A 143,244-nucleotide genomic window follows, 5' to 3' on the forward strand; every position below is an offset into this window, starting at 1 on the left:
ATTCTGCCAAGATTTAGATTTGATGGTCAACACCACTCATGTCTGTCAGATGAATTTGTGCCTGTCACCCAAGCGACAACCCCTGGGCCTGAAAAATTAAGGTAATGTTGAATGCAATGGTGGCTAAAGCCTACAGAAACAGAATTATTAGCACAGTGATTGGAAGCAGTAAAAATGCTAACTGGCTTTGTTTAAAGTTTTTTTTTTTCAAAGCTAAAATCAAAGTTTACTAATACTTCTACAGGTAATTTTCAAAAAAAAAAAGAAGAAGAAGAAGCTAAAGCTCATTAGCAAACTAAGTCAGCTTTAGCCTACACAAAGAGAAAAATTCACTTAGCAAAAGATTGGAAGCAGTGGCAAATGCTAACTTTCTCCAAAGCTAAAAAGAATATTTACCAGCACCTCTAAAATTAATTCTGATTTGCGGTATAAAAAGGGTTTATATTACATTGCAATACGTGCAGGACTATTTCATTACTTCCCGGGGTTCTGCTACTGATGAAAGATTTCCAGACAGGAAACCAGAACAGACAGATAATTTTCCAAAACATGAGCCATTTTTTCTTCATTATATGGGAACATAGTGGCCTCACTAAAATAATAAAGATAATAATAATTAAGATTTGTCTTGTTTATTCATCTTTGATGAGCAAAATTCTTCTGACGATTACTGATTTTTTATTTTGGGGGGCTTTAGTGGAAATGAAAAGATGCATTTGATATAGAAAACATATTATTAAATTTGCAGTTTAAGTACAGCAGTAAATAAATGTAAAAATCAGTCTAAAGCATAATTTAAACTGTGGTCTAATGCATTTCATGTCAAACTAGCAACTTGAATGATGTGATGTAATAAGTTTTTTAAAAAACATCTTTATTACACCAAAATTCATTTATGTTTCAAGTGAAGTAAAACAGCTGATAAGTGGACTTTTATTTCCCAATAGAGTTGTGTGGTTTTTAATTAATTCTTACAAATTATGGTGTTCCTCTGTTTCCTTCTAACTTATATTTTGTACGAGAGTCCCGTTGCCTGCCATGCGGTTTTCTTGTGCTACAAGTTGCTTTTTTGCATTGTCCGTCTTGTTAGGTTTAACTCAGAAAAGCAGTAGTTTTAATGCTCTAAACTGTAGGCTGGCTGATTGTCTGGCATCTTGTGTTCATTGCCTTGTTGGAGTTCACAGAGAAATTCAGTAATGCATCCAAACCAATAAGAACTGTGACAAAATCAGTGAGAACAAGACCCATGGTAAATAACGGTCACAAAAAATGACACAATTGTCATTTAGATGTGCTTTCACTATGCAATTTATTGCACAAAGGAAGTGTGTCACCAGTTGACACTGTATTTCTGTTCAATTTCACAGGAACATAAAACAACATTACACCAACCCATTTCAGTTTTCACATAAAGAACCCATAATCCCATAATAATCCCATCCATAGCAGGTACAATACTGTCTTCTGCCAATAAAACACTTTCAAGCACTGGAAAAATCAGGCAATTTGATACAACATTAAAACCACAAACAGGTAAAATGAATAACATTCTTTATCTGGTAAAAATGGAATGCTCTGCAGGGAAACTTTGGGCTCAAACACTTATCTAGATGTTACTTTGACATATTCCACCCACATGAACATAGCGGCAGAACAAACACAACCCAGTGGCAACTTATTCCCTGAATACAGCAGGTCAAGGCACCCCTCCACCCTGCAAAAACTGCTCATGGATGACTCGACACAAGAAGAGCCCGAGGCACTGACCTGGCCTCCGAACTTAGCAGATCTTCAGTTGAGCATCTCCAGGATGCAATCCACCGTTGCCCCACCTCACAACCCACAGGGCCCAAAGTGTTACACAATATTAGGCAAATGGTTTTAATGTTGCCGCTGACTGGTGTCATTTCGGAGGTCACAAGTTTGTAAATTTGGTTTAAAGTTATAATGATTCGAAATGTCGATGATTTATAAATAACATTTCAACCAGTAACGAGGCAGTCGGTTTGTTTTTCCCCATCTCTGCATCCTATACGGATTCAGATCACATTTTTACGTCTCCACTTCTTAGGGATTTCCTTTTACACTTGAATTTATTCACTTTTCATTCTAGCTGTAATATTAAGTCACTTGTGGATGTACTTTACCTGTACATATGTTCAACATAATTTGGCTTGATGCTTTACTGCTGGAGTCTTTGCAGGTCCTGAAATGTCAGTGTAAAGACTAACAGTGTTTCTGTGTGCTGTCATGGAATTTGTTGTTGTAGTGTGCATGCTGGGTGCTACATGATATTTCGGGGAGCATGTTTTGACAGTGTTTGTTTGTGTGTGTGTGTTTGATGATATAGAAGAGAGCAGTGTCTGACATCATTAGGGTGTGTGCTGCCCAGTCATGGGATTATCTATCCCAAGAGCTTGTCAGCACCGCTGCTCTCCCAGATCCCTGGTGCAACAGCGGCGGATTTTAATCTCAATCCCAAATCCTCTCTCCTCTATCAGGAGCTTCTCCCATCTGAAGACAGTGTAGAGACAATGGCGAGCACAGCAAGCCCGCTATGGTAGACATCGCAAAGGCAGACCATTCACCTAATGCAAACATGGATGCATGTGGGGTCGTCGTACCCTTCAGTCAAAATAAGAGTTAGCGCACGAAAGCAGTCTTTGCATTTCAAGTCAATCAGACTGGCTGCAACAGGAACTCTTGGACTGTTTTAAGAATTAAGGGATGAGTCAGTGCTGTGAGAGAGTTGTGAGTCATTTCTTGTTTAGACTGGCCGTCTCTATGTCGTGGCCTCCTGGATACAGTCTGTGGCATCCCAGCAGGATGGAGAAGGCCTTCCGGAAATCCGCATTGAAGGCATAGATGATGGGGTTTAGGGAGGAATTAGCCCAGCCGAACCACACGAACACATCAAACGTGGTGGGGCTGATGCAGGGGAAAGCCTCCCCTCCGCTCGACTGCTCGCAGAAGGGCACCATGCAGTTGAGGATGAAAAATGGGAGCCAGCAACACACAAACACCCCCATTATCACTGACAGCGTCTTCAGCACCTTTGTCTCCCTCTTGAATGTCAACCTGAAGGAGCTCTCCGAGTCTGCGATGCTGGAGCCTCTGCCCATGCTGTCGTGTCTGTTTTTGGCACTTTCGGCTGCCCGCTCTAGAGCAGAGATCCTCCTGATTTGTCTGTGGGCAATGCGGTAAATCTGTGTGTAGGTGGCCACCATGATGACCACAGGGATGTAAAAGCTTATAAGAGAGGTGGAGATGGCGTAGGTCCTATTCAGGCTTGAGTCACAGTTCTCTGGGTAAGATGTAGCGTTTGATGCCAGTGAAACAGAGGACCCAGTAAGAGCAGTGTAAGATTTGGTTTGGGCTTTATGCCAGTTGAGCTGCACTGGAATGAAGGAAATGAGGACAGACAGCGTCCAGGCCACACTGATCATAATATAGGCCACTGTGGGTGTCATCTTCCTCTCATAGCGGAAAGGACTGGAGATGGCCCAATAGCGGTCCAGGCTTATGACGCAAAGGTTCAAAATTGAGGCCGTGGAGCACATAATGTCAAAAGCTACCCAGGTATCGCAGAAAGAGCCAAACGGCCAGAATCCGGCGATCTCCGTCACTGCTTTCCAGGGCATCACCAAGATGGCAACCAATAGGTCGGACACGGCCAGCGAGATCACAAAAAAGTTGGTCACTTTAGAACGCAGATGGCGAAACTTGGTGACGGCCGCGCAAACCAGAGTGTTTCCCAGCAAGGTGGTGAGGATGAGCAGCGAGAGAAAACAGCCAGTTAGGACACGACTTGATGGCGCCTCATCCAAAAACCCATTGTCGATGACAGTTGTAAAGTTCATGGGATCCATCCCTGAAAGTGAGTGTGTGCTTGGGGAGGAGGGGGTTCTTTGCTTATGTCATACTGAAGAGTCTTGCTACATTTTATCCACTAGTTTCTATGAGGCTCCTGTTCTCCATTACTGCGAAAAGTCTCCATCAGTTTATCGTCTGATAAATCACGAAAGATGAGACATTTCAGGCAAATGCTCTCTGGGACAGTCATTTGCCCTCTGACCCTGTAAAATAGATTTGACATCATCTGAGCTGCACTGATGGAGAGGTAGTTGTACCTTAATTCCTCAGTGCAGTGGTGTAGTCACTGATTCTCTCCTGCTTGTTCTGTTTTAGCCCCAAACCCAATGTAATCGCAGGAATCCTCTGTCTGCTTACAGAACACATCAGTAGCCCTGGGGATTAAAAGAAATGAATTAGTCTAGAAAAATTCAATATTGTGTAAGATAAAAGTAATCATAAATATGCATGATTTTCTAAATGTTATATATCTTTTTTGTGGTTTGTTGTGTTGTGGTTTATATAATAGCTCTGATTGTTAATATAGCTGATTACGCAAAAGAATATTAGGGCTATTTTAAGTAAAAGGTAAAAAGATTTGGGGGGGAAGGGGCTCATTCAGCCTCATCACACCCCAAGCACCATTAAATGGCCCATGATAGAGCACAGTTTGGACAATAATAATCAATCATACCTTTGCATATCTCTTTGTAGCTCCTGATGCCCCAAATTTCACCTCATCAAAATCAGTCTCCTTTTGAATAGTTTCCAGTTATAGTTATGTATTTGTAGAATTCGGATACCTCTCATAATGTGGTAAATCCGGGCTGAATCAAGGAAAGACCTATTTGCATAAATATAATTGTAAAGTATTATATTTAATCAGTGTTCTAATTACTATTCCAATCTTCCTCCACTAAATTTATTACTTTATCATTATTATTATTATTATTATTATTGCAATGGCCCCAATAAACCCTCGTACAGCTGTAATTTGTATTGCCAATGATCCGATTTAGAATAACACACTGTCTGGCTGGAGCTGTGAGAGCAGGATTTTCCCGTGAGCGGGCTGTAATTATTAAGACGTGACTCAAAACAAGAGTCACATCCTCCTACATATATACAAACTGTGTTTGCGGTTTCTCTATTTTACTGTTTTAGCACCAAATTCACTTCTTACTTACAGATAAAGTGTGCGGTCAGCTGCAGCTTGATACCACATCTAAAAACAAACGTCCCGCCGCTTCCATCCGAACTTCCCAGTGTAAAGTCCCTCCAAAGAGCATCCAGACCCCATTTCCTGCAAACACAAATAAATGCACAGTCCTGTGTCCTCCCTGGAAGCCAGCTCGCTGACTGTTGCTGTGATTTAATAGTACACACCACCGGATTCAAATGTCACTCAGCGCTCTCGCTGCGTCCTCCTGCAGCCACAGTGCGCATCTGCGGCCAGATCCCGAAGACCTCTGGCTCGCTTCCACACCGGCGCTCTGACGTTGTCCCATTCAGGAGAAAGTGCGATGGGAATGAAAGCGCGTGACTGTGTCCCTTTGGCGACCGATCTCGATCACTGCTTTATGACACAACAGGTTTCACGAGAAAATCATCACGCATCCCGTTCCCCGTTAAGCCTTGCTGTAGTTATTTTCCAGAGTCTTATTTAAATCTGGTGAAGTTTATTCAAATGAAGAGGTAGATTATAAAATCATTGCAAGGTCCGTTCAAGTACATTGGGTCGCTGAGGCCACCTGTTGGAGAAAGAAAAGAAATGCGGGCGCAGCATCCTGATAAAGATTTTTTTCTGCATTCTTTCGTCACATTAAGATAAAGAAGTATGTTAGTTGTATATTTGCTTTTAAAGTATTTCCATTTTTGTTTAAACTGACCCCAAATCGATGTAGATAAATCAAATTCTGAGGTCCTTTCTTTTCTCTATTATCTATGATTATCCATATATTAGTATTAGTTCACGGGTGGCTAATTTAAAAACAAATCATTTCGATTAGGATATTTTAAGTGTATTCCTTTGGTCCTTTCTCATCTCTTTTGAGGCTCAGGCTCTCTGCCTGGCTGCCAGGAAATTAAAGACACAACAGGCAGGGGTAAGAGTTGAAAGGGTCAGAGAATAAATAGACAAGTTGAGGTGCACTGTTGCCTACATTTCTCTCTCACTGCATCCTCCTCTGTTGGTTTTCTGTGTTCAAAGGTGCACCTGCTACTCATCTAACTCATGTATACTTCAAAGACACCACTCCAAGGTTGCTGCTGTCTGTACTGTGTGATTTCCCACACGTGACAAGTGCCACGATAACCTCTTTATCTTACTTGTCTTTTCTAGCAATATAATGAGTCACTAAGTTACTCTTCAGAAAACCTGATGTGACTAAAAATGTGTGAGACTAGATTAGCAGAAGTCATCTGTAGATCTCCTTTTCGCAATCTTGATGTGCTCTTGTGGGAACCTAAGGAAATGTAGTTTTCAATCATGAGATCTTGGGTTAAAGTCTTTTTAAAGTTGTGAGCTTTTTTTTTTTTTTTGAAGTCGTGAGAAGGCTCCAGAGTGTTTTGTTCCTTTTTTTTTTTTTTTTTTGCTTGGTGATGACCCACAAAATATGCAAAAGCGATAAGTAAGATGGCTGAGAGCAAAAAACAAAACAAAAAAACTGCCATTTTAGGAAGCCAAAAACCCCCCAGCCCTCTTATCACACTCCTGTGTGTTAGTGTGAGTGCATGTGTGATACAGCCCTGCGTGTTTATCAGACATGCCTGTCTGTGCAACTTCATGCCTGTGCGTGCGTGTTTTGTGCCCTGCCATGCAAGCTTGTTAACTTTTACTTCTCTAAGGGAAGTTAAAAAAAGAGGCACTTCTGTCATGCTTTTCCCACTATGCCTTTCACCGAGTTAAATGGGGGTGGGGAACTTTCTGCATCTTCTATCCTCCAACACATCCCTTCCCACTCTTCTTAATTAGTCTTTTATCATCTATACTTGCAATATTTTTTTTTCTTACACTTATTTTACAAGAGGGATTATGAGACTGATTATAAGATGAGGATAGATAAAATTTTATTAATAAATGTGGCAACTCTTTGCAGCAAAGTAGCCTAAAGTAGCTTTACTGATTGCTTAACAACTGGCTTAACATTGACAGGGTTAAACCAGGTTTATATGGTAAAAATGTACTCTGTGATGCATCTATAATCATTATTTCAGTTGTTATAAAAAGGTTGAATCAGTGGTTTCACTTTGTTAGTGGTTGAGTTACACCAAAATAACTGGGTTAGGTTTTGGAAATGATTGTGCTTAAATTATAATATGATAAGCGAGACTACACATTTGAACCTATGCATGCGTCATAGGATCAATGGTACGGGCTGTGGGTTTCTGTGACAAACCAGTAGCCTTTGACAGAGTGGTATTATCTAAGGACCTGGCCATGAGAACTGACTCACTGATCAGCAATAAACCTTTATTACGACTTTGTAATATGAAATGCTAAGTAAATAGCATTAAGAGTTTTTACAAAATAAATTACACCAGAATTCTTTTAATCATTAATTAATTTTTAAAAAGTGTAAAATTGTGTCTTAAATGTTATACATGCAGATGCCATCAGAACGTAACTGCTATAGTGTACAATACATAAAACATAGCGATCATAAAACTGTACTGTGTGTATAGTTTGACTCATACCTAAAGATGTAGTACTACTAATGATCCCAATGGGTCACCACAGCAGAAGGCATTTTAATTTTGACTGGATGCCCTTCCTTGTTGTTTGGTCAGAATCCACTTGTTTCAGTTCCTCTCACCACTGCCGTTGCTGCTTCTACACCATTGACCTCTGCTGTTTCCTGAGAAGGGCCCCTCATTCTCTCTGCCCACTTCACCAACCTCTCCGTTGACACCTCACAGCCCCCTGAGCCTCCGGAATGAGCATTATCCCCACCAGAGCCTTTCACGAATGAGTTAGTAAAGGCCTAGGGCTTTCTAACACTATGCTGGTATATAAACAGTTCATTAGAATGTATGCCTCTGATTAGATTGCGCTTGTAACTAATCTGAAGCAAGGCAGAGCTTTATTATGGGCACAGGCCAGAGAAGAGTTAACTTACTGAATTACTGAATAAATTGAAATGTATTTTTGTTAAGGGAACCAGCGCTGATGCAGCTCAATCTGTAAACTTAGTGTGGCTGATTATTCAGTGAATTTCTGGATACTGGCTGAGGAGAGATGCTGGGAGGAAAGGCACTCAGAGAAGCTTTTTTTTTAGTTAGTAACTTGATCTGCTCTCAGTCTGAAAAACTTAAATGCAAATGTTTTATGCAAAGACCTTGCTCTTTCTTTGCCTCCCCCCCAGATCATACAACTGTGCCATAGATGCCTTACCTGGTGTTCCTCCCCCCACTGGTTGTCTTTACAACAATGGAGAAATACTTCCACGAAAGCAGGTATCATTTGGCCATCTTCTTCTCCTTTGGCCACTACTCTTTGTAAAGAAAAAAGATGGAACACTCCATGCCTGCATAGATTGCCGCAGTTTAAATCAGATCACAGTAACAAACAAGACTCCGGCACTTTGCTCCTCTTGATGCCCCTGTGGAAGATGAAGTGATCTTACTTTCCTCATGTGTCATTGGGTCTCTTACCTGGGAGATCGAGACCCTCATCCAATCTGCACAGAAAAAACAAACCTGATCCCAGAGGAGGTCCACATAATTGTCTGGGGTCCAGCAGACCATTCGTTTTTTTGCAGTGGCACTTATGGCCTAATCTAGAGACTTCTGGGAGTACATCGGTGAGTGCACCATGTGCGCCCAGAATAAGACTGCCCACAATCCATCTGCAGCACTCCTAAAACCTTTACCTTTATTCCCAGCAGGTCCCTGAGGTCATGTGACCAGGGCTTGCTTGCTGTCCAACACACGAGGCTGAAAACAAAAGGCGACAAAGCTTTTGGAACTGTGGCCCCCAGATTGTGGAACTCTCTCCCTTTGAGCCTGAGATCTGTGGACTCAGTGGTCGCTTTTAAAAAACAGCTAAAAACCCATTTTTTTTAACTTGCTTTTAGTTGATTTTTATTTTTAGGTTTTAGCTTCTGTGAAGCACTTTGTGATTTTTATCTTGAAAGGTGCTATATAAATAAAGTTTTACTTACTTACTTACTTACCTGTCCCCATGGTCCCACATCTCTTTGGATTTCGTTACCAGACTTCTTGACAGGTAACACTGTCATTCGAACAATGACCTTACACTTCAATGACTAATATCATGGCAATGAGTATGCTGTGTGATATGCACTCCAAACTGGACTTTCATTGTGATGCATTAACAACCAGGTTTTAGGTAGTCTATGGGCGATCTTTAGTTTAAGTGTTATCATTAAAAAGTACAATGTCAAGTTAAAACCAAACCAAACCAGTTAGAACTACCTCTATATCGTTGTGACTGTTTAAGGCTTATAACAGCTCTGGCATCATGATGTCAAGCTAGACACTGCAGCATACATGTCAGTGTTCACCCACAGTATTATTTCTCTCAATAATTCCTTTTATAAAAGAAGAGAGGGCCACTGCAAAGTTTTCAGAAATGTTCTATTCGTAAACGCTCTCAGCTGGAGGCGGTAAATCTCAGAAAGACAACTCTTTGTGTCTAAACTCTTTATTCCACAAAATTTTCACTATTAGTTCAAGGAAAACCACAGACCTCAGTGCTTAAAAAAAAAAAGACAAGAAAAGGCAAAACAGCAAACAGTGTTACATAGTCAACTGTTACCATGTTTTAAATAAAGGCTTTTAAACAAACTAATTAGTTGAATAAATAAATAGACAATAAAGTATAGACAAGTTAATTTACTGAAGACAGCAGTGCACTCCTTTCTCTATACTATTTTCACATGGTGAATATTACAACAGTATCACTGGGAGGTAAGGTCGTCAGTTGCATACAAAACAGTAAATTTTAAATAAATAGATATAAATATGATGAAATAAATACATAAATATATGGAAGCGCTTTTTTTAAATATTCAGAATTTGAAATTTGGAAAGTTAATACGTCAAGGGTTAGGAAGGAAAACTTCCTGGACTCAAGCTACCTTCACTTGAGGTGCTGTTGTTGTGCTTTTTCTGATTTTTCTGGTGTTCAGTTTCTTGAAGAAGCTTTTGTAGAAACGAAAGGTTTGATTGGACATGTGTTCAGCTTTCATACAGCAACTGGGATTCTGGAAAAGGAAAAAAGAAGCTATTACATTGCATGTCATCTGGATGGAGATGTTGACATAAACAAGCTGATCTAAACAGATCTTGTTAAGAGTTGTTCTGGTTGTCTTACGTTGGCATCATTGTGACGATGTGGCAGAATATTCAAGTTTTTCAGAAGCTCTTGTATATAGTGTTCGTCCTCTTCTTGCACAGTCACGTTGCTGAGAAGTTTCTCCAGTTCTTTAATGACCACACCTGAACAATTGTGCTGCAATGGTAAAATGATAAGGCATAGTTCATTTATCATAACAAACGTAAAGCATCTATCATCTGAGAAGATGATAATGGGCCTAACTTACGGGCATTTTTGATGAACATCTTGCAGGGACTTTAATGGTCGCACTACCATTCTGAAGAAACAGAAAAATAAATCAGTTAATTGCATTATGAACTGAATATTATAACATTGTAATAAACATCAGTGAAGCCACGGTACACTTTGTAACATAGTGCTGCGAGTGAAATAACGAGTTGCGATAAACATTTCGAGTACTTACATATGTGAAGTTGACTTTGCTGAGACTTTCGAGTCCATGTATGATCTCAGTAATCAAGTTAGTGTCTGACTTAACACTGACACAGAAATGCAACAAGGCGAGAACAAGGACGCACTTCATCATACTGCAGCAGCTTCTCTCTCTCTTCCTCAGTAGCGTCGTTCAGCTGTAACACTGATGTGATCAGCACCTCTGCCCATGCGTTTTATAGGAGGAAAGCGGAAGAAACCCCATACACACCTACGTAAAATTACCTTTCTTTTTTTTCATAGAGATGCGACCGTTTAAAAAAAGATTACTGTATGCCAAAAGTTTTTTTGGTTTTTTTTTCAAAATAGCGCCCCAAAGTTTCACTTCTGTCTCAGTATTGCAGACAGATTGTTATCTTTCAACTTTTGTAAACAATAAATTCATGAAGTAAATACATTTACTTTATGAATTTATTTGCATTTGGTTTAGCGAGTAAAAAGCTACAACTTGTGTAATGCAAAATGAGCATAGCTGTCTTCACAGGCTTGGTGCAGTGTATTGCATGTGGTCTGGAGGTGATGCAATTTATCTATAAATAACCAGTATAAAGAACCAGCTTTATTATCATTTCTTTCACAGCCCTCATATGTAGAAAGCTGACATCATAGTGAGAAATCAAATGCATGCGTTGTTTCTCTGTGTCAGAGGGTTACTACATTTTAAATTCCACTGGTTGGTGCAGGTGGTCTTTTGACAAAAACAAATGTAACCAATAAGATGACTGCAAATGACACCAAAATATATAAGTGGTAGGATGGAACTGTGATGTGGTGTCCCACTTGGCAGAGACAGGAAATAATGTGTCTATCTATCTATGTATCTATATATATATATATATATATATATATATATATATATATATATATATATATATATATATATATATATATATAAAAAAACACCCAGCACGCCCCTGCGGGCGGTTTATCCTTCAAGCTCGGGTCCTCTACCAGAGGCCTGGGAGCTTGAGGGTCCTGCGCAGTATCTTAGCTGTTCCCAGGACTGCACTCTTCTGGACAGAGATCTCCGATGTTGTTCCCGGGATCTGCTGGAGCCACTCGCCTAGCTTGGGAGTCACCGCGCCTAGTGCTCCGATTACCACGGGGACCACCGTTACCTTCACCCTCCACATCCTCTCGAGCTCTTCTCTGAGCCCTTGGTATTTCTCCAGCTTCTCGTGTTCCTTCTTCCTGATATTGCTGTCATTCGGAACCGCTACATCGATCACTACGGCCGTCTTCTTCTGTTTGTCTACCACCACTATGTCCGGTTGGTTAGCCACCACCATTTTGTCCGTCTGTATCTGGAAGTCCCACAGGATCTTAGCTCGGTCATTCTCCACCACCCTTGGGGGCATCTCCCATTTTGACCTCGGGACTTCCAGGTTATACTCCGCACAGATGTTCCTGTACACTATGCCGGCCACTTGGTTATGGCGTTCCATGTATGCCTTGCCTGCTAGCATCTTGCACCCTGCTGTTATGTGCTGGATTGTCTCTGGGGCATCTTTACACAGCCTGCACCTGGGGTCTTGCCTGGTGTGATAGACCCCAGCCTCTATGGATCTTGTGCTCAGAGCTTGTTCTTGTGCTGCCATGATTAGTGCCTCTGTGCTGTCTTTCAGTCCAGCTTTGTCCAGCCACTGGTAGGATTTCTGGATATCAGCCACCTCCTCTATCTGCCGGTGGTACATACCGTGCAGGGCTCTGTCCTTCCATGATGGTTCCTCGTCTCCCTCCTCTTTCTTGGGTTTCTGCTGCCTGAGGTATTCACTGAGCACTCGGTCAGTTGGGGCCATCTTCCCAATGTATTCTTGGATGTTCGTTGTCTCATCCTGGACTGTGGTGCTGACACTCACCAGTCCCCGGCCCCCTTCCTTCCGCTTAGCGTACAGCCTCAGGGTGCTGGACTTGGGGTGAAACCCTCCATGCATGGTAAGGAGCTTTCTTGTCTTTATGTCAGTGGCTTCTATCTCCTCCTTTGGCCAGCCTATTACCCCAGCAGGGTACCTGATCACGGGCAGGGCGTACGTGTTGATGGCCCGGATCTTGTTCTTACCATTCAGCTGACTCCTCAGGACTTGCCTGACCCTCTGCAGGTACTTGGTGGTTGCAGCTTTTCTAGCGGCCTCTTCATGGTTCCCATTCGCCTGCGGGATCCCCAAGTACTTGTAACTGTCCTCTTGTTACACCCCGGCCTAGGCAACCGGGGTGCAACGTAGAAAAACAAAGATAAGGAAAATAAAACCACGAAGGCTCTCCACCAAAATCCCAAAACGAAAATATCCCATGACGAAAGTATTAACAAACCCATTCACAACTATTTACAACAGACTATTTACAACAAACCAACAGACTATTTACAACAAAACACCAAACTATTTACAACACGGGGGAGATCGCGACCATGACACACTGAAACACAGGGTTTAAATACATAGAGGGAGCAATCAGGAAATGGACCACAGGAGGGAAACACAGCTGGGGCAAATTAGAACTGACGAGACAGGGAAAATGTAAACTGAACACACTAAGATAACACAGACTTTCAAAGTAAAGCAGGAAATACATAAGTCATACAAAAACAAAACACTGACACACCGAAACGTAACATTTCCCCCTACCCAAAAATCAAACATGTAACCCCAAGTGAAAAGTTTGATTCAGACAAACGAAGGCTGAAACGAAGGCAGACGAAACTGATGGAGGCTGGAGCGGTCCCACTGACCCTCCAGCAGACGACGAAGGCTGGAGCGGTCCCTCGGACCCTCCAGCGAAGGCGGATGAAGGCTGGAGCGGTCCCACGGACCCTCCAGCGACGACAAAGGCTGGGGCGGTCCCACGGACCCTCCCCCCAGCGAAGGCGGATGAAGGCAGACGAAGCTGATGGAGGCTGGAGCGGTCCCACGGACCCTCCAGCAGACGACGAAGGCTGGTGCGGTCCCCCGGACCCTCCAGCAGAGGCGGATGAAGGCTGGAGCGGTCCCTCGGACGCTCCAGCGAAGGCGGATGAGCAGCTCACTAGCTGCACACACGGACACGCAGCCCACCAGCTGCACACACGGACACGCAGCCCACCAGCTGCACACACGGACACGCAGCCCACCAGCTGCAGAAGGCTGGAGCGGTCCCTCGGATCCTCCAGCGAAGGCGGATGAAGGCTGGAGCGGTCCCTCGGATCCTCCAGCGAAGACAGACGAGCAGCTCACTAGCTGCACACATAGACACGCAGCCCACCAGCTGCAGAAGGCTGGAGCGGTCCCTCGGATCCTCCAGCGAAGGCGGATGAAGGCTGGAGCGGTCCCCGGGCCCTCCAGCGAAGACAGACGGAGGCTGAAGCGGTCCTCGGACCCTCCAGCGAAGACAGAAGGCCGAAGCTGTCCCTCCTTCGGACCCTCCAGCGATCCCGGACGAGCCCCCATATGTTACACCCCGGCCTAGGCAACCGGGGTGCAACGTAGAAAAACAAAGATAAGGAAAATAAAACCACGAAGGCTCTCCACCAAAATCCCAAAACGAAAATATCCCATGACGAAAGTATTAACAAACCCATTCACAACTATTTACAACAGACTATTTACAACAAACCAACAGACTATTTACAACAAAACACCAAACTATTTACAACACGGGGGAGATCGCGACCATGACACACTGAAACACAGGGTTTAAATACATAGAGGGAGCAATCAGGAAATGGACCACAGGAGGGAAACACAGCTGGGGCAAATTAGAACTGACGAGACAGGGAAAATGTAAACTGAACACACTAAGATAACACAGACTTTCAAAGTAAAGCAGGAAATACATAAGTCATACAAAAACAAAACACTGACACACCGAAACGTAACACCTCTATGTCTGCAATGTTGCCTTCTGGTAGTTCAATCCCCTCAGTTCTGACTACCTTCCCTCTCTTTGTTACCATCCGACTACACTTCTCCAGTCCGAACGACATTCCAATGTCATTGCTGTATAGCCTGGTAGTGTGGATCAGTGAATCGATGTCTCGTTCACTCTTGGCATACAGCTTGATGTCATCCATGTACAGGAGGTGGCTGACAACTGCTCCGTTCCGTAGTCGGTATCCGTAGCCAGTCTTGTTAATGATCTCACTGAGGGGGTTCAGGCCTATGCAGAACAGCAGTGGGGACAGAGCATCTCCTTGGTAGATCCCGCACTTGATGGTGACTTGTGCTATGGGCTTGGAGTTGGCCTCTAGTGTTGTACGCCACATCCCCATTGAGTTCCTGATGAAGGCTCTTAGGGTCCCATTGATCTTGTACAATTCTAGGCATTCCAGTATCCAGCTGTGGGGCATTGAGTCATAGGCCTTCTTGTAATCAATCCAGGCAGTGCACAGGTTGGTCAGTCTGGTCTTGCAGTCTCGGCTGATTGTTCTGTCTACCAGTAGCTGGTGTTTTGCGCCTCTGGTATTCTTGCCAATTCCTTTCTGTGTCCCGCTCATGTATTGACCCATGTGCCTGTTCATCTTAGCCGATATGATGCCTGACAGGAGCTTCCATGTAGTACTGAGGCAGGTTATTGGTCGGTAGTTGGAGGGGACCGGTCCCTTCTTGGGGTCCTTGGGGATCAGTATATATATATATATATATATATATATATATATATATATATATATATATATATATATATATATATATATATATATATATATATATACAAGATGCTAGCAGGCAAGGCATACATGGAACGCCATAACCAAGTGGCCGGCATAGTGTACAGGAACATCTGTGCCGAGTATAACCTGGAAGTCCCGAGGTCAAAATGGGAGATGCCCCCAAGGGTGGTGGAGAATGACCGAGCTAAGATCCTGTGGGACTTCCAGATACAGACGGACAAAATGGTGGTGGCTAACCAACCGGACATAGTGGTGGTAGACAAACAGAAGAAGACGGCCGTAGTGATCGATGTAGCAGTTCCGAATGACAGCAATATAAGGAAGAAGGAACACGAGAAGCTGGAGAAATACCAAGGGCTCAGAGAAGAGCTCGAGAGGATGTGGAGGGTGAAGGTAACGGTGGTCCCCGTGGTAATCGGAGCACTAGGTGCGGTGACTCCCAAGCTAGGCAAGTGGCTCCAGCAGATCCCGGGAATAACATCGGAGATCTCTGTCCAGAAGAGCGCAGTCCTGGGAACAGCTAAGATACTGCGCAGGACCCTCAAGCTCCCAGGCCTCTGGTAGAGGACCCGAGCTTGAAGGATAAACCGCCCGCAGGGGCGTGCTGGGTGTTTATATATATATATATATATATATATATATATATGTATGTATATATTTATATATATATATATGTATATATTTATATATATATATATATATATATATATATATATATATATATATATATATATATATATGTGTGTGTGTGTGTGTGTGTAGAGAGAGAGAGAGAGAGAGAGAGAGAAAGAGAGAGAGAAGAGAAGAGAGAGAAGAGAGAGAGAGACTGAGAGAGTTATATACAGATATAGCAGGTTTCATCAAGTAAAAGGAAGTACATGCTTGAAGAGTCAAGGAAACTGATATGGGCACCCCTCCTTTTTTTTTCTCTCTTTAGCTCCTGTCATCATCAACACACACACACACACACACACACACACACACACACACACACACACACACACACACACACACACACACACACACACACACACACACACACACACACACACAAATAATACATATGTATATATTTATGTCAGACTATTCCTCAGCATTTTTCGGTGACCTCACAGTTTCTGTGTCGCTTAGATGTGTCACTAGAAGATGTGTGACTAGGAATTTCTTAAACGGGAACTTTCTTAAAATGTTGATGTTAAAGAGGGGCCGTGATGTGTGGGGGTGTTGCCTCTTACCACTGACGTGGTTGTCGATAAGGTTCACGCTTTTCACAGGGAAACTCCTCTGAATTATTTAGGGTTTCGCTGGTTTTTGCACATTACACACAGTATTTGAAGATTCGAAGGTTTGAGAAGGTGCAGGAGCTGAATACTACAAAAATAACAATAAAAAACAATATAAAGGTCATGTATTATGGTTTACCTGGTTACTCTGGTTTGACTATTTTACAGCTTGAAATTAGTTAATTGCTAGGATCAAGATTTCAACCAACTAATAACAACATTTAAACAACTTTGTGACCATGGTGACTGAATTAAATAAGTTAAATTCAATTTTATTCATATAGAGACAAATCACAACATAAATTGCCACTAGGTGCTTTGTATTTTAAGGCAAAGACTCTACAATAATAAAAAGAAAACAGAGAAAACCCCCAAAATCAAATGACCCCCTATGAGCAAGTTCGTTGGTGACAGTGGGAAGGAAAAGCTCAGTTTTAACAGGAAGAACGACGTTTAGGGAGAGGCGGGCAACTCAGTTGCCTGAGGGGAGGACGACGGGACAAAGACATGCTGCAAAAGAGAGTCAGAGGTTAATAAGACCTAGTGATTAAATGTAGAGTGGTCTATGAACACATATGAGTGAAAAAAAAGTTGAGTGAATAAGAAAGACTCAGTGCATCATGGAAAGCCCCCAGTAGCCTGGTCGACTGTGTTATAACTAAGGGTCAGCTTATCCAGCCCCAACTATATGCCTTGTCAGAAAGGAAAGTTCTGTCATGTCACTAATGAGTCACTAATCACTCACACTATTAGTGAGGTATTAGCAAGTGCTTAATTCATCATGCATGTGTCATTGTTTCTCCTTAGTATGTCATTTACAAACACAGATATGTTTATCCATCTGTTACTGTTACAACATGTACAGCTATCACTGCCAGTAATAGTCATAATCATAGTCATATTCATATATATGTATTTATAAAATGACATACAAAGGAGGAATAATGCTTTATGATGAATTAACCCTTTCATGCATGAATTATGACAACCTCAATCTTGATTTTTTTTCTTAAGTATTTTTATTAATCTTTAGGCATGAAAAAAGATTTTTTTTAACTTAATTTTTTTAAAAAGCATGTACTTTTTAAAGAGTTTTTTACATGTCCACTTAGGTGGACAACTGATGCGTATGAAGTGATACATCAGTGTCCAATGTAGTGGTTTATGTGCAAGTATACCATCAACCCTGACACAAATACAAGGAAACAGCCTTTGAATAGCTGTCCACTGTAGTGACCACTGTGCGTGAAAGGGTTAAGCACCTGCCAGTACCTTGCTAATAAGTTCACAGAGACACTGGAATCAGTGCTCGCCAGCAACTCTACTTTCTGAGGAGGCTGAGGAACTTTGGCATGAATGCCAACATCACCTCAAATTTCTACAGGTGTGTGATCAAGAGTTTGCTGATGAGCTGTATTACAGTTTTTATGGAAGCTGCTCTGCTAGCAGCCATAAATCACTACAGAGGGTGGTGAAAGCAGCAGAGCACATCACTGGCATGAGGCTTTCAGGACATCTATCTTCAACAGTGCCTCCGTAAAGGACACAGCATCATCAAGGACCACAGCCACCCAGCACATCGGTTGTTCTCCTTGTTAACATCTGGGAGACTTTATAGGAGTCTGTCTGCTTGGACTAAAAGACTTAAAAGCAGTTTTTACCACCAAGCCATTGGCCACCTCAACCACAACCCTTAAACACACACCACAGGATGCACACAGAAGCTGTCCTACAGTTTCACAGGTATATACTACACTCTGCATTGGTCACCCCATTTTTATTAGTATTTAAATAAAAATAAAAACCCTTACTGTGTGCAATACTGTATTAACTGCCACTCTAAAATCGTGGACTCCAAACCATCAACGTGTCTTTTAGACCCCATTCCTACAAAACTGCTCAAAGAAGTCCTGTCATTAATTAATGCTTCAATCTTAAATACGATCAACCTTTCTCTAATAATCGGCTATGTACAACAGGCCTTCAAGCTGGCAGTAGTCAAACCTTTACTTAAAAAGCCATCTCTAGACCCAGCTGTCTTTGCTAATTATAGGCCAATCTCCAACCTTCCTTTCATATCAAAAATCCTTGAAAGAGTAGTTGTCAAACAGCTAACAGATCATCTGCAGAGGAATGGCTTATTTGAAGAGTTTCAGTCAGGTTTCAGAGCTCATCACAGCACAGAAACAGCTTTAGTGAAGGTTACAAATGATCTTCTTATGGCCTCTGACAGTGGACTCATCTCTGTGCTTGTCCTGCTAGACCTCAGTGCAGCGTTCGATACTGTTGACCATAATATCCTATTAGAGCGATTAGAACATGCTGTAGGTATTACAGGTACTGCACTGCAGTGGTTTGTATCATATCTATCTAATAGACTCCAATTTGTGCATGTAAATGGAGAGTCTTCTTCACACACTGAGGTTAATTATGGAGTTCCACAGGGTTCAGTGCTAGGACCAATTCTGTTTACACTATACATGCTACCCTTAGGCAGCATCATTAGAAGACATAGCATACATTTTCACTGCTATGCTGATGACACCCAGCTCTATCTGTCCATGAAGCCAAATAACACACACCAATTAGTTAAACTGCAGGAATGTCTTAAAGACATAAAGAGCTGGATGGCTGCTAACTTTCTGCTTCTTAATTCAGATCAAACTGAGGTTATTGTACTCGGCCCTGAAAAGCCTAGAAATATGGTATCTAACCAGATTCTTACTCTGGATGGCATTACCTTGGCCTCCAGTAACGCTGTCAGGAACCTTGGAGTCATTTTTGACCAAGACATGTCCTTCAATGCACATATTAAACAAATATGTAAGACTGCTTTCTTCCATTTGCACAACATCTCTAAAATTAGAAATATCCTGTCTCAGAATGACGCTGAAAAATTAGTTCATGCATTTATTACTTCCAGGCTGGACAACTGCAATTCATTATTATCAGGATGTCCTAAAAACTCCCTGAAAGGCCTTCAGCTAATCCAAAATGCTGCAGAGTCCTGACAGGGACTAGAAAGAGAGAGCAGATTTCTCCTGTTTTGGCTTCCCTTCATTGGCTTCCTGTTAAATCCAGAATTTAATTCAAAATCCTGCTCCTCACATACAAGGTCTTAAATAATCAGGCCCCATCTTATCTTAATAACCTTGTAGTACCATATCACCCTATTAGAGCACTTCGCTCTCGCTCTGCAGGCTTACTTGTTGTTCCTAGAGTATTTAAAAAGTAGAATGGGAGGCAGAGCCTCCTTTTTGCTAAAGCATATAGTTAGGGTTGGACCAGGTGACCCTGAATCCTCCCTTAGTTATGCTGCAATAGACATAGGCTGCCGGGGATTCCCATGATGCATTTAGTTTTTCCTTTGTAGTCACCTTTCTCACTCACTATGTGGTAATAGACATCTCTGCATTGAATCATACCTGTTATTAATATTTTTCTCTCTTTTCCACAGCATGTCTTTTATCCTGTCATGGCAGATGGCCCCGCCCCTCAATGAGCCTAGTTCTGCCAGAGGTTTCTTCCTGTTAAAAGGGAGTTTTTCCTTCCCACTGTCACCAAAGTGTTGTTGTATTAAAAGAATATTATGCTAGATTAACTTGAATACTCATATAGAAATGGAGGTCTCAACATACTGCAGTCCCTCTGGCTGAACCAATACAAAACAGTTATCTGAAACACACAACACATAGTACGGTATGAGTTATGATAAATCACAAAGTAAAGAGGTTTTAGTATGCAGGTTAACTTGAATACTCACCTTACTCAATGTTGGGGGATAAGTATTTGTTCAACAGGTCGCTTTTTTCTGCAACTCTGTCTATGACCAAGTCATTGTCAAGGGACATGAGGATGTCTTTCTCTGTAGTCATAAGCATGAAGGCCTACAGGTGTTCTTGCAACTGTGTGCTTCTTATTCTACTTTTTATGTGTTTGAGAACAGAGAAACTTCTCTCACATGCTACCTGTGTCACAGGCAGAGTAAGGAGGTACCTGTATCCCCAGCCAAGAATATGTTAAGTATGTGTGAAGAGGTTGTATCATTTCAGAATCTGATAACAACAGACTGGGCATTCCTTGCAGGATTTGCACTGTTTGTTTAGTACATCTGTGTTCTCTTCTTCGTCACCATCACAGCCAACCTCTACCATCCTGACCTTGTACTCTTCACAGCCGCGTTTTGCATCGTTTCTTTCCACCATCTTCGCTTCCTACTCCACTTCTTCTTCTCCTTGCCTGGGGGCCACAGCCAATGCAGCTGGCATCCAACTTAGAGGTGCAGTGCTGCCCCCTAGAGCAGCGGTCCCCAACCTTTTTTGCGCCACGGACCGGTTTGTGCCCGACGATATTTTCACGGACCGGCCTTTAAGGTGTTGCGGATAAATACAACAAAAATAAAACTAGTACCGGTACCGAAAAAAATAAGATATATTCATAACACACGTGAAAAGACTCAGGAAAACCGAGTTAACAAAAAAAAGATAACAAAATAACGCTAAAAACCGATAAAAACCCTGAAAACCATACATTTCACACCCGAGTGTCACTCTCGCAGCCCGGTAAGCATGCGTGGAGAGTGTTGTTGTGCGCATGCGCCGAGTCTGCGCAGAAACAATGGGTAGGATGTTTTTTCAGGTAGGGTGGATTCCCAGATTACCCCCCGGCCGTTCTGTGATTCTCCAGAATCCACAGATGCCCAGTCCGCGGCAGCTGCTGAGTGACTTGTGTTCTGCTCGTCAAATACATGTCATTGCAATGTTGACACTGTGCTAACTTGCATATGACAAATAAAACTGAACTGAACTGACCTTAATATTGCGTTATAGTGTAACATTATTATAAAGCGCTACCTAATTTTAAACCTAATCTTAAAATTAAAGAGGGTGTCTTATGCCTGAATTTCAAATGGGGAGCAGAGAAGGGACCTGAAAGCTGAAAGCTCTGCCTCCCATTCTACTTTTAAATATACTAGGAACCACAAGTAAACTAGCAGTCGGAGAGTGAAGCGCTCTGTTGCGGTGATGCAGTAAAATAGTAAAATAAGATATGACCTGAGATTAGAAGTGTTTGGCCCCTTTTATGTTTATATCCGCTACCAGTCAAAAGAATTTGTACACACTCTGCATTCAGACAGCTATTAGATACAGCTGCTTGTATCAGTAAATTCAAAGCAGCTACACCGCCAATTTTAAGCCCTAAAAAAAGCCCAATAGGAGAGTTATTTAAAAAACAAAAAACAAAAAAAGGAAATCAACTCATCAAATCCTGGCATTATGAGGGGTTAAAATAGCAAGAAACCAGGTTGTAACATTGTTCATTTCACTGCTGAAACTTGACATTTTAATGGGGGAGTTACTTAGTTTTGGAGACACCTCAAGTCTACATTGTAGGAACTGAGTTCTGGCCTTTCATTCCCTTTTTCAGCTTTTCAGCTTTTTCAGCTTTAACATTAAATATTTTGTTTAACTCATAGACTAGGATCTTTTGTTTCTTTGTTAACAATGGTAATATTAATAGTTGCACGTGGAAATGTCAAATGAACTGTCCTCTCTTTGGATACTTTTTAAATAAAGTGAGTGTTTCCCTTGATAATTTTAGGTTTTGTTCAGCAAACCGTGCTTTAAAATGACACTTTTGTTAAGAATTTGCTCCTGTTTTTATTGCTTCCACATATCACATGGATACTAAGACAGATGTGGTCAGACTGTGATATACTATTAAAGTTGTAACTCAAAGCTATTTAATCATTTACATCATTACATTGTATGTTTTCAGGTCAACTGAAAATTGACTGACATTTTTCAAGTTTCACTTCCTTCGGTAATTTAGTCTATATACTGTGACAGAGGCCACAAAGACCAGTTAAAATCTCATGCAAATGGTGTACTCACATGCATGTTGTGAAACATATTAATAGCTTATGAAACATGCATGAATGATTGCATGATATGATACTGGACAGCACAAGTCCTGGCAAATTCATCTGAGAGCAGTTGTGGTTGAAAAGAAAGATAACAAAAGATATAATCAAAGAAGAAATCACAGTTTGAAGAATTCACATCGTCTAATTTCCAAAAAACATTTATCTACAAAATAAGCATCTTTCAAAAGTTACATGTCATATCTTTTTAGATCTTTGTACTGCCGCAGCCTGATATGACTCATTGCATCTAAGATGTGTGATGATGCCGCTGCAGCGTTTTGCACCTTTCATCATGGAAGTTAATGAGGCGCCTTTGTCTTAACACCATCAGTGAATTAACATTGAGATGACTGTGCAGGTGTCAGTGTGAGGAGCACTGAGGGGAACATAAGAGCTCTTTCTTTGCACAGGAGGGGAATCTTTATGCAGGGCAAATTAAAATCGGCACTCTTGGTTTACAATCAAAATTCCCAATTCCGCAGAATGTTGTTAACGGAAGCGGATATAAGCATTGATAGTTAGGCACTCATAGATCTGATGAAACTCATGGCTGTCCTCTCAGAAGTGTTCTAATGTCGTTAATCCTAACAGTCGATCCTGAGATGATATTCACTGTATCATTCACCAGGCAGTTTCTTCTTTAACCTCCTAGGACCTGGCGTCCACATATGTGCACATCACATTTTGGATTATTTAGACCAAAATAGTAAATTTTGCTCTACAAGGGCCTACTATCCACTTATGAGGACATTATACTGCTACTGTCCTATCGAAGTTTTAAACGAATATCCTTATATGTGGCTCTCATTTTTCTTAGAAACAAAAATCAGGTAAAAAAAAAAAAAAAAAAGAAATCAGGTAATTCTTTGCTTTTACATTCATCAGGTCCCAATCAGCCCAAATATCAAAGAGAAATTAAAAACGCAAGCCATGAAAGAGTCCAGGTCTTAGGAGGTTAAAGCAGTATATTTAGAGTGAGGATGCGTTTCGAGATGTCTTTCAAAACCATGAAATGAAATACATAAATTGTTGGCTTTCGAGACTCATTGTTCCAATTCATAAACAAATTGTGTGTCAGTAGTGTGAGGAAAATAAAAGGTTTGTAGCAGGTTTTTTAACACTGACCCATGACTTCATTCATGATCTGTCTACCTGGTTCTCCCCTTTTTTGTGGTGTGGAGTTTCAGAAAGGAAAATATTGCCAACGCTGCATTTGTGTGTACAGTATTTACTAATGGAACAATTCACTTGTGTCTGTCATCTCAGAGCGGGACCTTTATGTTGCGATGGCGAAGTTACTGTGGGTGAACTTGAGACTGCTGACTGCGAGCTCGGAAAACCGTGGTTAGCTCATGAAAAGATCGTGTGCTGATAAAAGGTGAATCTTTCCGTTGAGACAACATTCCACCTTGAATTTGGCACATTCAAAGCTCATTACACTTTCAGAAAGATGGCGGGGAAAACTCACTCTCTACCATCTTCTTGAAAATGTAACGAGATAGTGGTTAGTGAAATGAGTTAGTGGCAGTTAGCTTTACATTACCTGTCTGCTCTGTTACAGCAGGCCCAGCACCATCGATGACAGTGTGATCCGTATGATCTGAGCGCCTGGGCGTCTTCGTGATATCAAAAAAGGATTAGCTGTTGACGTGTTTATATAATAGGTCACCAAAGGGTCATTTTAAGATTGTGTTTGATATTCCTGAATTTTAAAACTTGCTTTGATGACTGTTGCTTTGAGGAAAAACACAGAGGTGACAAATGCAATGTAAAAACGTACATGTTGAATGCTAATGCTATAATTGATTAATTATTGTGGCATGACAGTTGATTTGTCCCCTTATGATAAAATAACATCATAATAAGGCAATTTTTTGTCCCTCATTTGTACTTGCAACAAAACTGAACCTGTCTGAAATAATCACAAATTGCAGGCTGCTATGACAATTCAGCTAATTCTTCTGTTCAATATATGGTTTGATCCACGAAAGATTGCAATAGTCATTCAAGGTTTCATGAGCTCTATCCATATCTATTTTCTGCTGCTTATCTGGGTCTGACTCATGAAGGCAGCTGACTGTGTATTTAGGCGTGTATCTGTACTTTTAACCCTGGCATGAGCGAAAATCCAAAATAAATTCAAAGTTGTTCACACAGTGCTTTTTTAAAGGTCACTAAATATATACACTGTGTAATCATTCCAACCCAAAAAAAGAACAGTTCAAAGAAATTACTAAAATAAAATCCCTAAATTCCCATTACATTCACGCCTATGACAAGACAATCTAAACTTCTGACCCCAACTGTAATATTTCCAGCTTGTGCTGGGTTTGTCCTGATGCCTCCTCCTCCTGGTAGGAAATGTCAAGAATTTGTCACTTAGCTTAGGGCTCAAATTAACTTAATCAGAAGTTAATAGTTTATTTCTTAGACAATGACCGACTCTAAAGTATGAAACCCATTTGGACATCCTGCTTTGTAGTGTTTTACCAGACCTATACTGCAGTTGTCGTCAGCTGTCTTTCTGTCTTCAGTTTTGTCCTCAACAAATAAAAAGGTAATTTGCTCAGCTTGAATCAGATAATTGACTTGGCTACTGCAGAATAGTACATTTCTTTTCCTTCAGCAACAAAAGGAGGTTGACCTCATTATCTGTCTAAAGATTTTTCTGGCTGTGACAAATCTGCCTGTCCTGTTTTTTAAGCTGATTGTGCTTTTTTTTGTGTTGAATCTTTCCATATTAATTTCTTAAATGATGATTCTTTTGGAGATTGTGATTCACTTCACTGGATGGTGAGAAGTGTTTTTTTCTTTCTTTACCATGGAAATGTGATCATCAGTCCCTGCTGTCTTCTTCAGACTTCCTTAGAAAGTACCGAATGATTGACTTGGCCACTCCTATTATTTTGGAGCTCACGTACAGTCTGTTTCACTTGCGTTGATACCGCAACTGCTTCCATATGCAAATACCAAACCAGCTTAATTGTTGAAGAAATCGTTTTTAAAAAACACACTATAATAATCCGACTGTGGAGAAATCAATTGTCTAAAAATTTGAATTATTCCACTCTTTCAGCCTACAGAAGAGGGGACTATGTATAAACATGGTGGTAACTCCTTAACAATTAAGGAGTTACAGACTGCTTTGAGCCGATATGAAACACCCAGTCGTTACAGCACAGTTATGCCGAGATTTTCCTCTGCACAACTCTGTAGTGACAACTTAGTTGCATGCCTTCTGTTGTAGCCCATCTGCTTCCCACCTTGATGGGCACTACATAAACAGAAGACTGGGTGCCACTGCTTCTAGCTAAGAAAAGAAAACCGAGGTTACAGTTCACCCACAATCACCAGTGGTGAAAAGTAGACCATTGGAAAAATCCAACTTTCAGATGGTAGGATCCAAATTACGCGTAAACAACATGAAAGCATGGATCCATCCTGTCTTGTATCAATGGTTGAGGCTGGTGGTGGTAGTGTAATGGTGTGGGAGATGTTTTCTTGGCCCACTTTGAGCCCCTTACGGCTAATAATAATAATAATAATGGATTGGATTTATACAGCGCTTTTCAAGGCACCCAAAGCGCTTTACAATGCCACTATTCATTCACTCTCGCATTCACACACTGGTGGCTAACTGAGCATCATTTAAACAAACTTCACAGCTTGAAGATTTGAGTTCAAATACCTGGGTTCAACTATTCAAAGGAACAAGAGAGGTAAAGAAGAGAATGCAGGTGGGATTAAATGGGTGGAAACGAGTCTTTGGGGTGATTTGTCATATACAGTGGGGCAAAAAAGTATTTAGTCAGCCACCGATTGTGCAAGTTCCCCCACTTAAAATGATGACAGAGGTCAGTAATTTGCACCAGAGGTACACTTCAACTGTGAGAGACAGAATGTGAAAAAAAAAATCCATGAATCCACATGGTAGGATTTGTAAAGAATCCTACCATGTGTATTTTTTTGTAAATTTTTGGGTGGAAAATAAGTATTTGGTCACCTCAAACAAGGAAAATCTCTGGCTCTCACAGACCTGTAACGTCTTCTGTAAGAAGCTTTTCTGTCCCCCACTCGTTACCTGTATGAATGGCACCTGTTTGAACTCATCATCTGTATAAAAGACACCTGTCCACAGCCTCAAACAGTCAGACTCCAAACTCCGCCATGGCCAAGACCAAAGAGCTTTCGAAGGACACCAGGAAAAGTATTGTAGACCTGCACCAGACTGGGAAGAGTGAATCAACAATAGGCAAGCAGCTTGGTGTGAAAAAAATCAACTGTGGGAGCAATCATCAGAAAATGGAAGACATACAAGACCACTGATAATCTCCCTCGATCTGGGGCTCCACGCAAGATCTCATCCCGTGGGGTCAAAATGATCATGAGAACGGTGAGCAAAGATCCCAGAACCACACGGGGGGACCTGGTGAATGACCTGCAGAGAGCTGGGACCAAAGTAACAAAGGTCACCATCAGTAACACACTACAACGGCAGGGAATCAAATCCCGCAGTGCCAGACGTGTTCCGCTGCTGAAGCCAGTGCATGTCCAGGCCCGTCTGAAGTTTGCCAGAGAGCACATGGATGATACAGCAGAGGATTGGGAGAATGTCATGTGGTCAGATGAAACCAAAGTAGAACTTTTTGGTATAAACTCAACTCGTCGTGTTTGGAGGAAGAAGAATACTGAGTTGCATCCCAAGAACACCATACCTACTGTGAAGCATGGGGGTGGAAACATCATGCTATGGGGCTGTTTTTCTGCCAAGGGGACAGGACGACTGATCCGTGTTAAGGACAGAATGAATGGGGCCATGTATCGTGAGATTTTGAGCCAAAACCTCCTTCCATCAGTGAGAACTTTGAAGATGAAACGAGGCTGGGTCTTCCAACATGACAATGATCCAAAACACACCGCCCGGGCAACAAAGGAGTGGCTCCGTAAGAAGCATTTGAAAGTCCTGGAGTGGCCTAGCCAGTCTCCAGACCTCAACCCCATAGAAAATCTGTGGCGGGAGTTGAAAGTCCGTGTTGCTCGGCGACAGCCCCAAAACATCACTGCTCTCGAGAAGATCTGCATGGAGGAATGGGCCAAAATACCAGCTACTGTGTGTGCAAACCTGGTAAAGACCTATAGTAGACGTTTGACCTCTGTTATTGCCAACAAAGGTTATCTTACAAAGTATTGAGTTGTATTTTTGTTATTGACCAAATACTTATTTTCCACCCTGATTTACGAATAAATTCTTTACAAATCCTACCATGTGGATTCATGGATTTTTTTTTTCACATTCTGTCTCTCACAGTTGAAGTGTACCTCTGGTGCAAATTACTGACCTCTGTCATCATTTTAGGTGGGGGAACTTGCACAATCGGTGGCTGACTAAATACTTTTTTGCCCCACTGTAGGGGACAGCAAGTATGAAAGGGAAGGTTTACAAGATGGTAGTGACACCTGCTATTATGTATGGTCTGGAGACTGTTGCACAAACAAAAAAATGGAATTTGGTTGCGGAGTAGAAGGTATTTAGATTTTAATGATGAGTACACCAGTGGTACAGGTCCGGTTGAGCAGACTAGAGACAAAGTTAGAGATTTGAGACTGAGATGATTTGGCCATGTGCAAAGGAGGGATAGTGGATATTTTTGACAAAGGTTGTTGAATACGGAGCTGCCAGGCAGGAGCAAAAAAACACTGAGAAAATCCATGTATCTAGTGAAGGAGGGCATGCAGAGGGTTGGTGTGACAGAAGAGAATGCTAAGGCTAGGATGAGATGGAGGCAGATAATCGACTGCGGTAACCTCTAAAGGGAGCAGCTGAAAGAAGAAGAAGCATACTTGAGTATTGTTACTGCTACTGTATGACCACAGTGTACCCATCGCCTGAAAGCTGCGTCCAGCAGATAATGTCACAAAGCTTAAATCGTCACAAACTGGTTTGTTAAATGTGACAATGAGTCCAGTGTACTCAAGTGGCCTTAACGGGCAACAGATGTCAATCCAGTTGAGTACCTTTGGGATGTGATGGAACAGGAATTTCACGCGATGCATGTCCAGTCATCAAATTTGCAACAGCTGAAGAATGCTGCACGAAGAATCACCCACTACTAGTGATGTGTACCTAATGAAGTGGCTAGTGAGCACATGACACCAGGTTGATGTAATAATGTTGCGCACACCTTAATAACACAAAATAACATGACTTTGAAAGCGTCAAATAAAGTGTGAGCATTATGAAGCTCCTTATTATGATTTTTTTTATATATCGAATCTTAGATATGCGGTTTCACTTTATTTTTTTTCTTTCTTAACAGACACGATCACAGGAAACACAGCGTTCAGTAGTGCCTGCTCGGTATAATGCTGAGACAATGAAGGAGGGTGTTGCTATGTGTGCGCTCTGCCAGTCAGCACTGGGCTTTCTGTTACTTTTTAATTTGAACGTTTGATTAAAACGTTCAAATTAAAAAGTAACAGAAAGCTGAATCAGTGCCGTCCCAGATTACAGCTTTTACCCACAGCGAGCAAATGCTTTAGGTAGATCCTAGCTTTTCAGCAAATATAAACACCACACTTGCGTTGCCCTTTTTGCCACCAATTTTTCATGCTGCCATATTTGGCTCACACTTTGTTTTTCTTTTCGCTGCCAGTATGACTAAGCTACGAATGACATGTAAGATGAGTGAAGAGCATTTGCATGTAAACATCATTGCTTAAGCATTGTGACTGACAGGAAAAAGACGCCTTAAAATCTTCAAATAACATAATTGGCGTGCGTCACAGGACTTTGCGTGGATTCGGAGATGGAAAAAAAAAATACCATAATATTTTTAATGTCAGTTACTGGTTTGCTGCATAGTCAGTTTTAGCAAAAACAATGAGCTCATTGAGTTGAACACAGAAAGATAAGGAGCTCTAACATTCACTGTGGGGCCTTTTGAATCCTGAATGCAATCAAGTTTAAAGTCGCGCACCGAGTGATGATAATAATGTTTCCTGGCAGGTCTTGCGTTATTTGCAGACCTTTGACTTCTAAGCAGTTTACCCATTATGTCTCTTTGCAATTCCTGCAATATTTTCTGCGCTCATATGTTATCATGGTTAACTTTATGACCAGCATCGTGCACCACATACTTCCTCTGAACAAATGCGTGCCATATAATGAAGCAGAGGTTAAGAAATAGCTGGTAGAAAGGCCGTGTCATTTCACATATATTATGTAATAACACAAAAGACAAAGCATTGAAAGTAATAGGATAAAGACACAAATACACAAACAGATAGAAGCCTGATATTGAAAGTTGTGTATTAACGTTTAACATCCACTTCCAAATGTCCACTGCTGCTTTTGGAAAGCATTCAAAAGTCATTGCTGGTGTTTCATCCTCCATAAGAAAACAATATCAAACTGCATCTACAAAATGTATAAAATTGTAAAACTTCACCTTCACTTCTGTGGCCATAATGCATCACATTCATTCAGCATTTATCACACAGCTGAGCAGCCACAACACAACTATTTGTTCTCTTTAGCCCCACCAAGTGTTTTGAACATCATCCAGCAGTAAAAGGAACTTATTTATCCCAAAAGGGTCTCTTATGGAGGGGAAATGTGCTATAAGACCGCTGACAGGAGGCCTCGCGTCCTTTTCAAACTGAGGCGTATAAAGCTTTTATCAAGCCAGGCACTTTTAAAATAGGTTCAGCGTCAAAGGTCCCGTTATTTAACACTGTTTTATTTTAACAATGCATTGTCTCTTTACCCCTTCTCCTTCAGCACTTTCAGTGTAATGGTCAAACCTCCAGCATCGCAGAGCTGAAACTCTTCCACCAGAGCTTCATCGTGTGGCTGCTGAGCAGCGTCAGCGTGCACACAGTCTCCTTCATCATCGTCCTTGTCCTCAATTTCCTCAAAGTCATCTGGATAGTCAACTTGTTCTGAAGTGTCAGGGATCGCTGGAAAAAAAAAAACAAGATTCAAGGGATGACACACGTTTGGTTTTAATAATGGCGTTGTAAGTCGGTTTATTCTCAACAGACCTGATATAGGAGAGCTGTTAACATCTTTCACACATTGTTTTGATCACCAGTAGTGGATTGTTTCGTTTTCACACATCACAGATCAACAGAAGGTCCCACTGGAAAAGCAGGTTTTCCCTCAGTTTATCAGTTGATCATTCTGTTCATCTATCCCTTTTAGCAGAGGAATCAGCTATTTAACACAATGTTGGTAAGTAGCTGAAAAAAGTCTAGCATCTTTCTCAGAACACATTGTAGTGTTTTCATTTCCCCCCAAACTGTCTACATTATTAATCCATCCATCCATCCATATTTTTCTTATCCCAGCTGTCACAAAGACCTTTTTGGTGCATGGCCACACTGCTAACCACTGTACCACCTCTGACATTATTAAGTTGGAACAGATAACGGTAGACATGTTGCACTTTGATGCTGCTGCTGTAAAAGATCTGTAATAATAACTAAATAACTAAAAATGGAATTTCACATTTTTCTGGCCTTAAACAATAATCACTGTATTGTTTGGTAATTTCTGGGTTATTCCACTTTTACTATGCTGCTGTCATGAAACTACACACTGACTATTGATCCCTAAAGTGCCACCAGAAATTCTCAGATTTAAGAAGCTGAAACAGTTGAAGAAATAATATTTTGCTTGATAACACACACACTTCTACATAAATGTTACAAATGTGTTTTGACAGTGTTCAGACAATAACCATAGCCCCAGATAGTTCTTACGTTAGGCTAATCAGTTCACTATAAGATCTAACAAAAAAAAGTTTAGGATTTGATAGAAGTTGCTCAATGAACAATTAACAATATGTGACTGAAGTGATTCAGCTTTAAATCAAGAAATTTAGCCACAATATTACCATTTCCAAAGGCCCAAACTAACTTTAAATATAAGGTTTACTTTTAATACAGCCAATGAGTACATGAAGTCCATAACCTGTGAATATCATCATTGAGATGATAAGTGGGTTTATCTGCATTCAGCTTTGTCTTCATTAACTGAAAAGCTGCTCTACTGAGTTGAAATCAGGTGACTGAACTCTTGGGTTGCTTTTGCACTTTGCTTTGGTTTGATTTGAACACCTGCAGTTCATCCTGCTACTTCCATTAGCAGTCACAGCATCAATAAACCCCTGAGACCCGATTCCACCGGCGGCCACATGTGTCAATGCCATAACGCTGCCTCCGCCATGCTTGACAGATGATGCGGTATGCTTTGGATCATGAGCTTTTTCTCTCCTTCTCCGTAATTGATCCACAGATTCCTTTTACAGAATTGTGCAGACTCGTTTAGATGGGGTTTTTTTTGACAGACTCTAATCTGGCATTCCTGTCCTTTAGCGTAAAAGGTTTTCAGCTTGTTTTACACCTGCAGTGTTTCCATTTACAAAGCCATTTCTTAATTGTAGATTTTGGCAGTGACACACCTGCCCTCTCAAGAGTATTCTTAACGTCATTCAATGTTGTGAAGTAGTTTTTCTCAACCTCAGAAAGACCTGTGTGATCATCCACTTTAGTTTTCTTTGTGGTCTCTCAGGCTTTTTCTCATGCTGAGCTGGCCAGTACATTAATTCTTGTTAGGACAGTACTACATAACTGATCTGGCAATTCCCAATTTTTTGTTTATAGACATATTTTGGGTTTTTTCAACCTAATGACAGCCTATGAATCTTTTACGTCATTTATTTGTCATAGAATAACACAAAGCCTCACTGGGCTATTAAATTACTCATCGGTGAATTTTCCAGTTACTTTCAAGCCTTTGAAAATGGAAGACTGTTTATAAAAATGTTTCTAATTCCTAAAGAGTTAATGTTTTTTGTTAAACTCTGATTTAAACCTAAAGTTGGCCTGTCAGTCACATCATGATTGCCGGATATAAAATCCACTGTGGTGTTTTAATGTTTTTTTTAAATGTCATATGCCCAATGTCTGAATACTTATGGACATTGGAGGGACGCATTACCAATGGACTCAGCAGAATTGCTCCTCATTGCCAACCCAGATTGTTTACTTTGTCCCTCCAGAGAAGACAAACTTCCATCATCATCAAAATCCTCAGGATAGTGGGATTGGTTCTGTTCATCTTCCTCCTCTACATCTGCAGAGGAGAAACTGACATCCATACTTTGTTCTTTCTCTTCCCAAGAGTAGGACTGACTGGCGAAACAGGGTTGAAGTGTTGTGTTGATGTCTTCTTTTCTAAATTCCACATTAATGTGAGCCACAGGCGTGGAGCAATCTGTCTGTGTGTCTTTGATAGATTGCAGGTGATCTCGCACATAGGCACTGCTAAGTATACAAGCAGCACTGGGCCTGTTGTCCGGATTGAGGTTGAGCATGCTCTGGATTAATGAGGAAATACTATCTGAGAACAAGTCAGGCACCGGGTGGTATTCTCCTTTGGTGATCTTATTGAACAGACTCAGGAGATTTGTGGCTGCAAAAGCAGGCCTGAGAGCACAGAGCTCATACAGGAGACAACCAAGAGCCCAGATGTCAGACTTGCAGCTGTACGGGATGTCCTGGCAAAGCTCAGGACTTAGGTAGCTGGGTGTCCCAACACATGTGGAAGCCATATCGGCTGTGTTAGTCATTATTCTGGATATGCCAAAATCGCCTAACTTTACCACACCTTGCTTTGTCAGCAGCACATTAGAGGGTTTGATGTCCCTGTGAAGTATTTTGGCTGTGTGTATGTAATTTACAGCCATAGCGACCTGGACAAACCAGCCCATCACAGTGTGCTCTGTGAAGAACTCCCCTGGCTTCCTCTCCTTTACTCTGTCATCCAAAGTCCCTCCATCGCAGTAGCTCATCACAATGTAAACGAACCCATCGTCGGAGTTCACAAAGGCCTCGCTGCATTTCACAACGTGAGGATGCACCAGCCTTTTGATAATTTCAGCTTCGTGGAGAATGGCCCTCTGCGTTTTTGCCCTCCTCGTGGTCTCCGCCTTTATCCTCTTCACCGCGTACAGGCACTTCCGCTCTACGTGCCTCATGAGAAACACGTCTGCCGCTCCTCCGCTGCCCAACCGCAAGACCCTCTCGTACTTCTCCATATTTGTGTCATAGAAACAAAAACACAGAGGAAACACCCAGACTGCAGCCCGCACGTCACGAGCCGTTTGTGTTCATTACGTTTCCATAGTGACCCATGACGCTGTGAGAATGGGTATGGGGCCAGTCAGCGGCGTCGGGGTGTGAGAGTTACACATGCGAGTCCAAGCATTAGTGTGGTTTCTAAATGGACACACTGTTTTCTTTATTTAGCACCTGTTTCATTACCTCTGCCCTGCACAAACTTTTAAAAAAAAACCCTTTAATGTTAAAACTATTTAAACTGTGGTTCGACAATATGAATTTATTAATAAATCAAAATATTAAAGCTCGCTGTGCATGCGTGAGCCTTTATGTTGGCAAAGGGGATAACATTGAGTGCCGTCGAATGACTGTAAAAAAAAACAGTCATTGGTACTGTCTCATAAGAAAAGGAAGAAAGATCTCATTAGCTTGTACATGAATGAACCGCGTTTATGGTTCTATACAGTAGATGGCGGTATATTGTGTCAAGAATCTTTGATCTACCAACGAGTGGCGAAAGAAGAAGAAGAGTTTGGGTTCTCTGCGCAGGTTTATGCGCATGCTAATCACAACATAGCAAGTGTTTGATCTGTAACTGTTATTTCTCATTGATTATTGTTGAGTTATAAGTGCACGTTAGCCTGAAATGCCACCAAAGGGAAAAGGGGGAAAGGGTGGTAAAGGTTAGTGTCCTATAACTTACTAACTGTATATGTATTCTATAATTAAAGTCAGCTAATAACTTTTCCATGTGATCCCAGAAGCGCCTTTATCACAACGGTTACTACTACAGTGCAGTTTTAATGGGTTTAACGGGTGCTGTGGTGTGTTCATCTGCCACCTTGTCACTATGTAGGAGCTGCTTCAGGGAGTGCAGACACCGACAAGAAAGAAAAAGGCCCAAAAGGAGGGACCGCTGTCAAGGTAACGTTACATTGAAGACAAAGCTTAACTGCAACATTAATGACAGATTTCATTCCCTTCCCAACAAAAATGTGACTTTTGGGGGAGTTGAAAGGAGAGCACAGATGAACGAGTCCATGTCGCGTGCAGTGTCCCGTACGATGCTATTTTAATAATCCAAACCTTCCTGCTTTAACAGAAATGTCTGAACAATTGTTGCCTTTTCTTGTCTTTTTAATAATTATCCTTTGCACAGTATATAATTCCCGCCTTATTTAGGTACATTCAGAGAGACTGTTGTTAAACGTTTTTGTTAAAAAAAAAAAAAAGGTTTTCTGTTAAAAAATATTCTGTGAAAAAGCACTTCATAAACTTAACTAAACATCAAAATTTAGTACCAATAATATCAAAATCTGAATCTTTTGATGTGGAGAAATCTCTGTGCACAAGGGCTGCGATCTTCGAGCCCTCAGGAGGCATAACGTTGAAAAAAAGGCTTGATTCTGTCATGGAAATCACTGGCTCTGTCATGCAAAGAAGAAGTCATGTGAACATGATCCAGAACTTCCCTCGCTCGCTTAAAATGGACCGAGGGAAAGTGGAAAACCGTTCTGGGTTGAGACGAATAGAAACATGAATATTTTTTTTATTTTTGGAAAACATGGATGCTGAACTAAAGACAAAGAGCGACCATCCAGCTTGTTATATCATCACTCGTCTCTAACACTAGCTTCTCTGATGGCTTGGGGGTACAACAATGCTGAAAGGTATATACAGGTTTTTAGACCAAAGTGTGCTTCCATCTAGACAATGTGTTTTCGAGGGAAAGGCTTGTGAGAGAATGCTAAACTGCATACTACTGCAAACTGCAAAACATTTAACACATTGTGAAATGAAAAATAAAAAAGACTCAGGGCTATCGGGCAGCTAGAATCATATATCAGACAAGAGTGGGACAACATTTCTCTCCCACAAGTCAAGCAGAATCATCTGTTTTTGTTTTTTTTCCGCAGGTCCGGCATATCCTGTGTGAAAAACATGGAAAATGCATGGAAGCAATGGAGAAACTGAAGGCTGGAGTTCGTTTCAGTGAAGTAGCTACACAGTATAGTGAAGACAAAGCCAGACAAGGAGTAAGCGCTTGCACTCATAATCAGATGTGCGGTGTTAGTTTCCCTTTATTGACAGTCTCAGTTTGTTTATAATGTTTAACTGAAATCATCCCAGTCAGAAGTAACGTAACCATGGAAAATTTGTCATATGATTCCTTAGTTATCATATTACACAGTACGTGGCTTAGATGAGGTCATTGTTGAGAGTTTTTCTTGGCTCTGGCAGAAATCTATCCATTTTAGTCCTTTCTCTTAACCATTTGATAATTGACATTTGGATTATATTAGAGCAAACGAAATCCAAACTAATAGAAATGTTTACAGATTGCTTTTTGCATTTCCCCAGATGCATATCATGTGATCTCTTCATGACTTTTATGTTTGTTTGTCACAGGGTGATCTAGGGTGGATGACGCGAGGATCGATGGTCGGACCTTTCCAGGATGCAGCATTCGCCCTCCCTGTCAGCTCCATGGATAAACCAGTCTACACAGACCCTCCTGTCAAGACAAAATTTGGGTACCACATCATTATGATAGAGGGGAAAAAGTAACTCGGGCCAGTTCAACACTTGAAATCAAGACATGTAAATTCCCCAATGTGCTATATTCCTAAACTTCTGATGATTTTCTTATATTTTTCAAAACACATGAGAATAAAAAAACATTGATGTAGAATTCTGTCAGATTTATCTGTGATAAATGTGCTTGCCATACTGAAAATTTAACTTGAGGGAGAAGATATGCATTTATGTAATAAAGAAGTTTACTGGTATGACTGAGAGGGTATAACAAGACTGCTAGAAGTTAGACTCATTATTGAAAAAGATCTAATGCCTTATTATCTTTTAGAAAAGGGGATTTATTTTTCTTTAACGTGATGTCTTTTAATTCTTCGCTTCCATAAATAAAATTACCATAGTAAAAAAGGAAATTCTTCAGTGGGTGTGAATATTGGATGATTGAGTGTTAATGTAGGAGTTTCTATTATTGTGTATCCCGAAGAAGAGTTTCATTATAGAGAACATTTTAATTATAGAGAACGTCACATGAATTATAAATCATCAGAATTGTGTAAAAATGTATAAAAGATGCATGCTAAAACACGAACCCTTGAAGCAGAGTTATTACTGTACTGCACATCAGTAGTGTATATGGATGGACAGTCAAGAATTGGACTGCATGCTAAATCTCAAGTGAACAGACTGTAAATATATGATATACAGTCCAGGGCGTTTCTTGGCTCAAAACAGGCTGTAAATTTTCTTGGGTTTTTCAGAAGGATAGGGGGCAGATGTTCACCAATCTTCAAAAGACTTGAAAAGAAAAATTGTAAAGACTTTGAATATTTTATCATCTGCCGTGCATAATAAGGTCTTAAAAATCAAAGAATCTGGAAAATCTTTGTGCAAAGAACAAGGTTGAAAATCAGTATGGGATAGCCATTATCTTTAAGCTCTGCATCGACACTACATTATAAACAAGCATGATCATTAGATGGAAATCACTGCATGACCTCAAGAACACTTTCAGAAATCACTGTCTCTGAACACAGTTCCCTGTGCCATGCACAAATGAAGGTTAAAGCTCAATCATTCAAAGAAGAAGCATATGTGAACATGATCCAGAGACAGCACATTCTTCATTGTGCCAAATTACATTTTAAATGGCAAAGCAGAAAGGTGTTGTGTGATTAATTGAAATTTCAAGTTTCTTTTGGAAAACATGGATCCGGCGTCCTCCAGACTAAGGAGAAGAGCGACCATCTGACTTGTTATTGTGCATTAGTGCATATGGAATTGGCTAAGTTATTACTGTACTGCACATCAGTGGTGTATGTTGATGAAGAAGTCAGTGAATTTTAGTATTTTATAAACAAATAAATGGAATAAAGCTTGAGTAAATGAACATTTTTGTACTTTTGCTTTTCCTTTCAATGGAAAACAAAAACTTCTTTCATGGGTGCCATAATGAGGTGCTCAAATACATCCAAACCGCTAGGCGGCAGCAGCCCGCGCAGCTCGCGCCTGCACGGCTGGAATCAGGAAAAGACAGTTGACGTTGTTAGGCCTTGCTAGATGATTGGCGAGGTAAGATGGCGGCGCCAGAGGAGCCAGAATTATCCCAGGCGCAGACTGAAAAACTCCTCCAATTTCAGGTAGACAGCTGATATTCCGCCTCAACTCGTGCCCGTTTGAGACCTCGTGTGGCGATGCTCTGTCGTCGATAGTAACAGGGTGTGAACGTAGTGTGGCCCGCATGTTTCAACGCTTTTTTGCACAGTCAACTTCGATAACGTTACCCCCAGCCCTCACCCGTCAACTTGAGTCAGAGCTAACGTTAGCGAAGCTAGCGAACACTAGCTAGGCTGGCTAACAAGTTAGCAGACTTTAAACGTTTATATATTTGTCGCGCGGCTCTCACGCGGGTATAAACACTCCAGCTAGGTCAGTCCGTTCCACCATTACCTGGTGTTTAATGTCATTTTTGACTCAACGTCAACTTGGGCTGAGGCTAGCTTTTCATTGACGCTCCCTACATAACACTTGCTGAGTTAACATTAGCACAGCTGCCACTGAAGTTTCTGAGCCACACAATAGTTGTAGCTACGCGAAGTCACTCTGTCATTATATGATAATAAACCAAATACATGCGATATTGCTCCATCTCCATTTGTAGCCTGCTCTAGCTTTCTTTGGCCGTTGGTAAGCTAACTGTTGGAACCACTTGAATTAACATTACATACCATCGTGCTTTGTTCTCTAGATGATTTATCTTGTTTTCGAGGTCAAATTCCTCCCCAAACCCCGTTAAAGGACACTAAATAAGATAGGCGATTCAGACTATTATTGTGTCATTGTTGCTCATTCTTAATGAAGAATTTGTGAGAGACAATCCAAGCTTAGAGACGACAATTTTCTTCTTTTATAGTCCACCTATGGTCTTTTTAATCTTTCGGGGGTTTTTTCTGTTTGTTTGTTTGTTGTCTTTTTAATAGGATTTAACCGGTTTGGAATCAATGGACCAATGTCGTCGAACATTAGAGCAACACAATTGGAACATAGAGGTACAGGAGACATGCTTTTTTTTATGATTTTCTATTGACTTAATATACATATGACTGCTGAAATAAGAACAACTGGCTTAAACATTTGTTTATTTCAGGCTGCAGTACAAGACAGGCTTAACGAGCAGGAAGGAGTTCCCAGTGTGTTTAACCCTCCACCATCCAGACCACTTCAGGTCAATACAGCAGATCATAGAGTATATAGTTACATCGTGTCAAGGCCACAACCCAGGGTAGGTCTGGAGACTGGTATCTATTGTTTCACTATACAAAAATGGCATACTAGATTCTTTTCAACTCTGGCACATACTTCACCTGTTTCTCTTGGAAATAGTGCTACTTATATGCTGTGTGTAATATTACGTGTGTAACCTTTAAGTGTCTTTGAACAAATGTTCAGTCTAAGTGATTTTGTAGTTTTTAGTTGTGTTTTATAGTTAAAAAGATAGAGAATCTCTCATTTTGGCAATGTTTAAGGTGTGATGGATTGCACTGGTGTTTCTTTTCAGGGGTTACTAGGATGGAGTTACTATTTGATAATGCTACCATTCAGATTTACATATTACACACTTCTGGACATATTCAGGTAATTAGAGCCTTTAGGTTTTTAACTCACAGTTGCTGCATAAAGCAAAATTCCTGATTGCAACTATTATATAAAATGTTTTTTGTTCCAAGGCTCGCCCTGCGGTTCATCAGGCCTGATCCTCGTGGTCGTGTGACAGACCCCGTTGGAGACGTTGTGTCTTTCATTCATAGTTTTGAGGAGAAGTATGGGCAGGCACACCCTGTCTTTTACCAGGGAACATACAGCCAGGTGAGAACATGGATATGGATGATAAAAGTATATTTTCGTTTCTGAAGTGATGTTAAGACAGCTTAAAAGATAAAACCGCCTTTGCTTATTGTGATACTTGTAGGCACTGAACGATGCCAAAAGGGAGCTCCGCTACCTATTAGTGTACCTTCACGGAGACGATCATCAAGACACTGACGAGTTTTGCCGGTATAGTTTTTTTTTTTTTTATGCCCACATCACCTGTAGCCACTATAGGTCCCATACTGTCTGATGCATGTGTTGTACAGTTGCTGGTGTACAGGTACATCTGCTTGCTTTTTGCTGCATGATGTAAAGACACATCCTTTCTTTATTAACAATTAATTAACAATTTATTTGTTCTAAGCATATACACATAAAAAACATGTTTTTATGGTCCTGATTTGTCACATTCCAGCTCCACATTATGTACTGAAGAGGTCATTACCTTCCTCAACACACGAATGCTCTTTTGGGCATGTTCAACAAGCAAGCCTGAGGGCTACAGAGGTATGCATGTTTGTTGCTTATTACTGAGTTGCTGTGATAAATGGGAAATAAAGTATAAAACAGGTTGAAGTGAGGAAGTGCCCTCCTTGTTTTTGACTTAAAGAATGATAAGAAAAGAGAGCACCATCTTTGTTGTGTGGAGGCGGTCTAGTTGTAATAAAAAAACGCTCAGTTTGAACATCCATGTGCAGTTTTATTAATCATCATTAATGGAGATGTTGTTTCTAGAAACGGTCACATGCTGAGTCTGTAATGTCATTTTTGATGCTTGGAGAAGCAACAAAATCCCTTTTATTCCTTTGAGCTGGCAGTGAAGGGTTTAAAGCCTAATTTGAATAGAAATGATTTGCCTGTGAGCTGCCACATGTTCGATGAGGTAGGATTCGTTTGTCCATTTGTGCTTGGTGTGAACTGACTTTTAATTAAAATGTAGTGTCACTGTTATTACAGGAGATTTGACAGTGTAATTTCTTTTTAAGTGTCCCAAGCGTTGCGAGAGAACACCTACCCATTCCTGGCCATGATAATGCTGAAGGATCGCAAGATGACAGTGGTCGGCAGGCTCGAGGGTCTCATTCAGCCAGAGGACCTTATCAACCAGCTGACGTTCATCATGGATGCTAACCAAACATATCTAATGTCAGAGCGCCTTGAACGGTACAGAAAATTGATTAACTAACACTGACTTGCATGACTTTAAAAGATCTTCTCGACACTTAAAAAACCCCATTATGTTTTGGGGTCTTTGCCTTCATTCGACAGTGTAGTAGTGGAGAGTAGACAGGAAATGAGAGAGAGAGTAAAGGGCTCTGGGTTGAACTCAAACCTAAGCCGCTGTATTCAGCCTTGTGACATATGGTCGTCCATTAACCCCGTGAGCAAAACTGCTCTCTGTTTATGTTTAACTTTAATTGTGTGATAGTTTTGATTGAAGTGTGACCATCACAAATTATTTCATCACTTTCTTTCCCCTGATTACTGAAGGCAAAACTGACCATTGTGATGTTTGTGAAAAAAGATAATAGGCAACTAGTTAAGCTCATCGTAAAAGCTAATCGAAGCCCTGTGGGCTCGCCTTTTGAGTGCTGATTGGTTGTTTGCCAACTGTCAGTCACTTGTGTGTGAAATGTCTGTGAAGGTTCTCAGTCATCCAGGTCATCGTAGTCAAAGGAGCTTGCAAAGAAAAGCGTCTGGACTTCTTTAAGTTGCTTGAAGATGTTTCACCTCTCATCCGAGAAGCTTCTTCAGTTCTAAGGTCAAATGGTGGGGAGTCCCAGATTTAAACCTAGTGGGAGCATCCCCCCGCAGAGGGACAAAAGGACCCCCTGATGATCCTCTAGTCGCCTTAGCCAAGGTGTGAAACTGGGTGTGGGTCCCAATCAGCCAGGGTTTCAGGTGAGCTCATTGTGAAACCTGGCCCCACCTTATCCCCACCGAATTCCTGAGGTCAGATGGCCCAGGATGTGAGTGGGCGTTCAGGCGTCTGGGGAGGGAACTCAAAACTGGATTATAGATGGCAGACAGTTGGAGTCGTAAACCCCCGCCTCTGTTCAAAGATGGTTGCTCACAGTGGACATAGATGACTTCTTTCACTCCTCTTTCAAACCATCTGTCCTCTCTGTTCAAAATGTGAACATTGGCATCCTCGATGCTGATGGCTGCTTGGGACCCACACCCAATTTCACACCTTGGCTCAGGCGATTAGAGGATCATCAGGGGGTCCTTTTGTCCCTCTTTGGGGGGATGCTCCCACTAGGTTTATATCTGGGACTCTCCACCATTTGACCTTAGAACTGAAGAAGCTTCTCGGATGAGAGGTGAAACGTCTTCAAGCAACTTAAAGAAGTCCAGACACTTTTCTTTGCAAGCTCCTTTGACCACTGGTGTGTGAAGTACTTCTGCCTTAGACCTAGTCCACACATACACTAATATTTTTTTTAAAACAGTTTCCCCTTTCTCAAATAAGTGTGCACATGAGAATCCAAAAACACAACTTAGATGTTGTTCAGAGCATGCCCAACCAGTAGGAGGTGATATAACCCCAAAATATAATATTAATACAGAGAAGTGTACACATATTTTTGCCTTAGAAGGATTTCCAAAGGTCAGTTTTGTTAGTAGATGAATGAAAATGGAAAAGTCCAATTTCTGAAAAACACCCATGTTTGTTTTGGTAGGAGGCCCATATTGTTTAATTTAATTGAAGTGCAAGGACAAGGACACAAGGCTAATTTAATGACCACAGCTTATTATGGCATGGACAATGATGTGTAGATGTAGATGTGGTAGTCAGAGATATCGACATGGCCGGCATTTGCGGATATACACAAAACAATAGTATATCATTCACTGCTTAATGCCTCACTTTGTGTCGGATAAAGACGTCACCTTTTTGTTTCAGCGAGGAGAGGAACCAGACCCAAGTGCTAAGGCAGCAGCAGGATGAGGCCTATCTGGCTTCGCTCCGTGCCGACCAGGAGAAGGAACGAAAGAAAAGGGAGGAGCAGGAGCAGAAGAGGCAAGAGGAGGAGAAGGTCCGACAGAGTGCTCTTGCTGAAGAGCGGAGACGACGAGTGAGTCCTGTTTTGCATTGATGGAAATAAGAGATTTTTTTCATGTTTGCATTCTGAGTTTCTGATTAATGTTGTCACTTTTCCAGACACTTGAAGAGGAGAAGGAGAGGAAGTCGGAATGTCTTCCTCCAGAGCCTCCTGCAGATGATCCTGAAAGTGTCAAAATAGTGTTCAAGCTGCCCAACGATACACGAGTAGAGAGGCGATTCCTGTTTGGCCAGTCTCTGACGGTGAGCATCACTCCCATTTGCCCTTGCTTAATTTATCTACTTTTAATAATTGTTTTGGCAAAGTGTCAGGTTTCTAGTAAATGATGTTGTGTAGCCACATGGTTTAGCTTCCTTATTTGGTTTTCTCATCTAATTGCAGTAATTCAGTAGTCAACAAATTAATTTTTACATAATTTCATGTTATTAGAAAAAAGTTTCTTCTCTTGTTTCATTATGAAAGCGTCATTTTGTTATTTTTCTTTCACAGGTAATACATGATTTCCTATTCTCTTTGAAAGAAACTCCAGAGAAGTTTCAGATAGTTACAAACTTCCCTCGCCGAGTCTTGCCCTGCCTTCCCACTGAAGAGCAGCCCAACCCACCCACGCTGAAAGAGGCAGGACTCAGCCGCTCCGAGGTGCTTTTTGTTCAGGACCTTACGGACGATTAATAGATAACATACCTCTTCTACAGCGAGGAAACATTTTCCTCTGACACCAACCCATCCTTTTTTTCTTTTTTCATATTTTGTTCAATGGCCATTATGCATAAGGGATCATTGAGATAAAACCCTAACCTGGAAAAAAAAAATTAAACCATCCTACATCTCTAGTCCTTGTTTGGTTGTGTTTACAGGGTTCCCAATAGCCTGGAAAGTCTTGAATTTTATCAAATAAATATTTCTTGAAGTCCTTCCTTGAACTCATCTATGTGTGGACAGAGTTTGATTTCCATCACTTGTACTTGCCCCGGTTAATTCGTGTTCTTTCACACCAGTATTTGTTGCAGCACCAGATTAATCATCTAATGAAATGTTCTGAAACAGCACAATAGCTTTGTGCAACACCAGAATCATAACCCAGTCGTTCTTTTGTGGGCATTTGACCCACCAGAATGTGTTAATAGTTACATTGAGGATGCAGAATGGAGATTTCTATGATGGTGTGTTTCCTTAGCTAACTTTTTTTTTTGGTCAAAGTTTTGATGTTTGATCCTTGTCCCCATCCAACATCCTTTCGCCTTGAGTTTGTTTCCCCTCACACTGACTAATGAGCACAACAAAATCAGTCTGAGTTGGGTTTGTTACCGCTGTGATTGTTAATCCATGTGGTTTGAAGAACAAATGTACCTACTTCAGGGAGCAGGTTAGTGGTTTTGGACTTTGAGGATAAATGGGAACCCTGTTATAAATGAGCCATGACCTGTACATAAGTTAGCTATTTAAAATCCCTAAATTTACCATATGTTTTGTTTGACTCCTTTGTGTCATGAAATGACCAAATGCAGATTGGTTACTATGTAAAGCAGACTGCCGCAAGCTCATGAAGTTCAAAGATACATTATTTAACAAGAAGCCACAGCTTTTACATGTGGCTTTATCTAGTATAGTGCGAGTCTGCTCATAGTGTGCCTGTGGTTACTCATAGATGCCTGTTCGCCTGTAACATCTAAATGGGCTCATGTAAAGATGTAATTTTCCAACTATAAATTAAAAACATTTTAAAAATGTGGGTTTATTGAGAATGAACAACACTTGCATGCAGTGATGAGATCTTATTTCTCTCTTCTTCTTTTTTTTTTTAGAATGACCTGATGTTATTTAAAGTACAATGAGCCATATATCCCCCCAACCTTGAATAGCGAGTCAGATGACAGTTGTGATATTGGTATACATCATACATTTATTAGTGAACAACCCTCTCAAATCAGCCACAACAATTAAAAAAAAATATGATTGCACTACTTGGTAAAGCATAACTAGCAACTTTTCATTTAAAAAAAGTACAAATCTTAAAAATTTCAAACAGTATACAGATGTGTATATATATAATACACTAACTAGTTATGTTAAATGCTACAAACAATATGATTCCAATGGAATGAAAAATTATAACATTAATAAGAACCATTTCCTATATATAATATATATTAGTTGTTTTCTCCCCCTCCCACCCGCCCCAATACAAACATGGAAAAAATGAGGTAACTGTAAATGTGCAAGTACCAAAGCAAAATATCTGCCTAACACAGAACACATGCCCCTGGCTCTGTTGGTGGGTGGGTAGTCTGGTGTTCAGGCGAGGGCCCCTAGAGGCCAAGGAGAGTAAGAACAGTAAACCACTATCCCACCACAGCAAAAAAAGAAAAATCATTGGTAAACAATAAATGGCGTCTACGGAGCAATCGATCACAAATCCTAAATAAATTTTAGCTGCTTATTGGAACACAGTTTTCCACCACACAAGCTGTGAGATTATTCAATAACTCTTAACAGAAAGACTACAAGACTCTATTCTCAATTGTCGTTAAAAATTACTTCATTACCTAGGCCTTAATGGGAGGTTCTTTTTAATTAATAGGGTAACTGGATATTGTCAATTAAATATTTACTCCAAAAAGAACAGTGCTAACATTAACATGAATTAAGGTAATCTATATGTGAACAATATATTTTTAAGATATTGATACACTGAGAGCAAGAGCCTGATAGGCAGGTACAGTACTACACTGAAATAAGTATGACAACACTTTCTTTTTTTCCTTTTTTCTTTTTTTTTTTTAAATCCCTTAAACTATATTGGTTTTCACTTACATTGTTTAGGGGTATTGGTATAACATGCTTTAAGAATACATGGGATCCATGACAAACTATTGCATTCACGCAAGTGAGTTTTCATACCTAAAAGCAGAACATCTAGCACCTTTTCACTATGGCTTTTGATAAACTACAGTAGTTTCAGAGCATGTAATTTTCAGTCGTCAGGGCAAGAACAGTAACACAATGTATGTAAGAATTTCTGGATTCAAGACCAGTCTTTTTTTTTCTCTTCTTCTTTTCTATAAAATGAAATTAGCGCAATAAAATCTTGTAGTCATTCAGTTCTATTACAAATGTGTGCAGTACAATGCATGGCAGTTATCAGCTGAGCGTTAAGATCCAAACCCCCAGAACCCGAAGCCAACTAGAGCTAAAAATCAGTTGGGATCTGGTTGACAAGCATGCATATTGTGCACCATTAAATAGGTCCCGACCAGATTTTGAGAGATCCTCCACTATAACACTTGTTTTTACTTTTTTTTCCTTCTTCTTCTTGTTTTTTTTTTAAAGTCATGCAAAACACCTCTGAAATAGATCTGGGAGTGAATTAGGTAGGATAGTGTGCACTGTGGCACGTTTAGAAATGGGATCACAACCGCTATGTCTGAACATATGGTTTGAGTACAAGAACAAAAGTCAAACAGGTTTGAATAATACACTTGTAAATGAGTTGCAGTGTACATTGCCTCTTTTCAGTGAATATTATTAACATATTTACTGATCTTTTTTTCTTGCATGCCTGTCTTTAAATGATGTAATATCTACTATTTCAGACAAAACTGAATATTATAATTGATTACATTAAATTATTTATGGTCTGAGGAAAATGACCAAACTAAATTCAGATATACCCTTTTCATGGCATCCTTTCCATCTGAAATGGACTGTTCTCCTTTATTTTTATATACCGAGAGGCCCTGAGTGATTTTTTTTTTTTAAACTTACAATATATGCCAGCGAATAGATATGTACACATAGGTTAATTCTCAAAGCTGTGGGTTTAACTCATTAAATGGCTTTTTTTCTCTTGAAGGTGGCACACATCAACGACTCACATTCACGTAAGAAACAAAATTAAAAGGAAAAAAAAAAAGGCAAGATCCCTTTACACATAAAAGCAAAGGTTACAACCACCTGTTAGTGCTTAGTGGGGCAGTTAGGAGGCAAGAGAGAATTAAAAGCAAAAGTTCATATGTTGCTCTTTTCCCTCCCACCCCTAATAGATCCTGTTTTCTTTTTTTAGCATCAACGCAAGCAGGGAACTAGAAGTCAAACAGTGTTTCTACACTACTGAACACTCCAGCTCCGTGTCATTTGAAGCCCGCTCTGATCACTGTAGAGCTGGTGGAGTGTCATCAGTGACTTCTACAAGGTTTTGTCAACATTCTTCTGTCTTCAAACGTTTATCTAAAAGCATTCACACTGAAGCTATACATACAGTTGGCTCTTTTACAAACACCATTACCATGGCCTAAGACAATGACCTGACCGAGTTACCAGATTATAACACTTACACAAACATTGTTAGTGCTCTAACTGTTTTCTTCAATGCATTTTCTCTAGAACGTAAAACCAATAAATAAACCTTAAAAAAAGGAAATAAAACAGCATACTTTCAAAACAAGTGGAAATGACATAGTATTTTCAGGATTAGTAACAGGTTTGTGCTTGTCAAGGTCATAAAAAGGCAGATCTGAAATCTTCAACAGTAGGCTATATATGTATATAGGATTTGGCTCACAAACAATGAAATAAAAAGCCCAGTCTTCCTAAAAGGGGAAGAAAAATGTTCATTTAAAACTCGCCACTCACTGCACATATTGCTTTCTGCACAGGTCTCCAGAGCACTATGGCATCAGCATACCCCTCAGAAGAGTACTCCCATACTTTAAATACACAGCCATGGTGTATTCACATGCTAAGTCTTCTCTCATGGCGCTTTCTGAACAAGCAAGCAATTCATTTAGTATGCTTCTTTGTCTTTTCTATTTCTTTAAAATTTGATAATTTTGGTGGCAATGCTTGATTAAAATATTGCTAGTCTGAATCAGTTCATGCAAATCCTAGCATGCTGCCCTGTATCCAGTGGTTACACAATGCATTGGCTCTGTGAACAGGACAAACATACACGCACAATATGCACACACGCGTACACACTTTGCCAGAGGAACAATGCTGACGTGGAGGGTGGATGAAGCACTTGTGCAGTTATGCCGGATGACCTCGAAAAGACGCAGTCCATTAATCTACGACTGCTTTTTGTACAGATCCGTGTTCCAGAGTGGATTATCTGGGGTAGAGGATACCCCATGGTTGCAGTCCATAAACCTCAGGCTTAACAGAATCTGCACTGAACCACAGCAAGTCACACTTTCACAATAGCATCGGCAAAAAAACTAAAATAAAAACAAACAAACAAAAAAACAACCCTAAAAACAAATAATGGATAAAACCGTTAAAAGGATCAATACATTATTGCAGAACATACATTATTAACAAGTCACTTTGCCCAACACCTACACAAACATGCATCTATGATGGTTAGGTGTCGCCTCCAAACACAGATACCCATGTTGAAGTACTCCTATTATTTTTCTGCTAATTGCACACGGTGTCCAGCCATCATTATCCAGGCTTCCGACTCACCTCTTCCAAAGCAGGACCCCCACTTTTCACAAACGCCCCAACCAAATCCACCAAATTTAAAAGAAACCCTGTAAACAAAAGCAGCAAATAATGCATTGCAGGGAAAAATCTTTGGAATCTGCAACGAGGGGGCAGAGAAAGAACTGGCTGGCGATCCCAGATCTCTGGCTATAGGCTGCAATAGGCAGTGGGTTTCATGTGACTCGGGTGATGAAGCACAGCAGAGGTACAACAGGCTCCAGAAACAATCCTGGATTGCTTTTTATTTAGGAAGGGGCAGGAGTAGTGGGTTGGTAAGCAATAATTACTGGAGGACGCAGGGGCAGGTGTCCCCAGCTTTGGGGCAGACTCTGGTGTGTGCAGCTTTCCAGTTCAGCACTCAGAGACAGTTCTCACTCCACCTCCCGGTGTACGTCCGAGGCATCGGCTCGGCAAATAGGACAAGTGCGATTGGTCTGAAAGCCAAACAACACTCAGTGTAAAGACAAAGTCTTCTAAACAAAGTGCTAAAAATATACTTTTTAAAGGTTTAAGCAGACATCCGCTTACCTTTAACCACTTGTCCACACACTTGGCGTGGAATTCGTGGTTACACGGTAATACACGAAGTAGCTGCCTACACTCAAAGTCACTAAAGCACACAACACACCTGAAGGGATGGAGGGGACTGGTTAGTATCATTAAGCCAATCTACACTTACTGAATCCTACTGAAAAGTGAGAGATGATCTTACAGCGTTTGTTCAGATAGATGATTCTCTGAGTTGAATCTATAGGACGGAAGTTGCTCTATATCTGCTTTTGTGAGTCCTCGTGGTTTTGCTTCACCCAACCTCTCTGCCAGATTCAGTAATGCCTAAGAAGAGAGAGAGAGAGGGAAATTATGTTGATGTTTTTGGTGTTCCTTCTAGGTTTTTGATCCACATATAGAAATGAGAATTGTATTTTATAGGTGTTTTTCAGCACTTGTACATGAAGTCAGAATTCAAGAACAATGAGCGCTATGATGCATTTGTATTACTGCAACCCTTTGGTATGTAATGTCAATTCAGCGTGGAAACAAGTTTACATGTGACAAATGAGCGATTAACAAATTCACTAACTTCATAGTTCTCCATCTCCACATCATCCACATCCAGGTCTAAACTGATGGCTGGGCCCACTGCTGTTGGAGGCACAGGAAGCATTGACCTGAGCATGCAAACACACAGAGACAACAGGTGTAAGAAAGAACTGAACCCAAACACATAATTTCTCCTTGTCAAAAGGCAGCACATGCCGTGCAAATACTAGCACTGAGTGGCAGCTACATTGAACCTCCATTTATTTTTAGACAGCAGAGATTCAAAAGTCATTATCATCATCAATATCTGCATAAATTTAAAAAGGATATGAAACACTAAACATATTCCTGTTTGAGTGCAGCTAGCCAAACAATGTAGAGCCACTTACAGCTAAAGAGTAAGTGGGTGAACATGGACAGTATATCCTAAAACACATTGTTGCAGCCAGAGCCAGCTGACTTTTACTAATAGTGTCGCTAGTTTCCTCTGAGTTATCAAATCTGTCACTAGTTCGCTAATATAAACGAATGTAAGTCTATTAATCCACAACCAACCACATGACTTCACACTCCAAACTGACAGAAGATGGCGCTAAACATGTTTTTATAACTTTAAGTACTTGTTTCTGAAATCCAGCTTCACAGAGTTGCATCTATGTTAGTTTTTGAGAGCAGGGCTCCTTTATATGTGTAGCATTTCATGTCCCCTTTAACCCTGATGTAGCTGCAGTCAATCATCAAGCCCATGCACTAAAATCAGTGTAATCAGGCAGTTTTTATTGAAAAAAAGTATATGATTAAAACTGCTATATTTCATCAAGAGGTGTGCTTTTCCTGCAGATACTCACAGGAAGTAAGGGAGGAAGCCTGGGTAGTAAGATGGGGGAGGGGGAGGTGGGGGGAGAGGCTGCTGCAACCGGTATCTCTGTCCACTCATTCGCCGGGGCAGCATGTGTGGATATGGCTGCAGAAAGACACACAGTGTCAAACAATTCAGTGTTTAAAGTTGTACCTTTTCTTCCATTTTACCTTCAAATGACAGTAAATTCAGTATTAATATTTTACAGAAATTAATTTTCATGCTTTGAAGTTGATGTAAAGCAACATTTGAAACAGCTGGAACAGAATGTGACCAGCTACTTTTAAGCACAGTAATAATATTACATTTTCTATGTTAAATAAATAGGGAGCCAATTATTACAATTTGCAAGTAATGTGCCTAAAACTGCTGATTATTCAGAGAAATTGTTCTCATACCAGTCACAAACGTGAATCACATGAATTACTATACAGTGCAAAATGCTTGAGCTACACCCCATTTCTTTATATTTCACTAGGAAAATGGGAAATAGATGCAGTGATTTATTAAAATGCGCAAACATATGCTGAAAAAAAAAGTTTGTACAATTCTAACAGCCTTGAAAGTCAATATTTGTTTGTAGTTACAGTGCATATGGTGAGTTAATATCTGACAGTACTTTTCTCTGTTCATAATTCCATCAGTTAACAAGATTACCAACATCACAGGCTCAAATGCTGCTCCAAATGACAACAGGGCTTCCACTGTGTTCTACAGATTGATGTAGACACTGTACTGCTACTCTTCTGACCTCCGTGTACGTATTATACCAAATCTTTCAAATTTGGGTTCACTCCATAAGACCTGTTGCCACTGATTTTCAGTCCAGTTCTTGTGTAATTTGGCATACCTCTGTTTTTTCTCCCCATTTCGCTTCCTTAAGAATGGCTTCTTGACAGCCATCCTTCCACTGACACCATTTCTGATGACGCTTATGTAGATGGATCAACTGAAGGGCCAGATGCGTCTCTCAAGTGTCTGTTCTTTGCTTTTCCCTATTTCTTAAGGACACAACTTATCCTGTTCATCTGCTGCAGATAGTTTTTTAGGCATGACACTTTTTTTGTCCTCCAATTACCCTTAATTTTTAAGGACACACTGGACAACATGTCAAGAAATGCCAAATGTTCAACTAATAGCTCTTTGCATCTTGTTGGCACAAGTGCTATTTTATGCCTGTCAAACTGTGTTTTCATTCTGCGACAAGCTGCTAGTAACAAAATAGCTAAAGATAAAATTTAAAATTGGTTCTTTGCCAAGTTTTCTATTATGTGTATTGAGTTAGGTATTTTCCTTATGCTTTAATGTTTCATAGGTCAAAAAAAAAAAAAACTCATCTGAAAATAGTCAGGTACAAGGAATGGACTGAAAACGAGTGAAAAAGGAGCAGCTTTGAAAGACCTACAGAAAATACAATTTACAAATTTGTGCAAAAATGTGTTCAGTATTTCAAAAACTCAAAAAGGATTGTTTCAGTTCAGACTCTTACTTTGTAAATATGAACACAATGTGTCTGTTTTTTCATATATACATGAACACATTGTAACCAATATAAGTATTACTACTTTAGATTTCTAACTTCAATTTCACACCTCAAAAATCTTACATACACACTTCTGGCATACTTAAATGCATCAGTGTGTATGCACCTACTCAGATTAGAGCACACTGGCGTGTGAATTTGAGACGCTTTCCATGCTCTCTGCTCAACCCAAAACCACCAGGGCATGTCAAAAACTAGGAGATCATTCAGTGGATTCATATTTTCAAAGTGGGAAAAAAGTTTTTCTAAACAGACAAGTTAGTTCTAACTCAATTGGAATACACGCATTTACCAACTACTGACTTTATCTTGACTTATAAATATAAATATAGCTGGTAAAGGCAAAAAGTACATAACGTTCAATCAAGACAATGTAACTGTAACATTGGAAGGACTCATCCAACTTTTTGCAGCAGTAAAGCTAACATTAATGTTAGTTCCCTAAAAAATAGAGCTCCAGTTGTTAATCTGTTTAACTGTGCGAGTCACAGGCTGTCTTACCACTCCAAAGGGAAGCTCCTGATGCAGAGGCTCTTGAGGAAGATACTGAAGGGGCAAAGAAGGAGGCAGCGCTGGTGGGTGATGAGAGGGAGGGTAGGAGAAGGTGCCTAATGGGTGCTGGTCCCCTCTTAGGTCAACTTCATTGTCTACCCTCTGTAGAGGCTGCCAGGAGACAGAAAAGGTCAGCATCGGGTTAAGCATGCAGACTGACCAACAAGCGACAATATTCTCTCTTTTTCTAGATTTTTATTATAGAACAAAAATATACAGTGCAGTACTCACCATGCGTGGGTGCTGAGGCTGTAAAGGGACAAACTGGCTCAAAGGAGTAAGGTGCGGTGGCTGGTGGGGTGGTACAGATGGGGTTGGGTGCAATACAAAATGTTCGCTGGAGATCAGGGGTGGGAAGGCTTGATAAGACACCGGTATATGCTGCATGGTACATGCCTGTATGAGCTGAGGAGAGAAAACACCACAAGAACAAACATTTAAGTCAATTTAGAATCAAACCCAGTATTTTGAATAAGCCTCCACTTAACCAAAGCAAATTTGCTCCTTATATTCACAATAATGCAGCTATAATGAAAGCGTGTAGTGAATAGAAGCAATGTGCTGCATAAAGCCACACCACTGACATTACTAACACAACACCAGTCTGCTTAATAACAGTTAAAAAACAACAACAACAAAAAAAAAATTAAATATGCCAAAAATCTTATTTCACACTGCCTGACTCATTTTTATGCTAACATGAACACTAATTTACAAATCCAAGAAGCTTGTTTGCTAATCATGAACAGTGACAGATTGCATGGCTGTTATGGCGTGCTACATGGATGCCACTGACATTTGGGCTCTTCCTTTTCAAACTCACAGGAGGAGGAAGGCAGCAGAGCAGAGAGAGCTGTCCGCTGAACATTACCGAGCATGCTGGGAGCTGCTGAGTGTTGCACCCTGGAAGGGGCTGCCCGGTGTGCATGGGAAATCCGTGGGTCGTCACCGTCGTAACAGTGTATGATATAGGAACCGATCCCTGGTGCATCTTTTAAGGGAACAAAGTAAGGGGGCAAGATGAGGCAAAACAAAAAAAAAAAACAGATGTCTGTCTGTTAAAAAACATTTATTACATATTAACCCACAAGAGACTTAAAATAATATATTACTGTGAATACATCCAGTTAGATAGCACAGCTTAACACATTTAACAAATGGTAGAAACAAGTTACTCTCACTGTTACCTGGTCATGTAGATCCACCATGATGGGGCTCTGCTGGGGCAGGTGAGCAGCAGGGTGAAGCATGCGTGGTGCTGTGCTGGTGTGGCTGTACTGTCTGGACTCATCTAAAGGAACCTGTTGGTGGTGTTGGGAGAAAAGCAGATGATGGAAGTTCTCATCCTGGACCGGCGAAGTGTGCAGTACAGGTCTGTCTCGTCTCCCCCACTGGCGTCTTATTGGTGGGCTATATGTCCATATAGGGAAAAAACAAAACAACAACAAGTGATTGCTACAAACACTGAGTACATTGTATGAAGGTATATGGTCTGAAATTGTTCTAGAAACCATTTGACATGCTTGATGCAAAACTATACTTCAAAAATAACTCAAAACAACAATCCTGGAAGGAAAGACAGGGCTGAGAGTTTACCTTCTCCTGAGGTGCACTGGGGCGTTGCAGGGCTCTCCAAGGAACCTCCTCGGGTTTAAGGGGGCTGTTGGTGGCAGCCTATTTACTGCTATTTCCCATGGTCGCATTGGTGACGTCGTGCAGACGAGTCACGCTCTGGGAAAGGAAATCGTACAGTGGAGGCACTTGTATGTTGCCTCTGATTGTCTTAACCCTGCAAAGAAAAAAAAACACCAACAACAAAAATGCCAACTGTCACGTTAATAATCATGATTATGCTGCAGTGCTTATTGCTGTGTCTATTAACTGAGCATGCACCAATGATAAGTGAAGTTTATGGGTAGAAAATAAAACGAATATTAACCTTTTTAAAAGGACCCTCTATGTAAGATTCACAAAGATTTCCAGGATCTTAACCCAAATTGAATCAAAAAAGAAGGCTGATAACAGGATCACTGACACTATCTGCACACTGTTTTGGTTAGATTAAATATGAAACAAGAGCATTTTTATGAACTAACCTGTAAATTTCATAATACAAGCAACATAACAAGATATGTGACTTAAGAAAGTGTCTGTAACTTCATGTTTTACTAAGGCACAAGAGGATTTAATTGCTCCTAGGCCCATATCTCACTGCTTTGTTTTAATGACCTCATTCAGGACTCAGAATTTATGAAAAAGGAGCTAAAGTATATTCACCGCAGCTCCCTTTATTTAAGTGCTAAATTTAAAGGGAAAGCCAACATAGCAGGGTGTTGGGCCACCACGTGCACCTTTGGTGACCATTCTACAAGTCCCTGAAACAAATAGATTAATGGAAAACCATTCCTCCAAAAGATTTTCCCTCATCTGGTGTTTTGATGATTTTAGTGAGAGAGCTGTGTAACACGCATTCACTGTGTCGAGATCTAGTGTTTGCAAAGGCCAAAGCTTATGAGTCATATCATTTTCATACTCAAACCATTCAGTGATCCTTGTGCCTATTGGATGTGGCCATTGTCAGGTTGGCAGCACAATAGAACAGTGCTTTTCCAGACTCAAAATGGGCCTTTGGTAGATAAGAAAGCCCACAACCCACAAAAAAGTATTTTACCCTCTTTTTGTCAAGAAAATTCATCTTTAATTTGCAAGGCCAGATAAACCTACACAACAGATTCCACCAGTTAATAGCAAATGTAACACACACAAACACAGTGTTGTGTGAGGAGGTGCAAAAGTAATCATCAATTTCACTGACAGTCATTCTTGATGCTAAATAAATCAGTATGTTGTCCTCACACACACACCAAATTATTTTTCCTCATTAATTTCCAACTTAATGACATCAATGTATGACTTTAAATTTGGATTGTTAGCCACTTTTTAAAAAAATACCTAGAACTGTCCTATGCTTTCGCAGGCACTGCCATCTGACCAACAAGGTTTCATCCCAAGATAAAAGATATTATTCTGAACAACTTTATATTGATTTTCAGCAGCCCTACCTTCCAAGTGAACAAGCAGAGCCAAAGGGGAAAAAAAAAAAATCATATCAGAATGCTCAGATCCCTTTCATTTAAAGTAAGGCTCAAGGTTCCTTTCCTTTTCCCCCTTCCCCTTTAATTTGCTACCGGGCTGTAAACTAAAACTGACAATTTCTATAACTCATTTATACATTATCGAATAAATATCACTTGAGCTAAAAAATAAATAAATAAAATCTGTATAAAATAGTAAATTCTAAACTACACCTCTTCTCTGAGGGGCCTCCTGTCTGTTTCACTTACTGTTGCCTACTCCGAGATATGAAAATGTAACAAACACATCATGTTGCTAGTTACAGGTGCCTAACTGGACTAACAGGAACTGGATAATTACATCCAGCGGTATTGCCACTAATAATGAATTGTTTAAAAAGTCAGGTCGATAATATACACTACTTTATTCCGACTTTACTGCATTGTCTGTATTATACGTGGACATGACTTGAGTTAAACTACAATAATGCAATATCAACAGCTAAGGAATGTGCAAGCGGTGGTGTAACTGATGCGATTACATTGTGGGTGCTGATAAACAGGGGTCGCTGCAGCGTGCATGAACAAAAACATGGAAAGCCATGTGCTCATAAGACAAAGCAACAACAAAAGATGTGGTAGGTAAGCGGGTAAGCTCGCTACTGTGCAGCTTGTGAGGCCACTGCACCACAACATAATTTCACAACGACATTAGGTAAAAGCCTTACACGCATTGCTGCAAGATGAGAAACAATGATATCGGGGCATCCGCCAGTTCCTTATAACCAGGGCAAATCAGATGTCCCCTGCTGAAGGAGAACAGCTAACTTTAGACGAGCTAGGCTAACGCTTTGTCCAATGATGCAGCTGCTGCAAATAACGTTTGTTAGCTAGCATGCTATTACAAGATTTGGATAGATATTATTACAACTGCACATCTAAATCCACATAACAATTCTACACCACAGACAGACACAAGTATTATTCAGCAATGAGTTTGGTCACAACACACTGCCCATATCTTACTTTTTTTTTTTAGCTAGTCTGCTTGTTCGACGAGAAAGGGAGATGTCAGGTGTTTCAGCCTTCGAAATGTCGTGTCCCATCAAGTTATCCTTGCACGTAACTGCCTCTAAACGACCACCACCATCGGCAAAAAACAAAAAACAAAACCCAACGTTAACGGACTTTCAATCTTCTCTGTTCGACAGCTTTTTTGACACTGAGCCCGACGAAGCTGCTATTAGCTTGCTAAAGTTAGCCAGCTAGCACACGCTTTTAACAACTGCATAAGGAGTCCGTCTCTCCCCAGAAGCCGCTAAAATGGCCCGTCGGTTAACCGGAGCGTTTACCTGAGCAGGAAATACCGTTAATTGTGTAACAAAGACAACGTTAGCTACCATAAGACAGAAAACATTCCTTGGCGCGTGTATGTTCCTTGAAATGCATTGTTATGGCGAAACCACGCCTCCCTCGCCGAGCGGCCAATCAGCATTCAACAAACACAGACGGCAGACATCCTGACAGTCTTAGCTACAATGTATCAAAACAAGCAGCCGCGCTTCTTACTTGTAGCTTATAAACAAAACGCCGCCGGAGGGGTCGCAGGGAAAGTAGTGCAGATGACCGGAAACATTCAATTAAGTGTTACAATTAAGTGCAATTTTGAGGTTTTACACTATACTTTCAAAGATTTTTACATATAGATTGACTAAAAACTATGATGTATTCATTTCTATTTGTTAAGCTACCCACCAGTAAATACAGAAACCCCATCTCGACCTCCACAAGTTGCTCATTCAATAATGCATTCGCAATAATTCAGCAATATTCGGTACATGCATCGACCTGCTATTATTTGTCAATGCGTATTGCTGACTTTTATTCTTATTTTTATTTATTTATTTATCTTACTCAAGTAGTAAGAAACACTAATTTACATACGTCAGTTTTCCACTTTTCTCACTTTTCCTCACTTAAAAATGATTGAATATTTAGAATCAAATTACAATCAAACTTAGTCTACTAATTTTTTTGTTTGTTTTGTTTTTGTTTGTAGAGCACACTTTTTGAACTCAACAACAGCACTGTTGCACACAGTCTGTTTTGATTCTCATTGGAGGCCACCATGTCCTACTGTAGACTACCCAGCCGGTTATGTAATATTGCACTTGCATGATCAAGTCAGACATAATAAGGGATTTTATGTTTCTGTTGGCGACTGAATACAGCTGCAAAACATTTTACGTGATGCTGCACTTTAAGATTACCAAGCTTAAATGGGCTCACAGGCTACCTATTAGGCCCAATTTGTCCTGTAAGAATAGTAAATAATACAGGGCGTTTTGGGTGCTTCAAGGCACAGTACCGGAGCATTTCTGACATTTTGCATGCATTCGAAGGGTGCACCTATGCAAAGCTGACTGGAGAGTGCAGTGGCCGTATGCAGCATAGACTAAATGTAAACATTACAACATCGCACTCGGTAGCAGCAAAACAAGGAGGGGCTGGAGGTTGAGCAGGATGACAGCCCCAATAAGCCGTCTAACCATCTCCCGTTAAAAAAAAAGCAGCGCAAATCTTCAAATTTGAAAGCAATAAGAAGAGGAGATGTGTCGTTACCTGATTGTTAATATGCAACCATCTAGTTATGACTGATATTTCCCTTGTAATGTTCACATCTCGTTAGGCTAAGTGCGGCATCCTGTGGTCAGCTGTTCCCGTGTGGAACATTCCGTGGATTTCACCACTGCTATTAAAAAAAAAGGTGCTAAACATTACACTCTCACATTATCGGCAAGTTCTGTGTATATATTGTGCGCATTTGTGGCTTCTCAGCGGTCGAGACTGATTCCGTTGGAGCCACCTTTTCGTTTTGGAAGTGGCAGTCCAGCCCCGTGTCTGTTTTGACTTTCTGCAGTTCCCTGTTACACCCCCATTTTTGCGTATTTCAAGAGCAGAGAGCACACGGCGCGCTGCCATTTTTACCGTAATGGACAGAAAAAAGTGTGCCAGTCTGACTAGGAAGTTCATAGTTTCCCTACATAAAGTGTTTTATTTGCCTTCTGGGATTTGTGCGAAAAGGGGGGAAAGACATCTTCATCATCTTACTGAAAAAGGTTAATTAGTTACTTAAGATAACTAATTAACTCTATCCTTCAGTTTTTACATAACCTAAGACATCTTAGCCTGGGGCAAGCAAAATTGCCTAGAGAAGTAGTATGGAATAACTTTTTGTATATAATGTACAAAAAGTTGTTCATTATGTACAGCATTTTGCAAAAGTCTTGACTCACCCATCTTATATTTTCCTAGCAAAATGAAAATAGGTGAAGCGATTTATCGAAAGGTGCAAACACATGAAAATACAGGTTATAAGGCAAAAACAGAGTTTGTACAATTCTAACACTTTTGAGAGTCAGTATTTAGTTTGACCATCTCTACGCTTCAATGCAGCCTGAACTGTCTTAATAGTAATATCCTTTAGTAGTCGAATAGTAGTGGTTCACTGTGTGTTTTTCTATCCAGCTATGCTTTTAGCCACTAATCAGAAGGTCGGTGGTTCGATCCCAGGCTGCCTCCTGGCTGCATGTCAAATATCCTTGGGCAAGATACTAACCCCGTGTTTGCCTACTGGTGGTGGTCAGAGGGCCCGGTGGCGCCAGTGTCCGGCAGCCTCGCCTCTGTCAGTGCGCCCCAGGGCAGCTGTGGCTACAATGTAGCTTGCCATCGCCAGTGTGTGAATGGGTGAATGACTGAATGTAGTGTGAAGCGCTTTGGGGTCCTTAGGGACTAGAAAAGCGCTATACAAATGCAGGCCATTTACCATTTTAGTGCAGTGAGAGTGTGTTTGGGATCATTGCCATGCTGACAAATAAGGCTGCTCTCAATCTGACAATATTGAACCATGATCTGTGTTTTAAAAGTGGCTGTAGACACTCTCCTGATCTCCTTTGTACATATTAATGATGATTTGAATAAATAAAATACAAATTAGGATTCATCAGTCCATAAGACCTGTTAGCACCTATGTCTGTCCAGTTCTTGTGTAAGAAGGCATACATGAGCTTTTTTTCCCCCCTTGCTTCCCTCCCTTAACAATGGCTTCTTGACAGCCACCCTTCTACTGACAGTATTTCTGATGAGGCTTCAGTGAACAGTAGATTGATCAACAGAGGGTTCAAATCCATCTCTGAGGTTCTGTATCAGTTCTCTGCTGGATTTTCCCCCAATGTTTTAAAGAAATGACTTTCATGTCCTGCTGAAGTTAGGAGATGACCCGAAGCTAATAGGTCTTTGGGAATCTTCCAAATGCTTGTACCAACAAGGTGAAAACACCTATCTCCTGACCTCCTCTGTACACATTGTCTGCAATGCATAACAGACACCTATTTCTTCCCTAGTGCTGTTACTGAACTAGGGAAGAAATATGTCTACACATGTAGGCACAACACTAGTTCATTCTTTGAGTTCTTTGACTATTTTATACTATAAATTGGCTTAACAAACAAACAAACAAAAACAAAATTATTGAAAATTGTCAAAAAGAAGTACTGGACTAAGTGAAAATCAGCCAATGCCCATGGAAATGTTTGAAAGACCTTAATAAACCTTTGGGAACTTATTGCTCAAGACCATTTTAAAAAACTATCAAAAACGTCTGGCTTCTGGGAAGGAAAATATAAATAAATGAAGGGTGGCTTGATGTAGGAACTAAATAGCATGAAATCAGATATATATATTTATATATATATATATATAGTACTATGTTTTAAAGCATGTGCAGGGTTGTTATGAAAGCAGACATACATACATGATTCAGAACTGCCAAGTATTGCACAGGGATCAAAAGTTGTATTAATATTTACTCAATTTATGACTCCATCTGTGGAAAGAGGAACCCTTTCACTTTGTAACTATGAGCCACTAGAGGGACTATTTTACACTGAGCATGAGGCTTGTGTAGCCTGTTGTTCCCGTTTGGTTTGGCTGCCTCTGATCATGTTTTTGTGACTCAGAGCTCTTAATCAATGGTTTAAAAAGACAAAACAGGGGAGAAATCCCACCTATTAACCACAGAACAACACTGCTGGCTGACCTTGACGTCCAGTGCTCTGGCTATTTCTTTATCACAACAACCTGCCAACCTGGGCCGGACTTCCAGATAACTCATATGTCTTTTCCCAGTGTCTTTTTGAATTTGAATTTTTCATTCACATTTTTTCTTTCCCTCGCTATTGCATTAATTCCAGCAATTCTCACAGTATTCTCAGAGTCCCCCCAGACGATATATTCCCAGGACCTGAATGTAAAATTTGGTTGCACCAGATGTGAAAATATGTTGCAATTACAATAAAAATCCTTAAAAACACACACACACACACACTCACATCTGTACCTATCTTGTTTTTTTGTTTGTACCCAAGTGTCTTTTGTCCAATACCCTGAAATCACAATTTGTCTTATTCCATTTTTAAAAAGTAAAGTTATTAAAAACATACACAATAAAATCAAATAAAACAAACTGTGGTACATTGATCTTGTTTCTTGAGGAAACGAGGAAACGAGAAGTCAGAAAAATGTGGGGGGAAAAATAGGACACCATTCATCCAACAAGGAAGGTATCAAATTAGGTGAGAAGAAAGGGCTGATTTGTCCAATTTTTATCAATACTCATATAATTTCCTAGAAACCTGTCACTGCAAATCGATTTTTTTGTTTGTTTTGGAATTCAGTCATTCTCTTGTCCATTTTGTTACACAATCATATGCCTTAAATCATGATCTAGTTTATCAACATTTATCTTCTCAGTATTGGACTGTGTGGGTTCAACAGTTTGCGTAACCCTGAGATCACTCTTTTTTCTTTAAAAAAAATTATGTTTCTGTTTACTGGAATTGCTAAGGAAGAGTTTTATTCTGTTACCGCCCATTCATATATTTCTATTGCTGCTCAGGGAGTGGCAGTGCTGTGTTAAATGCTGTAGGTCATAAACCAAAGTCGAACTGGATAAGAGTCTTGGAACAAATTCTTTGTCGCCAGTATCTTGTCTTAATCACTTTATGTCAGCCTGTGAATTATAATATTGCTCTATTTTTTTCTGCATATCATCGTTTGACTACACGTTTGCTTAAATGAAGAGTTCCACACATTTTTCTTCATCATAAAATAAATCTTCACATTTATATCTATTGAGAACAGCTCCTGGAGGACTGATTCTTTTTCAGCCTCTGCTGACTGTCCGCTGACTTCCTGTGACACTATCAAGAGGCTGACATTTATGTTTTCTGTAAAAAAATAAAAATGCAAAGTGTTTCTTTTCTACCAGATTTGGCTTAGCCACTCTTGTGGCATACAGGATAAACTTTGTGAACCTTTAAGCTACCACAAAACTAACACCATGTAATAATATGACGAAGACAATACCTGCTTAGCATTAGCATTTTTAGCATCACTATTGTCACTGGCATTATCATTTAGCTCAAAGCAAACCAAGTATTTGGAATAATTTTTCATCAATGTTTTTATAGTTACTGGTAAGCATCAGTAATTCAGTGGATCCAGTGGATTAATAGTAGACACAGACAGTGAGTTTAGGGACAGTACTAGCATGATAACATGCCAAATCAATATGGCGGCCGTGGTAAGCTTCTTGAAAAAAACATGCATTCAGGACTTGGTGGAAAGCTTTTCTCCTTTATATATCTTAAAAATTTCAGTTGCTGTTTATTTTAAAATGTTACTTTTCAAATGACTCTTGGAAAGCTGTAGCAAACTTCTTTTGTACTAATATGCAAATATTTATTTATTTTTTTGCTTATTCAGTAAACCACTGAATAAAGTCAGTGTTACATTAGATATTACCACAAGTAAGATATATCTTTAGGCTGTGTGTTTCTTTTTCTTTAAATTTAATTTGTTTTTGACAGAAATAAATAAGAAACTTGTCTGATATATATAACATGTATATCAGGAATTTTCTTTTGAGCATTCTGCACATTTGTTCATGCTAGTGTTTTTCAAATGTATTTTTATTAATAGCCCCATTCTCAACACTTAATTTACTGGCATTTGTTTCAGTCACAGTGAAGATGTTGTTTTCAGTATATTGCCTCATTATGAATGAAGCCAGTGGATACAAGAGAGCATAATCCTTTGTGTGATACCCTTTAATGAGTAGAGTAGACTGGATGGGTTGTGGAGCTTCACTGGGAAGAGCTCATTAGGGCCTGGAACTGTAGTTTCTGGATAAGGGACTGAATCTCTGATTGGTTCTGAAGGCATGGGCATTAGTAAGCCCTGGGTTTCCAAACCTAAGCAATCAGAAGAGTATTGTTGCCATGACAGCAGCACCACTCATTTAGACAAAAGGGCATTTCAGATACTTGTGGGGTTCTCGTTTGGACACTTGTGGCCCAGTATGGCTCAGTGCCATTTGTTACTGGTGAGGAGCTTGTTTCTACGCTTAAACAGCTAGCGTGAAGTCATAGTTGAGACCAGCTTCAACTGTGTGAAGTTTTTCTGTTTTACTTATTAGAAAACAGTTAAAACATTTTTTTTCTTTTTTAACAAGCAAACAAGGAAGTGGATTAAAATGCTATCATATTTGCTGGACGTCACTGGTGCATGTTAATCATTTATATTTACTGCTGCGAGACGACAATCACTAAGAGGAACAAGAGTCAAAGGTCTCATCCAGACATCAGTAAAGAAGAAGCCCTCTGTGAATGTTGGCTGGTAAGTTTGTCTTATGCATTTGGATTTATTTTTTAGAGCATTAGTATATGTATTTAGTTACTATGTAATTACTATATAATGTTTAGATAATTAAGAAAAGAAGAAGATAATAACGAACAATACGTAATATCAATCCAGTGTGTTGCTTCGAACACCTGAAACCTGAAATAAGCTGATCAGTTTTTTTGGTGTTTTTTCTTTCCTAGAACAGTAGCGAAAAAAAGTGGTAAAGCCCTTAAAACAAAGGGCTTACATATTCAAGTAAAGACTTGTTTATATGAGGTCATTCTTAATTTTTATATCTTAATTATTCAAGGTTATATATATATATATATATATATCATCATCATCAAAGTGTAAAACTGCCAACCAAATTTTTTAACAGTTGAAAATGAACTAAACTGTCTTTACATCTTTTTTTAAAATGTATGTAAAATTACTTAAAGCTTAATGCAAAGTTCCAAAGTAGGTTTTTAAAAAATAGTCAAAATACGGTGTCCACTTTTTTAAGTTAATATAAGGGGACAGCAAAAATGTAAATGTTTGAGGTTTCATATTATAAAAAGGTTCTGCTGTGTTCTCTCTGTAAACAAAGATTTCCAGGTGTTTTCACCACCTGCTATGCCGTGAACAGTTTGGGTGTGGCTGTAATAACAATTGGCTGCTGAATTTCAGCCTACAAAAATCAGGACAAGAGCTGCGTACTACCAGCGTCATCCAGTATGTGATTCACCTTCTTATATTTCTGTTTGCATCATGACATTTAATGATTTTGTTGTTTTTCTAAAGATTAAATTTTTTTTTTGCCTCAGCTAGAATTTGCGATTAGAACTAATAACTAGTAAGGTGGTCAGTGTAAAAACCAATAACTGAACATTGTCATTATGAACCTGTTAGCATACTGATAAGTGAACTGAGCAATTGTCTTTAAGGTTTTACCATTTCATGGTGACACTAAGAACAAAAATCAAATATTTGCTACTTTTATAAAATTGTCTCTTTTGATTCGCAGGCATGGAGCGGATTGCAGGAAGCATACTGTTATTATGCCTGATCAGCCTAACTAATGGTGTGTGTTCATTTGATGTTTGATGATTCATTTTTGCTTTTCTTATCTTCATGTCAACATTTAATCTTCAAATCTTATGCAGCAAATAGCAGTCCTGAATTCACCGAACTTGTTTATGAAGTGTGTGAAGACACCCCTGTTGGTATGTTAAATTTGTTTTAACTTCTTTTTTTTAAACATGTTTGTAATATGTCTCTTTTGCCCATTTTCTTTTAATATATGTTTCCATGTTGTTGTTCTTCAGGTCAACCGGGATTTACTATAACTGCATCAGATCCAGATGGTGACAGACTGACTTACACACTCATTGGGCCCAATGCTCAAAACTTCAGAGTTGAAGAATCTACAGGGGTTGTATCTGTTGCAAGGCCTCTTGATAGAGAGGTGTGGCAGACATAGAGCAGCGACCCTTTATTGGAAAAAACACAATTTCGGTTAAGCATGTGCACTTATACATTTGATCAATTCTCTCTTCTAGATTTCTCCAGGGTATTTGACACTTGAAGCTGGTGTTTCCGATGGCCCTAATTATGTAAGTGACAGCTAACTTAGTAAAATTTATTTCTTTAATGCCAGTTTGTCCATTATATTCACAGAGTGCATCATGTGTTACAGAGAACCGGAGACTTAACCATAATATTACTTGATGCCAATGACAACGCACCCATCTTTCAGAGGCCTTCTTATGACACAAGTGTTCCAGAAGTAAGGCAAATATATTTAAATGAATTACTATACAAATGGTTTTGTGATTTTTTTTTTCTGTCACAGCATCTTACTTGTTAGTAAATAATGTCCATTTAACCATTTCATGTTGCTGTGAGAGAAAAGCATTCTTTGGGGTTATTCTAGCTCAGGAGGGAGAGCAGGTCATCTCCTAATTGGAAGCTTACCGGTCTGATCCTTGGCTGCTTCAGGCTGCATGCCAAATATGCTAACCCCAAGTAGCTCTCTGATTCATTCATTTGAGTGTGACTGCACTGCAGCATAGGAAAAAAGTATTTGTATGAATGGGTTGCATGTTTTATAAAGTGTTTTGAGTGCTCAGATAGAGTAGAAAAGTGCTATGAAAGAAGCAGTCCATTTACCACTGGCTCATCATCAAGGAAAAAATAAACACAATCATTTGTTTACGAAGTGAATAATTTCTGTTTTTATAATTCTGTTTTGTTTTTCTGTTTTATCAACAGAATACTCCTGTAGGCACAACTTTGTTTAAAGCATCAGCCACTGATGCTGATACAGGAACTGCTGGCATTGTTACATACGCCATTGATGAAGTAAGCTTCCTTTAGGAAAACATAAAATGTAATGATATTCAATAGAGGTGTTCCATGAACCTGTAAAGCACTGTTTACCTGTTTTTTCCAGGTAATCCCAAATGATGGGTTTAGTCTGTTCAGCATTGTAAGAGAAAGTGGTGATGTCAAACTGATCAAGCCCCTGAATTATACCTCACTGAGTACTTACTATCGGCTGAAGATCAATGCCAGTGTAAGTATGATTGTTCAAGTTTAAACATGCGTTACCTTATGATACTAATATTGGTTAAAGAAAAGTGTAAATAGCAAAGGTTGCCCTAACGTTAAAGCAGCTTTGTATATTCTTGTGGTTCCTAATTTCTTAAAGGAAAAGTTTGGCATGTTGTGAATTTCCCTTCCTTGTATCTGTATCAGCCAGTCTTTTGTTCAAATGCTGCTTTTTATTTTTACATTTTAGATTGTGGATAGTAGATAAATAAATATAATTAAATACATTGTAAATCATTAAATTATAATAATTAAATAAGTACACAATTTAAGTGACCTTTAGTGTGATGGGTTGGCAGTTTTGTGACCTTTAGACCGCTACTGGTTTAACGAGAAGCACGCTAGCTGTTTCCTTCTGCTTTGGTTCTTTGACCCACTCTGGTGCTGCTGAAACATCATAATAAACAGATATATGACTGGCGCCATTTTTCTTATATAACTGTTTGATAAGAAATCGATTAGAGATGTTTCCAAAACAATTGAAACGTAACTTTATATGTGTCCTCCTAAATAAACCTGCAGCTAAGAACACTAAAACAACTAACCGCTAACGTAACATAACACACGGGGGCATATTGTAACATCCAGAGTCAGATTTTTGTTTGTTAAGCAGTGAATTGCGCTGTTATTTACTCCTAATAAGAAAGTGTAAATGAAGCTAGAGCATTCAGGCATAAAAAATTATGTTGCTTTGTCAGTTTGATAAAGAGAAATGATGAATATTCACTATTAATTTAATTATGTGAAAGTCACAGTCACAAGCCTTTGCTTATTGTAACAGTGGTCATACTATTTACTTACTTTGTTTGTTTTTTATAATTTGATAGCCCTGTCAAAAGTGAATAACACATTTTCAGCATCTTTGAGTTTAGGTGTCATGTTTATCTGTTATATTTAATCTGTTTTAATGTATTCTAGATTTATCTGATCATCAAAAAAACTAAGAGATTTTTAAAAATGTTTTCTAACAGGATGGTGGAGGCAAGTGTCATAAATCTGATACAGAATACTTGTCGAAAACTGTTTATTCCTTCGTTACTGTTGAGGATGTCCCAGATCTTGACCCTCAGTTCATCGGCGTTCCCTATGTTGGAAGTGTTAGAGAGCATTCACCTGTGGTGAGTGCTGCTAAACCTGACCAATGATTTCAAAGAATTATTGTAAGGCAAACAAAGATTTTTCTGATAGTACAATATATGACCCAGTGTATACAAAGACTTTGACAACTTTTTGTTACAGTTTGTTTGTTACTATTACCACACTTCTGTGGTAATAGAAGGCACTGAGCCTGCTTTGAGTTGACATATTTTTTATAAAAGACTTTCAAATGCTTCACATTTCATAAACATTTTCTTTCCTTTGATAGGACACATCTGTGCTTAAAGTGACTGCTGTGGACCCAGACATAGGAGTCAGTGATGCAATCAGCTATAGCATTGAAGGTAAGCTACAGTATTTTTTTTGCTTTTAGCTTGTGAGTGGTAGTATAATATGTAATTTCCACATTATTTTACAGAGTCATCAGAAGCTGGCCTGTTTAAAATCTCAACCAGTGATGGTGTCATATCTGTACTGTCAGAAATTGACAGAGAAGTTATTGGTGACACTGTAACTCTGACTGTGAAGGTACATTTTTATTTCATTGTCAATTTCCTTCTCTCTGTGTGTGTTACTACAGTAAGCTTGTCCATTAGTACTAACTAAAGTTATCACATGAAGTTCATACAGATTACAGCACATTACAGTTTCACTGTGACCAAACTGAGCTTTCTCTGACATTTTTCAGTCACTCATTTTTTAGTTTTATGTATTAAGATTTAAAGGAATAACTCAACATTTTGTCAAGACTTAACACAGAACAAGACCACTCCCTAGAATCATTATGACGTATTGACCAGCAAGTATAAAATTCTCTTATCTTAATAAGACCTAGCAGCAATGAAAGGCAGGTTGAACCTCTCTGTGTAGCACCAGAAACTTCCTTAAAGACGGAGCGTCTTTAAGAACCCAAATCAAAGGTTGTTTTTACAACTCAAGCAAACATGACATAAACTGTGATAAGACCATTTTGAAGGTTGAGGAAGACAAATCTTCACAAAACTCATGAAACTAATGGTGACAATGTTTTCTCATTGTTTTGGGGGGATTTTTTTTTTAACTTTGCATAACAGTTTTTCACCAAAGTTGCACTAGTAGCAGTTTTTGAAGGTGTTTACAGTGACCTTAGAGAGCACATTCAAAATACAGATGGGAACTGGTGTGAGCAGAATGGGAGGCTGAGCTCAGGGTCGCTGAAAACAAAGAGCAGATGGTGTCATGGTGGAACCCACCATTACACAGGAGCAACTTCTCAATGATGCAAGAAAACCCCCCACAAAAACATTTATGATCTTCTTCTTTAGACCATTTAATTTAATATTATTATTATAATTAATCATAAAAAATATTGAGAAATATTAAATATATTTAATCTTTTTAACAATATCTTGAATATTGAAAAAATAAAATTCATTTTGGCCTATTTAAGGCCACTGAGTCTAAAGAAAACATCCACGGGGTTCGTGCCAGCGTCACAACAACTGTGCAGATCAACATCCTTGATGACAATGACAATAAGCCAGAGTTTTACAAGTGTGGAGACTCAGGGGACGACTGTGTAACAGCAACTGAATTCACTGGTGAGATCTTGGAGCACTCACTGGGATTTATTAACATCGGCATGACTGTCAAAGATCCCGACAAGGTAAGGAAACAGACCATTCATCATCTATAGGATGAGGTCTCCAGTCCCCCCCCCCCCCAATCAATATCAGCTCTGTGTAACATTATGGATCAAACATAAAACTTTTGGGTCCTGGGATTTTACAGATTTCCAACACTCAGCTAATCTTGGATGGAGAGGACAAAGCCGTGTTTTCTGTGGAACCTCAATTTACCACTGTAGACAGCATCGTTCAGATCATGATCAGGCAGCCCGAAAATCTGGATTTTGAAAAAAAACGGCAAATGACTTTGCAGGTAAAAATGTAATTAAAATAAGCCATATATATACATACAAACCATTGCATGTGCCAATACCACTCATGTTTGTGACTTTTAAAACTCTTTACAATTCCAATGAGTTGCTCATATCATGGTGCAGGTGACTGCTGTAGATCAATATAAACCCGCCTTCAGCTCCACTGCTCAAGTCACTATAAACATCAAGGATGCCAATGACAACAGTCCAACCTTCAAACAGGACACATACAGGTTAAATGTGTCAGAGCATTCACCCATTGGGACAGAATTGGCCATAATCACCGTAAGTTCCTTGCAGTCTGAATTCTCTCTCAGACATCCGGAGCTTTTATTCTTTTGTTTCAGAAACTCTCACACGTTGTTTTGTTTTCTCTCTTTTAGGCAGATGATCCAGACACAATGGATAAAGGCAACCTGACATACAAACTTTTTCCCGACAGCATGTACGTCTTCACTTGTGGCCTGCTGCAGTAATTCTGTCTTTGTCTTGCACGCAACACCTCTCCAACAGTCTATGCTATGTTTCAGATTACCTTACTTTGACGTGGAGTCACGCACAGGCAAAGTTTATGTGAAAAGCCAAGAGCTCCTGGATCGTGAGCTCAGATCTCTGTATACAGCGACCCTACAGGCCAGAGACACAGATGGCAAGCCTGGCTCTACAGTACTGGAGATCACACTGACTGACATTAATGACAAGCCTCCAGTCATGAACAGAGATTCTTACGTGGCTTTTGTTAGAGAGGGCCAAGAGCTTGAAGTCAAAATAGAGGTAAGTTTGGCAGGGTGAGCACTAAGGACAATAGCTGTCAAATTAATTTTGATTAATTTATTTTTTTCATTTTGGGGGGGAAAACAGCAGCAGGTGGTGGTGGTGGGGCTATCAAATAATAGTGTAGTATAGTCTTTATATGCATTAATAAAGGCATCCCCATTGGCTGGCAGGAATTAACTGCTTAAAGGCAATGACTTCAATTCCATTCCATTCAATTCAACTTTATTTATATAGCACCAAATCACAACAACAGTTGCCTCAAGACTTCTCATACATACATTTACTTATCACTTCTACTTTGAAGAGCCTAGAAGACATGAACACAAATAACAGGTTTCATGTTGCTGAAAAATGAAAAGCGCTTTATTGTGCATGTTAATGTTGGTAGGCAGAGACAGCAAAAAGTTCATGAGGCTGCAGCTATGGTCATAATTTTCAAAGTGAAGGGTTTATATGGAACAACAGTCACACTGTTAGAAAAAACATCTTTAAAAAACCAGTAATATTCCGGCAGCTGGGCGCCAAAAAACAATACCATAAAATAACAGAAAATAACTTACTCATAAAAATACGGTTATTTCCAGTAATGAAAATACAATTTGTTGCCCTAATTTTACATGGGATTTTGCTTTTTTCAAGTGCTTTTAAACATTAAATTAGGAACAATTTAATGTGATTAAACAATGAAATTACCTATAAACAAGGTCAATGAATGCGGCAATATGAATAATGATACTTAAATGTACAGAAATATACAGTTAAGAGTTGGTTTAAATAATAATGGATTGCATTCATATAGCGCATTTTGAAACCCTCAAAGCGCTTTACAATTCCACTTTATAATTCCCCTCTGGCCATCACCAGTAGGTGGTAGGTGAAGTTTCTTGCCCAAGGACACAATGACCGAGAGTGTCCGAGCCGGGGCTCGAACCGGCAACCTTCTGATTACAAGGCGAACTGCCAACTTTCTAAAAAAAGTTTATAAGAATAATTTTATATATTTTTCCATAGCATTACATTTGAATTTAACAGTCCAATCTTTCAAATAACGGACAAATATTTGTGAATGTATTTTAACAATCTAAATATGCATATGTACAGACAAATACATTTAAAAAACAAGAAAATTATGTTTTATTACATTACAGTAATTTTACGTTAATTTACATTTGAAATGTGAAATCACAGTCTATTGATGCAGATTTAATGATATTCTAGAAGAACAGTACAAAACTGTAAAATACACAGTAAAATACTTTTATATTAGGATATATTTTTTTTACAGTGCATTGTATCTGACCTTAAACTCTTAGTTCAGAGCTTTTTAATAACATATATATATTTTTAAAATCTGCTAAATTCCATTAAAATTAAGAAATATGGATTTAGCATATGTATAAGAGTCTAGTGAAGTCTGATCCAAACATACATTTCTGGAGAAATTTGCATCACCCAATATCATGGCCTGTCATGTGACATGAATAAAGTGTGTAGCCAGGACTAAAATATTATTTTAAAAAAACTTTCCAAGAAATTGACAGGGAGTTATAATTTTCAAATGCATACACAGTCAAAACATGTCATCATAAATATGAAACATCACTTTTAATTTAAAATAATTTAAATGTGACTGAAATAAATTATTAATTATTAAGGAAAATATGCTTGGTATAAACTAGATGTATACCAATCAGGTACATTTCATTTGACCAGATTCCAATAAATGTTTTACACTGTTTTACACAATGTAACAACATTACATCAAAAATGTACATTTAATCAAATGACTTAACCCTGTCAAGGCTGATCCATGAAATCATTTCCAGAAAATTGTATTTTTTTGAAACTGGAATGTTTGTTGGACCTTCTGACAAATTATATTAAAAAAGAAATTACATTTCAGGTTACATATATGAGGTTTTGGTCAATATTGTACTTTTGTAGCCTTAAAAGTTTATACGATACATGGCATTACTGGATTAAATTCAGCATTTGGCCATAAATTTTGTTTTCAGGCTTTATTGCATTTTTGCAGTATCAGCAAAGAAAATCATCTTCCTAAAAGTGTCTCTTCTGATGTTTCTCTGCTTTGGACAGGCTACTGATGGAGATGAGCCCAATACTCCAAACAGCCAAATTGTGTATGGTATCGTGTCAAGCACATACAGTAAGAACTTCACTATAGACCCTGAAACCGGTGTTTTGACAAACCATGTTGAACTGGATCGTGAGGCCCTGGATCCAATGCTGGAAGGGGAGATTAAACTTGTAGTGACTGCTACAGACCAGGGTGAACCCCCGCTATCCACCAATGTCACAGTTACCATCAATGTACAGGTAGGTATTTTAGCAAGTTGACAGTACCAAGTTACAAGAGATGGTATAAATGCTGGTACAGCTGATGACTGCCAGTGTTTCTTCTTCTTTATGATCCATTTCAGGACATCAATGATAACACGCCAACAATTTTTGCCCCATCTTACAAATTCTCTGTTAAAGAAGGAGAAAAAGGCAAGTATTTCACACCGCAAAATGTTTTAAGTGTTTACAACTTAACTTGTCAGGGTTTTAATTCATATTTATCATTCATTCAGGTGCATTTGTTGGCTCTGTTGAAGCTGAGGATTTGGACCAAACAGCAGAGTTTAATCGCATCTCTTTCAGCATTGTCGATGGGAGCTTTGGGAACTTCATCATTCGAACCTTCGCTGCCACAAGAGGTTTCATGGGAAACATCACTGTGGACCCAGACATTGAGCTGGACTATGAGAAAGGCCCCAAAAAGTTTAATATGAGGGTAGAGGCAGCAGATCTGGAGTCAAATAAAGCTACAGTGATGGTGGACGTAGATGTACTTGATGTAAATGATGAGCGACCTGAGTTCACGCCAATAGCATCTATGACAGTGAAGGAGAACACCACAGTAGTGGAAGCTGTTGGGAGTTTTAAAGCGGAAGATAAAGACGGGAGTCATTCTCTGGTCTTTGAGCTGGAATCCGTCAAATGCAGATGCAATAACACCCTGGATTTCTGCGACTTGTTTGTCCTGGATCCAAACGGAGAGGTCAGGGTCAACCCTAAGTTCACGGTGGATTATGAAAAATGCGACCAGGCGATTGTAGAGGCTCAGGTGGTGGACATTAACACAGAGAAGGGATATAACAACAGCGCCACGACAGGTCAGTAATGGGTTGTTTGCTGATAATAAGAGTAAGCCATTAAAACAAACAGCTTACATAAAAGCTGGTTCACTGTCATTTCTCTTCAGGCCTAATGGTGATCAACATTGAAGACATCAATGACAATGCCCCAGAATTCATTTTCTCAGACAGTCAGGTGTTTGGTGAGTCCTCTCAGAATAACCAGTCGTCTGCAGTACTTACCAACAGGGCCACGTTCTTTCACATATCGCCCTAAATTTTTAAAACATTATATGAGTCCAACGCTGATTTTTTTCTTCTTCTTTTATAGTTGTGGTGTCAGAAAGTGCAAGCAAAGGGACATCAGTTGCAGGGGTCACTGTGAGTACGACTGAAAAGCAAAAACACCTGACCTCATTTAGGCATGTTAACGATGCATGAAGCATGATGCTCTACTTCATGTCTTTCATAGGCTACAGATCGTGACAGTGGCATAAACAGTCAGATCGAGTTTAAAGTGACAGATGTGAAATTCCAAAACACCAACAATGAAATAAGTGACAAGGGGGCACTGTTTGAGGCTGTCACCACACAGCAAAATGACCGCTATGTTGGGATTATTCAGTGAGTACAAAATCGTCTCCTGCAGTCACAACTCAGTCTGCTCTGGTTTTTCTCACAAGTGTCGGTGTTTTTACTTTTACTTATATATTTACATTTATACTCGAGCAGGGATAATAGGAGCCCATGCACGTGTTGTTTTTTCCAAAATGATATTGTCATGGGTGCATTTTTATGGTTCTTATGGGTGTGCTTCCCTTCAACTATCCACAGATCTACACAGACACTTGATTTGACACTGAAGGGGAAGTATTTGGTAACAGTCTCTGCGACTGATCCCGGCGGCCTGTCCTCTAGCACCGTGCTGGATGTAAGTGACGTGGGATTTGCTTACCCTGTGTTGTATATTGAAAACAGGCTGTAAAACTTGCAGCACACACCAATGTTTGCATTCTTTTTATAACTGCAGATTTTCACAGTCGATGAATCCTACAAAGTCGAACTCAGGTTTGCAAATAATCAGATTGAGGTTGAAAAAAAGCTCAGTGAGATCAAGAGGTAATGTCTGAATCATTAGTAAAGACTATATCTGATCTAATCTGCTAATTTTCATTCAGTCACCACTTAAATCTACCCATTTTCTTCCCCCCGTCATCTTCTGGGACTCTTAGAGCACTTATGACTGCCACTAAGGCTGCTGTTGAAATTGTTGCTCTTAGGCCTTACAACAGTGAGACATCCAGGTAAGTTCCCTTTCATATCTCCTTGCTTACTCCTATGCTTTGTTTTTCCTCACTAGGTGGTGCAATTGCACATGTAGACAAAATGTCAATGGCAGCAACTCCAGGTTTTAGGTTTTAAACAGCTGAAATGTGTTGATTTAATTTATGTGTATGTGTGTGTGTGTTTTAATGGTTCTCTCAGGGCTACAGAGAAAACTATTGTGGTAGCTTATTTTGTCTATGCCAATGGAACGGCCCTTACCTCTGTTCAAGTGGAAATAATGCTCTCTGATGCGGAACACTTTCCTAAGCTGATAGAGCTTGGGCTAGATAACATTGTAAGTACGGTTTTATTTTTTAAACACGGCAAAAAAACCCAACTATTTTTCTGCCTCTTCTTTATATCTTCTTGGTCATTTTGTCATCATTTTTTTTATTCTTCTTTTTTGATAAATTGCTGTTGGCAGTCTAATACAAAGTATTTCAGAGTCAGCACAGGGGCAGGGGATAGTTCACTGATTCTTTTCACCAAGTTCAATGTGTGCTCCAACAAGCACTCTGGCTCCACCAGCAGGTTAAATTCAGAATTGTTTCATGTGTATCACTTTTAAAAAACATGCCTAATTTTCAATAATTTAGGATTTATATTTATTAAATATTAAAAGGCATTTGATTTCCCATAAAGGTGGATCACGTGATCTTCAGAAACAGCCGTAACTACGTTGAGATTAATGACTCAGTGTATGTAACATTACAGTGTATGTAAGGGATGGTGCATTTGAATTATATTGGCTATATGGAAAAATTACTTATATTAAATTACTTTAATATCAGTGTTGACCCCCCCCACCCCCCCCAAAAAAACATCAATAAAAACCCAAAAAAAATGTAACTGATTTTTTACATGTACATTTTTTCATGGAATTTTATTACGTAAGTACAATGTAAAATGCTACATTTAATGGAATCTTGTCAAATGAAGTCACATTTTTTAATTATTTGAATAAATAAACCTTTTTATAAATTTTATATATTACAGTTGCATTTTACTCAAAATTATTGCTTTGTGTATATTGAGGGTGTAAAAACAATTTTTTAATGTAGATTTAGAAAAGTAAAGTAAAATATATTTTACAGGGATAAAGACATTTAAAATCTGGTTAAAGGAGACAGCAGTAGCAATCCCTTTGGTTCATTTTACAAAACAATTAACTCCAGATTAGTAAGAGGTCTGATAAGTCTGATCAGTATTAAAGGACATGTGAAAATTGTGAGGTTAGTATAAATATAATCTACATATGAAACTCGAAACCTGAAACCTCTGTTTTTAGGGGACTGCTCCCGAGGAAGAAAAAACGGTGGACACAGTAAAATATGTCCTGCTGGGGATTGTGGCAGGCCTTGTCATTGTACTTCTTGTCCTCACCACTTCACTCCTCTGCACTCGCAGAAAGTAAGAAAATGTGATACCTATGATTTCAAACAACTATGACCAGCAGGGAGTCTGTGTACTGACCACTCATCATTCCACCCTACAGCTACAGAAGGAAGCTTAAGGCTGCTAAAGCTGCAGAATCTGCATCCAGTATGAATTATGACAACCAGAAAAATGGTCTTATGCTACCTGGAACCAACAAGTACACTATGGAAGGGTGAGGAGACAAAACCTTATTCAGATAAATGAAACAGGCAATGGTATGAAACCTAATGTATAAGTTTGCCTTCTAACATGTGTCACTTCTCTCTGATAGTGCTAATCCTGTGCTCAACCTGAACATCGACACAACCATCGAGTTAGAAGAGAGCAGCTCTGATGATGACAAACACAGGTAAAACAAAAACAACAAGGAAACAAAGAACCCTGTCTGTAAATCGGTCCACTGCCTACAGAGAGCAGTTACTGGCTTGATCAACACAGTTTGATAAGGTGGCTCACGGTGAAACGCAGCTGCGCTCACCACTCTGTAGCTGTGCTGGTTAATAAACCGGGATGATTTCCAGGTGAACATTTTGCCACAGAGTGCCCACTACAGCATGTTGTGACAGAGCTGGCTCTGTGCTTCCAGCAATGCCATGTGATTGTTGTTTTTAAATCAAAAACCTTGAAATGATCATTTGTTCATATTGTCTCCCTCTTTCTCTTTGTTTTTCCACCAAAGCCATCTAAGCTTCAACTCCGACGACTCTGACTTGGAAAGTGCTCGACATCCGAAAGAGGATCCACCAGGGTACACTGAGACTTTGCATGAAGCACTGACCCTGGCTGACCAAAACCAAAGCACTGACAACCCCCTCATGGGGTACAGCAACCCTGTATTTGACACCACAGATTTGTAATGTAAATAGTGAAGGCCAGATGCCTCAGCTAGACAAATGTAGCTTCTTTGTAATCAGGCATACCAAATCAAACTTATTATATAGTTCTTGATGAAGACTTCATCTTCAAATAGCCATTTCTGTATTACAGATTTAACTTTGAAGCCTAAACACCCTTTACAAGCATAAAACTGAACCAAAAGGGGGATCCTATTTTGTGAAAAAGATCTAATTGTATAAAAGTGTAATGATTTCAAAGACCTTATTCCAATCCAGTCAGAGAGCTGAAGTATGCGAACTGCTTGTTTGCTGTAGCCTCATAGTTTGTACATAGGTATGAAAGTGAAATCAATATCGATGGCCTAAAAATATCAAACTCTTCCTTTATCTTTCTGTAGAGACAGTTTCAATCCATGCAGTATAAAAAAATGAATAGCAGCAGTGGTTAAACACACAAACTTCTTGCTTGATGCACATGTGAATCACTTTATTTTTGTTATTATAATAAGCAGTGGTTTAAAAAGGGTTTGAATTGCTTTTGAAAGAAACTGTTTCTTAAAGTTATACCAACACAGAAATCAAGAAAAACAGATAAATTAAAAAAAAAAAGGTTTCAAAATGTCAGTGTATGAATGAAACCCTTATTTATAACTGTGTGTCTGACAAAATCTCGCTCTCTCTTTCCCTGTTTTAATTTGTCAGTGTTTGCTATGAAATTCTTGATGAAGAGAAAAAAAAAAACTCATGCAGAGTGACTTCCAACAAGCAGCAGATTAAAAAGATTATTCACTGTTTACTGACACCTAAATGAATGTAACACAAGTGCAATCCATGAATAAATTCTGATCCTTTGAATGTGGACCTGAAGTTAATGCTGGTGAACACGGACATTCACTGACACTGTAACAACCGCTTGTTTAAAACACGCTTAAAATCATTGCCTTCGCATAATTTACAACAGGATCACAGATTATGGCATTAAAATACTGTGAGCACTCATGACTAAAAATACCCTGATATCAGGAGTCATTACTTTCCTCGAAAGGTGATTGTACGCGTCATCAGTTTTTTTGTCTTTTTTTTTTTTTTACACTTTTCACAATACAAACAAGTCAAAACACTGCCAAATCTAAAGCAATATATAAGACATACAAAAGCCTGCACTGACAGTAGAGACTCCTCTTACAAAGAGATCAAGGCAACACTTAATCGATTTAACCCCCAGGCCACCAGGTCACAAATCACACTCAAAACCTGTCATTACACTATCATCTCTCTCTCTCTGTCGAAGCTTAACAAGCTTTTTAGCAACCAGGAGAAAAGCTGGTTGCCATGGCTTCACATTGTGTGAGGTGAGTGGAAAAAACAACAACAAAAAAAGCACCAACAGCTAAAATGAGTCAGTGGATGGTTTCAGCGAAAAACACTAAAGGAGGAGAGCCAGGCTGATGATGACGCTGACGCATCGCTCTCATTTCCCCAAACGTCCATCATCACTCTGTCGGTGTGTGCAGAGAGATTTGTGAATAAAATACCAATCAGCGAGGGTGGGGTGTGTGGGGGATAAAAAGAGAAATCATAATTTATGGCTGCTTTCTCAGCGGTTAATGCTTCTCGGCGCAAACTTCATATTAAATGCTTTTGTGCTTGCTTGTCTTGAGCGAAGGTGTGAATTTTGTCCTTCTTTTTCTCACACCATCGAGACGACGTCATTCAGTGGATGCACTGGATAACAACCACGTGTATCAGATCCCATGTAAACTTTCTCTCCTGTCACTCAGTGGTATGAGCTCTGGAGCAACAGTGTGGCTGCTGCATGTTCTCCATTAGCAGGCGGAAGGGGTTTCTTCTGCGTCGGCCCGCTTTCCCATCATGCTCCCCTCTTCTCCCTGCACGACCCTTACCTGAACCCCCCTGGGCTATCTCGGGGGTCAGGGGTGTAGCTGTGGGGTTGAGCGGAGGAGGCGGTGGCATGGAGGATTGCCTCTTCTGCTTCTTCACCTGCTTCTCCAGGTGTTTCTGGATGGCAGAGCCCAGCACGGCTACTTCCACCACAGCTCCGTACACCTCCCACGTCATCCCCTTCTCATCCCAGCTCACCTCCTGCACTGGCTCCTCGCATTTCTCCTCATCTTTCTCCTTACAGTTGATTTCCTCCTTTGTGTTCTCTTCAACTCCCTCCACCTTTCTCTCTTGGGTTACTTTCTCCTCTTTCTCCTCCATCACCTCCTCTTTCTTTACCTCTTTCTCCTCCATCACCTCCTCTTTCTTTACCTCTTTCTCCTCCATTGCCTCCTCTTTCTTTTCCTCTTTCTCCTTCTTTGCCTCCTCTTTCTTTTCCTCTTTCTCCTCTGTTGCCTCTTCTTTCTTTTCCTCTTCCTCCTCCACTATCTTCTCCTCTATGCTAGGCTCCTTCATGACCTGAGGGAAAGTCATAATCGTGGGAGTTCTCGGGGTCATGGGTGCGGTAGCGACAGAGCGAAATTCCACCTGCTGACCCACCTGCAACTCAGCATCTTTAGTCTCTGTGCCCACAGCCCCACATTTTCCAAAAGAGGTGGGGAAATAGAAGGCCTGGTCCCCCTCAGGTGGGGTCATGGGGCTGGTGGCCACAGACTGACACTGTACTACCTCCAGGCTCACCTGTGTGCGGATGTTATGGCAGCCAAAGGGAGCCGGTGATTCAGGGATGGGGGATTTTTTTGCAGAAACAACTCTCTCTTCTTCACGTGCATCTTTGTTTTCGACCTCTGACTGCTCGGATCCTGTGCATGTTTTCGGATGTTCGCTGACAGCAGCAGAAGGTACTTTAGTTTGTGGATCGTTTGTGCTCCTGTGAACACTTTCACTGAAGGACTTTCCTTCCTTCCTCTTTATATCACTGCAGCTTTCTCCAACCTCATCTTCATCTATTTTGACCATCTCCGGTTCAACAGAATAAAAAAACGACTCAGCCTCGTCCGTTTCTTCCTCCTCATTGTTGCCATACTGGGTCACCAAGATTGTAATGTCTTGATCCATACTTCCCATCCTCTGCTGCTTACACTGCTGATTGCTACCCTCCACACTTACATGTGCGCCTATTAACTCAGCATCCACTCCATTGGTGGAACTCTCAGTCATCTCCTTTGATGTAGTAAATTTTAAAGTTTCAGTTGTTTCTGACACAGCATCTGCTGAAACTTTTTTCTCCTGCTGACCAGTCTCCCTCTGCTCCTCATTCTTTTTCACTTTCTCGTCCCTTTGCACTGGCTCTCTCCCGATAACCTCTGGGAAAGCCATGCTATATGGGGATTTGGGGGTCATGGGGGATGTGGCGACAGAGCAGAACTCCACTTGCTGACCCACCTGCAACTCTGCATCTTTAGTGTCAGTGCCCACGGCTTGAGGTTTCCCAAAAGAACTTGGGAAGAAGAAGGAATGGCTGCCCTCTGGAGGAGTCATGGGGCTGGTTGCTGCCGAGCAGCACTGGACCACCTCGAGGCTCACCTGTGTGCGCATGTGGTGCTGCCCAAAAGGGGCCGGGGAGCGTGGGTCATAAGGGTCTGGAGTTGATGGGACAGCAACTGAGATTTTCTCAATTCCTGCATCTTTTCCTCTGTTGAGATTTTGATCTTCAAAGTTTTCCTCTTGAATTTCAGGTTTTCCATCTCCATCACTCAGAAACTTGATCGTCACCTTTGCATCGTTATTTGTAGCTGCTGTCGTTGTTTTATTGTGCTCTTCTGTTGCAGGCATGGCATCGATCTGTGTGCAGTTTTTAACTCGTTCAGTGTCTGTTAGGTCAGCATTGCTATAATCCCCCCCTGAAAGCACTTGATCTTTAGATATTAGGTTTTTCTCTTTCTCCTCAACAGAGCTGACATTCCCCTGTAGTGCCGGCTGATAGTCCCCTTGAGTGGTTGACTCTTGACTCCTGTACAGTTGAGGTCCTTCAGGCGCAGCAGTGCTATCTGAGCCTCCCGGACGCCCCCCATTATCCGTCTTCTCGCAAGGCTGGTGGTCCTCCGTGACACCTCTCATCTCATCCTTAAGGCTTCCCATTCTGTCTCCGCATTAAAGGGCTAGAATTACCTGCAGGAATAACACAGCAGTGTGAAAGTGTCCGCGCAGTTAATCATCGGGAACAAGCACAAGCACAAGCACAAGCACAAGCGGAAGATAAAAATATTCTGTCATGTGATACGAAACGAAATTGATATTATTCAGTTATTCAAATAGACACAGGAGCATCACTGCTACTACTTGATCAGAATTGTTTGCACACTTACTTTAATATCGCAGGACTATCTTTTTAAATACTTTAAAAAGAGACAAAGTCAAATCTTCATGCCCAAAAATATCTCATTATCAGCTCCTGTCTGAATTCTATTCTAGTCCATAATTACATAACACAAACAGCGTGCACATGAATTCAGAGTTGTTTTCAAAATGTAACTATAAAACAAGCATGATTACAAAAGGAGATCTCAGAAAATTAGGACATACCTCAGCAGTCTAAAGTCAGGCTGAAGCCACTCCACAACTCTTCTTCAGATTTGGGTCAAACATTGCAAATCTCAGCACCGATTGCGACAAACATCTGTCCGTGCATCTCCCCCCGGTGATTGATGCTGATTGCAGTGGCTACAGGTTTGTCTCTAGAAGAATCTATCTTAGGCAATCCTCGCTCTTTAGGCTGTGGCTGTGTCTATTGAAAAGCTTCACATTTCCAGTTTCCCTGGAAACCACGGTCGGGTTTCTGGCAGTGAGTGGTAATGTAATGGCAAAATCTCTCTACAGCTCTCTAATCAGCAGTAAATCATAGTAATTAACTTCAGGTTCTCATAGAAACACAATGGCAGCTACGTGCACAGAGATAAACCTGTGAACTGGCTAATCTGGAGAAATTTTAAAGGAGGCATAAATTGGTGATAAAACTCTCACGTCATTACAAATGATCATGAGGGAGGGAGGGTGAAGTATGCAGAAGTGGGATTTCTCTTAGCAATAATGAAGCAGGGTTTTGAACTAAAACAGCAGTGTCTGTGTGTGTGTGTGTGTGTGTATGTCTGCATGTACATGTGTGCGTCAAGGCCACATTTGCCCGCTTGTTTGTTTAACAGAATCTTAAGCTTAGTAAAAAAGAAAAAAAATAAATAGATAAATGCTTAAAACATGTCCTACTTCAGGAAGACAGATGATCACAGGCTCATTACAGGACTTCCAAAAAGTCTATGCAAACTCAAAGCTTGTGGAGAACATCAGAGAGATATTAGTAACAGTGGTTGTTCTGCAGCATCTGTACATGAAAGACACAACAGAGAATTTAAGCTGAAGGAGCCTGGAAGCAGCAGCTTCGCCTCCCACACAAACAAACACTTGTAAATCACCAAGTATTTTATACTCATTCGTCATTCCCCTCCAACCTCCCTGCTTTGCGACACATATTTCTCTAGAGCCTCTCTAATTCTGCTTGCCTCTAGTGATTGAGTGGGACATTTCTTTCTTTTTTTTTTTTTTTTTTTGAGAATCTCTAACCGACTTGCTTGTAGCATGGCAGTGGGCTGCTGCGGCTTGGCCAGAACACCGTGTACTGACATAAGTATTCTCGCCGTTAATTCGAAGGCTGCCACAGAGTTCTGTTGCTTGGCAACCACGTAGTGGGATGCAGGGGAGGTGTGCTGCTGAGGACCAAGGTAGACGGGCTCTGATCACACTCTCATCAGGGGCCATCAGCCTGCCAAAGGCCATCTTCTCAGCAATGTGTTGGTAATAATGATGACCGTGGTGATTCACTGATGAGTGCGCTCCACAGAGCAAAAAAACAGGATGCATCATAGATACCGTGCCTGCAGAGCAACTAACAGTGTTAAGTCTCCTGAGTGTGGCAGGATATCACATTTTACGAACCCGTAAGAGGTGTTGGAATTCATTTATTTCGCAAAAACAGGCAGAAAGCAAAAAAGAAAAAGAAGAAAAAAAGCACAAATGGAAAATTAGAAAAGACAGTTTATAAACATTTCTTCTGGAATGTTAGCTACGTAAAGCCATATGTCTCTTTCTCTCTATATATGTATCTATCTATATATATATATATATATGTATCTATCTATCTATCTATCTATATATATATATATATATATATATATATATATATATATATATATCGATAACTATAGTTTATATCTTTTTAAAAATAGTTTATATGGTTTGCATAATTCCATCCCAACAGTTTCCCCTGCCTGAAGGGGGTGATCAGACAAGTTGGCTTAACTTTCAGCTACAAGTGTCCATTCTTTAGGGATCATTTAGATTCCATTTTCTGCCCAAACTCCTTGATGGTGTCCGTGGCCTTGCCCGCAGCTTTTCCTATGGCTGCTTGAGTCTGCCTGCTGGTTTCTTCAGCAGCTTTGATAAGTCAGAGCAGAACAGAAGAGAAGTAAGCTAAGCAACAAATCCTCTAATATTCAGCTAATATTCAACTGGATAGAGTTGAATAAAAAATATTCAACTAATATTTTCACAGTGCATTCATTTGTATGATTGTCAAATATGATATTTCTCCACATTTCAAATTTTTCTAATAACCCGAGGAATTATTTCTAAAACTAATTTTAAACAATATAAAATTTGCATTTTATTCATACTGTTATAATAATTCCAATATTTCTATTTTGACTGCATTCATTTTTACAATTCATGTTTCCTTTTAACTGCTCTGCTTTTATTAGCAATTAAACATCTAATTTGGCAGTAATATGACTGACAGCTTGTGTCTGCCATCCATGCCTCAGTAAACACCAACTAATTACAGTATATGATGCTAGAAAGAAGGAATGTGCGCCTTACCTTTGTTGACTGTTTCTTTGGAGGAGTCTGCCACCTGCTGCACGGCTTCCTCAGCTGCCTGCACTGGAAACGCATCACAGGTTTTTAAAGTGACTGACAGCTTTTAAACTTCATTTTACTGCAAAATCTCTTAGAAAGAAAAATAAAATGCTGTATTAATTGCAGTACAACTCTTTTGATTCCAGGTCTGATGTCGATCGTATCACCTTGTAGCCACCGGTCTGTACCTGCAGTGTCTGTGACTCCTTTAGCGGCTGAGTGGCTCGTGCTTTTCAGGCCCTCAAAGGACTTCTTGAATGATGCCATGGCTCCTGTCTTTGTCCCTGCAGCTTCCACACACCCTTCTGACCTGAGAGCGGCAGGAGCAGCTGTTTAATACCCTCGGCTTGAGCCCGGCACCACCGAGCCTGCACGTTCCAGCTGGATTAACCAAAACAAAACCCACCCAAAGAGGCACGATCAGACTGGAATCCCAAATATGGCACCATTGTGCCAATGGCCAGAGCCTACTCAGCAGATTTTACACATCCTTTAATCAAACCCCAGACAAGAGTGAGCAAAAAAGATAAACATGCGAGGGCGACGCATAATAGATTCTTATTGAGGTCAACTTTAGAAAAGATTTAAAATGCGATGAGCGATCAGCGCAGTAAATGAGTTTGCACATTATTAAACAACGCTAACAAATGTGTATTTTTTAACCTTTTATTTACAGAGGATTTGTATGTCTGGCTTAACATGTAACCCTTTATATTGACAAGTCCTGCAATTTAAAGCACATATTGTTATGACAACCATTATGATTCCAAGACATAATATATTGACTTTAACTTGATAAAATCTTCAGTACACACAAACAAACACACACACACACACACACACACACACACACCCACACAAACAAACAAACGTGTACACTCTGTCAGTTTCTAACAGATAGTTTACTGGAATGATTTCACAAGCAATCATAAAGATACAATGTAAAAAACTCTTACTTCAAGAAACGTTCAAATTAAACTTCCAAAGAAATGCAAAAAGAAAAATAGAATTCCACAAACAGGCATTGTCGACACTTAGGAGGATATTATTGTATTCATATCTGCTTGCAACCGGTCATATTTATTTTTTACCACTCCCAATGTCTCATTGGAAGATGATGAACATCTATTGCACATTTCTAAATACAGATACACACAAGTACAAAGTCACAAGCCCTGGTTCTGGTCTCATTTCATTGGGAGGGAATCAAGGAAATGAGACCGTGAGGACAAATCCTACATCTCAATAAATACCTACACCCAACACATTACATTAAGAACATGACATTTACAATATATAATAATAAAAGATTTGTCTTGAAGGAAGAACATTTTTCAGTGGGAATGCTTGTCTTTTTTATTGTTTTTTTCTTTTTTTTTTGCAACAGGAATATAATTGTAATAGTTTCAGCATTTGTCCTTTTTATTATTAGAAATATTATTGTGCTGCTGGTTGGACGGTGGCTTCGACTGATGCTCTTATGCTTCTGGCTCGTAGTCCTGGCTCTCCTGGGGAAAAGAAGAGCAAGTTTTTTTATGAGGATGGCCAGTAAAATTTGCAGCACACAGAAGCTCTAAAGGTAAATCTACATCTAAAATAATATTCAGCTTTAATGTGATTTAGCAGAATATATGATACAGAGTTTATTAGTCTCAGCAGACGGTAATGATGTCACTTTGTTGAAGCTGAGCTCATCTGTTCCTTCAGTGCTTCTCTCAAGCCTGCAGAGGGCAGCACAACACTGCACTTACATCGAGGACGCGCATCGTGAGCACACTCTCCATATCCTTGCAAGCCTGCACACGCCTCCACCACACATGATCATAAAAAAAAATAAATAAATAACACAGCCTCCAACAGTCTTATGTCATCTAATGTATTCACAAAGCCTTGAGTGATACTGGATGACACAGATTTCTTTTCAGATCCTCCCAGTGATGGCTTCGTTCACTCTGCAGCACTCAGACTCCATATTTACAGCAATGCAGGGAGACCCTGACATTACCCACAATGCATGAAGGCAGAGAGCGTCATCACCACACCCATTCAGACCGAGCTTGCACACCGCTGGTGTAGCAAAAGATGGGGGAGGGGAAAGAGACACGGAGGAGGAGGACAAGGATGATACACATCCGTGGAGAAATTCACTTTGAATTTGGATCTCAGGGAACGCCTCGGGTTTACTCCTTTTCCCAACTAGTGCAAGACTCCACTGATGCAAAGGATTATTAAAGTAAACACACAGAATATATTATTATTGGAAATCACATAAAATCTCAAAATAAATCTTATTTCACCCGCTTCAGAAAACGTATATATTCAGTGGCAATAACACAGGATCAGTGCTCTCATACTAGCACGATCAGCCCTTTGACATTATGTACACTGTATGATATTTTTATATGCTACCATCGCTATTTAAAATCTGTACTCAAAGCCATCAGTTCTGCACAGTTTGTCTCGCCCCTGACAGCCAAATTCCAAAAATAACCATCTGTGTCAGATTCACATACCTCCTTCGTGCACACGGACACACACCCAATGCTCAGTGAAAGTAGGTGGTGCTATATTCACTGTACTAGCTGCGTGGCAATTGGCTTGTTAAGTCCTCCGTTATCATTTCCACAGAAAGGAAAAAATTACCTCAGCGTGAGCTGTAGTGTTTGTGTGGGACACAAGTGGAGGGCAAAAGTGGAGTGCCATTGAAATCCAATACAGCTAAAATGTGTATCCATGCAGAGCTCGTGAATACTGATGAACCTCAATCTACGGTAAGTGAATGGACTCATCTCTGCCTGATGTCCACTACTCCACAGTTTTTTTTAAAGGGTTTTACACAAAAATGATCTGTAATGTAATTATAGTCCAATTCAAAAGCTGATTCTTGTGATACTTTGATGACAGAGCAGAGCCATGTGTACACTTTGCGTATTGTAGGCTGATTACCTGCTGGGACTCATCATATGTCTCCCCTTCTGGCTCCAGCATTGCCTCTCCTTGGCCCTCCATGGCCTCCTGCCCATACTCCTCAGGCTAGAAAATGAGACAAACATAAAGAGATACAGAGAAGGAAAGATTTACAGAAACAGAAGCAATCATACAGATACGTCGTCATTAATACACTGTCAACCTATTTTTTTTACCATCAGGGAATTCTCAAAAATGACATTTTTTAATGCTCTTTCAAGGCACAGTTAAACTGGTAATAATTAAATCATAAAACGTACTGCAAGTATAGCCGTACAGTACCATTTTTTCTCAATTTTGGTTGTCTGTTCTGCAAAAGACAAGGTTGAGAAAACTACATTTCTTGGTTTGTCCAATTTCTCAATTCTCTGAGGAGTCTAGAAATCACTTCTGAACAATTAGACAACCTTGTGGGATTTCAGCTAACTGAAGAGCTCTATGGGTGACACAATTGCTCTGCCTGACTCACTACTTTGAAACTTTTTAATGGACTGCAATAGAGTTTTCTTTAGATATTTTGTCCCCTACAGATTGACAGAATCCCATAAAAAACATCAATCTGAGTCATATGCTGTGCTTCATGAAACAACCCTGTGACAGTGGTGTGACAGTGTATTGAAGGTAAAAAACTCTTTCTGGAAAGTCAGAACCTTCATAATATAATATAATATAATATAATATAATATAATATAATATAATGACTCCAACAAACAGCCAGAAGCTACAAACAAAACATTTGTCCTGTTAACATATTTAGCCAGCGTTTTCCGTGAAGTAGGGACTTGCTCTATTTTTGAGTGAGATTTGTTTGACAGTGTGAGCATAACATTTAAGAACCCTAAACGAAAATGGTGATCAACTGCTTGAAATGAGCACATTATAAAGAGTATATGCTATATATGAGTTTGTGGCATGATTCTGACTGTAGCTTTTTGGCCATACAGAGCTGTTAGTATGGATTTAAAGTCTTGGTCTTGTTGCAAGTCTATTGCAGACACTGAGCTGTGGGACTGGAGTGTGAGGAAAAGGCTGGCACAGTGTGCAGATAGAAAAGTCCATTAATCTGTCAGTACTTCCTTCTTACGGAACCACCCCGCAGCAGCTTGCACAAACAAAACTGTCTCTTTCTTCCACTTAAAAGTGAATTTCAAAAAAGAATCACTTTCTAAAACAGCCCTTCTCAATGGTGGGTAGTAGTAAACTCACTCAAACAGGAACAAAACAGGAGAAAAATATCAAATTTGATGGGGACTATTTTCAGCTGTGGGGAACACACACCTGAGTGATACTTGTTTGTAAGATCAGATCATTGCTGTTTTGCTTTACCAGCAATAAGAAAAGAAATCTGTATAACACAGGTGTAACACTATGGTTTGTGTGGACATACGACATGTGATGAGTGCTTCTGAGAGCTTTCTTAAACAGATAAAGCTCCACTGAAACAAAGCTAGTGGGTCAGCACCACACATTTATTTTTAAACCCAGCACTAATCAAGTCAATTAGGTCAGGAAAGAACAGCCTGTAATCCTGTGTGCTGTCTCAGGCTTGTTATTGCTGTATGCCCACCAACACGATTAGCATGGTCGAGGTTGCACAATGGGAAAACTATCGCTAGAACAGCCCTAATCAGATGGATCATTGCCTGAGAAAAAGTGAACATGAAATAGACTGTTTGCATCTGTATTTCTGATTGGTCACGAATTTTAATTCAGTCAAGGATAAGACAAGGCAAGGCTTTTGTAAAATGTTATAAAATGTGACACCTGAATGGGTTGTGCAAGGGAAATTTTGTGATTAGAGGCCAACAGAGCCAAAACTGAACTCAAAAAGTAGCTGTGTGCATTTGATCACAGTGTCAACAGTTTAGCAGTCTGTTGTGAGGGTGCTGAAATGAGGAGCTTTATCACTCAGATAACGCCTTCGAGAAGCCTATTAGAGCAGGCTGTCAGATTTACTAGATTAGCGAGTCAGTGGAGAGGGTCCAGCTCTGAGTGATGAAGGCTTAGGACCGGATGAGGACCTCACTGTGTCACTGACAGTCTGACAGAGATAGACAAAATGTCAACATACTGACAGCGCATCTCCAGGTCATTAAAAGGGAAGGAAAACAATAGAAAAGAAGCATCCTAACACAGCACGTGCCACTCAAATGTCCAAACTTTGCTATAAGCAGGTTTCACCGCTGCTGTGTCAAGTCAGCTTGATTTTGTGCCTTTCCTTGCATAATAATATCAGAGTGCCTAAAAAAATGATAAAAGCAGGGGATAGAAGGGGTGACACTGAGGTCAATGGGCAAGAGCATTCGGTGATGTTAGTGGGGGTAGGGCATTAATGGAAAAGCAGTGTTTGCTTTAAGAGAGGTGATAGTCCCACAGAGAGATTGTTTCTGTCATAAGACACCTGAACAGTGATCTGCATCCTTAATAATCATTGAATGCAGCGCTGTGTGCAGAGCAGACTGGAGAAGTCCTCTTCAATGAAATGAGTATATAGCAACAAAGCCCAAGTCTATTTCAGTCATCTCCAGTTTTTTTCTTTTATAATAACTGTATAAAAGCAATTGCCAGTGTAGTATTCATCCTCAGCAGATGGAAAACTATTCCTCTAAACCAAAGACACGAGCAAACTCGTGCAGACAGGAAATATACATTTAGTACAGTGCATGCTTTTGCTGACAGCGGCAGAATGAAACAGTCCAAATGCACACTAGTAATTCTGTTTTGAAGTGACATGCAGATTCATCAGATTTGACCCTGCTGTCTAAATCTGGCTCTGCTGTCATCACGATCCTATCCAGGCTTTTATGAGTGCAACTTGGCGCAAGTTGCCAGCTCTAATTGAGGCATACGTTTGGAACAGATTTTTGTTTTCCACTTGTTTTCCGGCACATGTGCAGACCTAAATAAAGCCGGTCACTTATAAGAGTAAGTTGCTGCATTGTTAGCGCACACTGGGTAGTTTGTCATAATATGAATATCTTTAAGAGTGCACCCTACTAGTAATGCACGTTCAGTTTGATTTACTCATTGAATGCCAAACAACCTGTAAAAACTGTACAGAATTCCTTCTAAAGATATCAAATCTCAGCTTGTGCTCAAAGATCAAATTTCCATAAAAAGCCAGTTTTTCAAAGCAAAGTTAAGTTGGCAGACACACATGGATAAGAGAATGCATCATAGGAAAATTGAGGCTTCCCTACTTTTGGACACTAGAATGATGTCTTCTGCTTTTATTTTCCTTTTTAAGTCCAAGTCTCTTAAGTCCACCAATATTGTAGAAATGAACTGCTGTATTGCAACAATAAAGCTTGATAAAGAATAACATAAAAAGTAAGGTATATCATAAATAAATGTTTTAAGTGTATCCTATTAATCTTATAATGGATGCCTTCTAAATGAAAATGTTATTTTCTTTTTTTTTATGCTTTATTTTGCAGGAATTATGCAAGCTGAAGTTTTGTTTTTTTAATGAAAAAAAAAATCAATTTAAAGACTTATGACATTCATATAATAGTTTAAATTTTTTTTTCCACCACTTGTTGTAATGCAATACTGATCCCACATAAGGCAACAATGCTGTACTCCTAATTCAAGTTCACAGGTAATTTATTTCCTGTGTGTTTAAACACTATGCAGTGCTGCTATTCTGCCTCACTGCAGGCAACAAAGCAATGTGTTACACTGTAAGGACGTGCAGCACATACGTTCATGTCAGCTGGGAACTCGTCCTTCTTCACCAAGCCGGTAGCAGCGACGATGTTCCCGACAGCTCCGGTGGTCTTTTCAGCCACTGGAGACACACACACAAACACACACACATAGTGAGAGAGAGAGAGAGAGAGAGAGAGAGAGAGAGAGAGAGAGAGAGAGAGAGAGAGAGAGAGAGAGAGAGAGAGAGAGAGAGAGAGAGAGAGAGAGAGAGAGACAAATGCAGATAGATTAAAAAGATGCATGACTGTGGTCCTCCGTTGCTTCTTATGTCACTACTGGACATAACAACCACTTACACATGACAAATTAGCCGTTTTCCAGTTATCAGTAGTATTTTACTACTGTAATGAAACCAGGCTTCGAACTCCAGTTAACAGAAATTTAAAGAGGTAACGAGCAGATGGGAAACTCACCTGTGCCCACGCTGTCTTTGGCCTTGCTACCTGAATTGAGAAAAAGCAAGCTGTAGTCAGAAAAGGCACAGATTCTTTTACAAATAATTAACTATTTGAAGTTTGGAGATTAGTTTTCTTCGTGTGAATGTGTGTGTGCGCATGCGTGTGTAGGTGCTATAACTTTACACTTCTCTGATGCTAATGACAAAAGCAATGCAACAAATGGCTTTAAATGAAATCATCAAAATGATTGTCAAGTCTGAATCTGACTGCCCTTATTATTTGTTAAAATTTGTCATTTTTAAGCGATGTACTTTTCTTTACTACTGAAAAGTTAAAAAAAAACAAAACAACAACAACAACAAAACAAAAACAAAAACGAAGAGGGCAACGTCTCTGCAACTAGGTAAGCTCAGTGTTTGCCCAGTGATTGCATTGATTTTTTTTTCTTTTTGCATTTGGCAAAATAAAAAAAACTGGTGACCAACTGTTAAACTGTGGTTGTGTGAAAACCCTTAACTTTTGATAACATAGCGATTGCACAGATCAGCTGGTGGTAAACAACCTCCCTCCAAACAGTTGTGGTGTGACTCAGATTGGCTGCAATCACTCTCAGACAGATTCGCAATTGTTTGCAAATCATTTTTTATCTATTTAATAAAAGCAGTTAGATAAGCAACATGCTACAATCAGCACCGATGAGCGCAACTCATCTGCAACACATCTCTTTTCAGTAGGGCACTCAACCCAGCTGACCGTACTCTGTATATATTCCTATACAGAAGCAATCATTCGTATCATTTTGCAATTAAATCATGGTTCTACAGCAATTACATCACTATTTGTGGAAGATTCTGAGTCTCTGTGTTTGTACATGGCAACAGAGGTGTGATTTTTGATTGTTTATTTGATTTAATTAATTATAACAAATAAATTGCAAACAGTTGCTAACTTGACCACATTTGCAAACTAGCAGCACACTGACTCCCTCCTGTTCCCTTTTTATTGCATCTTGATGCACCAAGATCCCTTTGAAGACAGCAACTGACTGCAGCTGGTCGTCGACGCAACTGTTGCAAAGGCAATGAGATCACAGGTTCACTGCACATGCTTGCACTAATTTGGTCACACTGCAGTCTCCAGCCACTGTTTTCCTACTGTGAGTGTAGCATTATCCACCTGATAGCACAGTTCCTAATATACTGTTCCTCCAGTGCTATATGTCGACATGACAAAAAGCTGCAGTAAGTTCCAGAGTCCAGAAAACCTCTTGTGATAAACTGAAATTGAATTAACATGATTACATTTGGACCATCACCGCCAACCAATTACTTTTCATAAATACTGTAATATCATTTTTGTTTATCTTTCACTGTTTGCCTCAGGTCCTGGAGAACAGTGGTGGCTACAGTAGTCGGGCTTCTTGGTTTATTGTAAGGACTTATTAAACCACAACCAAGCCACTGTTCAGTCCTCTGATCCATATTCTTTGGCAGTTGTCATCCATCTACACGCTGTACTCCATCATGCTATTGGGGCAATCTACTGCAGGCCCCATCCAGTTCTGATCACTCAAGCCCTGTCATCCTCTTTATTGTGCAACAGTCAGTGGACTTATTGGTCCCCGAGGGCCTTTAAAAACCAACAAAAAAGAGCAGAAATAATGAAGTACAGAAGCCACTCTTCAAAAGGCGAGCCTCAAAGCAAAGCATACAGTACATCTGAGTGATGCCTCCATTTAAGTTTGGCTTTGGTAAATTGCAGCTATTGCGCAATGGAGCACAAATGGAAGATAGCTGCAGGTGTGATTGCCAAATGATATTAGAATTATTATTCTTCACAAACTGACTTTGGATATTTTTAGACTACGGATTCAACAAAACATCTGCAACATTTTCCATCATCAGGAAAAAAGGGTTGATAATGATTTCTTGTAGTGTTTAAGTAAAAAAAAGAAAAGAAGGATGGAACAAATTAGCACTAATGAAATGATATAGTTGAAACCGATTACAGATAAACGCTATTTTTTTGAACTGCAAATGTTAGCAAAAGCGATAACTGTGTAAACTAAATTTCCATATGGTCGGACTGATGCTGTGTGACTGCAAGGGTCTGCAAAATAAAAACAGTTTTTAATGTGATGCTGTAAAAAAATACTAATTTGTCATAAAAAAATAGGAAACAGATGCTTTATGAATAGCATCCTATACTATAGGGGTTTCTCTTTCCCACCTCTGCTTGCCTTTCTCAGCCTGACTGCTCAGTTCAGGTGGTTGGGTGGTTTGCAGCTGCAGCAGCAGTAGCAGCTGTCAAAAGGTGGGCCACAGTCCTATTAGATCACTCTTACCCCTCCTCCATGAGGGACTGTCAAGCATATCACATACAGCTTTCTAGGGCACCACCATATTCAACAGCGGCATGTAGAACCACAGAGACACCACAGAAGTGAGCCTTTCCTGCCATTGCGTTAACAAGGACATGATGAAATTGGTTCTGCACATGTTTTGACTACAGTCTGATACGTTTGGTGGTGCTGATCAGTGACAGGGACACTATGCTAAATGTGTAAGATAATGAGATTCCACTGAAATGCGAACACATTTGATAACCTGTGCTGGATGTGTGCTCGATGTTGTAACCCATCATATTGTTGCGGAATCAATTATACAAGCTGGTGACTGTAAAACAAGCAGGAGGCCTGTCACTGGAAATTTGGTTCCTCTCACAACAACTCAGCAGCTGACAAAATAAATTCCAAGCAGGCCTGCTCCGCGTCTCCTGAGTCACACTGATCTCCCGACTAATACGTAAGTAACTATTTGTCATCACAAACAAGATGGGGAAAGTTGCAAATAAAGACTGCTGAAGTGCACCTGATAAATCACTTTGTCGATCAATGGAAACTCATCAGCAACTCTTTTGATTAACAGCGCGAGTCACTTGTGGCATCCTCTACCAGTCGTGAGGATTTGCTGCTCTTCTCATCTTATGTATTCACACAGAGAACACGTTCTGGTTTTTGGTATGTTGATTAAAAGAAAGCAGCCAATCTGAAGACACCAATGTAAATTTTAGAATAAAAGATCATGGAAACTGTACAACTCAAATGAGTAAAATAAGAACAACTGCTGAAAATGTGACTTTTGATTAATTTTTTTGAGACATTAAATCATCAGATTATCAACAAAAATGCTGGGATATTAAATCTTAACTGACACCAGTACATAATGAATTACACTGATTACTTGAGTAATTTATTAGCACTACCTTTACAGCATAACAGAAAATGATTTAAATGTTTTAAATGTTGAGAAATACCGTATTATCACCCTCCATTGCTACATCTATTTAATTAATGATTGAAACCAAGTGATATAGATTGGGTTAATGATGCAAGCTGCATATCTGACAACTACACTTTAAATCAGCAGACAGATTTGCTCGTTAGTTGCAGGCTGTCAATGACAAGTTAGCCAGCACTGAAAAGCACAAAAAGCAGGCCTGCTCCTCCTAGAGTCTGTTTGTCCCTAGGAGGAGACTGCTGACACTGTTTTACAATCTGCTGCTATCCAATCCACAGGCATGTTGCAGGAGCTGCTCCCACCATCAGCTGCCCCACCCCCACTCCTATTTCCATCTCCTTCCCATAACCTAGACAGGCCACAAGGACACCCAAATTCCTTGTATCACACACTTCTACGTCACAACGAAATACTTTGAAACAGAGTTCACTACTATTATTCTGCTGAAATTGAGAGTCAGGGCTGGATTACTCATTTTTGATACGCTGTGGTATTTTACACCAAATCGGCTTGCAACATTAGAACAAAAATATTGATCAGCTCAGAGGCTGGCTGGTTCATTATACTGCCGCCACTCAAGTGAACGACACTGGATTTATCAAAGGAAGGCACTTGGATGCACTTTCTGCACACAATGAGCTATGGATAGCTGTAATATTGTCCCTTAACTGTGAACTGAGAACAAACAAAGACAAACATATATAGGCGAACAATGCGTTCAGCCTCCTGCTTGTTTGTTTCCTGTATAAGAGATTTACACAGTTAGTAAGAAGAGCTACTGTATAATTGAAGCATTTGATTCAGGATGTATACTGCATGATCTAAGTCATAAAATATTCCTTGAGCTTTTCTACAGCTGCTCCTGCATGTAGCGGGACGATAACAGGCGTGTGTACAATTTGCATGCAAATAATCTGCAAGCATACATTTGTGATCATCTTACCTACAAACATGACTCCTTCCTTTGTCTTTTCAGCAGCAACTGCAACTCCTTCCTTGGTCTTCTCTGCAGCCACAGCCATCCCCTCTTTCGCTTTAGACAAACCCTTCATAAACACATCCATCTTGGCCAAGCTACTGTGGAGAGAAGCACCATTAGCTGATGTCAGTCAATGTGCAGCCTTTGTCTTATTTATACACATTTAAAGCCTCATTATTAATACGGGAGGGTAATTATTTTATTCCCATCCATTTTTTATGAACCTTTATATATTCCAGTCTAATATTAGAGCATACATTATGAGAAGAGAAGGCAGCACCGCCTCCTGTGGTGGATCGTGACAGCCACACTCCAGCCATCAGGCTGTAGTAAAAACCTTCTGTTCACTCATGCATTCAACCCCATTTTTCTCCCCCTCACACCCTCCTCGATGCATGAAATATTCAGAGGTAAAAATATTTCAATGAAATGGTTAACCCAGCAGGCAACTCATTAATTATTGCTCGTCTGTAACGCTACTCTTAGTAGCAGAAAGATGACAGGATGACTGCGCCGGGCCCCCTTTTTTAAAGGACTGCACGGCGTATTACGATAGAAGGTGGCATCTATTTCCAAGAGCTACATGGCGTTGCTGGGGGAAGGGAAACGCGGTGTAAGATAGGATTTCTGCACGAATAACGGTTTTAGCGACGAATTGTGTGGTGTGGAAGCGATACGAGGCTGCCCGATTACACGCGGGGGGCACATCGCGATGAAGCAGACTAACAGCTGGTATTCTTCATTCTGGCATTACACACGTCCCTCCGAGTCCCATCCTGGATGCTGCAGGTCAAGGATGCAACAATGATTAAAATATGCACCAGTTCACGTCGACCGATTCCCACGTTCACATTCCGCCCCTGTCTTTTGTGTCTTTTGTACGTGCATTATCTTCCACGTACAAACAAACAGTACACAGAAAAAAAAATATCACGATCATTACTAGTATTTTTTTTTAATGCATTTAATAGTATTTCAAGCACGGTGCAAACATTCCAGTGACGACGCTCACATACATGGCTCTCAAACGGAGGTGACCTCTATATGTTCAGGAATAATAATAATACTGGATTAAGCAGTAGAAAAACGTGTTCTTACCTATTTACAAATAGCCTTCGACTTGTCCCCTTCTGATACAGTCGAGTCAAACTACCGTCTAAATGGGAGATATCTTCAAATGATCACTAGGTGGGCCTTCCTCGGGCAGATCTCCACCAACAGGGACGGCCCCCTTCACAGTGCGGCTGAGACGATCACGCCCCCCCCACACCCCCCTCCCCCTCTCCTCTCTCCACCATTGCCTATTGATCCCCTCATGTGTCACAGCAAGGAAAAAAGGGCCACTCCACGTTACCTCGCCCACTTTTTTTGCAATAGTTACACCATGTGTCATTAGGACAATAAATACATGAAAATCTACGTTTCTTCTCTGGACATACTACATACTCTGCTGAGCATATCCATCTATCTATCTATCTATCTATCTATCTATCTATCTATCTATCTATCTATCTATCTATCTATCTATCTATCACTTTCTGTTTGTGAACTTTTATTAAATGAAAAACTGCTAGAGCTCAGTTTTTCTATAGCTGGTCTCCATTTTTGATTTAACTGCTGGAACATCTCACCTTCCACTTATCCAAGAGCCATTCTGACTTGTATTAATACCCAGTTAACAATCGCCAGAATATGTTTTTAATCCCCTATAAATTACACATCTTTAACATAAAGAACAAGACAAATTTCAGTGGATTAAATAATAACATGGCTAATCAAATACAATTTGAATATTAAAAATTAGTTATATGTAAAAAAAAATAAATAAAACTTTTGCTTATCTGTTGTTTTTTTCTATATGTTAAGCAGAGGCACCATTGTCTTATATATTTTGGATGCAATTAACCTGCAAATTTAAGAATCTGCTATAATCTTACCGGAAAATGGTAGGTTTGACCCATTTTAATATATGAGCTTTATATATGGGATGATCGTGGCTCAAGAGTTGGGAGTTCGCCTTGTAATCGGAAGGTTGCCGGTTCGAGCCTTGGCTCGGACAGTCTTAGCTGTTGTGTCCTTGGGCAAGACACTTCACCTGTTGCCTACTGGTGGTGGTCAGAGGGCCCGGTGGCGCCAGTGTCCGGCAGCCTCGCCTCTGTCAGTGCGCCCCAGGGCAGCTGTGGCTACAATGTAGCTTGCCATCACCAGTGTGTGAATGGGTGGATGACTGGATATGTAAAGCGCTTTGGGGTCCTTAGGGACTAGTAAAGCGCTATATAAATATTTACCATATAATATGTCGAAATATTTCTTATGCAATGTGCATGCCTTTGTACTCTTATTTGTACTGTTTAAACTATAACATGTACCCGAAGTGTTTTATTTGCTGTACTGCACACCACAGTCTGGCATATAACCATTTAAAATGCCTTAAGTGACAAATGTAACCACATATTGTGCTTTATGGATTTCTGCAACTTCAGCTGTAACTGTTTTCTGCATTCAGCTCACTTACAGTAATCTCAGATTATCTCAGATAGATAAGACTAGACTCTTGTCTGTAATCTAACCATTTCTTTGGCATATTGGCATGCTATGTGCAACACGAGTGTGATATCAGGGTGATACCACTTTGTGCGAGAGGTAGGGGTGGACTGATTCATGGTGATGCTTAATGAGATCGTGCCCTATTTACCAGAAACATAAAGAATAAAGTTAATGATATTCTCAGAAGTAAAACATTTTTTATGTAGAACTAATTACTGTGAAAAGTAACTCAACAGGACGACTATCACGCGTGTCTTAGTATAACAGTTTTTTTTTTCCATTTAATTCAATTATTTTTTATTTTATCATGGATGTTCGGATTTTATGACTACAGCAAAAGATCCTCAGCCAATCAGAGTCACGATGACCTCAGATGGACTCGTGATTTTCCTCGAGCAGTATATTATATTTAGGCAATTCACAGGCACAATTTAGGGGGGAAGGGGTTAAACACCACCCCTCCCCTTTTACCCCCCTTTCTGACGTATTTGCGCTGACGCGATTCATGTTGTAATGGGAGAAAGATTGCGAAATCCTCCTCCCCCCTCCTTCATCCCGAGAACCCCCCAACCCCCATTCTGAGGAAATCCCACATAGCCGCATCTCTTTGAATCGTCCAGCTCTCTCACGTTTGTTCTCGGCTGTGGCTTGTGTGAGAAGGTGACCCATAAAGAGCCAGCAACGCATAATCAAACAGTAAGGTTATCTCCTCCCACAACTTACGAACTACACCATTTAATGTGCGATCTACTCCTCAGTTTTAAAAAACAAACAAATAAATAAAATCCTGTCCTTATGTTCAAGAGTCACGGGACGGTGCTGTCCGTGGTGCTGAAGGGAATCTCTGTCCATGGTGCTGAGCTGCTTCAGTCAGTATTGACACAGCCCCGGAGGACGTGGTGCAACATAAAAGAGGATATAAACCCCCTTCCAATCATCCACAAACAGACTTCAATAATTTTTACATACAGTCAGCCCAGATGTCTTTTTCTCCATTTTGCTTTCAGCCTCAGAGGCTGAGCAGAGGAACTCACATGTTGGTTTCAGCACATGGCTGTTTGTAAATGTAAGCCACATCTGCCCTCTTGTGGTCTTAAGGACATTTTCAGCAGCAAACATCTAGGCTGTAGGAATAATTAGCATGTACATTTAAAATAAAAGTATGTAAGCAAGTTACATTCAGCATTAACAGTTTGTTACAGATCACTGGAAGGCAGCTTTTAAAAAATTGTTCTGGTAAAATAGATGTCACTCTGTGGTGTGTAAAAATAAAAGCTTAGATTTTGCAGTTCATGTCCAAATATCCACAACAAGAAAGAAAGAAAGAAAGAAAGAAAGAAAGAAAGAAAGAAATCCAGTTCTTTCAGGTAAATCAAACCAAAGAATTAAGGTGGCTTTTTTTTTACACTAAGTGTTTATAACAAGTGAACATGTTGTTTTCATAATACAGTTTATGCAGTTACATCTGTTTCTATGGCTTTCTACTGGCTTCATGCATCACAGCCACTGGACACAGCTGAGCCCCAAACACAGAGAGCAGCACAACTTGAGATTCATCTCTTCAAAGAGAAGACGGTTTTGTTAGAGTTGGCAGATTTGAGGCAAGGCTCTTTTTTTTTAAAGTCCCTGAAGGCTTTATAAAAGTTACCAAATCAACTGACACAGTCAATAAAATGCACAGAGAGGATTTAAGTCAGGTCATATGGCTGATACATGTTTCTTATAACAATGGAAGTGATCATTACTAACTATGTATGTCAGTACTGATCATTTAGTGATTCATATACACTCATATACCTTCTAAAATGACTCATCATCAATCTAACATGTTTGGTTCATGGCTATTAGCATCCAGCAACTGTTATTTCATGCTGACTTGACAGATTTGGTCTGTTGTTGCAATAATTAATTATTTTTAAATACAAAAGCTAATCAGTGCCGCTTGAGCTGTGATGCTAACAGATACAGTCAGACTGGGACTGCGAACAGATTTCACATCTGTGATCGTGGTGACTAATGACTGTAGGCGTACTGTTAAAACGGATGCTGAGATTTAAGACCTGCCACTCAACCATACAGGAAAAGACACAGATGCCCCTGTCGTTTAAGCTCACAATAAGGTAGGCACAATGACATTAAGAACTTGTTAATTTCAGTTAATTTCTTTTTTTAAATTAAAATATTAACTTTTAACATGTTTTTCTTCCACAATTGTTACACACACACACACACACACACATGAAAAACCCCAATCAACCAAGCAAAAAACAAAACAAGACAAAACAATAGAACATATAAAAGAAAATAATTACCCGATGTAGGACCTTACCTGAGTTTTTCCGTGTTTTGATTACTTGATAGCAAAACTGATGCAACTTCCTAAATGATGAATGTATTATTAATATTAGATTTCTGCAAATTGAACCAATTAAAGACTGAGTGTGAGGGGTTGTACACCTGTGATCTGGAGTGAAACCTGAAGATCTGGGTTCCCTGGGAAGGTGTCTGTTTTGCTTTTTTGTTAATCCAGCTTTGCTCAGTTATCCCAGTAAACACATCACGGTTGGATATACCCCTGATTGGCTCCCCTCAGTGAAAACTTCTGAAAACCCTTCCAGTTAACAGCACTTTAATGAACAGCAGCATGTAAAGTCTCCTCTCAGTAGGTTTACCGTATTTAAATAGGAGGAGCTTGCTGTTTGTTGCTAATAAGGGTCCAGTGTTCAGCTTTTGTGAACATGTTTTTTTCCAATCCATTTAACAAATGCCCCTTTACTACACCACATTACCTCGCACGACACTTTCAAGAAAACAGCTCTCATCCTTCGCTGCAGTTTATCTGAATTCAGAATCGTGGAAATTGAATAATATCTGCTCCTTAGCCTGTAAATGTTGCAGAAGACAGGCTCACTGCTCGCAGAACATTGTGTTTGTACAGCTTTAGTGCCCACAAGTTTATGTGAATGAGTAGCAGGCCGTGTTTGAAGTAGACTGTGCAAGCGCTACAGACCCAGCAGGCCAAAAATAAAGGTGAATCACCATGCGTTATATCCTGCGAAATAAATTGTGACATAAAATGTTCTCTGTGTGCAGCTCCAAAATCGCTAGCACAGTCAGATTTCTCAGCCTCAGTGGGCAGCGGGCCTTTCAGCCCCCAGTGAACCCGGCTTCTTTACGACTCCAGCTCCTGCACGATGCTTTTCCTTTTACAGAGCCATTGAGTAGAGTCAGTCAGTCACGGCAAGCATTATATAATTCTAATCAATCTAAGTAATAAAATGTTGACATAGACTGAGGCCACCATGCAGTTGAAATTTACAGCTGTTTAGACTGCAAGTCATTTCCCTATGGCATACGCCTACATGCTGCATCCGCCTTCTCAAGCTGAGTGAAAATAAAAGACTGCATGTGAAAGTCTTCAATTCTGAGTTTTACTCCTTCTTTGAAGCAGCTGTGAATGACTGTGTACATTTACCGCATTGGATATTTTGTAGTCTGCCACAAACTGTCAGTAAAAAAAAGTAGGAGTGTTTGCTGTGGGTCTCTGAGTCAAGAAAAAAAAGCTTGATGTTTTTAAGAATGATGAATAAATTTACGAAGCAGAGTGGCAACACCTCTAGGTGGCAGCAGAGACTGTTTGTCTTCTCAAGGGCTGTGATTACTATTCCCGGCACTAACCAGGGAGCATATCAGCTCAGGACATGCATGAATCGATTCATTCTAATGTATATGCGCCGTTGCAAGGAATGAAATATTTCCTTGTATCTGCCACTCGTCCTCGGCAGCCAGGGTGCGCAGCTGTTAGATGTGGCAGCGATGCTGCTGACATCACCTTGAAAAGCCTTGGCTCTCGGTGTCTCACATCTGCATGTGTAAGAGCAGCAAGTTTAGCGTCAACATCCAAAATGGCACAAGATAAACTCTTGCCTCACAGTCAAGATGGACGGAAGGAGGAAAGCACATCCTTCGGCTCAAATGGCTTTGTTTATATCACACATAGTGTAACACTGTGGCGTGTTTACAGCTCTTGGATAGGGTTTATGTTCTATTTGTTTTTATCACACAAGTTTGTGTTTGTTATACAAAAACTGTGCCAGTAATCACCTATAGCTGTCCATATCCCTTAAGAATACACCCATGCTTTTGATAATGTGTGTTAATTTATGTAACATGATATATTTGTATTGACGAGCCCCCATTCACTATGTACATTACACACACGCTGCCTATAGTCGACTGATTGAACTATCCTTTGGGTGTAATAGCAGGCGTGCTAAAATTAAAGGCATTATGCAAATTATACATACAAAGTGCTCAAAGCAATTCTCCATCTTCTTTATGCGCCCGGTCTCGATGAATCTGTGTGAGAGCACTTTCACCAATGATTGAACTCCTTATACAGCACCTGAACGTAAGCCAAGCTATACAGATTAACAATGTGACATACTGGAAGCAATATTATGTCATAGCAATTTATTAAACTGTCTCCAGGCTGACCACATGAGCGGCAAAGGAGAACTTGTGTCTCGTGCGTGCCTTACTGCCTCCAGTAAGGAGTGAATTTTCCTCCTGACTGGAAAAACATTGCTCACTTTCCTTTTTTGACTTGTCAATTTTGGGCAGTTATATAAACCCATCACAGCTGGCTGGTTGCTTGCACAATTGCCTGCTATTAATTGTGATGCATAATTGCATTACATAATGTGTTATGCTGCCTTTTAAAAAGACTCGAACAGCTGTGGCTATCGGCTGTCTCTGCTGTGCATAGAGTCAAGCTCTCTCCTTGAATACAGTCCCAGACAACAGTCTGATCGTAAATGGAAGCTGTCATAAGTCATTGTCAGTCTCAAACCATATCAATAGGTCTTTTGTAACTCCTACAGCACTTCAATATATTATGTCAATGAATTGTAAGATTTTGAGTCCGGGGAGATTTGATTCATTTACATTCTCTTATCAGACTGCCGCTAATTTAAACACAGCAGTCGTACAATGTCATCAGTGACAGACAGAGAAATCAATCTCTGTTATAGAAAGAGAGAGAGAGAGATGTGCAAGAGGGACAGTGAGCGGCGATCGACTCTGCCTGTAGGTTCCCCCAGCAGATGGTAGTGCAGCATCATGGAGGAGCTGCTCTCAGAACAGCATGAAAGTGGCGTAGGGAGATGAGCAGTCTGCAAATGAATGCTAAAGATTCTGAGGCATGGACATTAATGGGATAATAGGATCATGTCTTACCCACACACTCTGCAAGATGGCATATTTGTACAAAAATAGACAGACTCACGAGTGACAGCGTATCTTTCAGTATCTCCCATATGGTGTACCCAAGGGGAAGATTAACCCTTACATATTGTTCAGGTCATATTTGACATGTTTTGATATTTGACAGCAGCAAAAATATCTTAAATCTCTTCTTTTTTTTGACTTTTTCCCAAAGTCCCTCAAATTTCACAAAAATGAAAAGAATTAAAGATTGTATACTTTTGTCTAGATGCTATAGATTTTTGTACACCGAGGCTGTTCTAGACTGAATTTGATCATTTGCATCTTTTGATATGGATTTTAAATCCACCAGTTTGAAGTCAAATAAAGGAAAATGGTGGTTTTATGGGTTTGTGTGTATTTTTTGTGAGACAGTGGTGGCAGAGGTCATGGGGAACCTTGACATAAGAAGTGTTTGTGTTCCCTCTGTGTTTGTCCAGGTTTTTGCAGAGAATGGCCTTTGTGGGGTCATGTGGTATCCCGAAAGAGACAGTAACACAGCTCAGGAGTGATCATTTATGGTGTACATGAGGAACAGAGGTCACACGGAGGTCAGTAGGTGACTCAACACAGACACAACATCTGTACCTGCAAGCACAAGCACCGACAATGTCGTTAAATAACCTAAAAATAAACAAATTTCATCCATCCATCCATCCATCCATCCATCCATCCATCCATCCATCCATCCATCCATCCATCAAGGGAGACACTGAGTTGTTCCCAACCTAGCCAAGATATATAATGTCTCCAGCTTGCTCCATGTCTGCTCTGGTGTCTCCTGCCAGTAGGACATATTTGAAAACCTTAACCAAGGTGGGATCCAGTGTCCTGGTCAAAAGCCCGAACCACCTCAACCATCTCCTTATAATGTCCAGGAGTAGAGTCCCATCTCTGAGATCCTCCTGAATGTCCATATCTTGCTTGTATTAACTTGTATTCACAAAATATATGAAGAAGAGAAGATTACTGGGCATGGTTACCCTGGTCAGGGTAACCGGGGTGCTCAAGGGACAGCACCTGGTGGCCATGCTTTAGCCAGTGGAGCTTGACTGGGCCCAACCATAAAAGCTACAAGATGGACCAACACTCCCAGGAGGAGTTGTAGTGGTTCTGTGCTTTTGTGGATCAGGAAGCTGAAGCCCTGTCGATCTGACATGGAAAAAAAAAACCCAAACAAACCAAATCCATTTATTCTGATGTAACTGAGATTTATTTTAAGCTAATTGAGATTAAACTCACTGAGCGCTAACTGAGATCAAAAGAGGGGTTGTCATAAGATTATAAAACCACCTAAGCTGCCTTTTCAGTGAGTGAGAAAAATACATGCACGTCCCACACACGCATGCACTGTGAACACACAGCCTTGTTTGCAATAAACAGATTCTTATGTTTTGTGTTTTACATGTTAGATATGAGAAGGGTTTTTCTTAATCAGAGAGCTGTTGATAACAGCTGTAATGTTTACACATGGTTACATAATGAATGCTAGAAGTTCCAGAATGTGATTTTCATTTTCATGTAGTTAAATCAATGTGGCTGATATATTTTCATGTCTTAGACATAATGGGACATGATAGTGGGTGATAATAGATTTATTTGTGGCAAAAATTAATTTAGTGTCAACAGTATGTAAAGGTTAAAAGTGGAGCACAGGGCGTGTGTGTGTTGCTGCAGCTTTGTATCCGCTCACTTACGCAAATGAATCTCTGACTGAGTGCAAGATTCATGCAACACATGGTCATGCAACACAGAGCACCTGTATAAAAAAGCCCAAAGCCGACTGTACTTCCTCAGGAGGCTGAGGTCTTTTAACATCTGCAGGAAGCTCCTGAGGATGTTTTACCAGTCAGTGGTTGCTGGAGTACTTTTCTATGCTGTGGTGTGCTGGGGGAGCAGCACAGCAAAGAGGGACTCATCCAGGCTGGAGAAACTGATCAGGAGGGCTAGCTCTGTGGTCGGCATGAAGCTGGACACTCTGGTGACAGTGGCAGAGAAAAGGACATTAAAGAAACTGATGGACATTATGGACAATGCTGGGCATCCTCTGCACACGGCCATAAACAATCAGAAGAGTCTGTTCAGTGACAGGTTGCTTCTCCCCAAGACAAGAACTAACAGACTTAAAAACTCCTTTGTCCCACACGCCATCAGACTGTTTAACTCCTCTCTGGAGGGGAGAGGGAGGGGAAACAGGAGGACAAAGGAGGGGGGAACAACTAAGCTGCAGTGCCTCTGCACCTCACTGTACAATACCTTGTGCAATACTTTTTGTAAATAGTCAACGGTGCAATAGACTCAATACTTGAAATGTGCAATTCACTTGTATTTTTATTTTTTATTCCTATTTATTCTATTTATCCCCTTTGTATATTTTATTTATATTTGTCTCTGTATTTATATATGTGTGTGTGTGTGTGTGTGTGTGTGTGTGTGTGTGTGTGTGTGTGTGTGTGTGTATATATATATATAACAGTTCTGTAACTGTAACTTCGGTCGTTGCTGTGCTGTTTTTGGAAATCGAATTTCCCAGAGGAACCCACCCGAGGGATTAATAAAGTTCTATCTTATCTTATCTTATCTTAAGAAAAATATTCAAACAGCAGATAAAATACTTGATTCGGCAGGAGCAGAAAGTAAACCCAAAACCAAACAAGGACCAGAGCAAATATCAAATATGCTCAGACGTGATGAGCCCCCCCCCCAAAAAAAATCTCCATAATGGCTTCATTTGCATAACAAAGAGTTTTTTTTGTTGCAACTGCGACTTCTGTGTCATCAAACACTTTGCTTTGCTGGAGTATTGCTTGTGGTATTACAAGCATTATGTAGTCAAATATAAAGTAAGACTGAAGCGCATTACTATTTCCGAGTTGGCCTTTTCAAAATTGCCACACTGTAAATGCATGCAGAAGTGAGATCAACCTGCCTGATTCATCTGAGATTCCGATTGTCTCTGCCCCTAAACACAAAGTGAAGTATTGTTTCTGCGCTGTATTGTATTCCATTTGGGAAATATCAAATAGGAGCAGATAGATTCACCCTCTCATAGGTGCTTGAAGAAAGTGTGGTGAAGGAAGTTTATCACACTGTAGCAGAAGCACAAAAAAGAAAGAAAGAAAGAAAAACTCGACTCAGAGCAAGGAGTGCTCGTACATGACAATGTGACATTTTCTGTGCTCCCCTCCACCCCACACATAAATGGAAATAAGATGTCAAGGTCTGTTGATGGAAGTTTTCATTAAGGTGAAACATACCTTGCCCTGTATGTTCTGACACAATACAGAAACATCAGCCTTTAAGTTCTGAGGCATAACTGTGTCCTTTGAAGTCATGCAAAGTGGCTCTCATCAGATGAGAGCTCTGCAGACGGAGCCATACAGCATATAAAAAAATGCTGTGATTGGAAACCTGGTAAGCTAATGAGTTTGCACTTCTATCTTCTCAATTTGTACAGGCTTTTGTGCCAAGGCCTTTGAGGCTTTTCTGTGCCAAGTCTTGTAATAGTGTTCTCATTGTTCGCCTGAGAATCTGACACTTTTTTCATGAAACTTAGGGGGAATCCATCTCTGAACTTTTTTTTTTCATTTCTTATGGGAAAGACAAGGAGACATTCTCTGTGAATTATGGATATTACTGCAGTGAAATTAAGATGACAAAGAAATGGCATGCAAAAAAAAGAATCTGTCTTAACGGCTCTAAAGAGTGGACACTTTGCAACTGCATCTGAGCTGCAATGCGGCATAACAAGTGACAAGTAGCTCTTGTTAAAGACTAATAAAACCATATAGACATTTCACCTTTGTTCTCACTTTATGTTAGCCAGAGAGCCTGAAAACATACAGTCTTATACACAATAATTACCTATAACTATTAGTTATTAGTTTTGCTCTAATATTGCGTATATCAATAACAAAATTATTGTCATAAAAGCTCTCCCTCGCTCCCTCCTCTCACGTTTTGGTCTCTTGGTGCCTTAGCAAACCACATAACTGCTGTATCTTCTAAATGAGCTACAAATTAGAAAGGGCTTTTACACTCGGGAGTTGTTCAAAGTCTACGGAGGGCAGTGACCACAGTGCTTATCTGGGCTTAAGATGGGGGCTGTTGAGATTTGCTGGGAGCGGAACTAGAGGCTGGTTGAGTCTTCAGGCATGTCCAATCCTATCCATTCAACCATTAATGCCCAAGAGTAGACCGGAGGAAACATTACAGCCCTTAGATCCACTCTCAGGCAGATAAGCCAGGGTTCCTTCTCCTCCTCATGCTAACTGCTTCCTTTTCCCAGCTTTAGTAGTGAAAAAAACAGTGCAGAACATTTTTCATATCCTCTTTATACAGTAGATTCACCACAGGAATCTCCTGCACCCACAGAAATACAGATTTTTTTGATGAAATAAACAGCTGTTGGGGGGGGGGGGCGTTAGATAAACACACAGTAGTTACTCAGCACTATGCACTTTGTTGTGAATGCAAATAAATGCTCATTCACAAATATAATATCCTACGGGTCAATCTACTGAAGAGAGGCACCCTCAAAAATCATTTAAAGTCATTTTGGGGAGAACTTATAACAAATATGTCCCGTAAAATATTATGATTTCTTCTGCACAGATCAGGCGCGCGATGGATTCATTCACACACAGAGACAAGCACACGCACGCACACACACATGGGTGGCGATTCTATGCAGCTCAAGGTTGTTGCGCTTATTGAATATATCAACTTAACCACTGATGTCATTGATCAAGAAGCCAATTCCAGTTCTATTATTGTGTTAGAGGGTAAAACAATTGCCAAACGACTTTGTAAGGTGCACTCACTTGGTAAACAGATCTCAGATCCATTAAAGCCTTGGAGATTATCAAGCCTTAGTCCAACAATTTGTGGGGACCGCTCTAAACACCTTAGTGCTGACCTTCCTCATCCAGTTGAAAGTCAGTGGGAAACGTGGCAAGGAGCCCGTCATAACCACAAGCACCTCCCTGCACTTTAATTACGCTGCATCTCGATGGATGGCCATTTCCTTGTCCTCTCAGGAGGAATAACATCACACAGAGACTGCTGGTGTCCTTCTACAGAGCCACCATTGAGAGTGTTCTAACTTACTGCATATGCATCTGGTACACTAGCTGCACAGGGGCTCAGAGGAAAGCACTCCAAGGGATCATTAACACCGCCCAAAAGATCACTGGCTGCCCTCTCCCCACACTGGAAGTTCTACACAACGCCCACTGTTTTAAAAAGGCCCAAAACATCATAAAAGACACCTCACATCCTGGCCACTCCCTGTTCGAACTGTTGCCCTCAGGCAGACGGTACAGGGCAATCAGAGCAAGGACTAATAGACTCAAACACAGCTGTTATCCAACTGCAATAACACATCTGAATACTACAAAAAAAATGTCCATCACGCCACTCTTGTGTTAATCTATGCACGGTCTGAAGCATGTGTGTGGGAATGTATGTGAATGTTTTACTGTTATATCTTATTAGTATTTTAAGTATTCTATCTATTTTATTTATTGAATTTTATTGTTTTATTTATATTTTGATATTGCTAGGGATGATGCAATGATCGGGGACCATTCTTAATTTCGTTGTTCTCATGACAATGACAATAAAGTTTCTGATTCTGATTCTGATTCTGTTCCTATCAATACCTCAGACCCACTTACCATATTTGCCATATAGGTTTAACAGCCCCCACGATACTGCTGGCCACAGTTAATCACAGTATACTTACTCCATGATAGATATGGCATAGCATGAACTCCATCACATTGATATTGCTGCCAGGACATTGTGTTACCTGCCTCTCTGTGACCTCTGAGTGAGGAACGAGGATCCTTTCCATGTGCTTAATCATAATGCACAGTGCCTACTGCATTGATAGGTTAATGTACCCGAGAGGATCAATGCAGTCTCGAGGACGTCTAGTACAACAGACATTCAAAGGTTTGACAAAGGCTTAACAATGAGCGCAGTCTGGCTATGGATCTGAATACAACTTAATTAAATGGAGTTGTGTGCGGTCTCGTGACTGGTGTGACGAGCTACTGTAGATAATTGGCAAGCACAGCAATTCCAGAGAATGCAAATTTGACCGGAAGCTCATTAAAATCACATAAACATTTTCTACATGTTTGTTTTGGAAACTCATTCTTCAGATCAGCTTCAGTTCAATACTTTGAACCCCCCCTCCCCCAAAAAACTGGCACAGTAATGAATGTTTGTAACCTTCGGGGACCGAAATAAGGTTTAACTCAAAGCTGTCTTGATGTGGATTTCTATCAGTTATATAATGTCACAGTGATATTCAGGATGTTTGAAGATATCTGGCAAGGCTCGCAAGAGATCAACAGCTGAAGCGTGTTTGTACTTGTAATCTCCATAAAACTTTATGCAAATCTCTTTGGAGAAAAAAGAGGCCTCACATGGAAAACTCAGCAATAATTGAAAAACAAGTCAGAAACAATTTTTTATCCCTCTCTGTCAAGATAATTCTTTCAGTTTGGTATTTAAAGGAAGGTTATGTGGACAGGAAACATGAAAAAGTCTTTCTTTAGAATTTTTCTTTTTAAATTTTGTGAAATGCTACCTAGGTTACTGTATCTTTGTCCTCTGAAGGGGAAAAAAGCATCCGCATGCATACAGAGGAAAACATTTGCTCCCAATGAATAAATAATGAAAGGAAATGAGGTGCTTGCATTAATTTGCAAAGCATAAAATGCGAAAATATTTCACACAGTTTTTAAGCCAAGGTTTTTGGGTGGGATCATTATCCTCGCAGCGGGGTGTTACAATATGCAGCCAAAAATAGCAGCACTTTGGAAACTTTAAAAATGCAGCGTACTTTGACATTAAATGAAATGGAAAGCATTCTACAACCTTTTTATTTTAAAAGGAGCAGTGCTGAATCCAAATGTAAACTAAGACGAATAGCTGAGTGTGCTTTGAGTTGAAGGATGCAGAATCTAAAGTGCGAGTAAAAAGGTTTTTGGAAATGTGCACATTTTATTTTTTCATCTGTCCTTCCAATATCCATTTTCTGAGTATTCATTCTCAAAAAGTTTGAACTTCAAAGCTGTAACATCAAAACAACTTGCCTAATTTTGTGTAGGTGCCTCCTGTGTCACCAGAACTTGTCAGGGGGGCCTAGTAGCAGAGGGTTGGCAAGTGAATCTTATAGCTCGCAGGGTCAATGGAGTTTGTTCCTGCACATCTTTTTTGGCTGCACGACTGCATTGGAATCTAGGAGCGTTTGGAGGCACTGGGATCTTTGTTGTGTTCCTTGTGCCACAGTTCAACAGTATGTTGGAGTGTTCTCGGCCTACAGCAATGTTCTTGTGGGTGGCTCATGTCAGTGTAACATCCACATAAATGCCGGGACCTGAGGCTTTCCCAGCAGAACACTAAAACTGTAACGAGATGACAGATGCTCTGCACTTCACCTGTCGGTGGTTTTAATGTTGTGGCTGATGGATGTAGAGCTGTTTGCAAACTTTGCTAAAAATTCACTGAGCAGATCTGCTTAAGACAATAGTGAGTCATTTTACAGAATATCACTGAGCATCTGCACACCAATTGTCTCTTTTATCGTCTAGAGTCTGGCATGCCATAGCAGAGCTTTACGGTCCAAGAACAGGAAAGCTGTTGTCTTTTCTTGATGCAAACTTGAAAACAGAGAGACTTGTGTGCCAGTGACTGGTCAGAGAGAGACGCAAAAATTCATCTTTGGTGCACAAGCACTATTCTAACCCGCTGCAAAGACAGCAAATTATATCTTTTTGCCAAACAGCTCTGCTGGATAATAATTAAAATGTAGCTCTGGGCTTGTGTCTCAGCAGGGGTCCCTACCTATTGTGTGAGTGTAGAAATGCCCCCAGCAGACACAAGTTCAGCCACCTCCAATATTGGGTGATCTACAACCCGAACAATCAGCTCTTTCCTCTTTCTTTAGCTCTCAGAAGTGTGTTCCTTAGCACTGTCTGCTGAAGAAATCATGATATGGAGGTAAAGAAGCAGAATAAATAACAAGAGCAATGATCTGTCCCACATGGAAAATTATTTGTGACTATGAAGTATTACATCACTTAACGGTGAGACTCGGGGAAAAAAGAGGAAGAAGAAAAAAAAACTTAATTAGCGCCTCCAGAGAGCAGAAACAGATCCAAGATTTCAAGGGTAACACTCAGCCAAAATCTCAGCCAATACATTATCTCTCACATTAGCTGGTACCCTGCTGCAGGAGAGCGCTCTTTTAGAGATATACAATATGGCAGGCCCTGACAAATAAATATGAGTCCTGGTCGTAAGCCTGAATATCTTCTGTGTTTAATTAACCAAGCTGTCATCAGGCTACTCATGCTCTACTTTTACCTGAGTCAGACTTGTATCATACCACCATTACGTGTGGCTGCCTGCAGAATATATAACAGAACTCCAGAGAGAGAGAGAGAGAGAGAGAGAGCACCTTTGTTTTTCTTTTCTCTTATTTTTAAGGCAGAAAAAAAAAATACTACAATGTCTGCTGACCTTTTCGAAGAGGAACTAGATGTGTTTCACACTTGTTAAATACGGTTGAGCCACACAGCTCCTGGTTGGAGCCGAAGGTCTTAATTGGCATGTGATTGCCTGTCATGAGTCATCACGGGAAATGCTGGGTTTTTTTCAGTGTCACTGACTGTGTGCAAACACACGGATCCAACAGATGGCAACATTGTTCCTTCTTCACCAGAACAGGTTACTTGGCGATCTGCCAGTGAGGTAGGGGTGCATCGACGAACCCTCAAAAATAAAAACAGCCATCAAACGCAAGTGTGGGCGATGACGATGTGACCAATTGTTGCCATGGTGATCTGGTCTTTGAGATAACGTCTAACGGTAAGGGAAAAGGAGCGAGCTGTGTAGACGGCGGAGGAGAAAATGGGAATGAAAAAAGAAGGAGGAGATTAAGGAGCACTAATGTTGAGTGTGGGAAAAGTGAGAGGGGAGAAGTGACCTTATAATGTAAGGTCAGTTCAATGTCCCCCAGCCAATTCAGCGATGTAAATACCTTGCGGTTCATTTATTCAAGAACTGGTCTTCATCCTCAGAGACTATCATTTCTCATTTCGGACTTACTAGTGTTCCAAATGGATTTTAACTGTACCCGGTCACCACCGCCAAGGTTAATGTTAGCAAGGGTTTGTTTCTGTGAGCTCAGGAACACCAAAAGGTGTCGCAAGTGGCATTTAAAGTTTACTTTATTTTTGTAAAATGCCTCTTCGGGTGCATCTAAATGATTATAGTCTCAGCTAATAACGGCCATGCATAGCAGTATAAGAAATGACCTGCTTTTGCATTTCTGTCAAAGAAAGAAAAAAGCAGGATGTATACCTGCAGTTGCAGGTGGAGCGTGCACTCATCCTTTCAATCACCTCCAGGATCCTTTCATCAGGCTGTGTCTATGAAGCAGCGTGCTGGCATTATGTGTGCTGTTTGCTCAAGCAGTGTTACCCCACAGCGAGTGCCGAGTCAGTGTCTGCTGTGTTAATGTTGTGCCAGCGAGAGACGCCTGGCCACGGACTGTTGCATCAGCCTTTCCTTTTGTTTAACAGGACAATGAACATGCTTTTGGATGCTAGTAAAAACAAGACAGGGAAAGAGTGAGGCAAATAATAGAGAGCGTGAAAAAGAAGAGGCTCTGCATAACACATCCCATCTCTTTGTTAAAAATAAATCCAACTAATCCAGTTTTCCCCATGGTCAAGGTCAGCTCTTTAATAAGACAGATATAAATCATCACTGAGTTCATATTTCCCCTCAGTGCTATCAAGACCCTGCAGTACTGTTGTGTTGTGTTTTATCACATGGGTGCTGCCAGTGGTGTGGCAAACTATGTTGAGCTGTGGCTTGTCACAGAGCTGTGTGTCATATGACAACCCGCTACCTGGCAATAGTTTCCACTGGGGCTGAGCGATAAGAGGGGTGCTGCAGATAAGATGCTTCCTATTCTGGATATGCCAGGAGCCCCTGCCATTTACAAGGGAGGGAACTGATCATTTTTAAAGCAGTGTAAGGACTGCCAGGACTCTGTTTCACTCCGGGTCCCACGGCACAAGCTGGATTTGTTTTTCACAGCCGGGATCAGCCTTTTGTAGCGCGTTTGATGTCACTCACCAAAAATGTCATTAACGGCAGGAGCTGCCATTGCTGGCATCTTTTTTAGTATTGACTAGTGAATAGCAGCCACCACTGTACGTGACTAATCGTTACTCACGCCTCCGACTGCAGTGTGCCTGATAACGACGCAGGAATGTGGATTTGTCTTCACTCCCACACAGGCTGGTGCTAAATGACAGTGAAGTGACGAGTCCGGACGATTCTGACATGATACATGTCGTCTTCCAACGAGCCAAATTTGTCAGTAACACCCATCACAGTGCCACTTGTCACTGTGCTCCTGCTACTCAGTGATGTGCCTGTCACTGTGATGTTGCAACATAAAAAGACGGCCCCATTCCCTGCTCCACGAATATATAGTTAACTGTATCACCTAATGTTCTGTGTAATATACAAAAATGTTGTACCATTCTGACATACCTGCATCAACCAGTCAGGCAGCACATGCCATACATATAGGCTATTATGCATAGCCAACAATTTTATAGGTGTCACACATAACAGTGACCTGTGACAACTAACATCTAATAAAGTCTTCATATTTTAAGAAATTCCCTAAAGGTGCTACAGAGATTTCATGTTGACATGAATGTGGATTTGAGGTGAAGACATAAAGTTCCTGTGACCTTAACCTTTGACCTTGATGGGCTTATGTGGTCGAGTGGGGTGTCCTCTAATTACGCAGTCCTGAATCCCGAATGGTCGAATGTTTAAAAGCCCTCTGTGGGACCTAGCAGAAATTAGAAAGAGCAGTATAAGTGCAGATCATTTATCGTTGTTCCATTTCACCAAAATCTAAGCAGTTCATTCTCGAGTCCAACTGGGCATTTTTGTGTCGAATTTAAATAAATCCCTCGAGGCTTTCAGTAGATATCCTGTTGATGAAAATACATCAGAATGAACAGGCAACATTGAAAAACATGACGCTTCAGGCCTCTGCTTTGTATATTTTCTAAAGCAGGTAAGAATATTGCAATTTTTATATTATTTTTCAGCCACAAAAACACATTCTCGCATGAGTGTGAATGTGTTTTTGTCATGTAATGCACCCCTGTGTCCCCTCTGCTCCCTTGCTATGTGTACAGGACAGTGTGTTTCTGCATCAGTCTCTCAGCAGGAAATTAGTGGGCACAAGGATACAAACCTGTATCTGCAGGCCTGTGCTAGAGCATCAGGCAGGCTTTTTTGTGTATATGTGCATGCATGTATGTTAGCCTAAACAAGGCGCTTACAAGATACTCTGCATAACAGCAATCAGCTAAGGATTCATTAAAATGTAAATTCTATCTAGGCCTCTTGTGAGTCTTTACAGTGCTTCCAAAATAACTGCACGAAGGCCTTCTGGGGACTTAACTTATGATCTAATCTGTATGTCTTATCTGAAACCTCCTTCTTTCTCTATGCAAGCAGAATTGGAGCGCCCCATCTGATTTGGGGGAAACAGAGCACTTAGAACCGATGCCTGGCTGGCTTTCAGACTGTCCCGCTTTCACTGTTTGTTTGCTTTTCAAGAGCAGCACAAAGATAATTAGACAGCTGGTGCTGAGCCAATTTGTGTCCCTCAGTCTGTTGTTTACCCACTTTTTGCATAATGCAGACGTGATTGTTGACATTGTACGGTGTCGCTGCACGGTCACAAGTGGCCATTTGGGTTATTTTTCTTCGTGTAGCCCGGTGTCAAGAAGCTGGACTTTTTTTTTTGGCTTGGGGAGGCACACATATGTCCATTGTGTGTCTTTGTGTCCTGAGTGGCTCATCTATTTACAGTTAGCACCGATGCACAATTAACCACCATCAAAAGAGATTACAATACCATTCTTAATCAACTAGCCACATGAAGCCCACTCACCGCTATACAGTTGCAAGTGGCTCCTATTTCCTCCTCAATATTTTCAGAGAAAGTTGCAGTGAAGACTGACAACAATTAGTTTTGGGGGTCAGTAATATTTGCCGCTTTTGAGGACCACGGTGAAAGGCATTTTGTTTTGGGGCTAAATGTTGACTTGGACCTAATGAAAAGCTGATAACATTTTGGTGATCAGAGGCCAAAGGTCACTGTGACCTCACAAGAACACTTTCTGGCCACGATTTCTGGACATTTTTTCAGTTCTATAACTGCTTAAATAGAAAAGAAAGGAATTTATGATAATATATGGGAATATTTGGTCTGATACTATTGTCATAGCAATATATTTGTGATTCATCAAAATTAGATTTACTGTTTACAAATAAATACATTTAATACAAAGTTTTCACTGGACTGATATTGTGTGTAACACTTTCCAAAGTGAGTTTTTCTCCAATGCAGCAATCTAACACATCACTCTACTAAGTTCAGTAATCACACATAAATCTACTAATCAAACGACTGTTTGATTCATTCCTTGTGTTACATGAGCTCTTCAGTTATCTCACTGATGGGCAAAAAAAATCTCATCAAATGTTCCCTTTTCCTGTACTATAATCACATCACTTAATAAAATATAAAGTGTTTTAAAACTTTTGAGCAGATATGAAGACATGAACATTGCACATTTTTTATTTTTTATCGCACAAAAGGACAAGAAGGTAAAACGCAAACAGGCCCTAACAGCATCGGTTCTTTCGAAGTATTAGCAAAGTTAACAGACTTGCCTCTTATGATGTTGAAACTAAGGAAGACGCAGAGCAGTCACGCTAGATTTTTTTGTAACACAGTTATGTAACATATTATCGTGCCAAAATTGGTAATTCAGTAAAAATTTGGTTACAGTTACAAATATGCAATTACTTGTATTCAGTTATCTGCAGGCTGGGTGGATTGAAAGAAAAACCTGCACTACAATCAGTTTATGTACAGGAAGGAGGAAAATGGTGATGTGGCCTACATCTTTTTTATTTGCATTGAACAAATGACTTTTATTTTTGTTATTTTTTACCTTTATTTTTATTGCAACGCGACAGTAAAGCGCAGAGTGCTTCCAGGATTGAAATAACTGCATTATACTGCTCTTTATAAGCATGTACATATACTAGCATGCTAACACAAAGCTAGCCAAGAGCCCAGGGTGATGTTAAAGCTGAGTCTATGCTGACCCCATCCCAGCAGTCAGAGCCTGATCTATAACTGGTTTCTACCTGTCTTTCTACAAAGAATTGCGGTGGTGATTGCTTCGTGGGCTTTTATAGGCTTGTTTTTTAACTTTGCTTTGTGTTGTTTGAACATTAGAAAGATTGTATGTGTAGCAGGTTGAAAAAGCTACATGTTTATTTTTGTAAGAAAACCAATTACCCCCTTATTTTTTTGTTTATTATTGTGACTTATGTTGACATTGTTATGTGTTGCCAGACCATGGTTATATTTCATTATGCCAGTAGATGGTGCTCTTGCACTGCTGTGGAACTACCAGAGAGACTAGCTATAGGCTCTGCGCATGCGCAGCTCAGAAATAAATGAGCTCCGGCCTGAGCAAGACGCTAACTTCGGTGTCCTCTCTATTAATCCACAGGTACTGACAAACAAACTTTTATGTTACCGAACTGGTTCTAAATGTCATGTAAGTTGAGTAACAACTGTTCGGCTATATTTTGAGATGAGAGTGATGATGTTGTTTTGTGGTATTTCGTTGTAATGAGTATTAGTGTATCATCGGCATAATGCTATAATGCTACGTAGCACTATAAGTATATGCTATGACAGTGGCAACCTGCGACTTCCGAAAATGTGTTGTAGTGGTTGTTTTAGTGTTAGCCAAGCAGTACTGAGTACATGTATTAAGGGGAAAGCTTTTTGTTGGTGAAACAACGTTTGCAGTCGTCTGCCGCCATGTTGTGTTGCGTTCAAGGGACGCCATGTTCAAAAGTAATAGCGTATATGGCGCCAATGTGGGGAAAGGTTGTGTGAATGTGGTATGTTGTTATGCTTTAACCGTGAGTGTTTTGTTTAAGTTGTGAGTATGTAAAGTCATTTTGAATTAGTTTGTATTTATTTTGCTTTTGAGAGAATGCTTTTTGTAACTTCATTTTTGTTTATGAACTCTGTTATTTTATGGGAAGAATGCATGGTCTAGTGTGATTTGTATTGTGTATATGTAGAGAAATAAATGAGCTCCGGCCTGAGCAAGACGCTAACTTCGGTGTCCTCTCTATTAATCCACAGTTTGCTCATATTTGGCTACGCAGTGCTCTCTAGCCTGTGTGCCGCTTGCTGCCGGTCCAGATTCCCCTAGGTCTGGTGCCGGTAACAACTGGGGGCTCGTCCGGGATCGTCTAGTGGTGACGTGTGTGCCAAACGACCAGAACTGGTGTCCAAAGTCTCAGGGAAGGCTGCATTGAGTGTGTCATCCAGGGAGCCCAGGTCACAGTCAAAACGTCAAGATGGCCACTGTTACCCCACGGCGGTTGTTGATAGTAAAGATCCAGAAAAGACTTTGTGATTTGAGTGTGAGCCAGCTGCGCACTGTGGTTTCTTCAGTGGAGGATGGCAGTATGACTCGCAATCTTGATGGCTTAGATGAACCAGAACTGTATGACCTGATCGTTGAGTACATCAGAGGTGAAAAGTTGAGAGCATTGGAGGATGAAGGTATGGCCCAGCTCTTGCTCCTCGACGACATCGTGAGTGACCTGCTGTCAACGGACGTCGGAGGGGCTGGAGATCATCTGGCCGTGCCGCTTGAGATGGAAGACATTCCTAACCAGCAGCAGGAGTGCCCTACTTCACCCCACACTGACCCCACACATCCTGACAGACACCTGGCTATGCCAGCTGACCACATCCCCACTCTACCATCACACCCTAACAAAGACTCTCACACACAGCCCATTCTACCGCAGGACAGAGACATCTCTACCTTTCCCTCATCCGTGCTAAGAGACACTGATACGCCCACCAAGAACTTCAACATCCCAGCTTCAGTGTCACCGGCGCCTAGTGTCGCTGGGGTTTCCCCTGGCAGGGTGAGTCGTCCGTCCAGAGGATATGACCAAGTTTTGAGTCTCAGTGATGTGGCAGCTTTGTTTCCACGCAGAGAATTCAAGTTGCATGGTGGACAAATTTCAGATCTTGGCTCGGATATGTCCTACAGTAGTCTGTGCAAACAAATTGATGAGGGGTTACAAGAAGGGTTTACTGAGTGTGAAATAATCAGAACCGTGCTAAAGATAATGAAGCCTGGTACTCTCAAGGAAATGTTAACCAACAAAGATGATTTGACAGTTGATGGTTTGAAGAAACTTCTCCGCTCTCATATTCGAGACAAGAATAGTGCTGAACTCTTTCAAGAGCTAAGTAATGCTAAGCAGCAAGACAAAGAGAGTGCACAGCAGTTTTTGTACAGAATTATAGGGTTAAAACAGCGTGTACTATTTGAGTCACGACAGCCTGGTGCAGACTTTAGCTATGACAAAAAGCTTGTGCAGGGCACATTTCTTCATACACTTTATCAAGGGTTCAATGAAAAAAACAACTATGTGAGACAAGACCTCAAACCTTTTCTTAATGACTTGCAGGTTAGTGACGACTTTTTGCTTGAACAGATTACAAAGTCCACCAGTGAGGAAGCTGAGAGACTGAGGCGACTGGGTACAGCATCTAAAATTAGACCTGTGACTATAAGTGCCGCTCAGCTTGCTAACACTGACTTGACTGAGCAAGCGAAGGTTGACACTGAGCTACAGGCTAACCGTGCAGCTATTAGAGAACTGACTGCCCAAGTGTCTTCATTGACCAGACAGCTAACTAAAGTGGTGAGCCAGACTGATAGTGTGACATCTGGAGACTCCTGCTCGCCCCTGAACCACCCTCCAACACCTCCAGCTGAGAACCGGGGCAGATGTGGTGATTGTGTACAGCAAGGCAAAGTGAGCTGCCCCCACTGTTTTGCGTGTGGCCAGCCAGGACACCGGGCTATTGGCTGCCTGCGGCGTAAGGTGTCGGGAAACGGGGTGAGGTCACTGGAGAGGGGCTGCCAGTGACCGAACAAGCCGAGGAGTCCCCAGCACACACCAGTTTTACTAAGACTTCAAGTGTGGTGAGATCAAATGCACCCAGTCCTGCACCACCAGTGAAACCCACTGCACAGCTTATTGGGAACAGATGTATGGTCTCATGTGCCATCAATGGAGTACCACTTAAGATGCTGCTTGATTCAGGGGCCCAAGTGACCATGGTGTCAAGAGCATGGATAGAGAAAAACATCCCCCACATTAAGATCAAGCCACTTGAGTCCCTCCTTTCAGACCAGCCTCTGGAAATAGCGGCAGCTAATGGTACAGACGTTCCATTTGATGGTTGGGCAGACACGGAACTTCAAATTCAGAGTGTGAACTATGGGCATGTCGCCATACAAGTGCCAGTGCTTATCAGTCAGCACAACCTTAACTGTCCTATTTTAGGCAGCAACGTAATAGCTGAAATCCTAAAAACCAATAAAGAACAGAGAGGTGGGGCTGACCTGTCTGCGCTCCTCAAAGAAGCATTAAGTGTCAGCAGCAGTGCAGTAGATGCTCTAGTTTCAGCACTTCAGATGCCCACCCCTGATGAAATAGATCCTGAGTGTAGTGTGAGAACAGGGAAAAAAAGGTGTAATGATTCCTGCAGGACAGATTTGTGAAGTAAAGTGTAGAGTCAGAGAATGGCCAAGAGGTGGCCCACGACTCTTCCAACCAAATCTAGAGAACAGCTGCCCCGAGGGTTTGGAGTTGTTCCCAGCTTTGGTAGATGTCCCCAGTGGGTTGACAAAAATTGTTAAGATTCCCATTCAGAATCCTACCAAACATGACATTTTTCTCTCCAAAAGAACAGTCTTAGGTACATTGGAAGAGGTGACTGAAGTAAAACCTGTCAAGTATCTCTCCGCTGACGCAGGGTCATCAGCCCATACAAATGTAAAAGTGTGTTCAGTTCAGCTAGGTAACGAAAAGCACCAGACAGAAGTCAATGAAGGTCAGAGATGGCATCCACCTGTTGATTTGTCCTACCTGACAGAGGATGAACAAAAGGTAGTTAGAGATATGTTGTATGAACAGTCAGATGTTTTTGCCCAAAGTGACTCTGACATTGGTTGCATCCCAAGCTTGCAGTTGAAAATTAATCTGAAAGACGATACGCCTGTCCAGACATCCTACAATTCGGTCCCCAAACCTTTGTATAAAGAGGTAAAAGAATATGTTCAGAATTTGCTGGACAACGGCTGGATCAGAAAGTCCACATCACCCTACTCATCTCCGGTGGTGTGTGTCCGAAAGAAAGACAAAAGCTTACGCTTGTGTATTGACTTTCGGGGCCTTAACCGTAAAACCATTGCTGACCGCCACCCACTACCACGCATCCAAGACCTGCTGGATAATTTGGGGGGCTATTCATGGTTTTCAATACTCGACCAGGGTAGTGCGTACCACCAGGGCTTTGTTGATGAAAGCTCAAGACACCTGACAGCATTCAGCACGCCGTGGGGGTTGTACGAGTGGATCCGCCTCCCATTTGGCCTTACCAACGCCCCAGCAGCATTTCAGAGATGCATGGAGGGGGTCCTTGATGGTCTGAGGGATGAGTGCTGCTCACCATATTTAGATGATGTGCTTTGCTTTTCCAAGACTTTTCATGACCATGTTGATGATCTGAGGCATGTGCTTTGCCGCCTGCGAGAGCATGGTGTGAAGCTACGTCCCAAAAAATGTGAACTGTTTAAGCGTCAGGTCAGGTATGTTGGGCGCTTGGTGACCAGTGAAGGTGTCCAGATAGACCCAAAAGATCTCGAAGCAGTGGAACATTTGAGAGACCGAGAGCCAAAGAACGTGGGAGAGGTCAGAGCACTCCTAGGGTTTCTAGGTTATTACAGGACATTCATTCAGGACTTTTCTAGAATAGCGAGACCACTGTTTAAGCTTATTGAGAGTCCCAGTGATCCTAGCCTGCAATGTAGCTCAACTAGAGCCAAAATCAAGTTAAAGCGCACAAATGGTGGTCAGCTTCCTTCCAAAACACCAGTGCAATGGACCGCAGAACATCGTACTGTGGTGTCACGTCTGGTGGATATGTTAACCAGTCCACCTGTCCTGGCTTACCCAGATTTCAGTTTGCCCTTTGTGCTACACACAGATGCATCAAATGAAGGCCTGGGGGCTGTGCTTTATCAGCAACAGGGGGAAAAGCTCTGTGTCATTGCTTATGGTTCCAGGACACTCACGCCTGCTGAGAAAAATTACCATCTCCATTCTGGCAAGCTTGAATTCCTTGCCCTGAAGTGGGCAATTTGTGATAAATTTAGGGATTACCTCTACTATGCACCCACTTTCACAGTGTACACAGATAATAATCCCCTCACATACATCTTGAGCACAGCAAAGTTAAACGCTGTGGGACATCGGTGGGTGGGCGAATTAGCTGACTTCCATTTCACTGTAAAGTATAGACCAGGCAAGTCCAACACAGACGCTGACACGCTCTCCCGCTATCCATTGCCACTCCAGGAACACCTCATGGAGTATACTGAGACACTGTCCCCAGAAGTGGTTTCTGCAGTCTGGCAAGGAGACAAAGCCATGAGAGACGGTGATGTACCATGGGTGGCTGCACTGCACTGTGTTGATGACACACCCCCTGAAGGTGCCCCTGTCATCACCCCAGAAAACATCAGGGCTGCGCAGAGGGAGGACCCCCCTATCTGTGAGGTGATAAATTTGAAAAGGAGTAGATGGAGTCCTAATAGTAAAGATAAGAGACAGCTAGGACAATAGACACGTAGGCTAGTACATGAATGGAACAGACTTGTACTTGAGGAAGGAATACTGTACAGACAGACTGGACAAAGAAAACAGCTGATTCTACCCAGTAAGCTGAAGCAAACTGTACTGAAACACCTGCATGATGATATGGGACATGTTGGTGCTGACAAAGTCATTCAGTTAGCAAGGGAGAGGTTTTACTGGCCTTTTATGCAGCGTGACATTGAGGACTATGTCATTCGCCAGTGCCCTTGTATCAAACAGAAACGGCCAAATGTCCCAGAGAGAGCACCAATGGGCTCGATAACAACCAGTGCCCCCTTTGAACTCATTTCGGTTGACTATTTACATCTAGAACCAAGTAAAGGTGGCTTTGAGTACATTTTAGTCTTGGTAGATCACTTTACCCGTTTTGCCCAAGCTTACCCGACTAAGAATAAATCTGGCAAAACAGCAGCTGAGAAAATCTTTCTTGACTTTATCCCGCGTTTCGGGTACCCTGAAAAGCTGCATCATGACCAAGGCCGGGAGTTTGAGAACAACCTTTTCCAAAGACTCAAACAGCTGGCAGGAATAGGCCACTCTCGAACAACCCCCTACCACCCACAGGGAAATCCTGTTGAGCGTCTAAATAGAACACTTCTACAAATGCTACGGACTCTTCATGAGGAGAAAAAGGCAGAATGGAAGGATCATTTGCCCCATATAGTCCATGCATATAACTGCACAAGACATGAGGCAACGGGCTATTCACCTTTCTTCCTCCTTTATGGAAGAGCCCCACGCTTGCCTGTTGATCTGCTTTTTGATTTAAAACCTGAAAAAGAGTCACAGTCCAGACAGGAGTATGCACAAAAGTGGGCTGCACGCATGCAGGAAGCCTATAAAATTGCTTCAGAAAACAGTGCAAAGTCCTCTGCAAAGGGGAAAAAGCATTATGATCAGCACATCAAAGGCATCGCACTGCAACCAGGAGATCGAGTGCTTGTCAGAAATCTCTCCGAGCGAGGTGGTCCAGGCAAACTACGTGCCTACTGGGAAAAGAAAATTCACAGAGTTGTTGAGAAGATTGGAGATGGACCTGTATATAGGGTACAGTCAGAAACAGGAGACAAAACCTTTCGTGTCCTGCATCGAAACCTCCTGCTGCTTGTGACTGATTTGCCGGTAGAGCAAGATCAGCAGGGACGTCAGAAAAGACAAACACAAAGACTGGGAGAGACAAACCCCAGTGAAACAGTGGAACATGAGTCTGATCATTCGGATGAAGAGGAAGGGTACACATACAGCCTGAGAACTATACCTGTGTATCAGTGGAGGAGAGTTAACCCCAAAAGGCCTCAGCCGAGACCACACAGTGAACTGAGAGCTGTAGCTCCTGAGTTTCAGCCAATAAGACACGAAATGGAATCAGTGGAAGTGCAGCAGGGAAGTGCAGTCCCACCAGCTGTATCTACAGAACCAGCAGATTTCCCAATGCCTGTTGTTTCATCACCAACTGTGGAAACCCAGGAGGAACCTGCAACTGAGGATCTTATGGAGGACACAGGGTCGGAGAGCTGTGTGGATAACAGGGACCCTGCCCCAGAGACACCAGAATGGGATGTGCCACCAATACGGAGGTCGACCAGAGCTGTGAAACCGAGAGAGGTTTTTACATATAGCCAAATGGGACAGCCTTCATATCAGCTCTGGAGACCTGGAGCAAACATGATGCTTGCATATGTTCCCTGCCACATGCCACTTTACCCAGCTGTTCCTGACTGTTATTACCCCACACCAGTATGGACATGTTAGACTGGTGACCAAAAGACCTTTTGACATTACTCCTGGAACTGTAATAGTTTTGACTATTAGACTTTAAAGACTTTGGGCAAATGCCATGAAGTGTGTTAGTTTGGTTCCAGATGTCCGGAGCCATCTCTTAAAGCAGGGGAGAGTGTAGCAGGTTGAAAAAGCTACATGTTTATTTTTGTAAGAAAACCAATTACCCCCTTATTTTTTTGTTTATTATTGTGACTTATGTTGACATTGTTATGTGTTGCCAGACCATGGTTATATTTCATTATGCCAGTAGATGGTGCTCTTGCACTGCTGTGGAACTACCAGAGAGACTAGCTATAGGCTCTGCGCATGCGCAGCTCAGAAATAAATGAGCTCCGGCCTGAGCAAGACGCTAACTTCGGTGTCCTCTCTATTAATCCACAGGTACTGACAAACAAACTTTTATGTTACCGAACTGGTTCTAAATGTCATGTAAGTTGAGTAACAACTGTTCGGCTATATTTTGAGATGAGAGTGATGATGTTGTTTTGTGGTATTTCGTTGTAATGAGTATTAGTGTATCATCGGCATAATGCTATAATGCTACGTAGCACTATAAGTATATGCTATGACAGTGGCAACCTGCGACTTCCGAAAATGTGTTGTAGTGGTTGTTTTAGTGTTAGCCAAGCAGTACTGAGTACATGTATTAAGGGGAAAGCTTTTTGTTGGTGAAACAACGTTTGCAGTCGTCTGCCGCCATGTTGTGTTGCGTTCAAGGGACGCCATGTTCAAAAGTAATAGCGTATATGGCGCCAATGTGGGGAAAGGTTGTGTGAATGTGGTATGTTGTTATGCTTTAACCGTGAGTGTTTTGTTTAAGTTGTGAGTATGTAAAGTCATTTTGAATTAGTTTGTATTTATTTTGCTTTTGAGAGAATGCTTTTTGTAACTTCATTTTTGTTTATGAACTCTGTTATTTTATGGGAAGAATGCATGGTCTAGTGTGATTTGTATTGTGTATATGTAGAGAAATAAATGAGCTCCGGCCTGAGCAAGACGCTAACTTCGGTGTCCTCTCTATTAATCCACAGTTTGCTCATATTTGGCTACGCAGTGCTCTCTAGCCTGTGTGCCGCTTGCTGCCGGTCCAGATTCCCCTAGGTCTGGTGCCGGTAACATATGCATGTCCTCATTAGAACCTTCATTAGGGATTTGTCAGTGTGTAACCTAAGGCTTATATTGTAAAGTGGTAATTACGTGACAGTGTCTTTCGGGGGCATGTTAACGAGTAATGCAAAAGTGACAAAACAAATAGTGCTGCAAATTACTTTTTTCTGGAGAGTAACTGAATAATGTAACATTACTTAAAACTGATCAATGAATGATGTAGTCTCCATCAGGTATGACTGCTTTTAAGATGTGACTGATACATATCAAATTAATGCACATGGATTTCTAACATCCTTCTTCTATATCATTCTGCTACCCAGAGTTTCTGAAATCGTTGCCTGTAGGTATAGTACATCCTGTACAAATCATGATAAATTAAAAAAAGGTAAAAAAAAACATTTCTTCTTGCAGTGTGAGATGAAGGTTTAATGCTAAATATACATTATAGGCTTGGATATTGCAGAAATGTGGAAAAAGTAAAGCTTTTATACAATAAAATATGAAAAATTGTGCACATCTGCATTTTGTTGCTTTGTGTCTCACCCAGCTGAAAAGCTTAGCTTGTAATGAAGTTGCCAGTTGGCTTCTGTGTTGGACAATAAATCACTTGGTCACTCAGAAGAAATAAAATCCCTCTGGTTTCCAGTGTGCTTTTGTAGCATAAGCTGTGTTCGTTTTTTAGTCAAATGCTGGTGAGAGCTTATCATGGAAAACAGAGAGTATGACAAATGAGTCATGAGAGACATTACTGATTAAATCAATTGTAAATTGCTTGCAGTATATAGGAACAATTCATTCCACGAGGGTCAAACATCACACTTATACTTTATCCACTTCCTCTGTGACAAATAGGACATTTGGCTTGAGTGTATTCGATTAAAAGAGTGCAGCACTTGGGAGTGATTAAAGTTTGATGAAGCATGCATCTGCTCACAGACAAAAATGTTGTTTTGGGGTTGTTGCACTGGTGCTTCTGCCCAAGTGACACAGAAATACAGAAACGCAATACTTGCATTGGCAAAAATCTTTATTCATACAACAGAAATGTCTATTTAGTGTGAGTAGTACCAAATTCAAGATGAATACTTGTGTCATTTTTCTTTTAAGAGGTCAAGTGTGCTTTTTTTGTTCAGATTATGTTTTACATTATACTGCAGCTTTGGTGTAGAAGATATAAATCTATGGTTGGAAGATATGAATTTGTCTGTCGGTTTGTAATATTGTTCATATTAAAAGAGTACATTTTTCTTCATTAAATTTATTGTCATTCTAAAATTATCATTAAGTATTTTGGTAAGACACAAAAAAGAAGAAGACAAGCAATTTCACAATATGCAGCTAATAAGATCCTAAGCTACTATCTCTAAATCAGGCCCCCATGAGAATATGTACAATAAAACTTATAGCACTAAAAATTGGAAAATCAGCGTGACCATGCTTTTTTTTTTTTTTTTTTTTTACATTTAACTATCTGTATGCACTACTGAGGTGTTTTCACCTTTGGTATGGAAAAGATAAGATTTCTCATCTCATCTCATCTGTCAGTGTCCGGGACCCGGGGGTGTCTCTGTGAATTTCACATTCCCGTGGCAGCGTGCTAGGTACTTGCTCGGACGTTTAGGGTTTTTTTCACTGTAAAAAGAAGTTTTCTTCTCACGCAGTGTACAGCAGAGGCTAATGTTTTTGTAACGTTTTACGGAATCAAACTCAAAGTAAGGTCAGTATTTCCATGCTTTAAATGCTGCACGGCGATGCTCTCTCCCACACTCGATAAATCATCCATTGTTGATCTGCAAACGTCTGTTACCACGAACGCCGCACACGCTTGCGTCATTGTCATGAGACACTCTCGCAAACAAAATCATGGTTTAGTAATGCAGTAACCGAGTGAGCTTACGAGAAAATAACAGTAATCTAATGACCTTTTTTGCAATAGTAATCCCTTACTTTACTCGATACTTGAAAAAAGTAATCGGATTAAGCGTACATAAAATATAAACTATAAAATAGACTTCTGGTCCTCCATAAAAAACAGCTATATATGACATGTTTGGCAGATGATCATGAGTTTCAGATGCAGCCAAAGTCTTCTTGTTTCAGAGTTTGCTTCATATTAAATCAGTGAATCTGTGACACCAGGAGTGCAGGTCAATTCCTGTGACGGCACAGACAGGAGTGATGTTCTTATTTTGAAGCCTCACAGATTTTAGCAAGACTGAAGTAATGAACAATTGTGCTGTTTGAAAGGTCAACAAGTAAAAGAAAACAGAAAAAAAACAAAAATCTGTTTACCTGAAATATATTTTTGATTTTATATCAACATTTTGGTTTCACAGTGTAATGTTGGCTCACTGATGTTGTCCTATAAACTCATACCAAATACAGTTTAAAAACTCTTTCTGGTATGAGTAGATGTTACAGTTAGGCAAGCAAATGTAAAGCGGGAAGTAAAAATTTGAATATTTTATAACTATTTGCAAAATTTCAAAGACTTTTAACTTTTAACAAAGTGCTGTCGCTATGTTGCTTGTAGTGTAACTCATCTGCAGTTTTTTTTATTCATTTTTCTTATTCAGGGAGAAATCTAGGCTGTACAACCCACATCTTCTGAGTATGTCTCATATGAGTGGAAAGTTCTTCTCTTTGAGAAAAGAATAAAAATCTAGCAGTGAAGCTGATTTGAAGTGCTCTGCTTAGCGAATTAAAAGTGCAACAAACTGTTTGTGATTCAGTGCTCTTTCCCTGATGAAGTTAACTATTTTAGCAACAACAAAAGGGTTCATTTTTAGAAGTGACTTACACCACACTCCCTTGGTGTATGATACATTGAAAAAATACGAATTACAGTTCTGGGTTCATTTCAGTCACTTTATTTTGCAGCTGCTTGAAAAATCCAGTATATTTCTCTGGCAGATTTAGATGGTCATCGGTTGCACCACCTGCCAGTTTCCTCCATTTCGGCCCAACCTATAGGGGTAAACGGGGGTAAAATGGGGCAACAGGGAGTGTTTTGTTACCCTCGTGAACAAAATACTCCCTGTTGTAGTCCCTTTCATTGCTGCCAGCTCCTCTGTAATCTCAAACTCTTTCGCTATCCCACATACAAAGAAAACGGGGCTGTGCTGTGGACATCATAGCTCTTGTTGAAAGTCAAGAAGAAAAAATACAAAATTTCCACTTTGTTTCAACTTAAATTGCAGATTTCCCACAATGTCCTTGATCCATATGCCCCTCTCATGGTTAGCCTAGAGAGGGGCATATTCTCAAACGTTTCTTTCTTCTCCGGGAATATTAGCACAGCAGTGTTCACCAAAACTCCCCATCAGAGAATGGCTTACTGTTTGTTTGTGATTTTGTGGGAAATTACAAAGCTGGTCCTGACTGCTTGGATGTGTAAAGCTTGGTAAAAAGTCCTGCAGCTTTTGAAGCTTTCCTAGCAAAGGTTCAGATGTCTACTCCCGCTCTGTAACAGTCAGGTTCTTGTATTTCTCTGCGTGTTTAGTCTTATAAAGGTGAGGATTCAAAGGATTCAAATTGTAATCCTCAAAAACACCAAACTGCTCTCCACAAACTAAGCACACAGCTTTACCTCTGACCTCAGCAAATAAATACATAGAAAACCATGTCCTGCTAGAAACTCCACATTCTGTATCAGTCTTTCTGTTTTGAATGTGAGCTGACATCTATCAGGTCTAGCAACCTCACATTTCTCAAAAATGTTGGCTGCACTGCATGAGAAGCTGCATTCAGTTGCACACAAGAGCATTTTCTACATTTAACAAAAAATAGCAGTCCTCTTCAAAGTAAACGCAAAAATCTTGTATTGTGAATTCCCACAAAACGGCAAAGAAACCCATTAAGCCATTCTCTGATAGAGTTTGTCTGAAGACTGAAATGGGACAAACTGAATGATGTATAATAATTTATTGTCAAATCCTAATTTTGTATTGATCACACACAGGCTAATCAGTAAAAACCAATGGGCTGGATGTGGCCTGATGATGTCCAGGTCTGCTGTAACAGGGTTAAAGTGAGACATACACATATGCAAACGTACTAGATAAAAAACAAACAAACATTAGAACTAAACAAAAAACTGTTTCACTGATTTTTCCACGATGTGTTAATTATGTAATGACATCATGAAAAATACAAGTATGCATATATATTAGTAGTTCCCATTTTTTTTCTTTCTGGAATTCCTGAAACTACTACTACTTTAGCAGCTGAATAGGTACACAAACCACACACCAAACAACAAAAAAGGACTCCGGTTGACTCTTCCTTCAAAGCTGCGGCAGTAACATCAGCAAATATTCACTCAGCTTCTGTTCATTTTATACCTAGTTTCCTGAGCCCCACCTGTATCGGTTCCTCTTTAAGTTATAAAGATTGCTTACAATCAAAGTCACCCACATACACCCACTGAGACCATCCTGCCAAACAGCATGCTGCCAGTTGGTTGAAAATTCTTAAATCTGTGACAACCGAAGCTAAATTTGCATACAGCGCTTTCCCCAGTGCAACGCTAACTGAATGAAGACAGATCAAGAAGATTTCTTTCCTCAAAAGGGCTTAGTGTTGCAGCCTCAAGAAGCGTTTGACTGCAATGAAATTTAGCGCATGTATTGTGTTCTGTTTGTGATGTGCAGCTCTTTATTTGCTGCAAAAACTACTGTTATAGTACTTTTCATGCTACCCCACAGGGAAAACACTTCTTTGTGTGTCAGGAATGAGTTTGACATAAGTGTGATTAATGGTGCGTAGTTGTGCTGCTGCATACTCACCACCCTGTTATTTGAAGTGCTGCATGGATGCACATAGCGTAAGAATGCTGAACGTATACACCATATGTAAGATGACAACATAGTCTCTGGTTTGCTGTGCACGATGTCAGTCCTGCTGGGCCAAGTGAACCAGTTATATATCAGTGCTAGTAGATTATCTGTGCTTCAGTTGTCCCATAGTTAGTTATTTTTATTGTAAAGCACTCGACGGTTTTTCTGTGCTTTGCTTATTATTTTTAATGTCTTTTGTCTTGTCTTGAAAGATTTTCTATTTGTTAGCACATAAGGGAAAATGAAAGCAAGCTTCATTTTGTTATGTACAGTACAATCCAGAAAAAGTGTCAGAAATAAAGTGGAGAAATCAGAAATAAATATTTTAATAGTGAATAACTACTGGCTCGGACCAAAGCGTGCTTGGATGAGAGTTGGCATATCGAGCTGGGGAGAAGCTTCAGACAAGGGACTAATTGGTTTCTTTGGGACATGTGGCAGGGTGTCAACTGAAAGGTTAAAAGCGGCCATCAGACAGCACACGAGTGACAGTCTTTAAGAAGCCCTCATCATCTCCCATTCACATCATGTTGATCACTTCATCAATATCACCACAGGTGACTCGAGAGAAGCCAATGCCTTCAGATGCCCTCCATGCGGAAACTTTCCTTTGCTGTGGCAACTTTGCAGCCAGTTCACTTTTAGCTCATACATCTGAAATAATTGCGTGTGGCATCAAAAAGATCAAAAGGAAACAGGATAAAAGTTCGGAGCAGATGGATTCAGAAGCCAGCAATAATGCAAAAATAATAAAGGATGCACAGCTCTAAAGGAGGGTGTTTACTGACTTGTTTGCCTGTGCTTTTGGAGTGCATGCAAGTGTGTGTTCACGTTTTCCTTTCATGCATCTCATAGTCGGAGTGAACGAGATGAAAGCCGTGTTTGGATGTGCTCTTTGTTTAAATGTAATTCTTGATTTCCTTTGTCAAGGGGGAGTCAGATCGCGACCCCGTGCTTCTGTCAGTCATCTCTTCAGCCCGGAGGGGAACAGTCTGTCTTCATCATCCAAGCCTTCCATCTACTGCTGTCCTTTTGTTTCAGACTCTATTCATAGATCATGAAAAGAGAGATGTTGTGCGCTTGTCTTTTGCCTTCTTTAAACCTATTTTTGTCCTTCTGAGGCTTTATTAAGTTGTCATGTGAAGGGGCTTGTAGTCTCTCATGGCGTATTCAACCTTGAAGCGCAATAATTATCAGGACACATGCATACACACGAGGCTACAGGTGGGTCGCTCTTGTCACTTATCATCAACAAACAAAAATCAATTAATGATCACGCGTCTCTCTTATCGAAGCAGGCTAAACAGCCTGACACAGCAGCGCTCCAAAAATGTATTTATGTGTCTGTTCGCACACGTGTTCGTGTATCTGTGAGTGCATCTGCCCGGTTGCATGATATGCCAGTGTGAGCCATGTACAGTATCTGCTCCCGGAGTACTTAGCCAGAGGAGCTGTCTGCTGTTTGAATAAGGGCAGTCAGGCACTAAAGAGAACATTCATCAAGTACTTTCGCAGCTTACACCTGTTTCTGCTGGCTAAGACAGGCAAGCTGGGACGGCTGTTGTGCCACATCACTCTCTGCGCGCTCTCTCTCAAGTGTTCCTGTGTGGGCTACCCACACATATTGTTCCTGATGTTTTTCACATTAGCACCCTGCAATGACCATCGTCACTTATGGGTAAATAAAGCTAACCTGACTCGGTGTGACAGTGGAGCGAGTAAACGAGGACACTGTTGTTTTTAATGTCCTTATATCATAAATTCAGCCGCACCTGCAGCGATGATGTGGTCCAGAACAACATTATAGCATGATGTTGTTATAGTTGACTTGTGCTGTGGAGAGGGAGGGTGTGACCTCACACACTGCCAGCGGTTTCGTAAAGTCGTTGCCAGCAGCAGCAGCGGCAGCAGGCATGGATGCCTTCTGCTCAGTCTTGTACAGTAGGCTATAGCACTGCTTAATTCCCTGCTAATATGACAGATGTGTTCTAATCATGATAAAGAGCTGGCTTAGCTGTGTGAAGACCCACTGGTCTTACTTTAGTGCTTAAAGCACTCTTTCCTTTTTCAGCCATGCTGCATCACACATAATTGCCTTACTCTATTCTGACATGGCCACTCGGTGGAATTAGACCTTTCTAGCTTCACGTATCACCTTCCTTATCTTGGCGTGGTGTGTGTCTCTCATAATTTTACAGCATTCACTTCAGTTTGCTTGAAGAATATGTCCTTAAATGGACAGACTGGGCATTATTAGTGTTATCCATCAGAGGATATGCGTCACTACTTCATATCTTCTTTCCAACCCTCTCAGGTTTTGATATTACACTCTTATCTTCTCCTCGCGCCTGTTGTCTGCCGTAGTTCAGGAGAAAAAAAGAAGACGAAGAAAAAAAGAAAGCCTCCCCACTCCTCTCGCATGCAGTACACATTCACAGCATTATCGATTTCCTTTAAAATTGTATTTGCAGTAAACAGGAAGAATGTAGGCTTTAATATTTCCTACTCTCTGCAACACCTGGTTTGGGTTGCTAGGTAACACGTTGCATGGCAGTGTTTGATGTGTGTGTGCTCTTTGCAAATGGCTTTGATCCTCAGCATACTGACAGACTCTCCACAGAGTTACCTTCCCCTGGTAGTTTTGGCACCTCATCACACTGCGGAGACTAAAATGTATCTGAAAGCTCCCAGGTGAAATGGAATACCTAGCTTGTTAAGCAAAGTAGAAAAGGGAAGCTGTCCAGAAAAGTTTTAGCTTTAAACTCTTTTCATTAAGAATTCTACAGGACAAGGCAGGGAGCCTCCGAGTCATGGAGCCACGCGGGAAATGGACAGAGAAAGAAAACAGCGCCAAGTTATTCGTTATTCTTTTTTTCATTCAACTTTTACAAGAATTCCTATGTGAATTACAGCATCCCTACACGTATATACTGTAATGGCTGCATAAAGCATCAAAATCACCATAATGAGACGCTCCTTAAAAAGGAGCACGATGCGAAATCTTCAAAGTTATCTCCCCCACAGCAGTCCTTGCGCATTATTTTACTTTTACACTATGACATTTTATTTCTTCGCAGCAATAAATTCTCTCTCTATCCGAAGCACTGAAAAATTACAGACAGCGAAATCAGTCAAATTTAGTGCTTAAAAGCACATTCATACACATTATAGCATCTGCTTTGAGGCTGATGATAACATTTTTACTGGAAACCATTCTGGAGATAAACAAATCCTTTTAGTGCATGATTTACAACAGATGTTTATTCAGGGTAGGTACACAAATAGGTTCATAAAAAGTTACCCGTGTCTTACTGAGATTGTGTACAGTGGCGGTTTTCACAAAGATGTTTTTGCGTAAAATTGTTTCTTTACTGTACACCAAAGTGGGCAAGCTGAAAGGTATCTTTTGGCCTCCGATGACACAAATGAACTCTATTTTACATAATAGCTTACTTTTAATGACTTGGCAACATACCTTGCTGCATTGAACTGCCATGTGAACTAACTTGAAAATTATAGTTGCAGGTGTGCACACTTTGAAGTCAAATAACTGAGGCTGAAATTAATCAGTATGCACATGTACATTTGGACAAAGTGAGACAGAGCGAGCGAGAGGGAGAAAGAGGGCGGGGGGGAAGGGGATGTGCTCTGGCTGGCCCTGCACATGAGTGCATTTCAGGTTGTGTGAGGTTATTACAGGTTTGATTATTGAGTTCCACAGGGCAATTGGCTCAAATGAGGGCTGACAGCTTTGGAGGGCAGCAAACAGCTGGAGAGCTCGTCTCTGCCAGCAGCCATATTAGAACCATTCCACTCCCAGGTGCATCAGCTGCTATGATCTCTGATTAAGGCATAACTAATGAAGAGTTGATGAAAGTAATCAGGTGCCACTGCATTTGCAGATGCTTTCAAGATGCTGGAACTGTATCTTCACAGCTTTAGAGGGAAGAATAAAGCCTAAGAGGAGGCGTGCTATTAATGAGTCTATATTTAGAATTTAAGGTGGAGCTCAGGCACTGAATGCATTCCTTACAAGCTCTTCAAATATTCATTTCAACATTAAAGGCTAATTACAGCACAGTGAGCTAATCTGAGCAGCTATTTAAATAAGTGGCAGCATGCTTATTATACAAATATCACATCTCTTTATTTATTAGTATACATCTATAGCTAGCTGGGACACAGAGCAGTCAGTCTCACTGCTCTGTACATCTCTGTGTGAACTTTGTAATCCATGTCTCTGTGTATACTATATAGACAAAAATATTGGGAAATACCACTTCTTCCCACTGAATTCTTTGAATTCAGGTGTTTTCAGGCCTTTTGCCTGGCCTAGCTATTCAGTTTGCCTTTGCAAACATTCATTAAAAGATGTCACCATTGCAACAAGACAGTGTCTAAAATGTAAAGTGTTAAAGCTTGTTGCTTTTTACTTGTGAGAGTTGATCCACAAAGTTTACATTATTTTCCTTGACATCAACAGTGAAATGCACTCATCTCCTCTACTACTCTTTATACCAAGCGTTGACAGTTTGTTGAGTTTTCAGAGAGCATGGAAGCTACTTCTGCTGTTACACCCCCTACTGTTTTTATACGTAATTATTTCTAATTGGCTCTTGTCTCTCCAGAATATTATTATCTGACTTTAATAAGATCATGAACATTTGTCCTTGTGCATCATTTTTGTGATTTTTTTTCGTCAGAAAAAAAGGTCACTGACGAAAATGATGTCTATATAGGTTAAAGAAATTAACACTGGTGTGTAAGAACTGCCTGTGGTCTGCTGAGTAAATAACTCCTGGCATTAACATCAGCACCGTTAGCTTCATGGCATGGGTTTCCAATAGCTGAGCAGCTCCCATTGGCCTAGTGTGTAGGTGGTGCAGCGCTGTTAAATTTTGACACTATGAGAAAGTTCTTTGGTGTTAGATTTGGCTGAGTCCAAGTGCATGAATGATTTTGAGCATTATCACTTGCTGTGAACTGATGTCAAAGCCTGTAGGAAATGTATCGACATATTATCTCTTTAGTGCAATATGTAAAAGCAACCACTTACCGTGGCAAAATAAAATTTGCCCTAATGCTACGCAATTTGTTTGTGTTCGGACCCCTGAGCACCTTGCAATTGCATTTCACAATGGTTTTTTTCTTCCCCCTTACTCTTTTTTTGTGTCGGCATGGGACCTAATGGAGAACTGTGCAGAAAGGGATGTATAAGGTGTTTAGCAGCTTCAAAAGATTTGTGTAATTTCACTTGTTACTTCCAGTGTGACTTTGATGTAAGCGACTCCACAGACATCCTGTCTTTTGGTAGGCAGGGGGCCTATACACACACTGAGATTTTCAGGTTTCATTTATCATTTAATTCTTTGGAGATGTCTCACCAGCCTGTCACCTGTTGTGCCAACAGTAAACAAGAATGAATGATGAATTACAGAATTCAATTAGATGACAGCAGCTGTCACTGAGGCTAGTTAAACCATTAGCAGTGCTAATCTTGTGAAAGTCTTGCAATCTTTTTTTTTTTTTTGCAGACCTGCTTGTGGTCTAGGCTCCTGTTGACAAATGCTACATCACCGTAGAGGACAGGAAGCCGGATTGCATCTCAAGGCTGTTTCCATGTAATATTCATTGTCATCTGAGAACACTGCAGCCTCAAGTTTTAGATCAAAAGCATTTCTATTCAGCAACAAGGGAAGGCACTTGAGTGTGGAGGAGGAATTCACAAAACGCCTCGGTCTGCCTTTGATATTGCAGCCTTCTTTCGGACCTTTGCCAGTTAAGGAACAGAGTCCATGTTTCTCAAGCGTGTAACAAAGAACTGCATGTTTAGGGAGTCAAAAAATCGATATTCATAGCGTTGTATCAATAAGGTCTGTCGTAAAGCAGGGCCGCGTTTTTCCAAGTTCTGCGCTTCACTTCACTGAGAAGTTATGAACATCACACTATGTGCACATGCAGCAAAGCCATAGTTTTTTTCTTTCTTTCACTGACATAGAGTTTGATGCCATATCCCCCCCCCTCCCCCCGCACAGCTGTGCTACCATCCATGCAACAACTACAGTGATGCAGCTTCACATAGAAGTGTCATGAATACCAACTCAAACTGTTAATTATCATTAATGAACAGCAGCGATCTGATCGTGAACTCATGGGAACTGAAACCTTGTGGTGCTAATATGTCACATCACAGAGGAATTAAAAGAAACACACTAACAGGTGCAACACAGATTGTGTTTTTGTTTCATTATGAGATAAAAGTGTTGTCAGCAACACAACCATTGTCCTCAGAGTTCTCTCGGTAAGGTTCCACCTTTGTATCTGAGTATGTACAAAACTATCTAACTTCTCCTTTGTAGTAATTACTAACCTTTTGTCTTTCACTTTTGGCTAAAATTTCTTTAGGAAATTTCTTGATTGCACAGATGTGCACGTCCTGCAGTGACAGCTTGAAATCCAGTCTTCTCATCACATATCCATTCATGATTTGCCGTACTTGTGCAGATATCTACAGTTCTGGTGGTTTTTATCAGGCCTGCGGCACTTATTCGCTTTGCTGAACAACTGACTTGTTTGTTAATTTAACATGTTATTCTTTTGATTTTCATGATTTGACTTTATAAGCTATATGTTTATTGTGACAAGACAAAATGATCAATTACAAGTACTATTTGCACTTATAACTACACTACAGGCATGCATGACAAGATTTCACTAAAAACTGTTGAGCAAAACGTATTTACGAACAACGACGCACATGTAGAAAACATGTAATGTCACAAAGTTCATGTAACATACACATAACATCACTTTTTGATTTGATATCAGCCACTACACACAATATATATAATTTGTAAGGATTTGAGTGTCATTAAAACAATTCCTAAAAGCTATATAGATGCTGATAATCTTGGTACTCTAGGCAGTTTATATGGTAAGTTTCATGTAGATTGATTAACATGTCTAGTAGGAGTTAGGGAAGAGACATACATTCATACACTATGATCATTACAGTGAGATTTAGCTGCCTCTGCTGCTGCTGCACAGAACAGAAATCAATCTAAAGGGAGATACAAAGTGCGGTAGCCAGTGTGTGGGCACGCTCACCACTCACATTTTTTATTACAATTCACTCACAATTGATCAGGAGCTCATCTAATTAACACTCAGAGGACATCGCTAATACAAAAAAAAAAAAACAGCATCAGGAAGTGCTGGCACTAGAGACGAATACGCTCTTAAGTGTCATTGTACAAAGAGACACCAGCTCAAAGCTCAGCTGGAAGATCAAATGTCTCAGTCCGATAATTCCATGCAGGAATCCTCTATTTAGAGCAGTTTTCCTGTTTTACATTTGTAATTTGTATTTGTTTAAGTTATTGCATATTTAATTCATTATTCTTGCAGTAATGATGCAAATGGCCCTTTTATGCAGCAGTGGTCAGCGAATTAAAACAACCTTGACATCACTGTAAATCTTCACAAGGCCATGTTTAAGCTCAGGGTGCACACTACATGTTCCTCCTCACCAGAGGAGAGTTGCAGAAGGCACTGCTGTTGGATTTCAAAGGAAATATCTATTTTGAGATCCAACACTAAACCGATTCTACAGCAGTAAACACAAGTATTTCGCCTTTCTGAACAGCAGCATAGAAATTACGTATTATACATTAAGACATTAGTCAATGGATTGCCGTGGTGGAAAATTACATGAGTAATTCAACAATAGCTATTCTGGGATGGGAAAACATATGACAAAACAGCACAGCACTTCTAAAGAAATATAATGAATGGATGGCTAAGAAAAGAAGCACCGTTATGATCCAACAGCAGGGAAGACACTCAATTCTTTTGCGCTGATGAACACACCAAGGTCTGTTGTACTGATGATAGTCTATAGTGTTAGATTGATAGGATACTTGGGGTGTGAGTGAAACACACCATTTATAACAGCCTCAGTACAGCATGGCCCCGACAGTGCAAATTCACTTAATAATCCTTGAAACCTAGGACAACCTGACAAGCGCACTTAAACCAATTTCATTTTACAGGGTTAGCATTAGGCTATACATTAATCTTCTCAGATTATTTCATGTGCAAGATCCTCTTGCTGTAACCCCGTAAATACCATGAAGTAATTTACACAGTATACAATATCTGCTCACTTGCAAGTTAAATCCTTTGGGATTTTTCCTGAATTGATGAATACATCTGGCATAAGCAATGTCTTTTCACACTGCATACTTACTTTGGGCCTATTTCTTAATTTAATTCAGTGCTACAAGTCCTCTGGGATGGTGGAAGGCCAACACTTGTTGTATCTTAACTTCTTTGTCTCTGCAAAGTGGGGTTATGCAGATAAGCTCATGCTCCATTTTGGTCAGTTCAGTGTAGCACAGAGTGGGTGATATTAAGTAATACCCTGACAAATGCTGACAGCAGCTTAGCAGGGAAAAAAGAGGTTAATGGGACCCCTCACATTCATATGCCAGTATCTAATAAATGTGTTAGACAGAAACACAGTTATTAGTTTATCAGTGGCATCTCTCAATGAAAGTCATTTAAATAATTCCGAGATGTTGTTTTCCTCCCAAAAGAGCAAATGTGAGTGTGAGTTGCAAGGCAATCAGCCCTCCTAGCACTGAAGGCTGGGGTAATAGTATGCATGATCCAAAGGGACAAAGACTGTTTCAGCCGTGCGCTGCCTTGAGCCGGATTTACAAAGCAAGTAAACAGCTGATTGCATGGGTTGAGGGCCTTGATATGTGCCTCACGTGTAATCCGTGCACCATGCAGTCAGTTTCCTCGGCTCTCTAAAGACACAAGAGAGAAAAAAGCATCTACATCAAAAGCAAGAGACAGGTTAAGAGCCTTATGAGTACACTCATACACTCAATTTAGGGTATAACATAACATATACCCCAGCTGGGAACTGGTAGAGAAAGTATGAACTGACAGTGCATGAAAGTTAAATATTGTCTTGGCAAAGCAGAGAGCCAAGAACAGGGCGTTTTTAAGATACTTCAAGTAGACCTGCCGCATCCAGTGGTTGAAAAGGGGGTTCATATTGTGACTCAATAAGGACAGACCCCAGAGAGTCTGGAGACACTCAGCTGGGATCACCGATAAAACATGATGAGGTAAACATAGATAGCTGCCAACTAAACTGTGAGGATGGTTAGGAAACCTAATTTTATAATATGGTTTTTAGATCATTGATTTCCTAATATTAAGTTACTAATGACATTTCAAGTTAAATCACTGTGGAGTTTCAAGTTTAATTTAAATCAGTAATTACAAAGAATAATTTAAGAATAGATATAATAAATTTGTTGTAGATTTGTTGTAGCATAATGTCAAAGTGTGCTATTTTTTCACAGCAGATGGCTGCCTCCCTGAGCCTGGTTCTGCTGGTGGTTTCTTCTTGTTAAGGGGGGACTTTCACCATTGTTGCCAAGTTTTCCATGATTGACCCAACCTGTGACAGCTATGGTTGAGTCATGGGCTATGATAGCTGGAATGGGCCCCAGTTTGGCTGTGGTGCTGAACTGGACAGACTGTTAAGAAAATGGATGGATGGATGTTCAAACTATGTGTTTCTGTGCAGTACACATGTAATACTGTGGCAGAAAATTACTTGGGTTCCTATATTGCACTTGTAAATTTTTATTTTAAGCTACTGTCAGCATGGGAATTAAGATTGGCTATCATCAAACGACTTAGCCTCTGAGGGCAGTGGCTAATGTTTTGCAGGCTTTCAGCCAGTTGATGTCCAGATAGTAGACAGATATCTGGGCCAAGACACAGAGTCCTGGTCATTGCTCATAATCTGACTCTAAATGCAAATAATTTTTATAGAAACAAAAAAGCTCATAAAAAGCTAAATTGTGGTAAGGCAGTAGCTGAAGACTTCAAGATTGCTTTTTGGCTAATGCCTTTCCTCCCCTCCTACTCTCTGACTGCCCCTGCATACAGCTACAGTAAATCCTGTGCAAATGTGATTGATCAGTACTTCACAGAAAGGTTCTAATATCACAAATCGAATCCTTCCCCTACTGATTCAGCATGCTCATGTTTACTATTCTCTGCCTCTGATCCACATTACAGAGGGAAATATTGTAGTACCTTAACCTAATAAATTGTATCTGTGACTAGTTACAGCACTTTACAGACCATAATTTCATTTTAAAATAGATCCTCTAAAGCACAATTCATTGTTCAAAGACTAATTTAGTACATATTGTCCTGTGAGACTTGTAAATAAATCCAACTCACACCATCAGAACATTTATATTTAAACTGTGTGGAGCCAGAGAGGTAAAATTATCCAACATTTAACAAAAAAAGTTAATTAGCCATGATCCAAAACATAGGGAGGATGCTGCTGACACACTGATACATCAGTATTTATATTTTTAACAATCTAGTTATACTGTTTTTATGGTTTTGATGGAAAGAGCATTAAAAGTGAAGGATTTTGCATTGAGGTTTAGATATTTTTATTAGAGTACAGGCATCTAAACTACTTCCACTGCAGGTGATAATAAGGGATGTTGTCTCCATGGTGCTGTGAGCAGGAATCCTGTTAAGCTGTTGCAGTGTTTGTATGAATAATGTTGGCCTCTGATGTTGACAAGCTTACCTGGGTTATAAAAGCTGACAGATTCAGCTGATAACTATATGATCATTAACCATACACCTGACTGAATCAGGACATGGAATATTGGAAGAATTTAGCGTGATAGTAAAATCTGCTTGTCTGTAATAGTTGGATCTTAGAAGGGTTCAACAAAGAGTTGAGCTACAATGGAAGGAAGAAAGCACTGCGCCCTGGATGGGGCAGCAGGCCAAGCTACCTTAAGGGAATTCACACCTCTACAACTCAGTGAGAAAGATGGGGGCAGAGCTGGAGTTTGACGTTTCTTTGAGCGAGATAGGTTAAAGCTCTCTCCTCGAATAGATCGCAACCTGATGCAAACAGGCCTGTCAGCTGAATTGGGATGAGACTGTCACAGTGAAAGGAGGCTGAGGACTGCACAGAGGATAGTGTGGTCAAACGAGGTGAGTATACCTTGTCCAGCATTTACTACAAGGGAAGCTAGCTCTTTGTGCATCATCTCTATCATACTTCACATCCTAAGAAAGTCGATGTAGTGCTTTAAGGAAAATATCAAAGCACAGCTGTAGGTATGTCTTTCCCACATGGATGCAGCGGCAGCAAAAGCATTTTTTACCCATGATTTGTTGGACATTTGCCAAGCTGATTGACGAGGCAGATTGAGCGTGCGCCCAATGAAGAGAGGTTTAAGTAACAACCAAAACACAACCTGCCAAAACTTACTAGCAATGCCTACCCGGCAAGTCATCGAAAAAATGACATTGCTGGCTGGCAGCAAACATCTAAGCACAGCAGAGAAACAAAAGGTCAGCTAAAGAAACCCAACTCTCTCTAGTAAGTCTAGGCCTAGTAACTCTCCCAAAGTACACCAACAGTTTAGCTCACAATAAAAAGCTTAATCTTTAAATAAGGCTTGCACTGGATGCCTAATTGTTTAATTTAATCACTTTCATGATTAGTTATTTTTCATTTGGTCATTAAAATTTTCCAAAATTAGTATCAAAGCTATAGCTTCCCACAAGTAAAGGTGATGTCTTCAGATTTTCTTATAAATGTGCAAAAACTTAACAGAGATTATAAGCTTATGATGCTAAAACTTGAACAACAGAAAAGTCTTACATTAGCAAAAACAGACCAAAATAGAATTTTGTCTATTTTTTATATTAGTATGTGGTAAATATGTTTGCATTAATCAGCAATTAGTCCAGATGTAATCAGTTTGTGTTTTAACCATGTAAATTTCTTTTTTCTTTCTAGCAATATGCCTGTAGGATACCTTGATTGCAAGGGAAAGTAATTACTTTTGCAAAATCGTATTTTTCTCCTTTTTCCATTGTATGCATGCATTTGTATCTGCGGCCCCCGTGGATCAGAATTTGTTCCTGTCCATGACCTGGATTATGAGGATGTTGCGTCCTGCTTGAGAACAGGTTCTGCTTCAGCTGAGCAATTTAGCCCTTGGTAGTTGTCAACTGTTCTTCTAAAAAGCTCGATATACAATTACGACAACCTTCTTGCTTCATATATTCCGCAGGCTGTGTATTGGAGTGAGATTATGAGTTTGACAGATGGAGGAGGAGGGGAAAAAAATGAAGAACTTCCCTCGGGGACATCTTAAGGGAATCCATTTTATTCTATGACTGCATTTCTAAATAGAGAGAAATGCAATGAGCTGACACATCAAACATTATCATGGAGGGCTAAAAGCAGAGTTAAGCTCTTTATGTTTACCTCTATGGTTTGAAGTTTTGCTGAACCCTTTTCAGTGAAGCCATTCATACTGTAGCGCATGTTGATCTCCTGTTCCCCATCAAATGAGACTCCCTTTCTTGCGCCTTTAAATATCAAGTTTGATATACACAAGTCTTTTTAATCACTATTATTGCATGCGTATGAAAGCTTTATGTGTGACAACACTATGAAAATAGCGCTGTTTATTAGCCTGGTAACCATGAATTGCGACGGGAAGCAAAGAGCAACATTTCAGGATCTCCACAGAGGAGACTCTAAAATGCCATAGTCGACTAATAACTTGAGAAGCATTTATCTCCGTGTCAGGAAAGTGAGGAGAGAAATGATGAAGGCCGACAACCTGTAGAGCTGCTCACATTACACCATGGATTTCCGCAGCCCTCAGGCTAAGAAGGAGGGGGGGTGTCGAGGAGGGGGGGACTTTGAAAGGAGCAGAGAGTGAAAGGAATAAAGGCAGGGTCTTGAGACGGCATGCCAAATAGTGAATAGAGCTGAGACCTTTTGAAAAGTCAGACAGTTAACTTCTGACTGATTCACTTCATCTCGATCGACATTGTTTATTTATGTGGCAGATGGGTTGCATAAATTTCATCGCGGAACTCACCGTTATAAACCTAACTCAATTAGCCAGCCGGGGTGTTAGCAGACACTTAGTCGGATCCATTGCAGCAAATAACAATAGGCAGAAGGGTGATATTTTTCATTTTTGGTGGCTAAAGCTCAAACCCATTATTTTTCCTTGTTTGTGAGTGCCTGACTCATTGAATAATCAGTTTGATTAATAAAACCAGTCACTGTAGGCATAATGTATTTGGCTCACATGAGTGTTTCTGTAGTAAGGGGGGAGCCTCTGTGGTACACTATGTGTTCATGTGCTGGATGAATTCTTTTTGTTTTTCCGGCTCTCTAACACCGCTACAAATAATGTGACAAATTCATCATTAATGCTCAGAGCTTTAATTCAGATTAACTTGGCTCCCCACATGATGTTTTCTCCACCTTTCGCCTTTTGTCTTCAACTTAACCCCTCATTATTCTCTTTCACTGCTGCTTCTATAGTTACTGCTTCCGTATTCTCTCTAATCGATCTTGCCCTCCATCATTTTTCATTCTCATTTTAAATATTTCTCACGTCCCCACTTCATCTACATACCAACCTCCTCTGCCCGCCTCCCCATCCATCGCTCACTTCATATCTCCTTCTTCTCTCCCCACCAGTGAGCCCACCCTGGCAGCCTTGGCCCTCTTAAATGCATCATTTCTTCCAAGAGATATCCTTCTGCACTGACCTCTGTGCTAGCTGGCTGACTGCCATCTTCACTCAATGGACTCATCAATCCATCTTGGTTCTTGGATGGCCTTGATTTTATTGTCTCACACAGCCCTCTGTCATCCTGTTCATCTCTCATCCTTAATGTCATCCTTTCAGATTTTAACATGTCTGCATTTTCTGAGCATACAGCGTTTGATTACATTGAGCTGGAATGGCAGAGTCCAGGTGGGCTATTGTTGTCAAGTCCTTGCTGGGGCAACTGATATAGAGTCATGGATGTGCCATTTTTGTAGACTTAATCATCTGGGTGGAAGCAGCTGCTACTTTGAAACGATTTAGTTTTCTACGTATTATTACTGATGACTAGCAGCACCTTTTAATGCATTAATGCTTTACATTAAACAATGCTTGTAGACACTTATCAGTAACATTTAAGTGACAAACAGTATTGAATTTTTTGTGTGTGTATATGTTTGTCTGTTTGTAGTTTGTAGAAGAACAACTGTATATGGCAGGTTCTTCATGGGAAATACATATATTCTAGAAAGCTAACCTTCCTTCAAAATACTTACACAATAGAATATAGGCAAAAACCTCCATATTTGCAAACACTCGACAACTACTGTCTGTGCGAAAGTGGAACTGTGAAATGAGTAGGGCTGCCACGATTAGTCGACTAGTCACGATTATGTCGATCAAAATCGCCGAGGACTAATTTAATAGTCGACGCGTCGTTTGAAGCTTTGTAAGAATAAGTAGTAGGATTTAAGCATGTAATAACGGACTGAAACAGAAGATGGCAGCACTGCATGTACAAGGATTCCGTTAAACCCCGAAGAAGAAGAAGCTGTGTCCCAGAATTCCTAGCGCAGCCCTGCTCAGTTTCAAACAATGGCGGCCGC

The 143,244-nt window shown here is 40.4% G+C and overlaps 10 protein-coding genes and 1 long non-coding RNA gene across 18 annotated transcripts in view; 4 read left to right on the top strand and 7 right to left on the bottom strand.

Annotated features, from left to right (window-relative positions):
* Positions 1 to 5,301, bottom strand: part of drd1a (dopamine receptor D1a) — a 5,924-nt gene extending 623 nt beyond the window's left edge. The window contains exons 1-3 of one of the 2 annotated variants that reach the window (XM_080901057.1): positions 5,239 to 5,301; positions 5,040 to 5,155; positions 1 to 4,247 (exon numbers count right to left, since the gene is read on the bottom strand). The exon at positions 1 to 4,247 is cut by the window's left edge and continues 623 nt beyond it. In XM_080901057.1, the coding sequence (XP_080757183.1) occupies positions 2,757 to 3,869 (1,113 nt within the window). In that variant the 5' untranslated portion in view covers positions 3,870 to 4,247; positions 5,040 to 5,155; positions 5,239 to 5,301 and the 3' untranslated portion in view covers positions 1 to 2,756. Of the gene's footprint in view, positions 4,248 to 5,039 lie in introns of both variants that reach the window. The other variant, XM_080901056.1, reaches the window with a different exon arrangement.
* Positions 5,302 to 9,738: 4,437 nt separating this feature from the next.
* LOC308408693 lies at positions 9,739 to 11,438 on the bottom strand. Its single transcript, XR_013973835.1, has 3 exons — positions 10,419 to 11,438; positions 10,190 to 10,327; positions 9,739 to 10,079 (listed from the first exon to the last, which is right to left on the bottom strand). It is a non-coding gene; the product is annotated as an uncharacterized lncRNA (long non-coding RNA).
* A 17,434-nt stretch (positions 11,439 to 28,872) lies between these two features.
* nek12 (NIMA-related kinase 12) lies at positions 28,873 to 33,663 on the bottom strand. The gene is made up of 2 exons (XM_080901055.1): positions 32,500 to 33,663; positions 28,873 to 30,455 (listed from the first exon to the last, which is right to left on the bottom strand). The coding sequence occupies exons 1-2, from the start codon at positions 33,596 to 33,598 to the stop codon at positions 30,259 to 30,261; spliced, it is 1,296 nt and encodes a 431-aa protein (XP_080757181.1). The 5' UTR covers positions 33,599 to 33,663; the 3' UTR covers positions 28,873 to 30,258.
* A 484-nt stretch (positions 33,664 to 34,147) lies between these two features.
* Positions 34,148 to 36,568, top strand: pin4 (protein (peptidylprolyl cis/trans isomerase) NIMA-interacting, 4 (parvulin)). Its single transcript, XM_080901065.1, has 4 exons — positions 34,148 to 34,303; positions 34,477 to 34,544; positions 35,537 to 35,656; positions 36,030 to 36,568. Exons 1-4 carry the CDS (start codon positions 34,267 to 34,269, stop codon positions 36,186 to 36,188), a joined length of 384 nt encoding a protein of 127 aa, XP_080757191.1. The 5' UTR covers positions 34,148 to 34,266; the 3' UTR covers positions 36,189 to 36,568.
* A 1,128-nt stretch (positions 36,569 to 37,696) lies between these two features.
* On the top strand, positions 37,697 to 44,319 carry faf2 (Fas associated factor family member 2). The gene is made up of 11 exons (XM_080901047.1): positions 37,697 to 37,792; positions 38,633 to 38,701; positions 38,800 to 38,934; positions 39,211 to 39,287; positions 39,380 to 39,518; positions 39,622 to 39,707; positions 39,937 to 40,028; positions 40,508 to 40,685; positions 42,430 to 42,601; positions 42,688 to 42,831; positions 43,079 to 44,319. Exons 1-11 carry the CDS (start codon positions 37,730 to 37,732, stop codon positions 43,259 to 43,261), a joined length of 1,338 nt encoding a protein of 445 aa, XP_080757173.1. The 5' UTR covers positions 37,697 to 37,729; the 3' UTR covers positions 43,262 to 44,319.
* Positions 44,320 to 44,472: 153 nt separating this feature from the next.
* rnf44 (ring finger protein 44) lies at positions 44,473 to 57,978 on the bottom strand. 6 transcript variants are annotated; one of them, XM_080901049.1, is made up of 13 exons: positions 56,546 to 56,678; positions 56,172 to 56,277; positions 55,874 to 55,954; positions 53,668 to 53,860; positions 53,259 to 53,481; positions 52,895 to 53,062; positions 52,303 to 52,476; positions 52,021 to 52,182; positions 49,966 to 50,081; positions 49,158 to 49,245; positions 48,789 to 48,910; positions 48,605 to 48,704; positions 44,473 to 48,510 (listed from the first exon to the last, which is right to left on the bottom strand). In XM_080901049.1, exons 4-13 carry the CDS (start codon positions 53,772 to 53,774, stop codon positions 48,448 to 48,450), a joined length of 1,323 nt encoding a protein of 440 aa, XP_080757175.1. In that variant the 5' UTR covers positions 53,775 to 53,860; positions 55,874 to 55,954; positions 56,172 to 56,277; positions 56,546 to 56,678; the 3' UTR covers positions 44,473 to 48,447. The 6 variants fall into 6 exon arrangements, with proteins under 6 accessions (XP_080757175.1, XP_080757174.1, XP_080757178.1 ...); XM_080901048.1 differs by lacking the exon at positions 55,874 to 55,954; XM_080901052.1 differs by lacking the exons at positions 55,874 to 55,954; positions 56,172 to 56,277; positions 56,546 to 56,678 and adding an exon at positions 57,768 to 57,978.
* A 4,793-nt stretch (positions 57,979 to 62,771) lies between these two features.
* cdhr2 (cadherin related family member 2) lies at positions 62,772 to 77,214 on the top strand (the record flags this gene model as incomplete). The annotated part of the gene is given in 32 exon segments (XM_080901069.1): positions 62,772 to 62,882; positions 63,558 to 63,585; positions 63,588 to 63,602; positions 63,895 to 63,951; positions 64,034 to 64,093; positions 64,196 to 64,335; positions 64,430 to 64,483; positions 64,567 to 64,656; positions 65,142 to 65,231; positions 65,323 to 65,445; positions 66,452 to 66,598; positions 66,847 to 66,922; positions 66,997 to 67,106; positions 68,008 to 68,223; positions 68,349 to 68,498; positions 68,623 to 68,784; positions 68,883 to 68,944; positions 69,030 to 69,273; positions 71,374 to 71,613; positions 71,718 to 71,787; positions 71,871 to 72,455; positions 72,545 to 72,619; positions 72,748 to 72,797; positions 72,889 to 73,040; positions 73,251 to 73,347; positions 73,447 to 73,535; positions 73,649 to 73,720; positions 73,902 to 74,037; positions 75,031 to 75,152; positions 75,238 to 75,351; positions 75,451 to 75,528; positions 75,859 to 77,214. Coding segments are annotated over 32 exon segments (3,993 nt in total). The 3' UTR covers positions 76,037 to 77,214.
* Positions 77,215 to 77,760: 546 nt separating this feature from the next.
* Positions 77,761 to 80,614, bottom strand: gprin1 (G protein regulated inducer of neurite outgrowth 1). Its single transcript, XM_080900505.1, has 2 exons — positions 80,504 to 80,614; positions 77,761 to 80,089 (listed from the first exon to the last, which is right to left on the bottom strand). The coding sequence occupies exon 2, from the start codon at positions 80,057 to 80,059 to the stop codon at positions 77,789 to 77,791; it is 2,271 nt and encodes a 756-aa protein (XP_080756631.1). The 5' UTR covers positions 80,060 to 80,089; positions 80,504 to 80,614; the 3' UTR covers positions 77,761 to 77,788.
* A 1,603-nt stretch (positions 80,615 to 82,217) lies between these two features.
* Positions 82,218 to 83,164, bottom strand: adirf (adipogenesis regulatory factor). The gene is made up of 3 exons (XM_080901068.1): positions 83,074 to 83,164; positions 82,847 to 82,909; positions 82,218 to 82,405 (listed from the first exon to the last, which is right to left on the bottom strand). Exons 1-3 carry the CDS (start codon positions 83,150 to 83,152, stop codon positions 82,302 to 82,304), a joined length of 246 nt encoding a protein of 81 aa, XP_080757194.1. The 5' UTR covers positions 83,153 to 83,164; the 3' UTR covers positions 82,218 to 82,301.
* Positions 83,165 to 83,537: 373 nt separating this feature from the next.
* Positions 83,538 to 95,474, bottom strand: sncb (synuclein, beta). 2 transcript variants are annotated; one of them, XM_080901066.1, is made up of 6 exons: positions 95,338 to 95,474; positions 94,204 to 94,337; positions 89,977 to 90,006; positions 89,557 to 89,642; positions 85,832 to 85,918; positions 83,538 to 84,393 (listed from the first exon to the last, which is right to left on the bottom strand). In XM_080901066.1, the coding sequence occupies exons 2-6, from the start codon at positions 94,322 to 94,324 to the stop codon at positions 84,364 to 84,366; spliced, it is 354 nt and encodes a 117-aa protein (XP_080757192.1). In that variant the 5' UTR covers positions 94,325 to 94,337; positions 95,338 to 95,474; the 3' UTR covers positions 83,538 to 84,363. The 2 variants fall into 2 exon arrangements, with proteins under 2 accessions (XP_080757192.1, XP_080757193.1); XM_080901067.1 differs by having other exon boundaries at positions 94,204 to 94,334; positions 95,338 to 95,471.
* Positions 95,475 to 115,546: 20,072 nt separating this feature from the next.
* On the top strand, positions 115,547 to 120,936 carry LOC308408303 (uncharacterized protein; the record flags this gene model as incomplete). The annotated part of the gene is made up of 2 exons (XM_080900506.1): positions 115,547 to 117,156; positions 120,670 to 120,936. Exons 1-2 carry the CDS (start codon positions 116,575 to 116,577, stop codon positions 120,934 to 120,936), a joined length of 849 nt encoding a protein of 282 aa, XP_080756632.1. The 5' UTR covers positions 115,547 to 116,574.
* Positions 120,937 to 143,244: the final 22,308 nt, after the last annotated feature.

This window comes from Rhamphochromis sp. 'chilingali' (genome assembly GCF_963969265.1).
Source record: "Rhamphochromis sp. 'chilingali' genome assembly, chromosome: 13".
Classification (NCBI taxonomy): Eukaryota; Metazoa; Chordata; class Actinopteri; order Cichliformes; family Cichlidae; genus Rhamphochromis; species Rhamphochromis sp. 'chilingali'.

Coding starts and splice junctions, on each gene's coding strand:
- nek12 (XM_080901055.1), bottom strand. CDS start 33,598: ATGGAGAAGTACGAGAGGGTCTTGCGGTTGGGCAGCGGAGGAGCGGCA. Junction 30,456..32,499: donor CAATTCTGCTGAGTCCATTG/GTAATGCGTCCC, acceptor TTTTTTTTCCAG/CGATCCCTGACACTTCAGAA.
- pin4 (XM_080901065.1), top strand. CDS start 34,267: ATGCCACCAAAGGGAAAAGGGGGAAAGGGTGGTAAAG. Junction 34,545..35,536: donor AAGGAGGGACCGCTGTCAAG/GTAACGTTACAT, acceptor TTTTTTCCGCAG/GTCCGGCATATCCTGTGTGA. Junction 35,657..36,029: donor AAGACAAAGCCAGACAAGGA/GTAAGCGCTTGC, acceptor TGTTTGTCACAG/GGTGATCTAGGGTGGATGAC.
- faf2 (XM_080901047.1), top strand. CDS start 37,730: ATGGCGGCGCCAGAGGAGCCAGAATTATCCCAGGCGCAGACTGAAAAA. Junction 38,702..38,799: donor AACACAATTGGAACATAGAG/GTACAGGAGACA, acceptor TGTTTATTTCAG/GCTGCAGTACAAGACAGGCT. Junction 40,686..42,429: donor ATGTCAGAGCGCCTTGAACG/GTACAGAAAATT, acceptor TTTTTGTTTCAG/CGAGGAGAGGAACCAGACCC.
- rnf44 (XM_080901052.1), bottom strand. CDS start 53,774: ATGCGACCATGGGAAATAGCAGTAAATAGGCTGCCACCAACAGCCCCC. Junction 52,477..52,894: donor TCTGCTGCCTTCCTCCTCCT/GTGAGTTTGAAA, acceptor TTCTCTCCTCAG/CTCATACAGGCATGTACCAT. Junction 49,246..49,965: donor GGCTTCCTCCCTTACTTCCT/GTGAGTATCTGC, acceptor TTGCATGCTCAG/GTCAATGCTTCCTGTGCCTC.
- gprin1 (XM_080900505.1), bottom strand. CDS start 80,059: ATGGGAAGCCTTAAGGATGAGATGAGAGGTGTCACGGAGGACCACCAG.
- adirf (XM_080901068.1), bottom strand. CDS start 83,152: ATGGCATCATTCAAGAAGTCCTTTGAGGGCCTGAAAAGCACGAGCCAC. Junction 82,910..83,073: donor AGGAGTCACAGACACTGCAG/GTACAGACCGGT, acceptor ATGCGTTTCCAG/TGCAGGCAGCTGAGGAAGCC. Junction 82,406..82,846: donor CAAAGAAACAGTCAACAAAG/GTAAGGCGCACA, acceptor GACTTATCAAAG/CTGCTGAAGAAACCAGCAGG.
- sncb (XM_080901066.1), bottom strand. CDS start 94,324: ATGGATGTGTTTATGAAGGGTTTGTCTAAAGCGAAAGAGGGGATGGCT. Junction 89,643..89,976: donor CAAAGACAGCGTGGGCACAG/GTGAGTTTCCCA, acceptor GTGTGTCTCCAG/TGGCTGAAAAGACCACCGGA. Junction 84,394..85,831: donor CATATGATGAGTCCCAGCAG/GTAATCAGCCTA, acceptor TCTTTTCCCCAG/GAGAGCCAGGACTACGAGCC.